The sequence below is a fragment of the Elgaria multicarinata genome, chromosome 3 (assembly GCF_023053635.1).
Source record: "Elgaria multicarinata webbii isolate HBS135686 ecotype San Diego chromosome 3, rElgMul1.1.pri, whole genome shotgun sequence".
Taxonomy (NCBI): Eukaryota; Metazoa; Chordata; class Lepidosauria; order Squamata; family Anguidae; genus Elgaria; species Elgaria multicarinata.
The window spans coordinates 119,603,175-119,747,353 of NC_086173.1; the positions used below are offsets into that span (position 1 = coordinate 119,603,175).

The 144,179-nt window shown below is 44.1% G+C and overlaps 1 non-coding gene across 1 annotated transcript; it reads right to left on the reverse strand.

Moving 5' to 3' along the window:
* Nucleotides 1-143,818: 143,818 nt before the first annotated feature.
* On the reverse strand, nt 143,819-143,895 carry TRNAG-UCC (transfer RNA glycine (anticodon UCC)). The gene has a single exon. It is a non-coding gene; the product is annotated as a tRNA-Gly (tRNA).
* Between the last annotated feature and the right edge of the window lie 284 nt (nt 143,896-144,179).

The following is a 144,179-nucleotide window of genomic DNA, read 5'->3' on the forward strand; positions in this document are numbered from 1 at the left end:
CACTAACAGTACCTCCGTCTTGTCTGGATTGAGTCTCAGTTCATTAGCCCTCATCCAGTCCATTACTGTGCCCAGGCACTGGTTCAGAACAGCCACTGCCTCACCTGGGTTTGATGAAAATGAAAGGTAGAGCTGGGTATCATCCACATATTGATGACACCTCTGTCCACATCTCCAGATAACCACCTGCTTCCTCTAGCACAGGCACTTCCTTAGTGTAATCATCATTGTCTTCTCAGAAGTAAGTTCCATTGAGTGTAATGGTCCTACTCCCCGGTAACTGCCTGGAACCTTGGAAGGGGGAGAGTGAAAGATGTTACTGAGAATTTCCTCTCCTCTCTAGCACAATAATTCTACAATTAACAACTTGTTTACTGTGTGTGTCTGTGTGTCATGTCCCTGCTAGAGGAATCCTCCTCAGAGGAAAGCCCCCAGAAACCAGGGAGACACATCAAGTACTGGCACCAGACGGGGAAGAGCCTGGGCCTTTAGGGGAGACAGCTGTAGAGCCTTCAGGGGAGATGGCTCCAGGTCCTTCCCTGACATGGGAAAGGGACTCTGACTCTGGAGCAGAGGCTGAGCAACCCCCTGACCCTCAGGAGTGTCATTGCCTCAAGCAACAAGCCAGTAGGCCTGTTGTAAGAAGGAGTGCTCGGTTGCAAAAATGGTCTCCTTAGGAGAAAGCATCTGATGGGCAGCAGCTGAGACTGGGTGGGACTCCGCAGCCTTTGTGAATAACAGCCAGCAGTGACAGCTTTCTGGTTGCTGGAAACAATGTCTCACCAGCTTCTCTTGTCTCCTGGCCCTGCCTTGTTCCTGAACCTCTGTGCTATGACCTTTGTTTTAAACAAATACAATAGTATTATTTTTGTTCTATAGTTGAGTTAAATATATTTGCTTTTGTTAAGGAATGTGTTAAATGTAATCTATGCACATCTATTTACAAAGTAATGGTGTTCCCTGTCAGTGACGCTGTCCTTCTCAGCATCAGGAAAGCCACATCTCTCTGAACCCTGATATGCAAAGGAAGCAAGAGCCTGACAGTAGAAAGCAGGGGGCTCTGCTTAATTAGATCCAGTCACCTCAAATTTAACTGTTACACCTGAAGCTCTGGAGATCTGCTTCCACTCAGAAGGGAATTCTTCAGCTGATACATTTCACTTCAGAATACAGTCCTGAGCTAGCTTAATGGGTGTTTAATACATAGATGTGTCTCCTCAAGACCCATTTTACTGCCAAGGGATTAGCACTGAAATGGGCAGTATAAAAATATAATACATAAATAGTATTGCTATGACAGACACCATTCTCAGCTGCATAAGCCAAGCCAAGGTGGACACAAGAGGCACAAGTCTAAGTCGTATGCACCCCACACGTATACATTCTGGTTCTGTCGTTCACCCTGACCTGATAGGTCCCACACATATCCAACCAACCCTGAGCTTCCTGTTAGTCCAAGCAAAGAAGAAGTGGGTTGGCAAGGGGGTGAATGGGGGAGATGAGGAGCCATTCTGGCCATGCATGAAGGCTGCTGACTTATTGTGCATTCAAAACTCAGACTCCAAAATATCAAGGGGGCTGGCAAGAGCTGCTTGAGGCAACCTCTGCATGGAGCTAAAAGGCAGCAGAGCATGAAGGAATAGCAGCAGCCGAGAACTCTGGGTCAGCCAGGCATAAAGCGCTGGCACACCCCTGACAGTACAGTCAGCACCGTTATTATCACATGAGGGGAAATGGGGGCTTTGTCAGATGTTCTGAAGGGGAACCAAAGAGCTGCGTCTGTGTTCAGTCTTTGCTGTCCTTTGGCAGGAGCAGAGCAGGACAGGGTGGGGGTGGGGGTGGAGTGGGGGTGGGGTGATTATATTTACTGATTGCAAAGGGGATTGATGACTGCTGCTGATCTGGGAATATTCCTTATTGATTGTTCTCTCTCTCCACACATAGCAGGAGGTATATAATGTGTAAGCAAAGGCTTAATTGTATATGTACATCCACATATTCATTTATTTTGCTTTCCTGGTGAACAGCTGATGAAAAATGTGTCTGGAGAGACAGATTGTTTTTATGTATATTGTGCCGTTTGCTTTGGGGGGGGAAATGGACATGTGGTATAATTGTAAATTATAGCAGCCAGCTTTCTCACGTTATTTAAGTCTACAGATGCATGTGCAAAATACCTTTTTGCCATTTCATGCTTACATGTTGCAGTTGCATGTCCTACACCTGGGTCACTGCATGTGCATAACTAACTGGTTGTACAGGGCGCCAGCCGGGGACAGCAGGCCTCTGTTATTCATACATGCTAATTAGGCATGCAGTAGTGCCTGCAGTAGAAAGCACATCTTCATGCATGTGATGGAATGTTCACATGCATTAAATGTGCCAACACAATTGTGTGGAAAGCTGGAACTTCTGTGTTATTTCTTTCCACGTCTTTGACATAGATCACTTGCATATGGGTAGAGGTCTCATTCTGGTCGTCTCTTCCTTATAATCATACACATCCTTAATCATTTTCCCCATCTGTGGAATCAAGCCATCTCTCCCAGATGAAATGAAAGAGATGACAGCAACACTTCTTTGTTTACCCACAACACAATTCAAAGACCTCAAAACAGGAAATGAAGAATGTTCAGCCCTATTTATCAGCATGCCATGTTTCGGAACCTTTTTAATCTGCTGTAGATTTGGGCAAATGATGCAGTGGGTTTAGAAGCAGTCAAAGGTACAATAGGAATTCTTCACCCACGACTCGTATTTGCAGCCAGTACCCACCAAACTCTGAAATATGTGTTCCTTTCAAACAGGTTTCAGTATACCATGTGCTGCATCTTTTATACATGTTGAGAAAGTCATTGCAATCAGAACGATCAGGTTTGCATGACTGGTATACCTCCTTTGGCTTATTTAAGCCATGACAAACCACAGCCGCATTCTGAAAATTCAAACTGCAACCACCTGAACCCAATGGGGATGGGTTGTTGTATGAGGGTTAACCCTTGTAGAACCCATGGCCTGTTTGAGGGTTATATACAGGTTGTTGAACCTTCACACAACCCACTCCTGCAGTCGCAGCTTGAATATTGAAAATGGCCACTGGCATGAATTACTTAAACCATTGTGGCTTGCTTGATCATTGAAAGAGCCTTAGTGTGTAGCTGCCTTGATGCCTCTGAAAAGGGGGTGTGGGGAATCAAGGAGAAATTATGGTGAGATTTCACATAGTGCACAGAATGATGGAATGTTTGACTATCCATATGATGGAGATGTGAGAATTCAAATTGTGTAGCTTTGTCGCTAGAACTTTATGGGGGACAATTCAAAGACCTCAAAACAGGAAATGAAGAATGTTCAGCCTTATTTATCAGCATGCCATGTTTCGGAACCTTTTTAAAATAACTTTCCCAAAGCTATTGTTCTCCAGTTGTTTTGGACTTCAACTCTAATCAGCACAAGCCAGCATGGCCAATGGTAACAAATGCTGGGAACTGTAGTTCAAAAATCTGGAGGGCACCAGGTTGGGTGAGTCTGACCAAGGATATGTCTAGGGATTTAGCAGCTGTATTCTCCTAAAGGCATTGTGGCACCCTACAGGGCCTAAAAGCTGAAGCTTAGGCATTGTTCTATGAATTTTAGCATTGTTTTTAAGAGAGACCATTTCCCTCTTAATGCGGCTTGCAGCATTATGGAATGTAGATAGTTGGCCATTGAGGTTGATGGATGGCTTCAATCAACAGATGGGCAATGGTGATTAATGGCCAGTCCAGCATCCAACTCAATAGCAACTGAGTGGCATAGTGGAGAGAAAGGAATAGATTCCATTTCAGTCCCCTTGGAAGGTGCTGGCCAAAGCATTTCATTAAGCCAGCCTCTTGGATGTGGGTTGTCAAAATATTTTAACATCCACTTCTGACCTCCAAGCACTTTCCTTTCCCCTTCACTGATTGCTCCAGCCCCAGACCTCCCTTGCAGTCACAAATGACAGCATTAGCCATTAGAATCATTCTTGGAATTAATTACCCAGAAATATGCTTTCAAATCTTCCACTCCATGTCACAGCAAATTTAAAGGGCAGCCTGGGTGGGGTTTTACATGTGCTGTTTTGACTGGCCTTTTCCAGTTAATGCGGCAGTTAACACCCTATCAGCACTGTCACTGGAGCTGCACTCATTCCCCATTATGCACACTGATGGAGTTTGTGTTGGGGAAATAATCTGTTTCAGGCTTCTCTGATGGGGTGGGGTGGGTCAGAAGAGCGTTGTTTTGCCACACACACACACACATACACACACACACACTCACACACACACTGTTGAGTTAAAGCAGCCTTCCCCAACCTGGCATGTTCCATACCTGGTGGACTACAACCCCCATCATTCCCCAGCAGAACAACCCAATGGTGTTCAGTTGGGAAAGTTTGAGTTAAAGAAAAGTAACAAACAGAGAATCCAGGGGCCCTTCCACACGTCATTCTTAAATCGCCTGCATGCGCCCCAACTACGGCCCCAAAACTATAGTGTGTACCATAGCTGAAGAGGCGGAGGCGGAGGCGGCTGGGGAATCCAGGCGCATCTTTGCCGCCACTGCTGCTGCCGCCAGCCTCCTGCTGCCTGAGTAAGAGCGACCCGGGTCGGAGAGCTCGGCTTCCGCCTCCGCTGAGCTCTCCGACCCGGGTCGCTCTTACCCCGGCAGCAGGAGGCCGGCGGCAGCAGCGGCGGCAAGGACGCGCCTGGATTCCCCAGCTGCCTCCGCCTCCCCGCCTCCCCCCTCCTCTCCTTCTACCATAGCTGAAGAGACGGAGGCGGCGGCGGCTGGGGAATCCAGGCGCGTCCTTGCCACCGCTGCTGCCGCCGGCCTCCTGCTGCCGGGGTAAGAGCGACCCGGGTCGGAGAGCTCAGCGGAGGCGGAAGCCGAGCTCTCCGACCCGGGTCGCTCTTACCCAGGCAGCAGGAGGCCGGCGGGAGCAGCGGCGGCGGCAGGCGCGCCCGGATTCCCCAGCCGCCGCCGCCTCCGTCTCTTCAGCTATGGTACACACTATCGTTTTGGGGCCGTAGTTGGGGCGCATGCAGGCGATTTCAGAACGACGTGTGGATCCGCCCCAGGTAGACAGAAAGTGTGAAGAGTCCTAGCACTGAGTACCAGGGGCAGTGAATACTCCTGCATCATACATATATATGCACGAGAGAGAGAGAGAGAGAGAGAGAGAGAGAGAGAGAGATATTTCTAGATGCTGTGGTTATCCTTAGAAGACCACACAGTGTGACTGCACCAGCCAAACAATATTTTCTCAAGTGTTTCCATTATGGGAACAATCACTGTGTTTACCAGCATGTAGAGTGCTATCCTGAGTTAGTGGTAGACAGCAGCCCTTGTCCTCACCAAATTAGACTGTAACCCCAGCCAATACAGACTGTTGCCCCATCTGAAACAGGCAGCTATTGGATGGTTTTTGTGACATCAGCAACTGGCATGTCCACAATCCCTTCCGCTTCCAACCTGTGCCATTCTGAATGCATAACCATTACTCCTTCCTTGCTCTCCCCCCGCCCACAACCTTTTTATGGCTTCTGCCTCACTAGTGTTCAAATACACAGTTCCTTAAGGGTGCCTTCTCCTAAAGCAAGGCTATTTTCCTGCAGAAGGAATTACCTCATCCCAGGTTCAGGTGGGCAGGGCTGGCATTAGGGGTTGGCATCATTGGGCAGTTGCTGAGGCCCACAATACAGCAAGGGCTCACTGATGACCACAGAACTTTCTGGGCTTCTTCCTTGCTGCTACTACTTATTCATCTGCCTCTTCTAAGTATGAAAGAAGGAGAAGGAGCAGCAGCAGGTTCTATTCACTTCATTCTCTCTCTCTCTCTCCCCCCCCCCACCTCTCTCTCTCTGGGCAGCAGTTCAGATTGATCCCAGAAGGAAGTTCAATGAGCAATGATAACAATAGCAAGGAGATGGGCCCATTTAGGAAGTGTACCTTGCCCAAGAGCACCCCCTTGGGCAAGGGAATCATACACTGGGGATAAGGCTATTGCTGTTGATAACTAGTATGAATACAGTGCTAAAGAAAGCCACCGTTACTCACCCATTTAATAGCCTGGAATGGGGGAGAACTTGTACACCTACCGATTCTATTTTTTTCCTGGTATTTGAGACGCTAGATGTATATTCAAGTCCAACTATTAGTGGACAGAGAGTGGAGTCCTAGAGGGAGTTGACTTTTAATATCTCTTCTCTCAGAGGTGTTGAACCTCTTTCAGCCCACAGGTGGGTGGGGCTGGAAGCAAAATGGGGTGGGTCCAAAAGCAGTAGGGACAGGTGCAAGATACCAAAAACACTAGAACATTTGAGCTTAAAGCTCTTACTGCCACCCTTAAAGCCTTAGGAGAGGCATTTCTACCTTTTAGAATGGGGGAAAACACATACAGAAGCTGGGAAGCCCCAAACGATTGGTGGGGAAAGTGAGACCATTGGGGGAACCGCAGAGGGCTGGATCAGGAACCAAGGCAGGCCAAATTTGAACCACTGGCCTAAGATTCAATGCCCTTTTATGTTTTATTCAACATTCTTACATGCTTTTTGTGTTTGGTGCCATACAAAACATAAAAGGGACAGAGATCCTGTCATAAGAACGTAAGAAGAAAAGCTGAGCTGGATCAGGCCAAGGAGCCATGTCATCCAGCATTCTGTTCACACAGTGGCCAATTGGCTGCCTGTGGGAAACAGACACGGGTGCAACAGCACCCTCATGTCCAACCTGTTTACAGTCTAAGTTAGATAGACAAGGTCTGGGTACAAATCTCTGCCCAGCCCTGACCTCAAGAGGAAACTATTATCTGTTTCTGGTCTGCACCACTTCAGAATGCAGGTGGGGGAATGATATGATTGAACACTCTTATATACATCCATACATATCTGTACTTTTTTTAAAAAAAAAACCCCTCACATCTCAGCAATAAGCCTAAGCTAGACCCCTCTTCCCTCACATCTAGTTTTATATGCTATGATTTTTGTTTTTTAAAAAATAAATCACATGAGTCCCCACCTGCATTTTGAAGTGAGTTCGTCCAATAATAATTTCACCACCTACCCCAAAATGACTGTCTCACAGGTTTGTTATGGAAAGAAATGAGATCAAGTTTGCAAAGCACTTTCCAATTTCAACAGTAAAAAAATGTTGCAGAAGTATTAATAAGTACTTGACGCTAACAATAGCAACACACAAAGTTACAAATCAATTTTTCTGGGTTAAACTCAGAGATGCACTGTTCCCTTGGCCTGTCATGGTGGATGAATCTGACGGATCAACATATCTGGGGTAGGGAGAAGGTTTTCCTCTCAGGCCGCATTGACAACAGCCCTGGTGATATTTTCCCTTTTAAACATAACTATGATAAAAAATAAAAGCAACACATGATAGAATATCATGTGTGCTGCCTAATTTAACTTTCACACCTCAGATTATTAATGTCTAGAGCACCCTAAATAGTCAATATGGTTATTACTAAAGGGTGTTAAAATATTTATTTAGGAAGCCAACCCTATTCACCCACTTTGAAGGGTGGGAGAAAAAAGAATGAATAATGAGAACCTGAAAAGTGGAAGTCAGCCAAAAGTAAGTTGTGAAAGTTAAACACGTATCTTTCAGGTGTCTGAATTACTGTTTATATGCTTGTTTCTTTTAGCATTCCCCTAAAAAAGGAAAGTTTTATACCTGAAACATATTGGGCATAGCACAATAAACTGTTTCTCTAGTAATTTAGTTATTTATTTACAATATCTGTATACCTCTCTATATCTAAAACAGATTCTGGAGCAGTGAACATGAGTTACTATAATAAAAAATAATAAAAGATTAAAACACCATATTAAAATTACTATTTTTAAAAAAGAATGCCAAAAAAAAACATGGCTGTTCATTTAAGGAATGCTTCCAGGAACAGAACTATGCTCAGGAGGCACTGGAAGCAACACAAGGTTGGCACCCATCTGACCTCCAGGGGCAGAGAGTTCCAAAGGAAGGGGGCCATCATACTACGTGGACTCCAATCTGGCCGTAGGTCCAAGTGGAACCACCAGGAGCATGTCCTCCAATGACCTCAGTGATCGGGTAGGATGGTAAGGGAGAAGGCACTCTCTTAGTTATCCTGGTCGCAAGTTGATTAGGGCTTTATACACTAGTACCCAAACCTTAAACCTGGCCTGGTAGAGAATAGGCAACCAGTGCAATTCCCTCAACAAAATAATTGCAAGTTGAAAAAGAACATACATAGAACACATTAAAGTGATCCAGTCTTGATGTTACTCGTGCCTGTACCACTGTGGTCAAGCTATCCCTGTCCAGGAGAGGCCATAGTTGGTGAACCAACTAAAGCTGGTAAAAGGCATTCCAAGGCCTTAGGTAGACCTACCGGTCTAGCGGGACGGAGGTGAAGATATCCCTTTCTGGTCACACACAGCACGTGACGACTTCAGAGAGAGAGAGGTGTCGCAACCGCCATTTGGAGTTTTTTTCTTAAAAGAGCAGACGCGCACGAGTGCTCATGTGCAAAAGGTAAGTTTTTTTAAAAAACAAAAAATTTTCCCCGCTCCCCCCAACCTCGATGGGCGCAGTGCTCCTGAGGAGCTCTGCACCCTGTGCACGATCCTGGATCCTCGTGAGGAACCGGGACAAACCATGACACCCACATACACATTCTGCGGTCTCGGGATCAGCCTGAGACCGTGGAAAAAGCGGGCCTAAAAGGTAGGGCAAGATCCCGGGGCAAAGGAGGGATCATCCCTCCCTGATCCTGGGATCCCCTGTGGGTCATGTGGATGCACAGGGATGATCCCGGGGATCGCCACAGGATTTTGCCCCGTCTAGCTAAGGCCCAAGCCTCCGCAGCCACTTGAGCCTCCAACAATAGTGATGGATCTAGGAGTACCCCCAAACTATGGACCTGGTCTTTTAGAGGGATTGCAACCCCATCCAGAGCAGACAAGGCGCCTATCTCCCGGACCTGTTAAAAGTCCTCCCCACTTTAATCCTTAACTGCCAAAGGACTTTAAGAGGGTTTTTTCCTGTTCTCTTTCCTGCAACAAACTAATATATGTCTGGAATTTGCATACCTCTTTTCTTAATTCATAATCCCGGATGACCAATCCCTTCCTTCCTTCCTTCTTTCCTTCTCCACACATATAGTTGCCCCTTAACCATTTTCAAGCTGCAACCATTTTATTTGTTCAAATTTTTAGTATTATTTTTAAATGACATGTCATAGTTTTAGTTGAATGCAAATATTAGCCGCCGAATTGATGTGCATATGTTTCTAGACCAGTGCAGTTTGCCTGTCTATAAACTGAAAAAAGCAAACTGTGCGTTACCTAAACCTGATTGACAGATTTCCCTGGGCAGCATTGTGTTCTAGAGACACCTCCGCCTTGTGGGACGTTCGGTGATCTTCTCTAGCGTCTCTCCCCCTGCTCCCCAACCCCCGCTCCCATGCGCACACAGATCCCCATACAATTTAGATGACAGCTTGTCTTCCCAAACAGGCTCCACAAACCAGGAGGGCTCTGTCACCAACTTCGCAGGGGGTCCGCTGACTTAGACGCCAACAAGAAGAAGTAACTGACAGCTGCCTACGGCTAAGCGAGCTCCTGAGGAGAATTCTGGAAGCTTCTAGGAAAAGAAGGCTTCAGCCTGAGAGTCACGGTGAACAAACAAAACAAATGAATGACAGCATCACTCCAAGTGTATACATTATACTGTGGGATTTCAGTGATGCCAAGTTTACTTGTTTGTTCAGAGTGTCTAAGGATTGGACAGCCTAGTGCTGAAATGAATTGTGGGAAAACCCATGGGACAGATGTGAAGGGAAAAGTACATATTCATTCTCCTTGGCTGCAGTCCCAAGAATATTATACTTAGAAGCAAGTCCTATTGAAATCTTTCAGGAAAGAGGTTGTTCGTTAATTAATTTAATTTTTATTTAAAATCCTTACATCCTACTTAAAGGGTATGCTCATTCATCTCTTATTATCTGTTTCATGTGCCAGCTCTATGTACATTCCTGCAACTAAGTGGCTACTTCATGCATATTGTATAGCAATTGACAATACATCGCTTCATGACTTACAACTGAACATATGAATATTTTCCACTGACAATTATTAGCTGTCTCCAATCATTCTATACATTCATTGGCAGAATGTATGGAGGCAGGAGAGGGGAATCACACCAGCAGGCCCTGCCCTTAACGTCCCAGAATGTAGCCAAAGGCATGAAAGAGGCCCTGTGTGCATGCATTTTATTGTTCACCACTCTGGAATCTGTTTAGATATGCAACAGTATATAAATGTTGTAAATCAAATAAATAAATATTTAAAATATTTAAACCCTGCCTTTTCCTATATAGCTCAAGGCAACCTGTAAAAATAATAAAGAATTAAAAAAGGTAAAATAATACAGCAATAAAATAATTTAAAATAGCAGTAATTAAACACATAATAACACACAATGAAAGTCAGAAAAATGGTAATTTTCAAAGGTTGTACAACCCCTTCTACACCTTTTGCACAGAGGTAGTCCTGTGGGGCCAGAAAGTGCAATCCAATGCCCCCCCACAATATGTACAGTCAACACAAATATTGAACACAGGAAGAGACCTCATCCAAGCAACCCATCCCTGCCACATAAGAACATAAGAAGTGCCCTGATGCTGGATCAGACCAGGGGTCCATCTAGTCCAGCACTCGGTTCACACAGTGGCCAACCAGCCATCGGCCAGGGATGAACAAGCAGCACATGGTGCAACAGCACCCTCCCGCCCATGTGCCCCAACAACTGGAGCATGCAGGCTTATTACCTCAAATACTAGAGATAGAACACAACCATCAGGGCTAGTAGCCATTGATAGCCTTTGCCTCCAGGAATTCATCCAACTTGCTTTTAAAGTCATCCAAATTATGGAAGACTGGGGCTGCTACATTTACATTATTGATGTAGCACTGGTATCAGTGACCTCTAGCGTAATGGCAGTAGCATAAGCTGGCGCAACAGCTTTCCCTGGAAAACCCAGCACACTGGTTTATGCCATTAGTGTTGTACTAGAGTCACTTATGCCCATGCAATCAGCCCTTGACCACAGGATTGGGACATATAAATGTTCTCCCCTCCCCCTCCCCTTGGATGCTGTTCATAGATAAGCTGCCCTATAGAATTCAGCACTTAAAGTGTTGAGTCAGTATTGAGCACTGTGGTGCCCACAGGCTTACTGCCTTGAATACTGGAGATAGCACACAAGAATCAGGACTAGTAGCCATTGATAGCCTTTGCCTCCAGGAATTTATCCAACCCCCTTTTAAAGCCATCCTAATTGGTGGCGATCACTACATCTTGTGGTAGTGAGTTCCATAATTTAACTAACTAACTATAACTTAACACATACACATACATCCGATTGCATGTGACTCTTCTAACATGGTCAACAGATCAACAAGTGGCCATATTGAAAATAACCTCAGAAAAAACACAGTTAAAAAATCAACACGCACTGATTTTTATGAGGGCTGGCAGTGGCCCATTTTTGCCTTCAAGTTAACATTTGGAAGTGAGGTGCAGGAGAGGAGACACAAACAGTTTGCAGGATTTATCTCTTTTTTTGCTTGCTCGCTACAGCTATATCCCATCCCATCAAGAAAACCTTGAGATGGTTGTGATTCATTACAAAACAAACAAACACAGCAACACTCCCAAACATTAGATTCTATTCATTCTAATGATTAGAGCAGGGGAGAAAAATGTCAAGGACAGACCAAATTCCATTTTGGAGAAGTGCTCGGCAGCTGTATTCCAGGGGTAGGCGGGGCTAAAAGAATAAAGGGCGGGCCCAAAATACCCACCTATTTTAGCTTCAAGTTCTTACTGGCCCCATTCAGAAGACACTTTAAACCATGGCTTTAACCACGGTGGTTAAGCCAGAAAGACAAGCTATGTTCAGAAGACATCTTAACCATTCCTTCTACCTGTAGGCAAGGTTTTAGTGTCTTGGGGAGGGACAGGGAGCAGAGTCTTGGTTCCTGGCCTGTGTGTGTGAAACTGCTGAGAGGGATGTAATCGTCTCTGCAAATCAAGATGAGCTAGCTGGCCAATGAAGCATGCCTGGCATTTTATTTCTCATATTGTTTGGAGATAGGGATTCAGCTGAGTGCATTCAGCAAATAAAGATCAAATAACCTGCTGTGAATAATGTTTTAAACCCGGGTTCCTATCAGGATCTAGTTATAAGCCCATATACTCTGTTGGATAAAAAATAAGTTACACATGGCTGGAGGCAGTATTACTTTCTATGGAAGATGAAATCTGTTTTGAAATAGAAAATGTTTAGCGGGCTGGTTTTTTTTTCTTGTTGGGGGCTTGAGGGAGATGTTTCAGCTGCCCCAACAGAGGAGGTCTAGGAGGCTGCAGCAGTACTTAACCAGGGGGCATCAGGTTCTGGAGATTAAGATTATGGTGAAAGGAAGGGGAATAGTATTAGCAAGAGGCAGATTAAAAGGGAAATCTATCTGATCAAAAGCAACAACAGCAACAAGAGTTGCTACTCCTAAGGTACAATGACCACAGACTACCAGAGGATGAAACTGCAAGCCATTTGGGCTGAGAAACTAGCACCATGTCCCAGAATCCCGCTGGTCCTCAGAAACAGGTGATTCCAGACAACCAATCTCATGCAACTGCCTGAATTAAATCTCTCAGATCAGCTGCACTCCTTCACTTGGGGGAACTGGAGACTGATGGAGGACTTCAGGCTATCTCTCTGTTCCTGCCCTCTTGGTCTAGGTGTTTGACAGCACTCTGCGAAGCACTTGATTAATTGATTTATTTAAAATGTTGTGGTGGGTGTTGTTGTTTTTTGTCCTACTCCTAGGCTAAAAAGACTTCTGGTTTACATATACTCAGTAAAAGAAGTCCCTCCCTCCCTGTGGTTTAAAATCTAAAACAGCACATCACACAAGGAAACAGGAAGGAGGAGGGAAGGGGGGGGGGGAAGTCTTCCATCAGGGCTGGTGAAATGGCCCATTTCACCCCCTCTCATCTCCCACTGTACAGCCTGCTGGAATGGCTGCCAGTGATACTTCCCTTTCTCCATAACATGGAGAAGGGGGAATAAAAGCTGGCACTATACTGAAATTGGAATTTCAGATCTGAAATTTGAATGATACAGTGTGGCATCCTTTGATATTCTCCCAGTCTTATTTATTTATTGCACAAATTTATAGACTGCTTTATAAATAAATAGCAGTGAAGAGCATAAAAATCACAGTATAAAATACAAATAAGTCATCACATGATCAGCAACAAGATAAAATGCTGGGTTACCCCTTAGGGAAACCGTGTGTGTGTGTGTGTGTGGAGGGCGGGGGAGATTCATTTGATGTAGTCACCTAAAACTCAATACTGACTCAACACTTAGCTGCTGAATTCTATAGCGCAGCTTATCCATGAACAGCATCCAAGGGGAGGGGAGAACATTTATATGTCCCAATCCTGTGGTCAAGGTCTGATTGCATGGGCATAAGTGACTCTAGTGCAACACTAATGGCATAAGCCAGTGTGGTGGGTTTTCCAGGGAAAGCTGTTGTGCCAGCTTATGCAACTGCCATTACGCTAGAGGTCACTGATACCAGTGCTACATCAATAATGTAAATGTAGCAGCCCCAGTCTTCCATAATTTGGATGGCTTTAAAAGGGGGTTGGATGAATTCCTGGAGGCAAAGGCTATCAATGGCTACTAGCCCTGATGGTTGTGTGCTACCTCTAGTATCAGAGGCAGTAAGCCTGTATGCACCAGCTGCTGGGGAATATGGGTGGGAGGGTGCTGTGCCCTGCTTGTTGATCCCTGGCCAACAGCTGGCTGGCCACTGTGTGAACAGAGTGCTGTTCACACAGATGGATCCAGCAGGGCTATTCTTATATTCCACAAAGGGATTTAATAAAGATCCTTGAGGATATATTAGGAAGCAGATATCACCACCCACAGGAATAGGAGCGACAAGTGGCAAAACATGGGGCTTTCCCAACTTCTCAGCTTGTGTTTATATGGACTGGAAACCATGTCAGTGGCTGTTAGGGATGTCTGAGAAATCTGCAACAGAACCAAGTGAGTTAAGATTTTTATTAATCTAACCTGCAGATTCTGCAGCAGATCAGTTTTCTCCCTGTTGAGCAGAGACCATGGACTTGTGGGCTGTTTTCCTAACCTTCAGCAATTTTGTGTAAATTTCATCATAGAAAAATATGCAAAAAACCCTACACCCTAGCCAAAAATGTACATTTCTACATAGGCTAAAGCATTGAAATGCTCATTTGGGGCGGGGGGGGGGGGTATTTTCACATGTGTGCGTGGGGGGGGAGATTTGCACCTTTTTGCATGTGTGAATTTGAGCAAATTCGGGGGGGATCCAATTCTGTCAATGGGTGTACGATGGAACAAAAGGCGCCTGACAATCTGTGAAACACAGATGGAATGTATTTTACACAACCTGTACATTCCTAGTGGCTGTGAGATGATATTGATAGCAAATTCATGACCCTGAAAAAAACAGTATGTTATATTATGTTCCATTACAGTGAGGCCTAGTTTAGATGATCTTTGTGAGACTGTGGCCTAAATTAATTACCTGCAATTCGCAACACTCACCATGCCATTGGTCCCAAGTCGGACTTTAAAATAATGGCCTATGTCTTTCTAACCTATTCCTCTAAGTTCCCAGCGACAGTGATTCATATTGTCCTCTTCCTTTCTCAAGTAACAGAGGAAAAGAAGCTATAGAAACCGCCCTCAGTCTTTGATTACAGTAGTTGCCTCTTTAAAGTCAAAGTGAATCAATGGCCTTGAAGACAATGTAGTCTGCAAAAAGCAAATTAGATGCAAGTTTAGATGCAAGTGTGGCCATTATCCTTCTCACCTACCACTGCCGAGGCATTGTTTGGTCTGTAATCCATTATTTCACTGTGTGGAAGTCACTCAAATAAACCTTGAAATCTACTGCACCCAATAAGAGTTTAGCATTTCATATTTTACAACTAATATTTGCTGCTTTTCATTAGAGATGTTCTTCCTGATATGAATCCAGAAGAGACGGTAATAAAGGGAAACCGAGAGCCTGTGCAGAATGGAACTGTCTTTTTGCTGACGGCAGGAATTTCAATTTCTCATTCTGTGATATGAGTGAATATAACACCCCTATGGGACTCATGGAGCAGGATGGAACATATTGATCCGTCTCACCGCTCTTGCACTGAAGTTCATGTTCCAGCTCACCAGTGATCCTGCTGCATCCTTTCCTGAACCTGCAACTGTTGTCCTTGTCCTCCTACTCTTATATCAGGATTCAAGGGTGATGGATCAACTGCTCAATATTGACATTTGCTCTCATTCAGAAAAGACTCAGGCCATAGCTAGACGAGGCGATGCCAGGGCTCATCCCTGTGCGCTCACATGACGCACAGGGGATCCCGGGATCAGGGAGGGATGATCCTTCCCTTGCCCCGGGATATGGCCCTACACTTTAAGTCCACTTTTTCTGCGGTCTTGGGATGATCCTTAGACCGTGAAAAGTGTGGCCCACCATCATGGTGTGTCCCAGCTCCTCGTGGTTAAGCGCGAGGAGCTGGGACCTGCGCATGGGGAACAGAGCTCCTCAGTAGCTCTGCACCAATCAGGGGTAGGGTGGGGGGAGCGGGAATTTTTAAAAAAAGTTAAAAAAAACACTTACCTTTTGCACACGACCGCTCGTGTGCTCCTTCTACTTTAAAACAAAAAACAAAATGGCGAGCGTGACGTCCTCTCCCTCTGAGATCACGTGTAAACAGAGGTGGCGATCTCGTGATAAAAATATCACGAGATCTTCACCCCTCCATCACACTAGACTGGTAGGTCTAGCTGAGGCCTGAGTCTGTGTTCTGGAAAAAAAAAATCTTGATCAGAAACAGTGACAGCTGAAAGCCATGAGTGCTGAATGAGGGCTTTCCCTCTGCGTTTCTAATCCTTTAGCATATTTGCATTCCTCCAACAATAAACTCTAAGAAAATGGATGTCATGGTAATCCAGCAGGTTTGATATTCTAAGTGGTTATTGTGGCTTCCTTAATGTGGATGAGCTTTCCCCACCTGATGCTCTCTAAATGTGTTGGATTACAACTCCCATAATCACTGACTTTCATCCCTGTAGGGTGGATCTGATGGGAGTTGTCGTCCAAACATCTGGAGGCCAAACACATCTGGAGGGCACCAGATTCGGGAAGTCTGGAGTTGACAGTTATTCCGAACCCATGTTCCATCCAACGCTGTATGTGTTATCTTCTGGTGGAGGCTGGATGTGCAAACTCTTGCGTAACCTGGGGGAAGGCAGAGGTAAGAAAGGGGGTGCATAGCAAATGTACGTCCAAATGCATAGTTAAATGCACATTACATTGAAAGCCAAGGTCAGCACCTGCATTTGGATGCACATCTGGTTTTATGCCCACAGTCTTCAAAAACACGCAAGGATAAAAAATTCCATGGACATTATGACTGTGAAAGTCCTTCATACAATACTTTATTTGCACTGTAATCTCTCATTTTGCCTACTATTTTTGAAATGTGTAATGTAAACATTATCTGTCTGCCTATAGCTGAGACAATGAGGCAGAAAAGGAGAAAACTGCAGAAATAAAGGGACAGGTTTCATAAAGCCCTAGCTAGAAACATACCTTTAAAAAATACAAGCAGAGATTAGCCACACCAATGATATATAATTCACAGTGGCATATAATCCACAGAACCCTTGTTAACAATTTTAAACTTCAGTGAGAATGTTTATCAGTAATAGTGGAAATGAGAAGGGAGAACTGGCATAACATATATTTTAAGAGTTAATTTGGCATAGATAGCTACACTAAGTTTTTTTTTTTTAATACCCCTTCCTTTTAGATTCAAGGTTGCTAGTTGCCATGGTGCATTATCGTCTTGATAATGTCACTTGATAATTGGAAATGGAAATAATCCAATAGAGACTATCTGACAAGGCATAGTAGACATAGAAATGTTTGTCCAGATGACTCAAACGTGGGGTGGGGAGAACCCTCCCCCCCCCCATGTTGGCTCTTCATCGCACAATGCATCTTCCCACAGACTACTTCCCACAGACTACTAAAAGGGTAAAGAGGGGCTAGCATAGATGATGTGTTTTCCTGCTAATTAAAGACTTATTTCTGCTAAATTCACATTCTCAAGATAATTTCTCCATGCAACATAAAAAATAATAATGCCATGCTAGTCAGACTCAGTGGAGGCTGGACGCTCTGATGTCAGTAGGGTGGTGAATGTCAGTGGGGCACCTTAGACAGCTCGTTTAGAGTTCTGACTGAAACCTGGAGTGTATTCACAACCTCACTAGCATCGAATCCACCAGCCTTCATTAGGACTCTGCCCCGCCTTGGGCAGATTCCCCGAATCTGAGTCATGGTGGGCTGATTCAGCCTGCCTCGACCTGAATATGAGGTGGTACTGGGCCAGCGCAAGGCACCCTGAGGCTGAAGCGGATCAGTACTGAAGCCCTCAATGTGCTGTGTCGATTTAAGGCAGTGGTGCATGGGAAAGCCAGTGTGAGGCCGTGCATGAGTCCATAGGATTCACTGGACTCACATCCTTCTCCCTCCCCCACACTCCTCTCCCTCCCCTGTTGCCTCCTGCTTCCACTGCCACAACTTACCTTGCCGTGTGTCCTCCTCCCTGAGAGCTGAGCTGTGATTTAAAGATCATGAGGGCTCTCTTTGTTTAATGGCTGCAAACTGTGGTGGCACTAAAGGGCAATTTCCATAGTTTGTGACCATAGATCTATTAAAAAGAGAGCCCCTGTGATCTTACCTTTAAATCATGACTTGGCTCTCAGGGAGGAGGACCCACAGGAAGGTAAGTCCCAGTGGTGGTGGCTCTGGGTTTGGGGAGTGGGGAGTCCAATGGACTCCCAGTCAGCCTTGCACCCAGCTTTCCTGAGTTCCGGCTACACAGCCACATGGTGGACACCCAGGAACTTGCAAGGCTGACCTTCTTTGGGGGGTGGGGATGGAAACTCGCTTCAGTCCCGAAGTGAGGTTGCCAAGCAGCGAAGTGCCCCGAGGAGAATTAGGGCCATGTCTGAGGTTCCAAAACAGCCTCCGAGGTGAGTCAGGAGGCTATGCACAGACCTAGCTTCCACTGGTCAGATTACCAGAGTATTTTACACATCATCCTGTCTCTGACAATATGGACCAAACTACATGTTACACAAACATGCCCATGGAACCCTGAGAGACAGGGGAACCACTTTCGGGGACAATCTGGAGTGTATAAAGCATGGAAGAGAAAAGTGTTCAGTGCATGTGTGAGCATTGCCACTTCTCTACTCTTGATTGCCCCCTGTCAAGGCAAGTTTCTTTTCTCGTGGAAAAAAGGCACTTGAGGATCCCTTTCACATATTTGCTTGCAATGTATAGTTAGGCTTCTGTATATAACATGCTGGTTAAAATGGATGGTGCATCATTACCAAGAAGCTCAGCCCTGCCATCGGAGGGTTTTGTTGACGTTGGTTTACATTTTAATACCGCCCAATAGCCAAAACTCTCTGGGCACTTCACAACAAGTTTTTAAGCTATTTTAACTAAGGTTTTAACGATTGTTGTAGCATCTTGACTCCAGCTATCCATTTCGTCCAGGGAGGCAAACACAGGGGAACCTTAGGGACAGCCAAGACAAGAATGTTGCAATTTGTTCTTTCTGATTTCTAACTACATTAATCAGTAGGCTGGATTCTCACCAGGCGTGCCTTTTTATTTACTTTTATTTATATAAAATAATTCTTGGCCGCCTTTCAGGCCAGAAACCCTCCCAAGGCAATGCACAGAAATAAAGCACATAAAATCAATGCACTATTGGTTTTATGCTAGGGCTGTGCTTGGACACCCACCCCCCGGAACCGCTTCGTGGCCCAATCTGAAACTTTTGGATCAGGCCAATCCGCTTCAGGTCAATCCGCCCCTCCCCTGCTCCGCGGAGCGGGATCCAAGGGGGCAGATCGAGATTTTGCCCCCCCTTCCCTACTTACTTGCCTCCACGGTGGATGGCAGAAGCAGGTAAGTGGCGAAGGGGGACAAAATAAGGGCCGAATAAGCCCCCCTACTGCCCCCTAACCTGGCTCCGTCGCCACCACCACATGGACTGTAGCGGCAGAGCCAGGTAAATCCCCCTCCCCCCTTACCTGCCTCCATCGCGGTCCGGCGCCGGCTTCAACTGAGGCCTGGGCCTTAGTTGAAGCCTGCGCCAGACCGTGACAGACACTGGTAAGCTCCCCTGCCCCCTTACCTGGCTCCGCTGCTGTCGCTGCAAGGACTGTGGCAGCAGTGGAGCCCCCTCCCCCCTTACCTGCGTTCGGAGCTCCGGATGGAGGTGAACCGCTTCGCCTTGATCCACAGCTCCCCTGACCCAATTCAGATCCGCCTTTGTCGGAGGCGGATTGGGTCGCTCTGCTCCGGATTCGCGATCCAAATTGGAGTGGAGCCCAGCCCTATTTTATGCAGTGTGAGACCTCTGGATTGAGCAGTTCAGGATGTGCCCTGGATGGCTTGAGACTTGGTGTTGGGAAATCATCCCCTGATCTGAAGCCATCCAAGGCACATCTTGACTCACCCCATCCAGAATTTAGCAAGCGAAAACTCCATGCCTAAAGCATTGCCATTGCTAGTAAACACATTAACACCCCTTAAAATTAGAAAACCCTACTCCAAAATGTGCACATGGAGCCCCATTGTGCACACCATGACCCATGGCAGGGAAATGACAATCCCACTAATACTAAGTATACACTGCTCTTCTATGATCTGGGGGGAAATATGTGATCCTAAAAGAGAAACCTACAATTAGGAAGTTAGACAAATTCCTGGAGGAGAAGGCTATCTCTGGCTACTAGTCCTGATGGTTATGTGCTACCTCCAGTATTGGAGGCAAAATGCTGGGGAACATGGGTGGGAGAGTACTGTTGTACTTGTGTCCTGTTTGTGGGTTCCTGGTCAACAGCTGGTTGATCACTGTGTGAACAGAATGCTGGACTAGATAGACCCTTGGTTTGATCCAGCAGGGCTCTTCTTATCTTCTTATTTTTTTAAAAAAATAAAATAAAATTATATGTCTACAAACCAAGCATGCTGATACCTTCTTGTTTCTCAGTGGGTCTGTCAGCTACACACTCATCAGCACTCACGGTCTTGAGTTCACTATTAGAGAGTGTGATATCAATCTACTGATATAATCACACTATAAAGAGGCCATACCACATTTTCCCTCTGGAAAAGTACTGGTGTAGCTGCAGAGCAATTGCTGAGTTAATTAGAAGTAACAGAAAACTAAGTATACTTACTGAGTCGCTTGATCAGAAAGGTCCTGATCTGCTGTTCTTTTTGTCCCAGTGAGTACCCCTGAGGAGATACTGTGGCCTTAGCTAGACCAGGCTTTATCACGGGGTGAACCCTGGAATTGTCCCTGTGTGTCCACATGATGCACACGGGATCCTGGGATCAGGGAGGGATGATCGCTCCCTTGCTCTGGGATAGAGCCCTCCACTTTGGGCCTGCTTTTTACGCGATCTCAGGCTGAGCCCGAGACCGTGGAACGTGTGGTCTGTTGCTGCGGTTTGATCTGGCTCTGTGCAATTCCTTGAGCAGAGCTGGGCACCGCACACAGGAGCGCTGTGCCCATCAGGGGTAGGGTGGGGGGAGCAGGGAAATGAAATTATTTTTAAAAAAACCACCTACCTTTAGCGCACGAACGTTCATGCACTCCTCTTCCTTTAAAAAATGGCGGGTGTGATGCCTCTCTTCCCAAGGTCGTCATGCCTCACATGTAACCGGAGGAGGGATCTCGCATCAATCGCAATGCGAGATCTTCCCTTCTCCGTCGCAGACTATCAGGTAGGCCTAGCTAAGGCCTATGTTTGGGACAGGGGTTGCTCTTGGTCACCTGATTCCAATGCCTGAAAGTTGCTAAGCTTTCAATGCTAAGCTGATATTTTAAGCTCTTGTTCCTCCCATGATCCTTTGCACTATGCAAGGGGTGAGAGACTATTGTTACGATGAGCCCTACATCAAGTGATGTAAATAGATCATTTCACAGCAGAGGCCTGGGTAGGTAGGTATTATATTCACAGACAGCGTCAGGTATCAAAACACTTCTCTTTCTTGGGGATTCATTCCTCCCACATGAAAATTGGCTAACAAGATTGTCACATACTGAAGAATCGTGCTGCCTCTGCTGTTCTCATCAATAATTACCAGGCATTTGGTTAACTCGTGTCTGAATAGATTTTCAGAGGACACTCCCTGAATTCCCAAGTGTTTTATTAAACATTATGTTAATTCGGTTTTGATAATTGCAGTAATATGAGAAAACATACAGAATGGTAGAAACAACATCATGCAGAAAAGCAGTAATCACAATATAACAGCAGAAAATAATAAATTTTAAGAATTAGAGAAGCAAGAAGCTGTACAGATACAACCCAAACAAGGAGTTAATCACACCACAGACTAGAAACAGAAGTATAAGCCATTACTGGGATGTGTAAACACTATGAAATCAATATAATGAAATGCAGCTATATATTACAATGGAAACCAAAATGAATCCAAGGAAGAGTCAATATATGAAAGATACAAAACCAATATGGTTAAGAAAAGATGCTGTTTCTCCTGGTATGGAACTGGTATGTCAATTTATGCCTAACTATCACATCCCAAATTATATTTACCCAATCATTAGATTGCCCCAGCTACTTTCACTTTAGCCAAAGAACCTTGGATTCTATTAAGAGGCCAAAAGCAAGTCTCTGTCCAGGTAAACTGGATGATCACAGGCAATATAATTCACAGATGTAAATGCAGTTTCTATAATAATAGTGCAAGGGGAAATTGCACTACATTTTTGTAAGATCATGTCCTAAAATTGTTGTGCAACTGGATGTTCCCACCATAAATGGAATCAGGTTCTGAATTCAATTAGAATCTCAAACTATAATCACTGAACCACATGCAACCTTGTGGGAATCATGTCCTGAAAAATAATTATTTTACGTTGTCTTTCTTTTATATTTGGACATATGCATATTTTTGAAGCTGATTTCCAATGTTTTGACTACTTATCTTTTACAATTTTCTCTTCTACTGTATGTCCATCTATCAGGTCCTGGTATACGAAGGAGGATCAGTAAGATTAACTAATGAAGCAAAACAAAACAAACGTTTGGAGGCTATGAATAGCACCTCTATAGACTTTAGTGTGTGCATTACGTGGGCCTAAATGTGGGGCTCCTTACAGAGGTGTGATATTTGGAGATAAAGTGGTAGAACCTCTGAGAGTAGGAAATCTGCAGTAGAAAATCAAACCGATCATTCCCTCTAGCAGTGAACGTAAGGTGTCCTAGTGGAGACACCTTCCTAATAGCAGGACTGGGCCACCTATGAGATAGGGTGATTCCCCTGCTGTGCTGATGGCTACCCTTAGGTACTCTGGCAGCCATTCATGAGGCACACTAATAGTCATACTATGGGCAGCGGTGGCTGTTTTGAAGAGTTTTGGCAATCTGCTCTCCTACTGCAGCCATAGGAATGTGGCCAGCATGGTCCCAGGAATGGGACTCTCTGGCCCTGTGGGCCATATTCTAGTGGCCACAGCAGGACAGCGGAGTACTGCAGCTCTCCAGGGCAGCCATTGCCCCCCCCCCAGTATGACTTATTCTGAGCATGTGCAAATGCCACAACAAGAGACAGCTCTGGCCAGCTCTCCGGAGAGGTGAGTCAATGCCTTGAGTGATCCATGAATCCAACTGGCTCTCCAGAGAGCCGCCCACCAGTAGGGATGTCCAGATTCTGTGAAACCCATCCCACGTGTGTTACATTGATTATGCAGGGTCGTTCATTCTGGTGTTTGTTCACCGAGAGATTCAGTTTCCCCCCGTTGTGAGGAAAAATATGCAAATAATTCTGTAAGGAAGTTTGCAACATTTTACATAACGTTTTGCATATCATTCCCACATTCCATTTGACTTTTCCCATATATATTTTCCAGTGTGGCATCTGTCTCAGCAGAAACAAGCATATTTTTCTGGCAAATGAATTTGCGTAAATTTGGGGAAGTAAAATAATAATAATGCAGAAATCCGCAGACTAATCACAGCCTGGGGAGGCTGGTTCACAGTGGATTCCGCAGGTCAGATTCTTAGAAATCCAAACATATTTTAATCATTCTTAAATTTCTCCAGCATCCCCACTACCCACATAATACACACAACTCCTCAGAGAATGTAGCATTGGGTGGGACATTGAGTACCATGGTCTGCCCTACCAGAGAGACCACCTGGCCAAAATGCCTCACTGTGAGGGCCCTTCTTCATAGTGAGGCAGAGTTGAGGTGGTGGCCTTGATGACCACTCAGGCCAACACAGCCCATTGCCAGTCTCCCTGCCAATGCCTCGCTATGAGGAGGACCCCTCACAGAGAGGCTCTGAGGGGGAATAAGAACATAAGAACATAAGAAGTGCCGTGCTGGATCAGACCAAGGGTCCATCTCATCCAGCACTCTGTTCACACAGTGGCCAACCAGCCATCAGCCAGGGACCAACAAGCAGGACATGGTGCAACAGCACCCTCCCACCCATGTTCCCCAGCAACTGGTGCACACAGGCTTACTGCCTCTGATACTAGAGGTAGCACACAACCATCAGGGCTAGTAGCCATTGATAGCCTTCACTTCCAGGAATTCATCCAACCCCTTTTAAAGCCATCCAAATTGGTGGTCATCACGACATCTTGTGGTAGTGAATTCCAGAATTTAAATATGCACTGTGTGAAGAAGTACTTCATGTTATTTGTCCTGGATCTCCCACTAATCAGCTTCATGGGATGATCCTGGGTTCTAGTATTTTGAGAGAGGGAGAAAAATGTCTCCCCGTCCACATTCTCCAGGCAGGGGGACTTGTGGCACTTCTCTCAATATCAGCCACAGCTGTTATTTTCAGAAACACAATCAACAGATGACGCAGAAGTGGATAGGTTTAGCACTATGAGAACCTGGTACCTCTCCCTTCAAGGTAGTTGCCTGCCACTTTTTGCGGACCTTGTAAACTAGTGGCTTGTAGTTAAGCCCTTATGCATATTTCTCTCCTGCTTCATGGAGTGTTTCTGTAACAGTCTGCATTCCCCACCCCCACCCCACCACTGCCGCTGCCCACCCCAAGACGCAAAGTTTCAGGCAACGAGAGTTTCTGAAAAGTGAAAAAATAATTATCTAGGAGAGAGAGACTTCGTAAAAGAGCTCTGATCTATCTCTGGGACCCATGAGGACCATGTTCTTAGCTTAGTGAGTATAAAATTTGTTATAATGCCTTAGGGCTTGTTCTTGGTTGTCAGCAGAAGCTAAAGTCCATGAGCTTGCTTGATGACCAGCATGTCATCCGGTATCTCTGGGAAATTTTCTATCATCTAGTCTTGCAAAAACCTGGCAAGGTCTGTGCCTTAAGTGCCTTTAGGAAGGTTCTTCTGAAATCTGTCTGCTTGTTTCTTGGATTAAAACAGGTCTGTACCATCTTTTATCCTACTTCAGATTTGAGAACAGTACCTAACCAATTGTATTACAGTACAAATATATTAATTAACCAACAACAATGACATTAAAACAGCTAAAATGTTGAACAAGTCCTATTCATATTTAGATTGGAAAAAGTCCTACAACTCTCCGCGTTTCTCAGCCAGCATGGTTAGCTGGGCAGTGCTTGGTAACGCTAGGATTCCCTAAGCATGCATAGGATGAACTGCTGAAAACATTCAAAGATGTGTGAAAGGAGTTTTGATCAGCACATTCATTTGAAATATGCCTATCTGGGCATTTCAGATAGAAATTCACAAAGACTGTATGCCTCAAACTTCTTATGTTGGAATTGTTGGGAAACAAACAACAAAAGATGGAAGAAACACTGTTCCTGAATGCTGTGTGACAGACAGGCAGGCAGGCAGGCAGTGGGATGGAGAGGACTACACAGTGAGACTGGGAATTGGGTGGAAAGAGACAAGCAGAAAGAACAGGGGGCCTTTGAGTAAAGGATGACGCACGCCTAAGAAGAAATGCAGTGCAATTGGAGATCCTCTCAACTATGCCCGTGTTTTATCTGTTTTGGACCAGTTAGCCACTCTCTTTTCACAAGGTTGCTTCAGCCAATAGCTGTTTTTCTGCTCTCCATTGCTCAAGCACAGCTATCCTTATCAGTTGTTTTCAGGAATGTCAGGTCGGGTAGCAGCTATAGTGTGTGTGTGTGTGTGTGTGTGTGTGTGTGTGTGTGTGTGTGTGTGTGTGTGGTGTGGGTGGGATGCTTAGCAGTTCCCCATCAGCACCACCAAAAATGTTTGCCTTTGCTTGAAGTGGGTACATGCCTTACATTTGGGAGGGATCTTTCTGAGCTGTTTCAGCTGTAGATGCAGAGTCCATGGGTTTAGGAAAGTGAGAGGAGCAAATGTGAATGAGGAAATCTCCATCTGCTCATTCTGGAGGATGGGATTTTCTTTATTCGCATGTTCAACCCTCTTGTTCTGCTCCTTAATGGGAAGAATGGAAAACGAGAGATCATGGCTAAACTTTATGGACCCTGCTCTACTCGCACACCATCCGTTAGCCTCCTGCAAGAAATATGAACGCACATTTCCATCAACATCCAAAGACCCATCTAGCAAATTCAGTGGGATACAAGTGAGCAGTGTGTAGGGATGGATTGATCTTTCAATTTGGGTTTCTCTTAGGTCTTAGCTAGAGCTAAGGATTATCCCAGGCAAATGGAGGGGTCATCCCTGCCTGCTCCAGGGATCCCCTGTGTGTCATTTGGATGTACAGGGATGATCCTGGGACAACCCCGGGATATAGGTCTGGTCTAGCCATGGCCTCAGTTTCTTATTTTTCCAGGCATAAGTTCAATTTACCCCCCCAGACTTAAAGACTTTTTTTTAAATGATTGATAGAAAAATTATAAACATTTTTGTGCATATTTCTCCCAAGACAGGCATTGTAAGGCATTTCTTTTTGCCTAGTAAATACATTGATATAATCCATTGCTTAAAGTCATTTCCCCCAATATGTGCATTTTTGTACACTTTTTTTTATTGGAAAACTCCATTGCAAAATTCAGAGAAGTGCAAACTACATAGGATAACTGAGTTTTAGTCTGCACAGGAAGTGCAAAATTGCATAGGTTCACATTAAAATGTGAACTGAACAATTTTCTGCCCCCATTTTTAGCACTGTGGTGTGGATGCAGGTGCATATCTGCATCCATAGTGGCTCTGTTTTTATATCTGTGTGCCCTGCTTCTCATGGAGCATCAAATGCACATACATTTCAGGAGGAGATACATTTATTTATTTATTTATTTATTTATTTATTGCATTTATATCCTGCCTTTTTTCCTCCAAGGAACCCAAGGCGGCATACATAATCCTCCTCCTCTCCATTTTATCCTCACAACAACAACCCTGTGAGGTAGGCTGGGCTGAGAGTCTGTGACTGACGCAAAGTCACCCAGTAAGCTTCCATGGCCAAGTGGAAACTAGAACCTGGATCGCCCGACTCCCAATCCAACACTTTAGCCACTACACCACACTGGCTCTCATGCCAAAAGAACACTATACTAGCTTTTATTTAGTTATTTAGTTATTTATTTTAGAATGTGTATACACTACTTCCCATTTTAAAAATCCCAAAAGGGATTTGGAGAGGGGATTTGTGCAAATGTGAATTTGTGCAAATTCTAGAAATTGGGGAGGGGGGAATCCGATTCCGCCAAAGAGTGGATGATGGAACAACAAGCCCCTAACAAGCCATGCAACGCAGGCAGAACGGATTTTATAAAACCCATACATTCTTATTTACTCCTGAGTATATGGCATTAGGGCATTGGAGCATTGGCAAGAAAGCACCATGTTTCCTCTCTCTTCTTGAACCATTTTGGGTTATTTCCTATGTGGCCCTGGTGTTGTGTTAGGCTATTCTCTAAATCTAATCCTTCTTGATGGTGACAGCCTCATTGAGCCAGGGAAGAAACCGCCAAGTATCTGATATACAGCAGTCGATGATTGGAAATGCGATCATTAATTCCTTACTCTTCGAGACAAGGCAGCAGAGCGGTGAGTGCCAGCAACCAATGAAATACTGTGCCAACGGAATTACTGCTGATCTTGGCTTTTTAGTCTTTGTACATCACTTGTCCCTCTCCTCCCCCCCTCCCCCAGCACACTCCCTGCTCTGAAAAGGCTTTGAAATATAATCAGTGAAAGGGACACAGGGGTGAAACATTTTTCAAAGCAGCCCCCCTACTCCCTCCCCCATCCCCAGCTGTCTATAATAACTAGGGAGAAACAGAGCTTCAAATATGGTGTATACATATCTGCATCTGAAGACTATTTCAGACCATCTCATATTCTTTCATGGTAATGGGAGATATATATATAACCAGCCATCCTACCTAAATCTACTGCATTTTCTTCTCCATTGCCTTTGGATGCTTACTTATAGACACTGCAGGAGGACAGCCAAAGGAAACCACTCACCCTACCACCACCTTACGTTCATAAATTATTTTTGATTTCCCCTTTGAAACCAGGGATGCATGAAAAAATCATTTCAGTTCATTTTTTATTAGGATTTTACCCAGTTTGCACCTTCTGGACCGAACACAGACTTGGACACAACCTGCAGTCAAAGACCATACATTTCTGAAATTGCAATGTGATTTGTGGAGCCAAAAAGTAATGTGTTTGATGGCATGTGTATAGTTGAATAACGCACACACAAAAATGCATCCTTTTGAAAAATGAACACAAATATGCTTTAATCAGTGGAAGAAGAATGGATACATTTCAGAGATGTACACAATTGATGCTTACATTTGGAAGAATATACACAAAAATATGCAAGGATTTTCATGCAAACAACAACAACAATGACAACAAAGCTCACAACCTGATATGGACTCAAGTCGGAACAAGGTTCAAGATGCATTTTGTAGAAATTTAGCAAGCTCGGGTTTCGCTGATTCGCACATCCCTAAGAGAGGGTGTCAAAACGAGCCAGATTTGTGCCTGTCGCTTGAGATCTGATAGTGAGCTATTCTCATTTGAAAGATATTTTGGGAAAATATTATTTGGAGAACTCTTTTAAGGTATACTAATATTTACAGAGGAGCAAGCAGACTTGTGTTCACCCCCAAAAGTATTTAAGATGCCCCTGAAGTGTTAAAGCTGAATGCCGTAATGGGGCTCTCGGAGTGATCAATTTAGTGCCAACCCTCTACCAGCTGCTATCCAGTCCCCTCCCACAAGGCCAAAATCTCTTCCCCTTGGAGAAGGAGTAGCAGGTGGCAGAGGCAATGGTGTAGTGGGAAGTGCTGAAGTGTAGGCACTCATGATGATAGTTCCCATAGCCATGTCCCAAGGGGAGATCAAAAATATAGGCAGCTGTGTTTACAAACCAGTTCTATCAGTCTCCACCAGGAGGTTTTTTTGGAAAGCTAATGGGACATAATTGTTCATCCAAAACCAAGCCACACCAAAACACTGTGCATTACAATAGGGATAGCTCTTAATAATATAGTTTTGCTGGGGGGGGGGACACATTCCCCTGCCCCCAGCTAGTGTGATGATTGCAGTGAGAACAGAGAAGTCTAAGGAGGGTGGCAGATGACGATGTAATTGTTTCTGCTAATCAAAATGTTCTAGTTCTCTGACCCTGCAAATCCTGACTTTGCTGGGGCAGAGGGATCCAGTGAAGATTGCCCAATCCATCCCATGACCCTCTTCCAACAGCACTTTGGTCCTCACTGACTTGGTCTGGATATAAATATTCCAGGTCAACTCTGTTGTGTTTTGCTTCTTGCATTGCCTATATCACTCTCTCTGCCTACCCATTTGTCTGTCTGTCTGCCATTCCACCTCTGTTTTTCTAAATTACTGTCCTAGTCTTCCTGGGGTAGTCTTCTTGATGCTGTGTGACCCTGAGCTGTGTTACATCAACTTTGCCAATGGATGAAAAAGAGTCCAGAGATTCAGGCAGGTGTGTTGGTCAATATCAATGGACCAGTTCTACCTCTTTTTCTTTTTCTTTTTTTCTTTTTTCTTTTTTGCCTTCACCAGGAGCAAGTCTTTTGTAAAGCTAAGCCAACCCAAAATGTTTTGCATTACAACAAGGAACAAAGTGTTGTTGCTGGAGAAATTCATTTGTGTCTGTTCCATCTGTGATTCATGGATGGTCAGGTGTCTTTCATTCCATCATTATCATCATCATCACCATCTTCATTTCTATACCACCCAATAGCTGAAACTTTCTGGGTAGTTTACAACAAAAAATTTGTTTACAGCATAAAATACAGCTTGAAAATTTAAATATCAGGATATCCAAAATTTAAAACAAATTAGACATCTAAAAACAGTTGCAATAAAATACTAGACCTGCTCAGATGACTGGCAATAATGCTCCATCACATGCAATTAAATGCTTGTGTGTAGAGGGCAGTCTTAACCTGGAGCCAAAGGATGACAATGTTGGTGCCATGTGGTCAGTGGGGAGCTCAAAGTTGGGAGGCCACCACTGTGAAGGCCCTCTCCCTTGTTGCCACCTTCCGAGCCTCTCTTGGAGGAGGCACTCGGGGAAGGGGGGAGATGTTGATATGTATGTGCTCATTGATAGAAATTGGCGGGGGGAGGTTTGGGGATGTACGAGAATTTCATTTGTTTCTATAAATGTGCATTGGCACAACCCCTCTCTCCCAAATAGAAAATCAGTCCCCAAAGCTGCAGAATCTACACCACTCAGAAAAAGCCGGTCTGCTAGGGAGTCCGCAGGTCAATTTGATAGAAATCCAAATTCGTTTGAATCCTTCCCAGATTTATCTGACATCCCTAATCCCTGCTGACCAAAAAGTGCTGGTGCTACACCCCGGCTCTGCCACGCCCCTCACCTGGAGTTGAAAAGCCACCGCAAGTTCAAAGGAGCTCCTCTTTTACAAGGAACTCGGTCTTCCACCAGAAGAAAGGCACTAAGCAGTGACCTGCCTTCAGAACTGGTGCAAAAACAACAACACCCCACCCGTTTTCCTTGGGACGTAACCAGGGTGGAGAAGCTGGCATGAAACTTGCCCTACATAACTCAATAAGAGGCTTGACAAATGGGTTTTGCAGCTCTTCCAGCATCCCTGCGGATGCATCCAGCTCCTTGGGAAAGGCCATTAACATTTGTTTAGTTATTTTCAGGCAGAAATTGGCAAACTTTAATCTGAGAAATTTCCTGTAATTTATTGACACTTACACATCTTTCTTTTTCTGCAGAATCACTGCTGTTTTTAATTAGCACAAATTAATCAATAGCGGAGGCCATGCTGCGTTCCATTCAAATGCAGGTGCCGATTGCCAATTGCATGCTAAACATAACAATAAGTGAAAACGAAAATTTGAGACGAAGCTTTTAGGAGACGTGCCTCTCAGCAAGGCAAGCATATTAAGCAAGGGGATGTGAAGAGTAGAAGGCACCGTTCAACACGCCACATAATATTCAGTTGGGCTTTTAATTACATTTTTAGCATTTTAATGACATTACGTTGCAAAACAAGGGGGACGCCTGGTGCAGAATGAATTGGTTTATTTTGCCAAACAGTTGTTGGGATTGTTACTTGGGATTAGGCATTCGGAACACAGGGGGACCAAAGGCAAGTTCAGGCAACCATTTGGCACATAGTTGGTCCTTGGTCCTCCAGCTCATGTTGCATTGTGGAACTGGACAACAAGTCACTCAAACTGCCTGTAGTATAGGACTGTGCACCGCCTCAGGCCAAAGACCTAGATCCGAGTCAAGGTGGGCTGATTCGGCCTGCCTCGGCTAAAATACAAGGTATTATCGGCTCGGGTCAAGGCACCCCAAGGCGAAGTGTATCAGTTCCAAAGGCCTTGGGCTGCCCACCTGTAAGAGCTACCGTGAGGCTGACCATGAGTCCATGGGACTCACTGGACTTAGCTCCCTCCCCTTCTTCCTCCTCAGTCACCCCCTGAACCTGCTGCCAATGCCGCCAAACTTACCTTTATCATGCACCCTCTTCTCTTAGAACTGCAATTTAAAGGTAAGATCGGAGCTCTCTCCTTTTCATAGAACTGTGTCCACAAACTACAGTGCCCACAAAGGGCTATTTCCCTAGTGTATGACCAATAATAATGCAAATTTCACTGTGATGGAATAGGGGCAAGCTATACTTTTGCAAGAGCTTCCTAATTTTATTTTATTTATTTTTAAAAAAAGCACTGAGGGTGATCTTGTTTATTTCAACTAGTTGTGGTGTTGGAGTCCTCAGAGTGTTTGGGATCCAGCCATCAATTCACTCTCCTGGGACCGAGAGCCACTGAACTCAGTGAGGCTTGCTTCTGAGTAAGCTTGCATGGGAGTGCACTGGAAGACTGATAAGGGCAACAGTCTTTTAACCTCCCCATTTCCAATCTTCACAGCATTTACTTGGATCGTCTCACCCTAACACCCAACACCACCATCTGAAGTTGACTTCTATGAGAAAAAAAGAGAGTAGAATGGATTATTCTGCCCATCCTCTCCCCGTTTCTCTTGGAGGAGTGGTGTGGTCAGTTTTCAACGTGTTTTTTTTTTTTAAAAAGAGTTTGCCAAAGTCCCCCTTCCTTTTAGAAAGCCTCTATGAGGAAGTGTATATATGCCAATACTGGAAGCTTGGTTGGGACTGCCTTAAAATGGCTTAAAACACACAAACTTCATCTATTTTTCGACAGCTCCTCATCAGATAAGGATTAAATCACTCTGCCACAGTGAATTTCTCTGATAAGCACAACCCACCCACCCCACTATGAAAGTTAAATGAAATTCTCCCCACCCCCATGAAAAAGGGAGAAAAGGAGCTGTCTCTTTCGCGGGAGGCAAAAAGTTTCAAGAAAATGGGGCGGGGCGGGTTCAGAACTATTTTTCCCCCTTCTTTTTTAATGATCAGTTTGGGATTGCTGGGGAGGAGGTTATAACACCTTGGTACTATGTGATGGAACAGATGTTGTTAATGCAAAATCAATGTCTGCTACTCCTGGGTGAGTGTGAGTAATGTGTGTGGTATGCATGTGTGAATGCATATGAATAGTGAATGTGTGTGAGTGGTGTGTGAGCATTGTGTGTGTGTGTGTGTGTGTGTGTGTGTGTGAGAGAGAGAGAGAGAGAGAGAGAGAGAGAGAGAGAGAGAGAGGTGTAAGCTCCATCTTACTGGGGGGAAACACTCCCTTCCATCGCTTCTCCACCCATGTTTTTGTTCCTCAGTTACTTCCTCTTTCAAGAGTACGTATGTAGTGAGCATGAGGCCCATTGAGTCCGCTGTTCTAATGGTGCTGCTTCTCCCGCACACAGCAGGATGGAGCAGCAATTCCATGTTTAAAAATACATCGGACTTAACGAGAGGGGTTGTGGTGAAAGGGAGACCAGAAGGGATGGGAGGCAGACGACATCATGTGAGGGACCTGAGCAAACTCTGTGAGTGCCCAGTAATGAGTGTGCAATAAAACACTCATCAGACACATGTGTGTGGCCCTTCCACTGACACGTGTGTGGCCCTTGCCACCACAGCAGATAGATCTGGCCCTCGGGCCAAAAAGGTTGTGCATCCCTGTTCCAGGAGGAGACTCAGCCATGATGCTCAATATGTGGAACAGACATGATTCAGCTTTATACCAGGTCTGACTGTTGGTTCACCTGTCCCAGTATTGACTGACAATAGCTCTCCAGAGTTCTCAAGTAGCAAAGGTACTTTCCACCCCTGATCCTTTTGAACTGGAACCTTCTGAATGCAAAGTAAGTGTTCTACCACTGTGGTAGGTTCCCTCCTCAATGTCAGTTTCACCAATAATAATAATAATAATAATAATAATAATAATAACCTGCCTCTCCCTCTGGATTGAAGCGGTGAACAACACTAAATACAATATAATACATAAAAAGGGCAACTGATGAAGACACTGTGCCACATTCCTTAGCTGCCTCCTAGATCCACTTTCTTTAATTGGGCCATGAAATTAAATGAGTCTCAATCTTTTCTCAATCCATTCTTAATGCAGAATGAATTCCCTCTTTCAGGTTAATTGACAGCACGATGAGCCAACGGAGCAAGATCCTACTTTTTCAGTCATTCTTTCATACTCTCCAAAGGGGTGTGTAGAGCAGTTCTTCTCTGCCCCAAATTTTGCGGTGGAGCTCTGCTGAGCATGTTCACCACTCCAATTTTAGGAGGGGGCCCATCTCTCCGCACTGCTGGATTACTCATCAGAAAACCATTCCATTTTCAGAGAACAGTGCTATTATCATCAATGGGAATTAACAAAAATGCATACACCTCCCTTGTTTTTAAAAATAAAGAGATGAACCTTTGCACCCTGGTAGCTCTTAAGTAGGGATTTAGCCATGCCAAGTTTAAAGCAGATCCCTTCATCCTTTGATTTTTAGGAATTTTTAAAATTCCCCCCTCAAACCATTCAGGAGGAGGGGCCGCCAGTGCCTCATGCACCCCATTCCTCCCCCCCTCCAGTTTTTCCCCTCCTTCTGCTGCGTTCCCAATATGCCCAGAGCCAGCAGCAGCAGCCATTGTATGTTTCATGACTGACTAATAAACCTGTATTAATCAAGAAAAAATGTGTGCTACTTTTGCACAAGTTTTTTTTTGGGGGGGGAAAGTGTGCTGCAACATACATTCAAACTAGACAGACTGTAGAAAACACAATGCAGGACTCACAATGGATTTTTTGACACATACACAATGTATACCTAACAGCAGGCACTGGGGGATGAAATCTAAGATAAAATATTGGAAGAGAAAGAGTAAGAGGTTTTTTGTATATAGTATTTTGAGGGGATTAGACTGGGTAACAGTAAAACACACAAACGGGGGGGGGTGCTTTGAAGCAACTTTGATTCAAACACATGGGCTGTAACAGACATACTGGTATTTAAAGAAAAGTTGGAAAGATAAACATTTTTTCTTAATTTGTTTTTAAATTTCTCAGTGGGGGTAATAGGGTAGAACAAGAACACACACACACACACACACACACACACACACACACAACACACACACCACACACTCAATAATGGGTGAGCAGAGAAAAGCAAACAGACACACAGGGAGAAAAGCAACCCAGGGGGGAAAAAGGAAGCAGGATCTCTCTCTCTCTCTCTCTCTCTCTCTCTCTCTCTCTCTCTCTCTCTCTCTCTCTCTGCAGCTAGAAATGAAGCAGAACGAGCAAGCAAGCACAGACTGAGAGCTCTCTCTCTTTCTCTCTGAATCTGTCCTCCTCCTCCCTTCACACAACGCTCCACGAGGAATGAGTTCCAGGGTGAGGTGAAATGGGTTTTATCATTTGCAATTCCCTCCCCCTAAGCAACGTGATTGGAGAGGGGACAGGGAGGAGACTGTGGCTATTGATTAGCTACAGATGTCAATCTTGAAACTACCGTCACCCCTCGGCATCTACCTAATATGGACGTGTTCAGTTAGCCATCAGGGGATTAGTCCTTCCCTGTGATGAAAAGGCAGCTGCATTGCTGCTGCGCTCAACCTGTTGAAGTTCCAAGTTAATTTTTGAAGTGTTGAAGATTCTTATTTAGGTTTATCTTTAAATATTCCCCACAATTCATGGCATGTTGGGATTTCCTTTGAAATGGCCATGAATAAGGATCTATTTAGAAGCCCATTTAGCTGCCTGCAGCTTACAAAATCCCTGAGATATTTGCATTTATGTAAATGGAGTGGAGAAATATTTTTTACAATTCCCCAAAAATCATCAGGGCATGCTCAGATTTGCTTCAAACTTGGCATGAATATGAATCTAGGTGGAAGCTGTGATGGCGCCCATTTTCAAGTTTCTATCTTGAAAAGTGACAGAGATATTTACATTTCTGTAAATGGGGTGGGGGATTTTTACATATTCGCCAAAAATCACTGGATGCTCGGATTTCCTTCAAACTGGCCATGAATGTGGATACATGGATAAGCTCTCATGTTGCCAATTTTGAGGTTTCTAACATTAAAAGTGACAGAGATATAGAAAGGTTTGTTAATTGGGGTTAGGGTTAAAAAGTTTTAAAAATCGCTAAAAATCAGGGCATGCTCAGATTTGCTTCAAACTTGGCATAAATGTGTATTGAGGTGGAAGCTGTGATGGTACCCATTTTCAAGTTTCTATCTTGAAAAATGATGGATATATTTGCATTTCTGAAAATGGGGTGGGAGATTTTCAAATATACGCCAAAAAACAGTGAATGCTTGGATTTGCTTCAAACTGGGCATGAATGTGGATACATGTATAAGCTCTCATGGTGCCAATTTTGAGAATTCTAACATTAAAAGTAAAAAAAGTTATAGGCGTTTGATTTTCAATGCAAGTCTATGGGGAGGAAACACGGAGCTCCGATCCAGATCAGGAGCCCTGCAGCAAAGCGGAGTGGACCATAGGTGGATCAATGTGGGGTGGAGCGGACCCAATCCAGAAGTTGCAGATCGGAATCCAGAGTGGATCGGGGGGTCCGTGCACAGCCCTATTAGAAATATGGCATAGCTTAGATGGAAAATGACATGTTGCATTTGTGGGGGTGAATAATTGCCACATGCTTTACCTCTTTTCTTAGCACTCTGCCCTGGCCTGTGTGGAGACACAAGAGGTAGTTCATTTTGGGGTTGAATTCATTTGTGATCTAATTGTGGTTGAATTCATTTGTGGTCCAATTCTTTTGTGGTCTATAGTTGCAGTTTATGCTTAGTGATGCTCACATTGATGCCTTGCGCACTGCTTGTGCCTTGCATCCAATCTGACTGTGCCTTGCGCCCATGCATTTTTGATTATGATGATGATGAAGATGATGATGATGATGATGATGATGATGCACTTGCAGTGACATGTGTGTGTATTAAAAACAGTTCCCTGGGTTAAATAAAAAGACTGCCATTATATTTACGGCCTGCTTGCAAGTAAGGCCCATTGAGCACAGTTGGAAATCTCCCCAGCATCAATATGCATAGAAATGTAATACATACTCTGCAGCCTAAACACATACAGAGCATTAGAAAGAGAACTGGAATGCCTAATCCATATTATGCTCTCTGAAATCAAGTGAAGTGGGATGGTGTGACACATCGTGTCCTACATGGGGATGTATGAGAAAGTCATTTCAAATTCTGGGTCCTTGCTTGCAGAGACTCCACAGGCAGAGAAGTCTGTTCTTTTCAAACTGTTGAGGGTGGCAAATGTGACAGAGGAGAGGGGCAGGGCTAGAATTCTGCTTCTCCTCACACATTTTTTCCTGTTCAGGTTCAGAATGCCTGAATAGGGCTATAACCTTTAGATTTTTTTTCAGGTTTCTTAGCTAGGTCACCCCTATAATGTATGCCACTGTCATGTGACAACACAAGAAGCATGTTCTTCTTTGGACCTTCCTTCAAACTTTAAAGACTGCTCTTGCATACAATTCCTCATGCCCATCCATCTGAAATTGGGCAGGCTTCATCCCCTAAAAAGGGACAAAGATGCTTTCAAATGTCTTACAATTCTGTCAAAAATTAAAAATATTGACAAATGACTTCTTCAAAAATTGAAATGTTAAGGTGCTTAACACGGAGAGAGAGAGAGAGAGAGAGAGACTGCACTCTCTCTGTGTGTGAAATTTGACAGGCTTCATCCCCTTATAAGGATCTAGTATTCCTGCAAATTTCATTTCATCCTATTGTGTCCAACAGCCAAGAAGTTGTAGTCATTTGTGGATTTCCCATGCTAGACAACAGGAGGCATAGGCTTCAGATGTCTGAATATGGCTTGGCCTTCAGGCCCTGAGCCAAAGCAGGCAGCCTCCAAAGCAATCCGAGCTGAAGCAGGCGGTTTTCCAAAGCACCAAAGCAAAGTCCACCCAATCATGGTGTCAGTGCACATCCCCAGTTGTGAAATTGATTAGAAATCTAGCAGCACAGCTGTGGCGACTTTGTAAAATCCAAGCTGGAGAAGTACTTGTGTTTGCCTCATACTGAAGGCAAGCATTATGAATTGCTGACATCCGTATTCCAAACTATGGCCTTTGCTAGACCTATCTGAAAATCCAGGGGAGAGGAGGGGAGACCTCGCATTGTGAATAGCACGAGATCTTGCCCTCGTTTACACGCAAGGCGCGATGAGCTCAAGAAGAGAGCTGTCGCGCCCGCCATTATTTTTTTACTTTTAAAGGGCTGGCTGCACAGGAGCGCACGAGCACCTCTGTGCCCCATGCGCGGGCTCCCGGCTCCGTGCGAATAATCGCACGGAGCTGGGGAAAGCTGTGGAAACGGGCCACACGCTCGTGGTTTCGGGCTCAACCCGAGACCGTGGGAAAAAGCAGGGCCAAAGGGTAGGCCTATATCCTGGGGCCAGAGAGGGTTGATCCCTGCCTGAGCTTGGGATCCCCTGTGTGTCATCTGGATGCCTCTGGTCCAACTAAGGCCTAAAAAAGTGCAAACTTTGGTAGCATCACTATACTTACATGGTTCACCCACTTTCTCCCTGACCTTTGAGCAGTGCCTTGTTCCCCAAAGTTTCCTGCCACCATTCCTTGATTTCAAAATTTGGTTCCCCAATCCAACCTCATGCTTTTGCGTTCATCTAATCTCAGACCATGGTGGCTTTTTCCTAGCCACTGCTTTTGCTTTCTTCTCCTTAGAGAGTACTGAAGCCTTATAGTCCATTTCCTCTCCTCAGTCTGTATTGGAAAGGGGGGGGGGAACACCACTACTTGATTTTTATTTGAACTCATCCTGCTTGCTGCATCTTGAAGCAGAAGCAATAATCATCATTCAGGGTCAAAATCTTTGCTTTCCATTATCTGGCTTGGGCTGATGATGATGTATGAAGCAGAGAGAAAAGAGACAGCTTGATTTTCATAGGTTAGGTGTTGACCCTGCTGGGCTTAGTGTAGCATGAAACTAGTTTTGACTAGTAAACTGAATAAATATGCCAGGAAAGTCATAGAGGGGCAATATATATGCAACGCCAAGGTGCCATTTTTACAAAATGATTCACCAGAGGGCTAAGCAGGAGCCAAGCACATTAAACTTGCTGTGAGTTTATGCTAAAGGAAAGCTTTTCGTTGTATAATCCCCCATTGCAATATGCAGCCTCGCCTTTCCTATGGCAATACAGGAGCATCCGTCAAAAAGATCAAGCTGCTGCAGAGATTCAAGACGTCCTGCCCACCCACCCCCAGCCCAGCCAGGGTAACAGAGATGATGGTGAATAAGCTTATTAGCATTCCCAAGGGTATGGGAATCTGGATTGTTACTGATGGTATGTTCTGCTCAGCTCAGGCAGCCAGCAAAAGTAAATTGTCAGAGCAGGCTAGATGGCTTTTCTGATTTGTCCTGCATAATGGAGATTATTAGACTTGTTTTATTTCTCTTATTGAATAGCACTGATGTACTCAGAAAAGCTGGTAAAACTTTGCTTTCATGGTTTACATAGGGAAATGCTTCTGAAATGTTTAATTTAGTCCTCCTTTTTCTTTAGACGTTCCCTTTAGTTGCTTATTTTCTTATTTCAGACAGGCAGAAAGGGAGAGAAGGCCCACTGGCCTTTTCAGGCCTTCCCTCCATGCACCCAGTAAATAAATGGTGGGGGAAGAGTTAGAACAGGTCCACTAGCCCTGCCCCCAACATTATCATCATGCCCTACTGGCCCTTCCCCTGGTCCTCCATGAGTTATCAGTGGTGCTTGGTGCTTACATGCATAGTCGTAGGCATTCCTTGTTAGGACCAGCCCTACCATTAGGCAGAGTGAAGAAACAGCCTGAGGTACAGAGCTAGGGCCAGCTATCTTGCCACCTGAAGCAACAGACAACTTGCTCCACTGCTACCTCGCCAGCCTCTCGCTCGCTCGCTGCTGCACATCCCTGTCCCCCACCAACTTACTTTTGCTGCTGCACCTGAAGGAAGCAGCTTCCCAGGTCTCATAAGTCCCGACCATGCTCCTGCAGGATCTCACAAGCTCCCATGGGATCTCAACAGATCATTTCTTATGGTGGTGCAGCTTTCAGTGAGAACGACAGCCAGACAACAGGTGGTCAGGGAAGCCCCACCAACTGCTCTCTTGCTGCGGCAAATGCTGCATGGAGAGAGTGTGCCACAACACAGGCTCTTTACAACAGGCCTGTCCGCGGACACTCCCTCCTCAAGTTAAGCACCACCACTTTATGAGCCTGAGGTGAGGGACAAACACCACCTTTCTACAAACTATGTGGAGAAAGGGGTTAAACAGGAATAATTTCAGGAATAAAATAATGCACTGTGAATTATATGTGCTGATGGTGAATTCATGTCGGAATGGGTGTTATATGTATATAACTGCAGATAATAAATGCCAAGGAGGCACATGGATTTTTTGTGGTAGTAAAACAAACTGAATAAAAAATTATTTCAATGTTCACAAACTTTGTTTCATAATAGACCCTTGTTAAAACCTCTCATCCAATCCTTTCTCTCTTCTCATACACGCTTTCCTTTCTCTCACACCTTTACTCTTGAACTTTCTTTATTATCAGGATTGTTTAATATACACCAACTGACTATCTGCACACTACACTCAAAAGACAACCCTCTTTACCTTGATCCTCTAATTCTCCCTCAAACCCAAGTACTTCCAAAAACAACCCCCTTATCCCCTCAGTCATTCCCTTATATATCCTCCTTCCCCTCCTAAGATATTCAATCTCCACCCACTCAGGTCAACATTCTAAACACAATAGACTTGCAAATCCTAGACATACATTAGGGAACTGACTTGTGGGGTGTAACGCCACAGAAATCAGCTGGCAGGGCTCTCTATGGCACCCAATGGAAGAGGAGGAGGAGGAGGAGGCAGCGGGTCCTCCTGGCTAGGGGCAGGGGAGGGGTGCAGTTTGCCACTTCTCTGGTTCCACCACCTGAAGTGGGTGTATAAGCCTGTGTAATGATAGGACCAGCCCTGCTCAGGCAGCAGATGCCATGGGGTTGGGCAGTGACTGCAAAGCACTGGAGGTCAGAGCTGTGTACCACACAGTCTGGCCTGCGCCTCTGAAGCTACTCTAGTCTATTGTCCTTGGGTGCAGTGGAGGACATTTTGTTGTAGTAAGAGTCAACTGGCAGTCTGGCTGGCTTCTGCACATGGAACCTGGAAAGGCGGGGCACCATCTTGTCCTTTGCCTCTGGCATCCAAACATATTGGGTCTGCCCTGTTCCATGTGATCTGGAAACCCATTCAGGCATTGTGTCTGTAATGCTGAAATGGTGGACTATTTTATAATTGTCTTCATTATCAAATATAATAAATGTTAAATTTTAATGTGTACAAACAACTAATAATTTGAGCCAATGTTTTGCTAGTTTGAATTTTGTGTCCCCTGTGTTTTTGCCAAGTCTTTCTAGAACAGCTCAGAACATTTTAATTTGTACATTTGTCCCAAGTTGAATAAAACACACTTGGTTATCTTAGAGCAGAGTGTTCCTGTGTCCAAAATATCATGGGGTGGTGGAGCAGAGCATAAACCATCACCCTGTTAAGACAAAGTAACACAGTTTTGTAAACATTTCTAGCTGAATATTTCAGACTGTCTTGTAAAATTCCAAATGTAGGCAAAATATAAAATAAGGTACCTTATATAGAGTTCTGCCACATCTGTTTCAATACCATCTACTCTGATTCAATGATGTGGGTTTTCTAGAAAAAAATCCAATGCAAATTAGGTTAATTAGATTTATTTGCATAAGATTATTTGCATTGGGAAAATTTCAGTTTGTATTGGAAAATTTCCCAATGCATATTAGGGTCTTTTGGATAAGAAAATATTCAGTTTGCATCAGAAAATGTTCTGACACCATAGATCAGGGGTGGGCAAGCTGTGGCCCTCTAGATGTTTTGGTGACGACACCTCCCCTCACCCCTTATCATTGGCTATGCTGGCTACAGCCAAAGGGAGCCATAGGCCAAAACATCTGGTGGGCCACAAATTTCCCACCCTTGATCTAGAGAGATCTAATTTAGCATGTGAATTTTACTTGCATTTAGTAAAGAAAGCTTTTTTTAAAAAAAGTATCCTACATACATTTTTTTTGTACCAATACACCCCAAATATTTGACCTGAAATATCTGAGCAGGATGTGGGGGGGGGGATTTAAGCACACTTAATGTGATTTAAATCTTATATTAAATGTTTTGTTTTGTTTTCTTACTGGAATACTTATAAACAAATTAAAGTTCATGTACTTCACTTACAGTGTTTAAATTTTAAAAAACAAGGGTACTGAAAACCATGGCTACACTAATTAATTTAGCGACCTCCCAAAAATGTGCAGGATATGCTGACAACCACTCATCTGTTTCAACAGAACAACCCTCTTCCACTAAAGTGCAGGGATTCAGTTTCACAGTTACTATTTATTAATTCTATTTCACATTGAGACATATATGCATTTCAATGACATCTATGAATTCTTTCATATACTTACTAGGGATCACCTGAAATCATTAATTACAACTTTGAAACTGCCAGGATTCCCTAATATTGTATTTGCAATTGGCATACATTCATTTTTATTAATGAACTTATGAAGGGAAAACACTGGGGAAAATGCGTGTTTTGGAAAAAATTGTCTGCCCACGTCGCTGCTCTGATTCCAAAATCCCAATCGAAGGTATCTTCTAGTCTTGTTACCAAAGATTGCTCAGTGAGAGCTGGTTCTTGCGGCTCATTCTTTTGAAAACCCACTGCATTGGTGGAAGTGGACTTCCCTGCCCTCTTCTTCCCACGGCAGCTGCTCCAGGCCCCAGAAAATCCTACACAGGGAGATTCTGCTGAATGGGATAAACTGTGGTGTGGGAGGAAGAGCACCTCCAAAAATCAGACAAAGGAACCTGCTCTCATTAAATTTAGGACCCATTAAATTTAGGGGCTCACCAAATATTCCCTAATTTGATTTTCACTGGGCATATTTTTGTTCATCTACTGCTACTTCTCCTACATGCCATTTTCCTTCTTTTTCTTGGCCTTCATTGGTGTCAATCTTGGATGTCCACACTACTATTTAATTTAATTGGCTGCAGTAGCCCAGATTATTCTATTTATGAGAATCTGTGAAGTCATCATGTCAATCCAGGTATTGCGGCAAAGGCCCTTTCTACACCTAAGGATTATCCCAGGAAAATGGAGAGATCATCCCTGCCTGCTCCCGGGATCCCCTTGTGGCATTTGGATGCACAGGGATGATCCCGGGATGATCCCTGGATAAATGGCTGCTGTAGACATGCCCATAGACAAAATAAGATGTGTCCCCACAACAAATAGGATTAAAGAGCAGTAAGGGAAAATGAGGCCTAGAATTGGCATTGGAAGCATTTGAATGTGTTTACAACACGTCCTGAAAATGGCTGAATTGGAGAGGTACTTTTCAACACTCACAAAAGCAAATGTGAAACCTGGTAAGACAGTCTGAATATTAAAAAAAGAAACAAAAAGCATTTTAACCTGGAAATTTCTAGTAGTTTATATTTATCAAATCTTATGCCTTTTCCAATTTCAACACTTGCAGAAAGGAACTAATCCTGTGGGATATGAGGTTGCATAGCAAGAATCTCTTGGGACAGGCAAAGGGATCTGTTGCTATATCTTGTCACCTCTTGTGAGGAGACTTTCCAGGAATGGAGAGACACAGAGAAACAGCCTCCATGATCTCTGAATGTTCTGTGGAAAACATCCCCGGGATTTTTACTGAGGAGAAAAGAGGCACTTTTCATGGAGCCATTGACTGATTAATTGATTATAGCAGCACAATTAATTTCACTGACAGCTTTAGTACTGACAGCTAAGGCGCTTTTTTAATTTCAGTTTAAGAGTTGGCTTGAAGTTATTTTGGAAGTCCTTTGAAGTTATTTTGGAATTCTCCAGCTCTGCTGTAATAAGCCAAGGTAGATGAGAAGATCCTGGATCAATTGCCTGATGCCTAGGGTCACCACACTATGTTTCTAAGAGGCTTCATTTGCTTTCAACAGTTGCCTGGTCTGCAGACGTTTAGAAGGCAATACTTGCCCTAGTCAGGAGCAAACAGCAAAGGATTGTGTTATAGCCTAGGGCAGGCCTGAAGGTCAAATCTGGCCCTCCCAATAGGGCCCTTCTTGGTTCTCCTATGGCCCCACCCCTTTCCCCCAACCACTGATTGTTCAGTGGTTTCCTGGCTTTTGTACGGTCCCCTGCCATCCTAAATGGCTGAAATGCCTCTTGTAATAAGGGTTTATTTTGTAAAATCTATTCTGTCTGCATTTCGTAGCTAGTCAGGTGCCTTTCGTTCCATCATCCCACTTGTTGGCAGAATCAGATTTTTTCCAAGCACCCAAATTTGCCCAAATTCACATTTGCACACATTTGCACTTGTAAAAATGGGCACCCCCCACCAAAATGGGCAAATCTGACCCACCCCCAAAGAGTATTTTCATGCTTTAGCCTATAGGAGAAATGTGCATTTTCAGCTGGTGATTTTTATTTTATTTTATGTATTTTCCTATGACTACATTTGTCTAAATTCCAGAAAAGAAAAAAACAACAACCTGGTCTGCAAGGCCATGTAATGTGTGTGACTTGGGAAAGGCCCATCTCCTGCAGAATCATAGAATCATAGAGTTGGAAGGGGCCTATAAGGCCATTGAGTCCAATCCCCTGTTCAACACAGGAATCCACCTTAAAGCATACCTGATAGGTGGCTGTCCAGCTGCTTCTTGAATGCCTCTAGTGTGGGAGAGCCCACAACCTCCCTTGGTAACTGGTTCCATGGTTCGGATTCATAGATATCTGAACCCATTGGATTCCATTGCAAATGGCAATAAGGACTTGAAGTTATAATATGCGGGGGGGGGGGTGTTAATTATTGTTTTTGTATCCCACCCACCACTGGAATTCAGTCCTGAGATCTTGTATGAAATTGACTTTGGAAACTGACTTAGGCTGAAAGAAGTTCCCTGTGCCTAGGCTAGGGCCTTGCAGAAGGTAGATTGGGACCTACCTGGAGACATCTGGGTGATTTTCAGTCAGTCATCAAGGGCTCCTCCTCACTCCCAAATGCTTAATAATAATAATAATAATAATAATAATAATAATAATAATAATCCTAAATTAGGATGCTGAAATGAAGAAAGCTTATGGGGGAAACCCAGTGGAGGCCGGTGGCTCTGATTCCCGTGGAGATGTAAATCCATTCTGGTTCACAGTCCGAACCAGCCAGAAGTCTAAATAAGCTGTCCAAGGCCCTGAACCCTATCCTCAAAATAAGCTTAGCACTTTGTGTAGCTCCTTTAGAGCTCTCACTGGTTCTGACTGAAACCCAGAATGGATTCACTGCTCCATCAAAACCAGACCCACCACCCTCTACTGGGGAAACCAGAACTGGATTTTTTGTGTGAAAGAACCATGAATGCAATTTTGGTACTGAAAACAAATTCCTGGCTTTAAATCTAACTGTACATCACTGCTGCTCCCTCCATGTACCCAGCACTATTTTGCACCTGGATCTCATTGGTAGATCTCAAGGTTCAAGTAAAAAACGAAGTGAATCCTTCAAGCCTGAAGTCTTCTCACCCCTATTATAGATTCCTGCAATGAAAAATAAAGTAGCTATTTCAACCGGTAACAATGGTGAATCATTTCGCTAGAATCAAATTGAGTTATGGCAGACAAGGAGTCAGAGGAGAATCCATTGGCCTGCTTCATAATTCACCTTGAAAGATATTTTTTATTATTTTATTTTGTTGTTTTTGGGGGGCGTGTTTTAAAAAAACCTCTCTCTTTTTGACCATGTTGCATTCCATCTGGCAAAGAAAAGCCTAAGAAGAAAAAAAACACAACCATATGACAAACACATTTTCTATTTAGGAGGGGGAGTGAGGAAAACAGGAAAACGATGGATCCTGTAAGAGGTTTACTTACTATACTAAGCAACATTAATATTTTGGATAAGCTGCAAGGCATAAATTGAATGTTTAATGCAGTCCATAATACTGCAGAAATGCAACCTTGGCGTTAGCATAAAAAATCAATTTTAGATTTTATTTAGCTGCTGCATAGCAGTTTAAAACATAAACTGCCATACAGCTGCGGTTAACATCCAAGCATCATAACACTCTTTTGCTTCAAATGAATCAATAAAAAGGACTTCCTGTATTTAAAACACACCAACTTCTGTAGCCCTTAATGTTATTCCCTTTTATTGATCATTATTTTCCATAATGTCTAAGAAATAGATTTTATCTTCTTAACTCACCATCTCAGCTTAAGAGATGTGCCCAAGCAGTGTATCTTAGGGTTCAAAGGATGACTTTTAAGGCTAAGGTTCTCACTTCCTAGCCTGTCCTGCATTAATACAGTCCATGCCTGATTACCCAATATTTCTAGCAGATTTGTCGATACTACTCAAAGACAGTTGTTTGTGCCACACAGAATGGAGGAACATACTGGTAAAAATAAGAGTAGAAGTACATTTAGCAGAACTGGGGGGGGGGCGACCAAGGATGGCCATATCTACTCCTTGTGTCAAATCATTACGATCCTCCCATGGTAACACTGTATCTCCCTTGCACATTTATTCCTCGTCGGACACACAGTGACATCTGTTGTGGTATTTTCAATCATGTGGAATAGAAAGCAGGAAATAACACTATGAAAGTGGTATATGGCATGTGTAATATGCCCCAACAATTTTTAGTGCACTTCAATACCATTATAAAGCAGTAGTGTAGATCTAGCCAAAGTTGTGCTATATGCTAGAGAGAAAAGCAAAATATTCTCTAGGGTTATCAGCATAGGTGTGCGCAGCACATTTCATTAGATGGTTCGGCCAGAGATTATTATTTTTAAGGTAAACATTGATTGAATATACAGTAATAAAGGACTTCCTTTATTCATCAAACAAAATAAACGAAAACTGAAGTAAACTGTGTTTTTTTAATTAACAAGTAATCTGTACTGCACTGTTGTAATTATTTGATTGGGACTGAAGTAGAGGGGCACTAATTTTACTGTACTTATTGTCTTTAAATATGGTTAAATATCCCACAGTTACCTTGCTATTCTATTTCTACAATTCTTTTTCTCCTGTCTTTTTTTCATCCTCTCTTCGTTTTCAGGCTGCATCCTATGCACATTTACCTCAGAGTAAGTTTGATTGATCTCAGTGGGGCTTACTTCTGAGTAGACATATATAGGATTGTGCTGCAGCTCTGTTTTAAAGTGACACAAGATACACACATACCATGTTTACCAAAAGAACGGCTTGAAAAAAGGGGGTTGGACACCCTAAAATAAGCAAGGGTAGATAGGAATTGTTTTAGCAAGCATTCTGAAAAAGATGCTGCTGAATGAACCCTCCTTAGCCAGGAGGTCCTGGGGGGCATTGCAGTTCTCCCCCCTTCCCCCTTTCTTTTCTCTTGCTGGAGTCCAGGCTGGGGTGGGCGGTGGGGCAACGAGGAGGAGAGAAGGCACGTAAACATACAGCTTCTCTCTCTCTTTCTCCCAAACATTACAGTACCTGCAGGGCTGATGAGGAGAGGAGGGCAGCAGCAGCTCCAAAGGGGGGAGGGCCCCAATCCGCAGCTCCAGGCAATCTTACTACTTACAGAAACAATCCCTTCCTCGGCACCACGTCAATGTGGCTGCTGCTCCCACCTTGAGCAGGGAGCGGCTGAGTGAGTGATTGAGTGAGTGAGTGAGTGAAAGAGCGAGCGAGTGAGCTGGGGAAGCAGCGGCTGCACCAGTGAAAAAAGCCTTCTGGAGGAGGAGCGGGGTGGGAAGCAGCTGAATTTGTTGCTCTTTCCTATAGTTAGCACCGGCCCTGCTACCGCAACATGGCGGTGGCGGATTAGGGTGTTCAGCTGAACCCTTTGAACCTGTTGTCCGCACGCCAATGGTTATCAGCTATGGATTCCATCAAGGAGCTGCAGGATCTTTCTCCCAATCTGCCCCTTCCATTAACCTCGATATTAGGGGTGTGCATGGACCCCCCTGATCCACCCTGCGGGCCGATCCAAAAATTTTGGATCAGGCCCGCTCCACCCCGCGCCACTCCACCCATAGTCCGCTCCTCTTCGCCGCGGAGCTCCGGCTCCGAATCGGAGCTCCGCAGTGGAGGGGAGTGGCGCCAGGTAAGCCCCCCTCCCTCCTCTCCCTTACCTGCATCCGTCCGCGGTCGGGCGTCTGTTTCAATTGAGCCCGAGGGCTCAACCAGGAAGGGCTCAACCAGGACTCAACCAGGTTGAGTCCAAGGGCTCAGTTAAAGCAGACGCCCAACCGCGGACGGACGCAGGTAAGGGAGAGCGATTTACTTGGCCTTCCCACCGCTGCCGCCCATGCAGCGATGGCGGGAGAGCCAGGTAAGGGACCAAGGGGGAGGGGGCCTTACCTGCGTCCGTCCGCAGTCCCTCGGCTTCTTCAATTGAGCCCATGGCTCAACCAGGAAGTCTGGGCCGCAGTTGAAGAAGCTGAGGGACTGCGGACAGACGCAGGTAAGGGAGAGGAGGGAGTGGGGTTTACCGGGCCCTGCCGCTGTCGCCGCATTAGTGACAGCAACAGCGGCAGGGCCCGGTAAACCCCACTTACCTTTCTTGTGGAGCTCCGGATCAAGGCGAAGGATCCGCCTTCACCTCGATCCTCTTCGCAACGCTCCGCCGGCCCCCCAATCCTCTTCGTCTCCACTTTAAGGGGAGGCGAAGCACCCCGCTCCGCTTCTAATTCGCCGGTCCGATTAGAAGCGGAGCACATCCCTACTCGATATTTACCCATAATCCCTCCATTTCCCCCCCTTCATTCACATTCCAAACGTATCATCCACTCACTCAAATCCCTGATATTTGCTCAAATAAACACACCCTCAATGTTGCACATGCTTGGTTCTTTCAGCCTTCATGATCCCAAACCTGTGAGGCAACACGAGTGTATTTTAAAATGTTTTGGGTGGGACTTTGGAAGTTGTTTTTATTGTTATTGCTAAGTTATTGCCTTTATGGCTTAGTATTGTGACGTTGCTTTGAATAGGTGGAATCAAATAGCTTGTCCCACTGATGAAATGGCTTCCACTTTGCAGCTCCTCACAGGCTCTCAAAATATTCTCCAAGCGGTTTGGAGACACTGCAGAGCAGATTTTGGGAGGGGCTGGGGGGACGGGGGGGGGGAGGACGAATTCTTGTCATGTGTGCCAAAGTCCACTAGCATGTTGTTGGATTCTACCCATTATCACATTTATTTATATTTGCATTGCAAACCGTTTTTAGAAGTGTGTATGTGTGGAGAGAGAGAGAGAGTATAGATATATATTCTCTTCCTGCAATTCCACAGAAATTGGCTTTGGTGGTGTCCTCCCCCCAACCCAACCCCTCCAGCTGTCACTTACAAATTCATCAGAAGCGAAGAGAGAACAAATCTTAAGCATCTTCTGTCACAAAACATTCTATTCTTCTAATTAACATTCCCACTGACCCAGAGACAATTTTGTGTGTGTGTGCTACTGATGCAAGCAACACAGAAATAGTGTGCTCCAATATCTGCCTTTTTGCAATGACGGTTTTGCTGGCAGATTTTTCCTTCATTTTGTGCTCCTAAAATAAGGCATCCACACTCCTAAAAGCTGTTTTAAATTCAGAGGAGGGCCAGGATCTCTTCTTGATCATCCCAGAGTACAGGACACGGAATAATGGGCTCAAGTTACAGGAAGCCAGATTCCGGCTGGATATCAGGAAAAACTTCCTGACTGTTAGAGCAGATCGACAATGGAACCAGTTACCTAGGGAGGTTGTGGGCTCTCCCACACTAGAGGCATTCAAGAGGCAGCTGGACAACCATCTGTCAGGGATGCTTTAAAGATTCCTGCATTGAGCAGGGGGGTGGACTCGATGGCCTTAAAGGGCCCATGCACTTCTGCTCACAGAATCACTAGATTCTATGAGCAGAAGTGCATGTCCTGGAAGAGCAAGAGTTTATTGCAAGGCTGGGCACCCCTGTGGTCCTCCAGATGTTGTTGGACTCCAATTTCCATAAGCCTAGCCAGAATGGCCAATAGTCAGGGATGCTGGGAGCTGTAGCCCAACATCTGGAAGGGTTGTGTGTGCAGCCCATGATTCACCAATGTTTTGCATATTCATCATGAGATATTAACTGAATATTTTCGTCTCTGAAAAACATTCTGCTGTTTTGCTGAAAGCCAATTTTGCGCAGTCATGCAGACCTAGAACCTCTTCAGTTGTCAAGCCATTCCAATTTCAGGTATGAGGAAGTCATTAGCAAAGTGCCCTCTTACATGAATGCCCCCTCCCACTGCAAGCCACCATTTTAATTTCCAACAATCCCCTGGAGTGACATTATATCAGCAAATGTCAGTGGTAACTCCCAGAGCCGGCTGCCAGGAAAAAAAATGTTCTGGGAAAAAAACGTTTGAAGGGGAGCACCGAAAAAATGTGCCAGAAAAAAAGGTTTAAGGGGCAGCCCCTCCAAAAGCACTGTGCCAGGAAAAAAAAAGTCTTGAAGGGGAGCCCAGAAAAAAATGTTCCAGAAAATGTTTAAAGGGGAGCCCACCACAGCCATCAGAGGTGGGCCCTACAGGGTGCTGGACCCTTGGCGGTTGCCCAAGCAAGTCCCACGCTGACACCGAGCCTGTAGCAACAGGAAAGCCATCCAGGTCCTCCACATTACATGACTTAATATTTTGCATTTGTTTTTATTTATTTTCCTTTTGCCCCTCAGTTCCCACCCACCCTCCCGCCCAGCTCCACTGTGGCACAGGTTTTCATGTTGACAATACAAACGCATTTGCGTAGGCATTTGTGTAGGAGAAGCAGGCTTAGTTGGCACGTCAGCTAGAAACAGTTGAGGCTTTTGCCACCTGTGTGGTGTGGGCTGAAGTTTTGGAATCTAGGATAAACACACACACATGGAATTCTGCCGCTGAAACAGTCAACTGTAAAATAAATAAGCCTTTCAAAACCTGGAGGTTTTGGGCTATGAGACAGCTAGCAGGGAAGGCAAGTCTTGCCAGGTGAGTTCACAAGAGGGATATGGGTCGGATTTGGACAAAGCTTAAAGCCCTAGCAGACTCACGTGCCTTTGGGCCAGTTCTGGTGCTTCCCAAGGTGAAGCAGCCTCACAAAACCACCAGAACTGAAGCTGGACTTGAACAAGCCTTCATTACCAGCTCGTGCCTCAGAGACGCACAGGCGGGCTCCTGCAACTAACATCTTTTGTTTCTCTAAAACACAGGTTATTAGCGGGGAGAGAGATGTGGTTATTGATTTTATTTATTCATTACATGTATATCTTGCCTTTCTTCCTCTTGCAAGGAACCCACGGCAGCTTACATGATCCTCGTCCTTTCCATTTTATGCTTGCAACAACCCTGTGAGGTAGGTTGGACTGAGAGTCAGTGACTGGCCCAAAGTCACCCAGTGAGCTTCATAGCAGAATGGGATTAGAACCCAGATCTCCCGAGTCCTAGGGCTCATCTACACCAAGCAGGATATTTCACTATGAAAGCGGTATATAAAAGGCAGGAGCCACACGACTGCTTTATAGCGGTATTGAAGTGCACAGCAAGATCTACACTATTGCTTTATAAAGGTACTGAAGTGTACTGGCAACTGTTGGGGCCCATGACACATCTACAGCAAGCAGGATATAACACTATGAAAGTGGTATGAAAGCGGTAGATGGTATGTGTCATGGGCCCCAACAGTTGTCAGTGCACTTCAATACCGCTATAAAGCAGTAGTGTGGCTCCTGCCATTCATATACCGCTTTCATAGTGGGATATCCTGCTTGGTGTAGATGAGCCCCTAGTCCACTACACCACACTGGCTGTCAGCAACTTGATGAGTGACTGACTGGTCCACCTTCTAATCCTTGGGCACATTTATCACTGTGCTTTGCAGGAGGGATTTGAGTAGGCAAGGAGAGGACCGTGACGCTTCCCTACAAAAAAGCCTTAAACAGGTTTTCAAGCATCATAACACTCTCGTACCTGCACCTACTGTATCTTTCTGAAACATTGCAGGTTTCTTGCCTGAGGACAACATACAAATTGCCTGGAAAACTACAAGGGGGGACACTCCTTTCTGGAAGGAGGCAGGTCAGCGGAGCTGCTTTATGCAAGCTCCACCAATCTGCCTCCTTCCAGAAACGAGCGTTTCCACTGAATTTGGGCTGTTCCAGAAGTGCTAAATCACCATTTTGCGAGCAGTGGGGCTGCTTGTGCAACAGAATTGGCAGGGCCTCAGAGAATCATTGGGGGAAGTAAGCTAGGGTGACCATATGGAAAGGAAGAATTTCAGCGAGTGTCATTTGTATGCATGCTACACCTGGTGAAATTCCCTCTTCATCACCACAGTGAAAGCTGCAGGATCCCTGCCCTCTTGACTGGATACAAAAGTGGACAGGGCTCCTGCAGCTTGAACTGTTGTGATGGAGAGGGAATTTCACCAGGTGCTGTATGCATACAAATTGCACCTGCTGAAATTCCCTTTTCTATGCAACTGTTGAAGATACAGGAGCCCTGTCCTCCTTTTCATATGGGCACCCTAAGTAAGCCCCATGTTTGCATATGATGACAGGGGTCTTTGAGCTAGAGCTGCATTTGTGTGAGATTCCCTGTGCAATTACAGGGATACACACAAACACACACACACACACACACACACACACACACCTCAAATGCCTTGCAAGCTGCAGAAGCTTGTCTATTTTTTCATCACTCGCTGGTGTCCCTGTTATTTTGTTGGTGCAAAAACAGTCTATCACCTGATAAAGATTTATGATGACTGTTCAGCAGTGACCAGGACACAGTATAAAATGGGTCTTGCCTTCCAGCAAATTCTACAGGAAATCTCATCCAATCAAGTAAGACATCAATATATGTAGACTTTTCCCTCTGGATATATATATATATATATATATATATATAATATTAATCCACTAGTGAAATGTGTTTGTTGGTTTTTCCTTCATTCGGTCCATCGTAATCTCGCAGAGATGCTGTGCACATGTCAAGATGGAGGCTCCCTGACAGAATTTCTCCAAGAAACAAGATTGGCAGAGCAGGAGGTGTTGCCTGTCACATTTTGAGATGCATTGATGGAGTTGGATGGGGAAATTTTTCGCAGCGCTCCTGTCTGGACTCTCCCTGGTGCCGTAGATCAGTCTTTGACAGTTATGAGCACCAAATTCTTCAAGGGAAGGAACAGAGATAGAGATAGAGATAGATTTATATACATGCACAATGCACTTAAGTGATTGTTCAAGGCACTGACAAGAATTGTTTGCTTAATGGACAAAAGGCTACTAAAACAAGGGGGGAAACATTTATTGAGCCAGCGATATTTTGATTTCAAACTCTGTTGGTGGTACTTGTGTCACCAAGGGCCTGTTTGCACAGCAACAGTGCTGAGGTTATTATGTCAGGATTGTCATCCAAGGATAAAACCCTGGATACATCAGCAAGGAATTCAGTGTGCTTCTGTGTGTCTGTCTCTGATTGGCTGAACACAACACACTAACCCACACTCAGCAGCTGAGTGTGGCTTGTTTCAGGACATTTTTTGTACTTGTTAACCAGTGTAGCTTATTTTTCCTCAAACATACCACCTTGAAAAACCATGTTTTGTTGTTGGGTTGTTCAAGGTGGTTAACAAGCCACCCGACATGGTTAACAAGTTACCCTGTAGAAAATGTTCTGGGTTCAGACAAAACACTAACCCATGGCTCAACTGTATCTTTAACAGTTGCATAGAAAAGGGAATTTCAGCAGGTGCCATTGGTATGCATGCAGCACCTGGTGAAATTCCCTCTTCATCACAACAGTTAAAGCTGCAAGAGCCCTGCCCCTTTTGTAACTGGTTAAATATGTGTTTGTGGGGGGTATGGGTGGCAGCTCTTATTTGTACATATTTTGTCTGTCCCAGTCAGCTCAAGGTTGAAATGGCAACAGATTCATGAAATATATACCATTAGCCGTTCTCTCGTATTTCTTTATTTCTGAACCAGGAAAGCACTCTTGGGAAAATCTATCCCACCAAAATGCTTTTATAGAGCATTTTCCTCTGCCCTGCACATCAGGTTTAAGCTGATTGATGTCAACAAAGGGTAAAGAAGAGATGTAGCTCAGTGGTAAAGTATATGCTTTGTTCACAAAGGGTCCCAGGTTCAATCCCTCACATTTCCAGGTAAATCTGGGAAAGACGCCTGATTGAAATCTGTTGCCGGTCATAGAATCATAGAATAGTAGAGTTGGGGAAGGAGGCTATAGAGTCATCAAGTCCAACCCCCTGCTCAGTGCTGGAATCCATCTTAAAGCATCCCTGACAGATGGCTGTCCAGCTGCATCCTGGATGCCTCAAGTGTGGGAGAGCCCACCTCTTCCCTGAGTAATTGGTTCTATTGTCATACTGGTCTTACAGTCAGGAAGTTTTTCCTGATGTTCATTTGGTCTGGCTTGGTAAAAAGCCACTTCCAATATTCCTGAGAGACAGAGAGCTTTTCTACAGGAGGCTGTCAATTGGCTGTTAATCTGCTGTATCTGCTTTTGATTTCTTTGTAGAATTCATATCTGAGAATGACAGCAGGGGCATTTCTTTTGATGTTTTTCTGTTACATAGCCTCTAGGTGGCACTGTGGTATAGTGGAATAGTGCAAATACACAAGAGGAAATGGGACTTTATTTCACTTTCAAAATTAAATGCTGCTCTTAAAAAACTCACTGATAGTAAGCTGGAGGGACACAAAGTCATCTACAGAACCCATAAAGAACCGTGAGTTGGGAATGATGAGTGTATGATAAATGTCTCATGTACAAAAGTCCAGAGAGAGATTCCCTGTGGGGATGGGAAAAGGAACTCACAGAAAATCTTGAGCTGGAGGTCTTCTGCCATTGAGGAACATGTTGTTGCCCTCCCATCCCTTTTCTCATGAAATATCAGATCTTTTCAGCCGCAGTCCAACATGCCAACCATTACACTGTATTTTCACAGCTCACTATCCAATGACTCATCCTAATAAATTGGGTATTTTGCTATGTACTTCTGTTCTTGTGTACATACATACATATATAACATACACAACACACACACACACACACACACACACAGAGAGAGAGAGAGAGAGAGAGAGATCAATAATACAGCTGCCTACATTTTGGGTCTGGAGGGTGGCTATGGAGACTGTCATGGTGACACCTACATGTCAAAATGCACTATACTGCATGTATACACACATGCATACAACTTTAAATAAGTGTCCTGCTAGCTTACACTTTTTGGAAGTCACACAACATCAATTAAACCATCAATCCAAGGCAAATCAAACAAACAAGCAGACAAGCAAACAACCCCTCCTCCCAAGAAAACAGTAGTTCATAAAAGCTACAATATTCTTTCTTTCTTTTTTAAACTATCCTGAGTTACAGCCTCCAAAGTAAATAGAATTGGTAAATAGAATTGTCTTGATTTGGAATATAAAAGATGTAGATGCTAGGGGCTAGGGCCAGCAATCTCTTGGGGCTGTGAGCACATGGGCAATTTGAGAAACTGTCCCAAGCACTACCACAAAATGGCTGCCATGGGTTGCATAGAAAAGGTGTACAAAACTATGCATGCTGTGGAGAATGTGGACATAATACTAGAACCCAGGTCATCCCAGGAAGCTGGTTGGTGGGAGATTAAGAACAGATAAAAGGAAGTACTTCCTCACACAGTGCATACTTAAACTGTGGAATTCACAACCACAAGATGTGGTGATGGCTATCAATGGCTACTAAGTCTGATGGCTATGTGCTACCTCCAGTATCAGCCTATATACACCAGTTACTGGGGAACAAGGGTGCTGTTGCACCATGTCCTGTTTGTAGTCCCCTGTTCAATAGCTGGCCGGCCACTGTATCAACAGAGTGCTGGACTAGATTTATTTGTTTATTTATTAAATTTATATACCACCCCATAGCCGAAGCTCTCTGGGCGGTTTACAAAAGTTAAAAACAGATGGACCCTTGGTCTGATCCAGCATGGCTCTTCTTATGTTCTTAGAGGACAAATAAGCTGCCCAAAAGCCTTTGCTTCTACAAAGCACAGGTGGAGTCATAGCTCCAACACACTAAACAAGTCCTCTAAACCCACAGTTTTCAGCACCAGTCCTAGCAGCCAATAAGAAAAAATGTTAATGTGTTTGTTAGTTTTTGAAAAAGTGAGGGGGTAAGTCACCTTGCTGGGTGCTGAGAAAGGTACTTGGGGGCACATTTGGTGCCGGGGGGGGGAACCACATTCCTTCCACCTGTGCTATGTAAACATCCCTGGGGTGGCCATTCCACAAGTAGAGAGGATTGTAGAGCATTCCACAACAGAGAAACCCTTGTCTCTGGAAGACATCTGTCTCAACTCTGAAAGGAGGAGTACATGGAGCTGAGCTTCTGAACATAAAAGTTGCATAAACCAGGTGTGGTGTCACCATAGCTCCCATGACAAGAACTCTGACAGAAACCTACAATGTGCATTGTTGTGCTGTACAGGTTGTCTTACATGGTCTCCACCAATACAGCCTAGCAGATTTTTCCAACTGTACTATCTGCACTCTGCATTCCGCACGACCACTGTACTTAAAATATCTGTCATCTATTGTAGTCCCTGTCATTACAAGATGTTGATTAAATAATCTCTTTTCTTTAATTTAACAAGCACTGTGGATAATGTTTCTTGTAATGCGTAATTAATCAGAACAAGTAACAATGAAAATATGATTACAATTGTATAGAAACTGTACGCAATTTCTATTAGCTGAGTTTCAGTTCTTGCAATCCTGAAATTAGGTACAGAAATCTTCAGTTCCATTGACTTCAGTGGGGCCAATGATCTTTTATGTCGTCTTGGGATTGAAGCCAGTGTCCTTTTATAATGGTTTTTGAGCCAATATAGGAAGCAATTTGCTATATGCACTATATATAGTACTCTGCAGAGGGGAATCTGACATATTGATCTAAAAGTTTGCAGAAAATGGAAAGCTTTTAAGTGATTTCTGATAAACGGCTGCTAGTCACAATATAATTTTTTTCATTCATATGCCAAGTCTGATGGGTGGGAGGTGTGTAGTCCAGACTCACTGGAAGTGCCTTCAAGTAATTCGGGTATGATTATCTCTAAGGCAGCTTTCCTCAAGCTGGTGCCCTCCATATGTGTTGGACTACAACTGCCATCCCCAACCAGTATGGCCATGGGTCATGCTGGCCCAGGATGATGGATGTTGTAGTCCTAAAAACCTGGAGGGCAGCAGGTTGCAGAAGGCTGCTTTAAGGGATTCCCACATAAAGAGACTAAGGGCTGGGTGTGTTGGGAAAAGGAAGACCTAAACCCTGGCTTCCTTTAGCATGTCAGACTGGGAGTTGGAAGAGTTGGGATCTTGTCCCCACTTCACCATGAAGCTCACTGGGTGATTGACTCTCAAACTAATGTACTTCACAGGATTGTTGTGAGGATAAAATAGAGAGAGGAGGAGAATGAGAATCATGTACACTGTTTTTGGTACCTTGGAGGGGAAATACATAAATAATTGGGCCCCAAGTAGGGATGTATGCAATTTTTGTTCCTGTTTGCAAATCATGTGAACATGTCCCATTTGCAATCTTGACCACAAATGCAAGCGGGAGTGTAACCCTCAGGATTTTTTCATGATTTCCCAAACTTGCATTTGCATTCAAAAAATGCATACTTGCACAAGTGCACCCTTCTGAAAATGCAATCCACATTTTCACTTTTTAATCTATGGGAGGGAAGTGTGCATGTTGAGTGCACATTTTTTAAAAAAGCGAATATTCCCTAATTGAAAATGTGAAAAAGAAGATGGTTCTGTTCAGGAATGTAAACGAGGTGAAACGAGCTTTGAGGAAGAATTCAGAGAACCTCTGTGAGCTCAGGCATCGCAGGGTTGCCTATCTCTAGGCCCAACATATCTCTGAAGGGATCTGCTTTTATTTGCAGGATGGGAGAGACGGCGGGATGTTCTTTTGTGGGTAGCACAGGCATACAGCTTCAGGATCTATCAAACCGTGAACTGGAAAGATGCTTTTGAAATGCCAGCGTACATCAGCATCAGGTGCTTGGCGGTATGTCACTCCTGTGCACATTTCTCTTCATATCATTTACAAATTCATTCTCACATTTGTCAGGATGGTTTTGTTTGTTCTTATGCCTTGATTCCACTGATGTACCGTTCTCTTTGATCTGAGAGTCTTCTCTTCAGCTTTGTTCTTGGCATCTCCTTGCCTTGTCAGAATCATCCCCTTTGGCCAGCACAAGAAGTAACACCTTTCCCACCCACCTGCCTGGCCTCCACTGTAGGTGTGTCAGTTTCTTTCGGAAGAGTCACCACTGCATCTTTGTATCAAATGCTGGAGGATGACCTGCAAGCACCTGAGCATGGTTATGTGACACTTTGATTTGCAGTATTACTGAAAGCTAAACCACACATTATGTTAAGTATGCAGTGTGCCGCCTACCCTCTCTCTTTTTCAGTTAAAATAAGCACATGTGGCCCTGATTCAAACCGAGGCCACCATATGCAGGTAGGGGAGATTTTAAACTACCAGCTGCTTCTTTTTCTAAATCCCCACCCCACAACCCACAGGGGGGCTAAAGAAAGAAAAATGCCTACATTGCACCTGAACTCCATGCATGGTGTTCCCAAACTTGATCAAAGCCCTGCATGCTCATTTGTACATAAACAAGAAAGCGAGGGAACGCTGCATGGTACATATTTAATAGATCATGTATTTCAGCCTGGAATTGAGTGACTGTCTAGAAAGAGTCTGATTATTGTAGAATCTATCCGATTTATGAGCTTCAAGTAATGATGGCTTTAATGGTAATGTATGAATGAATTTCTTCCTAGACCTGTACTCATGCACATGGGACTAGGAGAACCAGGGATGCACAAGCTTCCTGAGATTCTCCCAGCTCCACTTAGAAGCTCAGTCCATCTCACTCCAGTTTTGATTGGCACCCTGTTTTTGTTTGAATGGGAAAAGTGGAATTTGGGTACACATTTTTCAAAAGTGTGCACTGAGATAAGAACTTTCCCTCCATTGAGTAAGGTGTAGAAATGTGTCAGGTTGTTTAATATGCATTTTAAAGTGTGCATTTCCCCCCCCCCCAATACACATTTTTAACACTAATGCAAGCTCAGGCATGTGTGAGCTTTTTCCAAAAAGAAGCACTCACATTTGTGATTGTGTGAACAGGGCAAATTCTGATCATAAATGAAATACAACAAAATTCTCGTACATCCCTGCTTTCTTATAACCAGACCTTCTATCTCTGCTCCTGGGGGTTAGACCTGGGTATTAACAAAGCAATGTGTCAGCACAGCATACAGCCAACAGTCAAAGTTCAACCTGGTCCTAGCAACTTGTTAAATCAGAGTACCTGAATGAAATCTGATCTCATTTCTTGAGGCCATTAGAAGAGTACACTGGCTGAAATCCAACACTCTAGGCTGGTGGAGACTTTGGACTGCTTGCTTCAGCATGAGACATGTTGCGTTTCCATCATAGTGCAATCCAGCACAACTTAATTGCAACCAGAGATGTGCAAATCAGCAAAACCTGAGCTCACGAAAGTGCTCCGAATTCCATCTCAAAGCTGTTTTTGACTCGATTCTGTATCAGATTGAGAGCTTTGCTTTTTTTCTTTTTGTATGAAAGTCCATGCATATTTTTCCACATGTACACATACGCATTTGTCTCCCAACGATTAAACTGTATTCGCACACATTTTCCAAACGTATGCATTTTTTTCATGGACATTTCTCAAATGTACGCATCCTGTCAAACACATGGGCCTTTTTTTTTTCTGTGACTCACATTGCAAGTTCAGAAATGTACAGAGCCTTGCTGAACCTTCCCAGATGCTAAAACAGGCTGTGGCTAACTTGATAAACTACCAAGATAATGCAGAATTTGCAACTCATGCTATTCCAGAACTGGTAGCAAATTGCGTCCAAGTCTGTGTTTGGTCTGGAAGGTGTGAACTGGGTAAATCCTGATCAAAATTGAACTGAAACGACTTTCCCATGCAACCCTAATTGAAACTAGGTCCTATTGAGTGAATGTGGCAAACATTTCACTGTGCACATTAGTTCCTTTGGTGTTAATGGGATGTTGGGCCAATTCACAGTGGAATCAGAAATATCATATTAAGGGGATAAGCTCTATTATGCCAGGGCTCCCTCATGCCTGCAGATCATTTGGAAATATTTTGGCATTTATAGATCCTACACGTGTGGCTTCCTTTGTGGTCACTTTGAAATAGGGTTTCAATCAAGGAAATCAAGTCCATTCATGTAGACCTTCAAGCTGGTGCCCTCCAAATGTTTTGGACTACAATCCCCATCATTCAGACAATTGATCATGCTGGCTAGGAATGATGGGAGCTGGAGTCCAGCACATTTGGAGGGCATCAGCTTGAGGAAGGCTAGGCTAGTTGGACCAATGCTCTGCCTCTCACTATCAGGCAAGTCCATGTTCACGTGTCCCAGCAGAGCAGCTCTTTTAACTGAAGTTCATGTAGCCTAAGTGTTTTTCTGAAATGAGGCCGATTGAACTGGGGCTGCTCCGTGCCATTTTTCACCTCTAGAAGGAATCTGTCCATGCAGTGCCAAAACCATGGGAAAGGCAATTAAGGAAATCCACACTGGGATGTATCCACTAGAATGGAAGAGGTACAGTACCCATCTGTCAATTACCTGAGGTCATGTGCAATGGTGTGCAAAAATGATGACTCAAGAAATGCTTCGAATGTATCTCCTCCTTGCTACTGACCTTTGCAGCGCAGGGTTAGGAATGAAAGCAGTGTGCCATATGCCAAGATATTAAGGGCCTGAACCGTTCACTTGAAGAACATTACATTCCCAGGGTCGGCTTGGCTTTCAGCCAGGCTGAGTTCATGGCAACCCATAAATTACCTTGATCTTACATGCGATGTAATAAATAAATAAAATAAAAACTAGTGGAAAGGCTATTGCATTGGTGTTGGAGAGGCACAAGTTGCCATTGTCTCCGCCGCACTGGAATTAATGCAATTTAAGATACGAGGAAATGTCTTAATAGGTGCTTCTGCTCCATTTGTGAGGCCTTGAAGGAAACCATGTTCCCAAAAGCTGTAACATTAAAGGAAACAGAGCTTTGGCCTGTGTGACTGATAGGTGCAGTTTTCCCTAATATGCCCGTGAGTCGTGTGACACAAAAGAGGACGGATGGCAGCCTAAAACAGATGGCACCGATCTGAGCTCTGATTGTAATATAGAGTTTCCTTTCCTTCTGATGTATTTATGATCTCTAATATCTCTCTGGATGCATCCATATCCAAACTCTATTTCAGTCCCCTGTCCAAGCAGGGCTCCTTTTATCTGGCTCTCTCATCTCTAGCTGTAATGATGACTGAGCATGTACTTCTAAGAGCTGCAGGAAGCTCTCTTGACTTGAGCACTGAACTCTACTGAACGTTAACCCTTCCAGGCACCCTTAAGCATCATATCTAGGCTGCTGCAGAAAATGAAAATAAAAGATCTGCGCTTAGTTTTAAACCCCCAAGAGAAATTATGGGGGGAAGAGGGGAAAGAGACCCTTTTCAGTTCAGTATGTTACTTTATTGTCATGTCAGACACTGAAAGCTCCATCACACCTGAACGTTTGCCCTTGTATTATTCCCCTCCGTTTGCTTAGTGTTTGAAAGCCTTACATTTCACTCATCTTCACACCTCTCCTTGGAATCACTGTTTTCCCCCACCCCGCAGGTCTCATTTGTACCTCCCCTTACAATCTATTGGTTGTTCGCAGGGGCACCTCACCCTGGCATGCCCCCTCCCTTTCATCAGCAATGCCGCCCACCCTCAGAACATTGGATTGAGTACGATGGGATAAAAATACACATAAAGGGTCGAGCGCATTGCTAAAAAAAAAAACATTCCTTCCCTGCACTTGGAAACCTCACAAAGAGGGAGGGAAGAGACGAGATCAGGGCAGGACATGGATGAAATCATTTGAGTCCTTTGTATGCAACACACCATGACAGCAGTCTATAATGCTGGTATGATGGAGCTCTGTGTGCTTCCGCCATGCAGGTTCAAGAATGGCTGCATTCTAGGGATGTTCAACAATTTTGCTCAGTCCACATTTTTTAACTGACGTAACCACAGGTATACCAAACACCACAGATATATAAAAAACTGCACAGACTTCAGGGACATTATTTTTATTTTAGTTGTTTCAGATGCCTACTCACATCAAAATGTATTTATCTGCCATACTCCTCCCGAATCTCTTTGCTGATACAAGCAAGGGTACCATAAGACACTGGAGAATGAAGCCCTTGAGTTTGGGGAACCTGTGAACTTTCACCAGAAAAAGATACCCCAAAATGCTCCATCCAACAAAGGACATGTCCTTAATTAAGAGTAAATGCTAGCTTTGACATTACCAGCCAGTAGTCCCATCAGCTTCCTCTGCACTGTGACCTAATTGCATGGTTGCACAGTTGTGTGACTCTGGCAGCCAATACAGGAGTCCCCCTCTTCTGCACTCTCTAATGCAGCCTTCCTCAAATTAGTGCCCCCAGATGAACTGGACTGAAACTACCATCACCTGGTTGACTAGGGATAATGGCCATTGTAGTCCAATGCATCTGGAGGGCACCAGGCTGGGGAAGCCAGCATTATTGTAACTGACAAAGAAATGTCCAAGAAACAGAGCCCAGAGTGGAACTGTGCAGATAGGAGCTTGCCATTCTCACTAGTGCAGCCAGAGAGATGGAGTACACCTGAATATGATGGAAGGGAAGGAAGGAAGCAGGCCCAGGTCTGAGGTAAAGCTGTAGGTGACGCAGCAGACTGATGTCAGGGCCAGAGAGGTGAAGCAGGAGCCAAGGAAAAGAAAGCTGGAGTAAAACAGCTGAGGGGGGGGTGACCCATCCCCCTCAGCTACAGCCATTTCACGCATTTCTATGATCATGTGGGCATCACGCTAGCAATGCTAAAATGGCAATGATGGTAATTGTTATTTCCATATTGTGTTTTCCTCAGTTTCCCAAAATGGCAGTGGGCCTGTTCAGACAACACACTAGCCATTGCTTTTCTTGTTCTGAAGAACAAAAAGAAGAAAAAAGCCATAATACACAGTGGGACAGCAGTGTAATTTTAGAGCCTAGACTTAAAGGTTTTAAGGGAAGGCGTGGGAGACACTTTGAAAAGCCACTTTAAAAGCACACAACTAACATCTCCCCACCCCCACAACACGATTCCGTACTTTGCAACTGCTTCTACATTCCCATTATACTGGGAGAAGGGGAGACACCCTGTTCACTAACCCTGAGATTAAAAATAAATAAATGGTCTCAGCACGTGCAGTTTTTATTTTAAATTTATTTAAATAATAGCACCACCATGACTACAGAAATAACATGGAGTTTTCTTCTGCTGCCCTGATGCTTACTTGGGGATAAGCATCATTTTACTGTAGAAAAGGATAACATACATTTCAGAGTACAAATATTAAAGTACAATTGACCAGATCAGCATCTGCAATTGGCTGCTCTCTGACTATAAAACAATGTTAAAAATCAAGAAGAAAGAAAGAATGAGTAGAGTCAGAAAAATGATAAAAAGATTAAAACAGCAAAATTAAATTGTTCAGTTTCAAGCAGAATACAAATACAAATGATGGCTGGTTACTTGAGGAATGTTTCCTGGGAAAGAGTTGTTTTCAGCAGGCATGGTAACACAGGCCTTAGCTAGACCTAAGGTTTATCCTGGGATCGTCCTGGGGTTGTCCCTGCCTGCTCCCAGGATATCCTGTGTGTCATTTATATGAACAGGGATGACCCCGGGATGATCTCAGGATAAACCTTAGGTCTAACTAAGGCCACAGTCTTGTGCAGCCAGCTATGCATTCCCCACTGGTATATATCCGGCACAACATTTCTTGACAGTATTGGTTCGAACAGGATGTTTCTCTCCTGATTTTGTTTCTCATGCATTCCCTAAGAATTTGCGAGAAGAAAGGGAGAGGGAGAGAGTGGCTTCTAGGCTGTATGTAAAACGATTCTGAAAAAAGAAAAGAAAAACCTATGCAATGTATAGGAGTGAGAGTTATTTGAGCTGTCTATAGACACGTTAACAGGCTTCTTCACCTAATTAGATGTTGAAAAGTCACCAGATGGACACAGATTTTAATGATGGCTTCATTTGGTGCCTGGACGAGTGGGCTGGATGTAAGAGATAATTACCTTGACTTTTAGATGTAAAAGCCTTCTATCTTATTCCACTCCCCCCCCCCACATACACCCTTTAGTTCATTTTTAATGAAAGAAAGAAACAGCGAAATTCAGAACATCAAATAAAAAAGGGGGGAGGTTGACACTCCATCATTTAATCTCTGCTCAGCGACAGCCTGGAGTGGCATTTCTGAGAATTGGTTTGATGGGAAGCTTGTTTGTTCATAAATTGTCACAAAATGGCATTCAGGATTTAGCTATCACCTCTTCCCCTAGAATATGTGGAAGAGAAATGTAAAGGATCAGATTAAATGCTATGGGAAGAAAAGGGTATTTTCATAGCACAGATAGTAATAAGGTGAGTGAATTCTCTCTCCCAACCCCCATCATCTACACAGTGCAGACATACTGCACCTGATAAGAACACTGGCGATCGTATACAGAGAACATTTTCATCTGTGGATTATAAGTGGAGTTAGTTTACCATGCATTATCTATGACATGCATGTAATGTCTCATGTGGATGGCTCAAAAAGTGCAACATAGGATCCAGCTAAGAGGATTCCAGAGCTTCGTTAAGGAGACAGTGGGTGGCCAGAAGGAATGTCAAAGGAATCTGGTTCAGGGTGGGGCTTGACAAGATATCATTGGCTTGACTCCTTGAACTTTGGTTCATCTTTCACTAGCTGGCCCAACTCAGTCTACAGTGACTTTCAGTGTTTTTGAATTTGTGGAAATTACAGATGCAATTTGTGCAACTCGCCGCCACAATTTGCATAAATCTCTCTTTGGGCAAATGATAGCTGAGATAAAATGCCCCCTGAATTTGCAAAAAAACCTGTATGTAAGCCAAGTTGGGTGTGCCAGGGAAGTCCGGAGAGTCCAAAAAGTTCAGGATTTCCTAGCGATGGACATCCCTAGTGGCAAGTCCCAGTATTCGGCGTGTATATCTGTATATATTTACAACTTCTGTATGCTTCATTGTCTAGCTCAAGGTGGCTTACTAGGGTTGGCCACTCTGGCATCACCAAAAAGGAGGAAATGCATCATCAAGCAAGAGGACAAAAGAGGATTCAGATATGAATATTATTTATTATTATTTACTAGCTGTACCCTGCCACGCGTTGCTGTGGCTCAGTCTGGTTAAATTGAAAAGAAAGAAAAGACGAAGTGGATGTTTCTAATATGTTTAATTTCACAATGCTTGTGGATATACAATATTTTTAGTTGTTCCATTGTCTGTGTAGATATAGAGATTGTCTGGTTTGCCAACTCTAGAACACGCAACATATAATTGTCCATGTGAGAAGCAATCTGTGTCTAGATCTAAACCGCACAATTCTAAAGATTGGCCCTGAGCTTTGTTGATGGTGATTGCAAATGCCAATCGAATTGGGAATTGCAATCTCTTAAATTGAAATGGCATATCTGTTGGAATCATAGGAATGCAAGGAATGAGGACATCTTCACCTTTGAAAGGTCCTGTCAAGATTGTTCCTTCTATGACGTTGCTCAGTAATTTTTTTACTGCAAGCTGCGTGCCATTGCAAAGTTTTGTGAGAGAACATGCAAATAGGAGAGGAGGCAGAGGCAGTGGATTGGCCTACTGTTTGGTTTTTTAAAAAGGATATTTTTACGGTGAGGAGGTTAGTGGAAACTCCTGGCAGTTACCTTTCTTCAGAACGTGTAACTGTCACAGGTGTGACATCTATATTCACTCAGCCAATTGTGAGAGAACATGCAAATAGGAGAGGAGGCAGAGGCAGTGGATTGGCCTGCTGTTTGGTTTTTTAAAAAGGATGTTTTTACGGTGAGGAGGTTAGTGGAAACTCCTGGCAGTTACCTTTCTTCAGAATGTGTAACTGTCACAGGTGTGACATCTATATTCACTCAGCTAATTGTGAGAGAACATGCAAATAAGAGAGGAGGCAGAGGCAGTGGATTGGCCTACTGTTTGGTTTTTAAAAAAGGATGTTTTTACGGTGATGAGGTTAGTGGAAACTCCTGGCAGTTACCTTTCTTCAGAACGTGTAACTGTCACAGGTGTGACATCTATATTCACTCAGCCAATTGTGAGAGAACATGCAAATAGGAGAGGAGGCAGAGGCAGTGGATTGGCCTACTGGTTGGCGATGTCACAATGACCCATAAGAGCAAATAGGAGAGAACATGCAAATAGGAGAGGAGGCAGAGGCAGTGGATTGGCCTACTGGTTGGTGATGTCACAATGATCAGCAGGACTGGTTTTGAGGAGGCCTATTTCTTCGATTTTAAGACAAACCTTTGACCCCATAGAGAACATAGTTACATAACAACGCTCGCGTATTCGAACGCAACGCTGTGTCAAAATTTCAAAGCAATCGGTGAAGAACTTTCGGAGATATAAAAGCATGTTTTTACGGTGAGGAGGTTACTGGAAACTCATGGCAGTTACCTTTCTTCAGAACGTTTAACTGTCACAGGTGTGACATCTATATTCACTCAGCCAATTGCGAGAGTACATGCAAATAGGAGAGGAGGCAGAGGCAGCGGATTGGCCTACTGGTTGGTGATGTCACAATGATCATCAGGACTGGTTTTGAGGAGGCCTATTTCTTCGATTTTAAGACAAACCTTTGACCCCATAGAGAACATAGTTACATAACAACGTTCGCGTATTCGAACGCAACGCTGTGTCAAAATTTCAAAGCAATCGGTGAAGAACTTTCGGAGATATAACGACAGTAACGAACGGTCTTTTTCATTTTTATTTATATAGATTAATTAATTACATTACTATACCGCCCAATAGCCGGAGCTCTCTGGGCGGTTCTAGCCGGAGCTCTCTGCATCTAGCAGTGTATGTGTACAGATGCAAATTTGGAAATAGTTACTATAATTTGGTTGGTCCACAGCTGTGCTACTGTCTGCTGTGCCTGGTGGATTTGATCTCAGGTTGCGGTGCAGTGGTGAAGTGGGGGGGATTGGTGTGTGTGGAGCAAACAGGACAAAAAGGACCATGATTCTCCCAGAAGCTCAGGTAAGTGTGAGGCTTGGCACTGCTTCTGGGGCAGCCTGAACCTACACAGGTTATGCTTCCATTGAAGTGATGTGTGTGGGGGAGTTAGCCCTCCCTCCCCAGCAACCTCCCCCCCCTGAATATGCCCCGATGCTACTATTAAGCTTTTTTTATTTTTAAGCCTGTAGGGAATGCCCCCCGAGACAGCTAACAACAAGTCTTTAAGGGTGCAATGCAGGGAAAGGGACAATTTTTGATCAATTTTTGGGGTCATACTGTTGGGGAAAGGATTCTGAGCCCTTCCCTACCTAGGAGTCCACTTCCTACCTCCCCCACCGCAAAGTTCCATGCTAGCTTTTTTAATGCCTCCATTGGCAAGTAAGGGGAGACATGATGGAGGTGTACAAAATTATGTACGGTGTGAAGAAAGTGGATAGGAAGACATTTTTATCCCTCTCTCATAATAATAGAACCCAGGCCATCCCATGAAGATGTTTGGTGGGAGATTCAGGACAAATAAAAGGAAGCGCTTCTTCACACAGCACATAGTCAATCTACGAAATTTACTATCACAAGATGTAGTGATGGCCACCAATTTGGATGGCTTTAAAAGGAGATTAGATAAATTCCTGGAGAAGAAGGCTTTCAATGGCTACTATTCCTGATGACGACATTCTACCAGCAGTATCAGAGGCATTATGCCTAGGTACACCAGTTGCTGGGGAACATGGGCAGGAGGGTACTCATGTCTTGGTTGTGGGATTGCTATAGGCAGCTGCTTGGCCATTGTGTGAGGAGAATGCTGAGCTAGATGGACCCTTGGATGGATACAGCATTGCATGTTCTTATCTTGAAATCCACAGAAGCAAGCTAGGCATTCCCAACACCACAGTGGAATGCTAATCCATGTTTCTGTTCATGGAAGAATTTGGGGTAACACTCCATGAGATATGATTTAGATAGTAAGATGGGGATACAGTTGACATGGCGATTGCGATGCTATTAGGCCAAATACCCCGGTGATGACCCAATGTCTCATTGCTTCCATCTGTTGCTTAATCTGTACTGCCTCTTTGCTATTGCTTTGCTTATTTACTCATCTAGAGCAAAGTTGTCAGAGTGATAAACTGAGCTAACGAGAGAGTTCATCATTCTCCCTACCATAGTAATTTTAATCCATCAGATTGCTGCCCTCTCTGTGTGTATGTGTGGGCTTGTCTAATACCCATCTGACACATCACCTTTCAGGGGCTATCATTTTTCATTTGAGATTATGGACAGGTATTTGGAAAGTGGCCTCAGCCAGTGAAGCGAGGAGAAGTCAGATTGTTTTTATGAACAGAGGGGGCAGAGCAATCCATAAAATATGTGTCAAATTAGAGCCGATGGTTCACTGTAAGTAAGACACCAATTAATGGGCTCCGCGGGTTTGGATTTAATAGAGCAGAAGATTTACCAGCCCTTAAAAGCTTAACACCAGTACCCTGTGTTGGGTGAGATCATTTGTCAAGGGCTAAGAGCAATGGGCTTCCTGAGTCCCCTAACCTTCTTACAAATGGTAGATGCCAAAGATGCAGAGAGTGACCTTATACTCATGGCAGCTGAGGAAGATTATGCTAACCTAGGGATGGGTGTATCAGCAAAACTTGCACTCGCGAAAGTTGGCCAAATTCCATCTCAAAGCTCATTCTGACTTGTGTCTCTGAACTGGATTGAGATTGTAGTTTTCTATTTTTGTACATATTTTTTCAAATGTATCCAAATTTCTTCTCCCATTGATTAAAGCATATTTGTTGCACATTTTTAAAAGTGCACATTTTTTCATGGGCATTTTTCAAATGTATGCATGCCATCAAATGCAATTTTCAGGGGTCTGCCAATCACATTACAAATTTGGAAATGTACAGACTTTGAGTCTGAGTCTGCTTTCAGTTCGAAAGGTGCAAACTGGGTAAATCCTGATCAAAGCTGAAGTGAAATTAATTTCTCATCCATCCTACTGTGGTTGCTGTTGGGTTGTTGTCTTCAAGTTCTGGGAGCTGAAAAAGCAGAGGGAGGGAGGGAGGGAAGGCGGGAGACAGGAGGAGGAGGAGGAGGAGGCGGAGGAGGAGGAGGAGGAGGAGGAGGAGGAGGAGGAGGAGGAGGAGGATATAATAGAGATTGTACCTTCCCTGAATTCAGTTCAGTGTTAGACTAGATATTAGCTCACGTCTGTCCTTCCCACTGCTGCCTTTCCAGCACAGTGGCTAAAAGGTGTCCCTCCAGATGTTATCAACTACAACTTTCATCAGCCACAGCCAGCCTGTCCAATGGTGAGGGGTGATAGGAGTTGGAGTTTAGCAACTGTCCTGCTCACCAGTATAGTAGAAAAACATGGGAGATTTTAATGTTTAGATGCACTGAAAAAAGCAACCATGAGGCATAGAAGGACATGATGTTGCCACCTTTCTGTTACCTGTGCAGGCCCCAGCTGTACAATTATGCCGATATCAAGTATAGATAGACAGCACAATTGTACCCATCATATGTTTAAGGATGGATGAGAATTTCATTTCAGTTTGGTTTTGATTTTTTTAAAAAAAGCCAAAATTAATGAAATTTCCCATATTTAAGACAAAAGGATTTTGAGATGTTAAAAAAAATGTAGGGGGGAAGCAAAGCTCACAGATTTCCTCAGCCATGCCCCAGCAATTTAAGTGCTTATTCTTAAGAGTCTGGTGTACTCCACCATGTTTGTGGTGCTGAGTTAAGGTCTTCCTCTCTCTCTCTCTCTCTCTCTCATTTGAGAGGCATCTCATCTTTAACAGCTATATGACATCTCCTGAGAATAGCTGCACCTACTGAATTTAACTGGTGCAGATAAATAATACAGAAATAAGACATAAAGCACTCCTGGCTTTTTCTTCTTCTTTCTGGACTGCAGCCAGATTGGTCATAACTGCTAACTGGAAATTGGAAATCAGCAAATGAACTTTCTCTTCTTGTATGGAATGAGAAAATTTGGGAACTGGCACTAGTGAAGAAACCCACTAAAGATCTTCACGTACAAAGATGCCAAACAGAAATGGACACCTTTTTTATGGAATATGGTATCCATTTACTGAATTCACTAATACATGACAACCTAATGTAATAAAATGTAATAAAAATGTAAAAATGTTAAATGTAATAAAATATCAAAATATATATATAAAAAAAACCTCCTAAGACACAAGGAACTCTGTGGCATGATCTATTAGGACGATGAGTGATAACTTTATCAGATAAACTTGCTTGTGCCAAACATCTTGGGTGATAAAAAAAAATCTGTAAAGAAATTGACTCATGTGAGGTCAGTGTACTTACATTTATTACCGTTCACTGTTACTTTGGAAAATTCAATCAAAAAGAGAAAGAAAGAAAGAAAGAAAGAAAGAAAGAAAGAAAGAAAGAAAGAAAGAAGATAAGTGAGAATTTCATTTCTGTTTATTTCTGGTAAGAACTTACCAACACTTCTAAAGTTTATATTTGGGACAGAAAGAACTTGAGCTTAAGAAGAAGAAGAAGAAGAAGAAGAAGAAGAAGAAGAAGAAGAAGAAGAAGAAGAAGAAGAAGAGGAGGAGGAGGAGGAGGAGGAGGAGGAGGAGGAGGAGGAGGAGGAGGAGGAGGAGGAAATGAAACTAGTGGATTGGACCATCCGTACTTGTGGTGCCTATCAAGTGCAGGGTAGCACTAGCATCCAGACTACTGATGGAAGAAGGTGCTTCCACAAGGACTTGCTGATGCTTTGTGAGCTGCCAGAGCAGCATGGCTCCAGGTGCTTTCTCTTTCTGCAATTGGGAATCAATCTAGATGTTACACCGGCCCCAGGGATAAGCTGAAATTCCCTTTTCAATGCAACTGTTAAATATGCAGGATGCCTGTCCTACTTTTCATATGGTCACCCTAATTGTATGTTCCTTGGTTCCAATCAGTCAAAAAGCAATTTATAAATGTACCGCAACTTATAGATGTGTGATGGTTGAGGAGTATCAGCATGAAACTCCCATATGCAGTCCATGCTGTTACCATCAAATGCTGGGAGTTGTGGGAATTTTTTTCTGTCTAAACATGCATTGCACCCTTAAAGACTTGTTGTTAGCTGTCTCGGGGGGCATTTATGAGAGAAGGGCATCATACAAATATTTTAATACTTAATAAATACATAAATAGATACATAAAATGCCACATAGATTTTATAATATGTCCTTGTCCTAATGCCAAGGCTAGAGATGTCACGGATGCCCAACTGGGTCTGGGAGTGTAATGGACACTCCTGCACTGGCCCCCTCGGACCCAGCTCGCTGGACCATGGTGCATTCATAGGCCTGCTCTTCGAGTGCCTCACATCCTGACAAGAGCCCGACAGCCATCCACCCTGGTCTGGAATCTCCATTGCTGTGTCCAATGGAGGCTCTGGAAATTGTGTATCTTCTACCTTGCATAAAGGCCCCCTTTATGCAAGATTAAAGGTGTGAATGGAGGCTCCAGACCAGGATGAATGGGCTCGCAGCCTTATCACGACACGTGCTTGCCGAGCCATGCGGAAACTCATGCAGTGCTGTGAGCAGAGGCAGTTTGGTGAGCATCAAATGGAGCCAAAGTCTGTCCATCCCTAGCCAGCACTGGAATGAAGTTTCCCTTCCATCCATATATCAACTTTCCCCAATGTGATGCCCTTCAGACTTCCAACTGCCCTGCGCATTGACTAGTCCAAAACATTTGGAGGAGAACAGGTTGGGGAAGATCACCATGCTGATTGGTGGTGATAGTGGTGGTGGTGGTGGTGGTAGTGTTAAAACATGATTTCAAGCCCAACCAGTTGAAGTAGGATTAAACACATGTAGGTGCCACCACAGTTGTTGTAACGTACAGTGGAGCATACCAGCAACAAGGCTCCCCATGGGCAGCAGTTACTTATGCTATACTAACAGTTCTGCTGCAATGTCTCTTCTCCCAAAGCAGAAGTGTCAGTCAAGCCTCCCAGTGTTTTCCAGCTCCTTGTCATGTAGAATAGTGGTTGGCAGCCCAGCATATGAACAGAACTGCTGAGCAAGTTGACAGTCGGCCTTCAGGAAGAGCACGCTGGGTGGACAGATGCCACCATGCGCCTCCGCTGAAAGCCTTACAGAGGGATTACAGCAGAGCAAAAGCCCCACCACCAAAGAAGAAGCCAAGGGAACAAAATGGTGCAGCCATATTGGGTTGTTGCGACAGGCCTGCTGGAGGCGAAGATCATTAATAAGAGCGGCCGCATGTGAGAGTCAGCCCTGGTCTTTCAGCTGGAGTGGATCGGGCATGCAAATCAGTCTGGCAAAGCAAGCTAAGGTCTGGCAGTTGCCAAAGGCTTGAAGAACAGCTGAAGCAACAGATGTGCTTCACCGAAGAAAGCCAGGAGTGGAGGGACAAGTGGTCAGAACTGCTGCCTCCCCTCCCTGCCATGGAACATTTTTACATTGGGTGAACATCTATATGGGGAATGAGCAAGCCATCAATTGTAAGGCTGGATGACACTGCTGCATAGGCAGGCTCTGGCCGTACATCTGACAGTTCTTACTCGTCAGGAGGACCTTTTAGAACTACCACCACAAAATCTTGAAATAAGAATTCTTCTTGGCAGTAATTCACTCAAAGCCAATATTATATATGACCCTCTGATGTGTAACTGGGATAAAAACAGCATCTCAAAGTTGATTCTGACATAACTTATTTATACACTTTTATATAATTTAACAGAAAGAACGAACAGAAGAAAAATGTCTAGGGGGGATTTAATACACAACGGCAGGATGTCTTTCTCACTATTCTTTCTCTTCTTCTTCTTCTTCTTCTTCTTCTTCTTCTTCTTCTTCTTCTTCTTCTTCTTCTTCTTCCTCTCCTCCTCCTCCTCTTCCTCCTCCTCCTCCTGTTTGGATGTCTTTTGTTCCCTTTTGATTGGAGCAATGAGCTGTAAAGATGAGCAGCAGGCAGGCTTCAAAAGGGTCAGAGATTTGGCTCAGTTCAAATATGGCTTCTATGAACTGTGTTGGCCTGGAAACAGTGACACATCATAAGCCAATTTGGCTGGGTTTCACAGATCCCTAAGAGCTCAGCTCTGACTGATCATGAACCAAGGATTTGAACTTGTACTGGCATGGACTGGGACAGTATTTGAATGAGCCTGACCTTAGTATTTTTCCAGGTTCTAACAAAACCTCCTCAGATAGTTCCAGGCATGGTCTCTGAGAATAATTGGTGCACACTGACTTTCCCTTTAGCTCTTAGATGTGAGCAGAGTCCTGTTCTGTAGTCAGGCATGATGCCAAACCATGGTTTGCTGTTACTAACATAAGCTTCCTCAAAATTCAGGCTGGTGTGCTCTCTCCTGTGCATCTTCTTCCCTTCTCTGCATGTGAGGGGAGGAGATTAGAAACTTGTCACTGGTTTGCAACAAGCCATAGGGCCAGTTCAGACAACACGCCAAGCCATGGTTAGGCCGCTACGCCTTTTGCAGCAAATGGTTAGTGAGCGTCTTTAAGCCATAGTTATGTAGCCACCATGGTTAGGAACAGCACGCTAAGCCATAAGATTTAACTCAAAATGTTTAACCATCATGGCTTAGCATGTCATCTGAACAGAGTCATTGCTTACTATTTCATCCAAACCCAGCAAACCATAGTTTATGGCAGAAGTGCAGAATCTCAGGTCCTGGGACCATGTCCAGCCCTCTGGGGATAGCCAGGAAGGCTGAGCCCCTTCCCATTGAGCATTTGGTGGTTTCCTGGCTTTTGTGCAGCCCCCCCCCCTTCAGAAAGTGGCAAGGAGTCAATCCCAGTGCATAGAATGAATAAGAAGAAGCTCATGATTTTCATGCCATTTCATTTATTTCATGAAACTTGGTTCATAGTTTAATTTGTTTTTAACTGTGTATATTTATTGCTTCATACTGTATGCTTTTATCTGTACACCGCCCTGAGATCTTAATGATATAGGACGGGATACAAATGTTTTCAATAAATAAATAAATAAATTTCTATACCGCCCAACAGCCAATGCTCTCTGAGCAGTTCAAAAAAACTACAACCCCAAAATACAACATCACAAAAACACAGCACGAAAACTTTAGCCTACAAATGTAAAAACAATTAAAAACTGCTAAAAGAAAAACCACCCAGTTAGAATTAGATTTATTTATTTTTTATTACGTTTATATACCACCCCATAGCCGAAGCTCTCTGGGTGGTTTACAAAAGTTAAAAACAGTGAACATTAAAAAGTATACAAAATTTAAAACCATCAAAAACATAAAAACAACAGTATAAAAACAACGGTATCCATTTAAAAACAACAGTTCTGGGGTCCGTTAAAAAACAACAATTTATCGTTGTTAAATGCTGTTAAATGCCTGGGAGAAGTGAAAAGTCTTGACCTGGTGCTGAAAAGATAACAGTGTTGGTGCCAGATGAGCCTCATCAGGGAGATCATTCCATAATTGGGGGGCCACCACCGAAAAGGCCCTGTCCCTTGTTGCCATCCTCCGAGCTTCCTTCAGAGTAGGCAACCCTTAGATGTTGAGCGCAGTGTACGGGTGGGTCCATGTCGGGAGAGGCGTTCCATCAGGTATTGTGGTCCCAAGCCGTGTAGGTACCAGGACCTGATAAAAACAACAACCTGGCATTAAAAACAACAACACCATCATATGATCACAGCAAGAGGGAATGAAGACAGTTTCATCAGAGGCATTGTGAAATAATAATGCCAGGACATATTTAGTTTATGAGGTTTGCAAAGCAGAAGCGCTTTCTACTGCAGGGAGCGAGGAGCCTCTTTCAGCTTGAGGGCCAGATTCAATTTCAGAAAAGCTCTCAGGGGCCGCATTCCAGTAGTGGGGGGGAGGGGAAGCAAAAGGGATGGGGTCAAAAAACCCAAAAAGAAAAACGAAAAACACCCCAGCATACTGTAGCTGGGAGATCTTTCTGTTTGTTATGTGCCCACTGGAGGAAGAGCTGGAGCTCCAAGAAACCGAGAGCATCCCAGATCAGTCACCACCCCCAGACCAGGAGGAGCCTTGACCCTCAGGGGAGATGGTTGCAGGCCCTTCCCTGTCACGGGGAGGAACTCTGCCACTGAGGCTGAGGAACCCCCTGGGCCCCTAGAGCATCGTGGCCTCAAGGGAGAGACCAGTAGGGCTCCTATGAGTAGGAGTGCTCACTTGCAAAGAAGGACTTCTCAGGAGAAAGTGACTCAGGAGTAGAGCTCTGACCAGAGAGTTCTAATGTAGTGCAGTTGAGCCCTGTTTAGAGCCCAGTGGGGTGCAGTGATAAAAGCCTTCAGTGTCTGCCTAGCCAGTGTTGGAACGACATTGTTCTATCAGCCCCACTGCTTTGAATCGTATTTTGTCTGATCTTGCTTTGTAATTCATCCTCTGTGCTACTGACCCTTGGACTCCTTCTTGACTCCACTTCTCAACTTTGTAATGTATTTGACTGCCTGTGTTTTGTCCATCGCCTGCTATCTTGATCACTCCTGCCTTGGCCTGCACCTATTGTGCTAGAACCTTGGCCAGTGGAAAAAGGCATGGCTATCTGAGGAGCCCCAGGAGAGCTGGATTTAGACCCTGGGCCCACTGTCCCTGGTCCTGGTCCATTGTCTATCTGGACACTTTGATTTTAATTGAGAAAATGATCTGTGATGATGAAATGGCTGATGATACATGACTTCCTAAAGCTACCAGACTTCATGGTCTCCCAGATACTGATCAAGAGCTTATTCCGACATGTTCTGGCCTTCTGCATCATTCAAATGCACTCCATCAACATCATGATGCCAGAGAGCCCTGTTTCGCCTGTCACCCCCTGCGGTTCCTGAAGGCCCCTTCTACTTAGGCACCAGCCGCCATTCTAATCTATAGATTCCCCGGAGGAAAAGAAATGCAGATGTGGTTTCATCCATTCACAGCTGGGGTCTGCTTTACTTGCCCATAGCAATGAATCTATGGCAAATGCTGGAAAAAGAGGCCATAATTCATCCTACCTTGGAGAGCACTAATTTGAACAGCTGGCCATTCTGTGATGGAAAAGAAAACGGCGCTCTCAAGCATCCTGGGAAGGGGGAGAAGACCCCGCTTGTCCCTCCCCAATCTGGTGGTTGTGCCAAAAGCAACCTCAGCGCATTTGATTGTTATCACATCTGCATCTTTCACACTTGGGTTTCTTTCCCCCTGCAAAGTTGCTGAGCAAGGGGAGGGGGAGGGGGCGATTGGATATTCCCTTTGAAATCTTGCCTGCGAGGCACAGACTTATCAACGCTATAAAATATTCTTTCTGTATATGTGTGACCGTGTGTGCAGACATATGTCTAAATTCCAGTTCAAAGGAAGGCACCGGAAGATGTTTACACAGCAAGCCTAAGCTTAGTTATTCAGAAATAAGTCCCATTGAACCCCCTGGAATGACTCACAGGTAAGTGTGCCGAGACAGCAACCTTAAAGTGTCACTCTGCATTCTCCTATTTTCTCCTATTCTCTCTCTCTTTCTCTCTCTCTCTCTCTCTCTCTCTCCATACACACACAAACTCCTTGTTAACAGTTTTATCCAGAAATTGAAGCTGAGAATCCCAGATTAATTTCATGAATGTCAGAAAATAGGGAGCTCAGCAGCAGGGTACACACTTGGCATACAGAGGGTCACAGGTTCTATCTCCCATTTTAAATGATCAGGTAGATGTGAAAGATCTCTGCATGAGGTCCTAGAAAGCCATTGAGAGTCAGTATGGGAATAGGAGTGCACTTTGACCAAATTCCAAATCCCAAACCACATCAGGCTGATTCAGACAGATTATAGGAGATGTCTGAATTCAAGCGGGGCTCCTCTCAAGTGGACTGAATCCTAGGGGTGTGCTCCGCTCCGTTTCGGATCCCCGAATCCAAAGAGGAATGGGCCGATCCGGAACTCCTAAACCCAGTTCTGGAGCGGGTCGGGGGATGTCCGGAATGACCTGAAGTGGTACGGAATGATCCGAATTGATTTGGACCATTCCGAAGCTTTGGATGCAGGGAAGGGGGGAGGGGGCTTACCTGCGTCTGCCATGTGCCGCCGCCACCACTGCGGTGCTTGTGTCCGGCAGCTTCAACTGCCACTGGACGCCTAAGGCCGGAAGTAGGCCGCGGCCTACTTCCAGCCTTAGACATTGGCGGCAGTTGAAGCTGCCACATGGACCGCAGCAGCAACGCAGCCAGGCAAGTGGGGGAGGGGGGGCTTATTCGTATGCCATTTTGTCCCCCCTTCCCCACTTACCTGCCTCCGCCATCTGCCACAGAGGCAGGTAAGTGGAGAAGGGGGCAAAATGGGGTCCGAATATTGATGCGGACCTCCAGATCTTGCTCCAGATCCGGTTCTGGAGCAGGTCGGGGGGGGGTCCGGATTGATCCAAAGCAGTTCAGGCCCGATCCAGAAGGTCCGGATTGGGATATGAAGCAGTTTGGGGGGCGTGCACAGCCTACTAAATCCAAACCTGAACATTGCTGAAGATTCAGGATTCGGAGTGACGCAGAGACACAGACAGTGTGGCCTAATCTACGCCAAGTAGGATATTGCACTATGAAAGTGGTATATAAAAGGCAGGAGCCACACTACTGCTTTATAAGGGTATTGAAGTGAACTGGCAACTGCTGGGGTCCATTGACACTTACCATATACCACTGATAGGCTTGATTGGTAGGCTTGATTCCCTCAGAAAGGGCGAGTATTCCTGCAAATTTTATCCAATTAAAAAGTTATTCATAGTTCAATAATAATAATAACAATAATAATAAACCAGAATTTAAAGGCATGTAGCACAAAAATCCATGCACCTGTTAGTCTGACATTTGGGATTCACCCCAATAAGAGGCAACTATTTATTTATTTATTTATTTATTTATTTATTTATTTATTTATTTATTTATTTATTACATTTCTATACTGCCCAATAGCCGGAGCTCTCTGCCTGCAATTGCTATGCCTGCAAACTATGCCTGCAATTGCATCTAATCCTGATAACCCCACTCCCCCCAAAATCCATTTGTTGATTTTTAATAATAGTCAATGTAAGGCATGGAGATTTGAATTTTCAAATCAAGACTTAGTTTCAGACTCGAGTCAAAGTGGGTGGCCTCCAAATCAGTCCAAGCTGAATCAGGCTGTTTTTCAAATTATTGAATTGGGTATCTGAACCAAATCTTGTGGTCAGTTTATATACCCCTAATGGACAATGCTGAACTATTAGGAACTATTGTCTGACCTGGTATAACTTCCTATGTAAACGAAATACATATTTTTTCTTATTTTTCTGACATAACACCAGTGACTGTCAAAGTGTCCTCATGTATCCCTGTGGTTTTAAGCATTAACAAAATCTTTGCACGTCAGAATCCTCCAAACTCCCTGGTGCCAAGAGTGAAAATCATTGTTCTCCATTCAAAAGACCCCTCTGCCCATGCAAGCTCATATAAGTAAAAATGTGACACTTATTTCTTGCAGCTAATCATATCCTAAGAAGATGCCAGCATGTCTTATCCAGCATGCCTTAATCCACATGCACAAGCACTCCGTAGCCAGATAAAATACAGTATATATCTGGAAAATCTTATGAGTGGTACCTATTTGCAGACATACAAGCTGGATAGTGTAACCTTAAAAGTCATTGAAATCATCATGATGTTCTTCAGCACTGCTACTCTGGCTCATAACCTTTTTTTAAAAAGAAAACAATCACATCCTGGTGACTGTTTGCAGTCAGACACAAACAAAGTCTGCTTATGAATCCCACAATTGAGTTTTAAGTCAGCCAGTGATTAGACTTTTGTGGTGTCCTCATGTCCTATGTGCTAACTCGAGGCCAAATCTTCATCTTTGTTTTTCTTCCCTTTAAAAAAGCCATCTGAAGCTCTCTCTCTCTATTATTATTATTATTATTATTATTATTATTATTATTCAGTTGCTTTTAGGGAATCTATTGATATTTCTGTTTACCACCATCACATTCCCATTCCCCCTTTAAACATGGCCTTTTATTGGATTTAATGCACCAATGCTTTACATTCGAATATCCCTGGCTCCAAATGGATGCACAAGACTTTAGTGACTGAGCCTTAACAGTATCTAACATAGCTATTTTATAGATAGTTGAACTAAATTATGCAGATTTTAATTTCATTTAATACATTTCTATCCTGTCCCACTAGCTAAATCTATCTGGGTGGTTTACAAAGATTAAAATCCTTTAAAATACAATATTGTACTTAATATGAAAACATTTACATACAAACATATAAACAGACAACACATGCGCACGCATGCACGCAAACACACACATGCGCACACACAAAACAATGTTAATTCAGTATTATACATACAAAAACAAGCAACAAGTAGAACCCCAGAACCCTGAAGAAGTGTTTCCGAGGGCATTTGTGCCTCATTTTTCCAAGGTGGGTCTATCTAAACATCAATGGAGCATTGTAATTGTTCATTGTGTTAAACTAGGGCTGTGATCATTCATTTCCAAATCTAGAGCTGGTGTGACTAGGGATGGGGGAGAAATACATTTGGTTTGCTTTTTAATGTGAACTTACCTAATTTCACACTTTCAAAGCGACACGCAAACCAAAACTCAGTTATTCTTCAAAATTTGCACTTCTCCAAATGTTCCAGTGCACTACTCCAGTAAAAAGATGCATTTAAAAATGTGTTTATTAGTCAAAATAGTGTTCAGAATGCATTATATTAGGGAAATGGTTGGCAAAATATGTGTATATTGGGCAAAATTGGGTACAAAAATATATTTTGTCTCAGACTATGTATTTGAATGTGTACTTTATCAAAATGTGCATTTAAATGTGTATATTTTCACTAAAAGTATTAAGTAAATGCATAGTTGATGCATCTTATGCATATTTTGATGCAGTCAAACTGCTGAGAACTACTTTGCAACATTTGGAAAACTGTAAAATCTGATGGATTGCTAAATTCCAATTTGCAGCTTATTCCAAGAAGTGCAGGTCAAGACATAGCAATTCACAAATATCAAATTCTTCAAGGATCCTTGCTGACACTGGGGTAATTAGTAGCATCTCTCCATAGGTATCTATCAAGTAATCCTCCACCTGCACTTATCAGGAAGCAATGAAAAGGGTTGAACCTGCAAACAGGAAGTATTTAATTAAAGGCACAGGGACTCCTTAGTGTTTGGCCCTGTCCATACTAGAAAAGGCTGGTGCTGCAATTGTGTTTACTTATTCCCACACCACAAATCATGTCTAAAATTACAGACAGCACTGGAATGCAACATTTTGGCAACATCATCATCTGGATCCTTCATTTAAAAAAAGAGTATAGCAATGCTGGAGAAAGGGGTTTGGGTTAGAGGAGGAAATATGTTCAGATCTGGCCTGTGGAACATAATCTGCTTGAGACATTTTGCTATGATAGGAATGGTAATATGGATATGTGGCAGTGTAGGGGTGGGGGGAGAATGGTTTGGGTTGGTGTTTGCTTCTTGCCTACTGTCCTTTGTTTGAAGCCTCCCTCTTTTCTACATGAGCATCTTTGCCAGTTTCCTCTTGACCTCTTATCTTCCCAATGACACATTTATCTGAAAATGTTCTTCTTCCTTTCGTTTCTCATTTTTCTTCTTAAGCCTCGCTATCCATCCTAAACCGATAGAACACCTCTCTCTAGACCTCCGTTTCCTAACTAAGATTGTGTATTGATGACCCCTTTTCCTTTTCTTCTCTTCCTCTCGTCTTCTTTTTTTTCCTACAGTGGGCCATCAATTATCTGGAGGGGGTATTGATCGGTAATTGTGTCAGGTTTCCCAAAGCTTTCTGGGAAGCGCTGCTTCTTCAAGTGATTGCAGAGGCTCCCTCGTTCTGATTTACAGAGTAGAGCCAGAGAGCACCTTCACTTAGATGAGACTTAAATTAGCTACATGCTCGCAATTTGCCCTTAGGAAAAGAGTATTCTCTGCTGTTTCTACAAGATAGACACTGGACATTTAAAACGAGAGAGGGGAAAGAATCCAGAAGATGCCCGATAATTAATATCCACTAAGGCAAACAGAAATGTTAACCTAGGATCCATGGCAATTTGTCAAAAGCTTTCCTATAATGCAGGCTACCTGGCTTTGAAAGATCTCCATTTCTTCCAAGCCAAGGATACTGTTAAGGAAGGAACCCGATTTGTACATTGGCTTCATTTTCGCCATTCTCCATAAAAGACTCAATAAATTAAACTCATACCATTGGCGTTCTCTGCTATAAAAGTGCTAGCGTAATGCCAAATCGGTCCCTTATGTGCTTGCAAAGCTCTTTAAGATCTAAATAAGGAATTTATTTCTTTAAAGGGATCTGCTTTTGATTAATAAAGTCCCTCCCCCAACCCTTTTATAACGTGTGTGTAAGGGTAGCTGTTTTTTCCTGGATGACAGATACATTTTGTACTATAGTTTATTTGTTGTTTCAAATATCCTGGGCATATCAGCTACAAATGCATCAACAAAAATACATAAATACGTTTACTATAGTGAGTCATAATCCCTAATATTGTATTTGTATCTGTCTGTAAAGAAGAACAAAGCTCTGAATGTGCTGGTGTACCCCCCATTCCTAAGTTTATTGATTTCAGTTAAGAAGTAAATGAAGATCGTTGTGGTTTTTTCTCCCTTGGCATTTAGGAAGATTTACATGCCATTACAATCCACATTGCTAGCTGGGGTAATAAAAGTATCCATTTCATTGATAAATGCTTGTTGGTGCTTCTGCACTGGCCTTTTTCCCCAGTATTGACACCATTCACTCATTTGGGTACTCCTGAAAATCCACACAACTAGAAGGAAAAGCTTTGTTTTCCATGTTATTTACCCATGTGTTTTTAAGTGCTGATTTGTTTGAGCTTCCATCAAGGATGGCCAAGCACCCAGCCACATAAAGCAGTCTTCCCCAACCTGGTGGCCTCCAACCATTTTGGACCACAACTCCCAGCATTCCTGATCATTGACCATGCTGGCTAGGAATCATGGGAGTTGTAAGCACCAGCTGGGGAAAGCTGAACTAGATAAATTGGCCCAAGGAATCACAACCCACTGTAGGAGCAAGAAGGATCACTGGGCCTCACATTGAGGAGCAGCAGTGCAGCTCTGTTCTCCCCCTAAACCACTCCAGCAACTGGTGAGTTTCTTTCTTTAAATTGCTAATGCTAGTATAGCATTAGTAAAAGTGCTAGTATAGGATTGGATTAAGAATTGAGGATTTGGGGTTGAAATTTGTAAGTACCCGATGTATGTGTTTTTAAAACCCAACTAAATTGGGTGGGAACTGAGAGTGTGACATCGTCTTATTAGCCAGAGCTGAGTATTCTGCAGTGTGAAAAGAACTTGTTTTATTTGAATATGCTGACTCATCTGGTTTATGGTATCAGCCTCTCCCTCCTGTTTATACCAGCAGGCATATTCTCACACCAGGCAGGTCTTTAAGTGATCTTGTCGTCCAGTCTCACCCTCCACAGAGAAGCGCTCAAATGAGAAAATATTCAAGATAAAGATTAATGCTTGCAGAGGATTCCTGCTGCTGTAAAGGCTGCTGATAGTACTGTTTCTGAATACGGTACCAAAGGAGGGAAAAGCTAAGAGGAAGGATCATTTATCATACATATGATGGGCTAAAAAAAAAACCCCAAAACCCTGACTATCATCTTGCTGTGAGCTTCTCTAGCCACTGGCTGAGCTGCTGTGATGTCATGGAATGTTCATAAACAATAAAATTGCTTGGGTTCAGAAGCCAAAGAAGCAACTTCTGTGAAACGACATGAATGTCAGTCTGGATTGAAGAAAAGCCTTTCACCTTTAGCAAGAACTGGATGCTTCTGTTGGCAATGGACAGATGTCATAAGACTGCTACATGTAGCCCCAAACCCACACAGAGGGTTGTAACTCTCAACTGACCTTGGAAACCTGTGGCCCTCCAGATGCTGAGGAACTGCTACTCCCATTGTTCCTCACCATTGGCCAGGCTGTTGGGGGCTGATGGGGATTTCAATCACAGCCGCTCAAGTCTTCCCTCTCACTTGTTTCGATCTAGTAAGGCCACAGCTAGACCTAAGGTTTATCCTGGGATCATCCAGGGTTTGCCCCTGCCTGAGCACTGGATCCCCTGTGTGTCACCTAGATGAACAGGTTTGACCCCTGGGCGATCCTGGGATAAACCTTAGGTCTAGCTATGGCCTAAGTTTCCAACTAGCAGCAAAAATGCATATTTGTTAGCCCCAATTCATGACCTTACACATGTTGCTGCTGAATTTCATTCAATTTCTGCTCCTCCAGTTCAGAAGATCATCCCATCTCTCTCTGCATAATTTCCTTATCCTCTTTACATTCACTGACTCCTACTTTGTTTGTCACCTTCAGAATTCATCAACATATTCCTACCTTCCCTCGTCCAAGTCACAAAAACAGAAATCCTGAATAAAACAGGCCCACCAGTGGAAGCCGTAGAGTGTGGGTACTGGGCGCTCAATGTCATGTATCGCTTTGAACTAATCGGCTGCCAGATCTTTGGCTATACATCACTCTTTTGTACTGAAATGCACAAGGCTCTTCTCATAGTGCAGCGACTATCTTTGTCTGTCGTTTAATAGGCATATGGCAGGGGGAAATTTGGCAAGGGTGGTTTCTCTTGAGAAGCTTGCAGGGTCTGCTCAACCTTGACTTGCTAAGGCAGAAGGTTAGTTATCATAATAATTACACATCATTGCTATATTATCCACTCAGATAAGAGCGTCCAAGAATGACTGTAGTACACTTGTATCCATATGGATTATGCATGCCCCAAATCTTCTTCAAAGCTCCCTTGTTGTGCCTGGCGCTAGTTCAATTCAGTTCAACTGGAAAATGATGGCTTTCTCCCACTTCATCACATGCAAAACTTCATCAAGCTGGTGTTGGTCTGACACACACAAACACACACACATTAGTTGGGTTCACATTTTTATGTGAGAATACCGAATTCCCACCTCCCAAAACTGAACAGGAATGGAACACGTCTCACTAATCCAATGCGCGCATTCCTTAGGCTTGTGATGAGTTTCAAGGGGAAACGTGTACAAAGATTGCATACATCTGAAATGCGCACGCAAAGAATATGCATATTGGAAAATGTGCACAAAACCACTTTTCCCAATGGGGGAAGATGCATATAAGTAAGAAACACATACAAATAATGTAGAAAAGCGTTCATGGAAATTTGTACACATTTCCATGTGAGGGGGGAAAAGACTAGTAATCTAACATGGATCCAAATCGGAACAAGTTTGGCAGTGGGAAAACAGGAACTATGACAAGATTGGGCTGAGAGATTCACCCAGTCCTAACACACACAGAGATAAATAAATTATTAGTCAGGCACCTCAGAAAAAGCTGCCACTTTTAGACAACTGACATCACAGTACACAACACAAGCCACTGAGGGCACAGAAGTGATAATTATACTAGCTGTAGAAACCCCACTGACACTCAGTATTTTAATAACCTCTCTTTACTTCCCAGTTTGGTATGAAGAGCATTTACTGCAATCTCATAAGGAGCAGACTTCTCTTAAGCTTTCGACAGGCTTGCCTCAGGCCTTAGCTAGACCTAAGGTTTATCCCAGGATCATCCTGGGGTCGTCCCTGCCTGCTCCCGGGATCCCCTGTGTGTCATTTACATGAACAGGGATGACCCCGGGACGATCCCGGGATAAACCTTAGGTCTAGCTAAGGCCTCAGTTTCTCTGGGACAGAAAGTGAAGCTCTCTAAGAGCCATCAGAAGAAGGTAGGATTTCATGCTCTCTCTGGACTAGCAATTCAACTGAGTTCAATGTGTCCACAGTCCAGTTTACATGATCTGACATGAATTAAGCACTTAATTCTCAATATGTCTGCACAGGCATTCAAAGGCAATTGATCATTCCATAGGTGGGGCAGGTATTAATAGGGACTATAAATGCTGTCGTGTGTGGTGATATGGTTCGGTTATCTAGAAACTAGAGGTGAAGTGAAGTTTGTACCACAATCAAAATTCTGCATGAAATCCTAGTAACTGGTTCTTCTTTGTACAGCACAGTGGAGGCTGGTGTCTGCGATATCAGCAGGGCAGTGAATCCACTCCAGGTTTCAGTCAGAACTCTAAAGGAGCTATTCAAGGTGCAGAACTCTACAGGATAGTGGCTTTGAGTTCTGACTGAAACCCAGAGCGAATTCACTACCTCACTGACATTGGAGCCACAAGCCTCCAGTGGTACAGCACATGTCATGCTCCACACCTCAACGCCCTATCCCTTTGCCCTAATGCAGATGTCCCTAACCTGGCATCTTCCCGATGTGTTGTGACCATAGCTCCTATACACTCCAGCCAGCATGGCCAACAGCCAATTAAGGGCAAAACTCCACAAGATTCTATTTGCGTTACTTAAAGTTGATGAAATGAGCGGGGGGGGGGGGGTATCTGTAAATAGCAGGCATGGGAGCCCATCAGGACTGGGACCACAGCAATCCTGGCCTTAGCTAGACCAGCGGTTCACCTGGGCTGATACCCAGGATCACCCCTGTGTGTCCAGATGACGCACAGGGGATTCCAGGATCAGGGAGGGATCATCCCTCCCTGGCCCCAGGATTCAGACCTACACTTTGGGCCCAGTTTTTCCCACGGTCTCGGGCTGAGCCCGAGACTGCGAGCATGTGGCCTGTTTCCATAGCTTTTCCCGGCTCCGCACAAGAAGCTGTGCATGGGGCGCAGCACTCCTCAGGAGCACTGCACCCATCGGGGCTAGGGCGGAGGGAGCAGGGAATTCATTTTTAAAAAAACAAACCCTACCTTTAGTCGCTGCAGCGCTCGTGTGCAGCTGGCCCTTTAAAAAATAAAAATGGCAGGTGCAACGCCTCTCTTCTTGAGGCCATTGCGCCTTACATGTAAACAAGGTCGAGATCTCATGTTATTCACAAAGTGAGGTCTCTCCTCCTCTCCCCTGGATTTTCAGTTAGGTCTAGCAAAGGCCCCTGTCTTCCTGTGCCATAATCCTGACAAAAATTACCCCCTTCCCCATGCAATGCTGTTATTAACTCTGGGATTAATATTCCCCAAATCCTATTTCCTTGAGTGAACAACACCCCACTCAAAAAACCTGTTCAACCAAATTAAAATATGCAAATAAATGTATGCATCCCTGTTTAATTTGCATGTTTTGTGGCAGTCACAGAATTTGGGCAAAAAAGCAATTCATAAATATAAGACAGTAACACATTATGCTTCCATGGATGTTCAGACAAAGGACTGGTAGCAAAAGCATCTCTTCCATGACCAGCAAATGTAATATGAGGCACAGTTCTCAGATACAGCATACAAAATGCAATGAATAAGGAACATCTCTCTCTCTCTCCCCCTCCCTCCCTCTCTTTAAATAATAATAATCAGGATCTAATAAGAAATTCTGGTTCTCACAAATTAATTTAGCAAAGCAATTTTATTTTGTCTTTGTATTCTCATATCTGAGTCACATTCTCTCCTCATAACGCTGAGGAAGAAGAAAGCAGCTGTGAATGGGAAAACATTGTAATGAAATCTTCCAAAACGATCAAGCTGGGAGTTTAATTTATCAAGAGATCTAGTGATTCTCCTTAAAATGTATCCTTTCCTGTTGAATTAGTGAAGCTGGATAGATATAAAAAAATGGATGACAAACTTTTATTTTCCTGCAGCCTTATGCTCTTCGGTGCATTTCCAAGACTTTGCTAAATGAAGCTCTGAACCTGTCACTTGGTTCAGTTGAAACATTTACTTACCCCCTTAAAAGCAAGGGGCGGGGAGTTAAGGGTGTTGAAAATTTATATCCATATTTGTCATCTGTTCATCTTGTCCTCATTTTCAATCTTCCTGCCAAGATATCAAAACATTATGTAGTATATATTTACTGAGCAGTGGGAAGTGAGGTGCAACTCTAAGATGACAATGAGCACAACCTGTTCTGGGTGCCCACAATAGCACAGATACAAACACACACACACACACACACACACACACTAATTCACTCCTGTGCATTTATGGAGGGAGCTTTTATGCTTTATTTTGCTGTTGCAGAGCTCTACTGCTGCTGGAGGAAGTTCTACTCCAGCCTTCTCCAACCCGGTGCCGTCCAGATCTATTGGATGGAGCCCCCATCCCCTGCACTGGAAGCCTAGCCAGCCAACAGGAGCAATAGTGTAACTGAAATAAAGAGCCTGCCTGTGCCTGACTCAGGTGTAGAAGCTTTCTCACTCACGATGCCAACCAACCCTGCAGTACTTTCACACTGTGGAAATGTGGATGATTGACTTCTATGAGCCTGAGCAGAAACGCACTCCCTCTTTCCACCACCACCCCAGCCAGAATTAGCAGCCAGTTCGTGTTTCCCACTCCCCCGAACATTGCGATTGGAGAAGAACATGGTTGCACTGTGGCAATTCCTAATTGATTAGCCGCAAATGTCAATATTGTCTTCCAAATATGGAGATATTCAACTGAGGCAGACACACACACACACACACACACACACACACACACACAGAGAGCGCATTAATGCCTGAAAAACAGTCAGATAATTTTAGAGACATTAGAAGCTCCAATTGGGCACGTCTCCACTCTGATATTAATTGATGGGTTTGGAAGCTGCCAATCTCAACTCCGTGAGATCAAATGCTCCACAGACGTTCACGGTTACCAAATAATTCCGGGGTGGAGAGCATACCCCTAGCTATCATGGTTAGGAATGGTTCACACAACACTTGAAGTCATGGTTTACACAACACGCTAAGCCATAACGTTTAGCTCAAAATGCTTAACCACCGTGGCTTAGTGCGTCGTCTGAACAGATACCTGGGTCAAGGTGATGCAATACATGGCCTAGAGGCACAATGCAGCCCTTCCTAGATGCCATCCCATTTGTGCAGGCCAGTACCTGCACAGGACATTTTGTTGCCTGATGCAGAACAACAAATGCCACCACCCCCGTTATCAAAGTCAAGGTTCATAGTACCCCAAACCAACAAAGTTGTTTCAGTGCATGGAGAAAAAATCCCACAAGCAGATCTCCCCATCTCTGGCACTGAAAATACAGCAATAACAAATTAAATAATGAACCATTTGCTGCCATTTCATGACACCCCAGATCTACTGCGTGAAGTGGCTGCCTCACTCTGCCCAATGAGGCAGTTGCTTCACTCTGTTTAGTGGTATAGCCAGGCCCGGTCCGGACTTCCCCTATTATGGGTTAGTGCTGCCCAATGCTCATCAGTTAGAATGAGGGGAGTCATGTATGCAACCTCAGCATATGCCCCAGAATCCACTGCAATATCAGACAGGATGCTCATTGGTGTGGCACACCTGTGCCCACACCTGCAATAAAGAGATGAGATCATTGACGTTGCATGAAATTTGGCCACAACCTAGAGGATCGTCAGAAGGGGTGGGTGGGGTAATCATATATCTTTAACACAGGCTCTCTTCCTGGTTCTCTTCCACGTTTGAAAGGAGCATGGAGAAGAGACCAGCAACCACATGGCCTGTAGACTTCAATGGGGACAGTGCCCTCTAGTGGGCATTTATAGTGCAACCTCAAAGGAGTTGGATTAAAAGAGGTTTATTTTGTGATGCTAAAACTGAGAAAACGAGCAGGAGATGAGCAGGAGGTGGACATTGTTGTCGAAAGGACCCACTAACGTCAGTAATGAGTGTGCTATAAAACATTCATCTGATGTCACTCCTAGTTAACTTTACAACCAAAGATCTGCAATGGTAGCTCAAACTGTGCAGACATCTTTGGAAAGTGGGAGGTTAATACCACCTCACTCTTCTGACTAGTTGAAGGCAGTGCACTGTCTGTTTCTGTCCCTCAGCCACGCTTTTTCAGAGTTCATGGAAGCTATCCTGAGTCACAACACCCCAGGCCCCAAAACTCTGAGTGTATGACCCAGTCAAGTCCTAAGGAGGAGCCTTTCCCCACCACCGAGTCCCATAGCTCTGAGTGGTAAGTCTTGGGGATTCCTTTTCACCTTCTTGGTGCATCTAGGAGATCACCGACTACTTTGCCCTATATCTTCTGCCCTGACATTATGACCAAATGCCCTCTCTTATTTATCAGCACCACAACCCAGACCATTTTATGTCCATTTTATGTTCAAGTAAAGAGGCACCGGGGGGCGGGGGGGGGGGCAGAGGACAACAGTCACCCTGTGTCAACATAGAGGATAGGCCAAAGATTTCTATTCACCACATTACCTGAACAATGTATGAAGTACATAGCCAGGCTGGGAGGCCGGGCACTGGGAAAAGTCTATTCATGTGTTTATGCACCAGTTGCCCCCCTCCTCTGCAGCCAGATGCCCTTGTAGCTGCTGCAGGGATTGAGGGAAAGGAGAAGGCTTCTCAGCTCGTGTGCTTCCCCCGAATATCACTCAGGACTCCCAGAGCTGTTGCACTGCTTCCAGCATTGCCAGCAACACATACCACACCACAGCCACATTCCAGCCTCTTCTGCAGTATTCATCTGGCATCAGGGCTGGCCCTACCATGAGGCAGACTGAGGTAGCCACCTCAGGCGGCAGATCTTTAGGGCAGCAGGGGCAGCCCTCTGACCATCCTTGTTGGGGACAGTGGCCATTCTTCTCTCTTGGGAGAGAGAGCTTTGTGTGCCACACAACTTGCACTGTACCTCCTACTATAAACTATCCTGCCACCCCAGGTGTAGTGGAGGTTAGCTCTTTACCAGCAAAAGGTCTCGGACTGGCCCTGCCTGGAATGCAGCTGAGAGGTGAAGATTCTCTCCCATTTGAAGAAGCAAGCAGTGGAAACAAGAGAGGCTAAAGCTGAATCTCAGAACATGTGACAAAAAAGCGCCTCCAATATTGTGCATGTGCCAACTGACTTTCCCACATGACACATGCCCCCAGACACATAACATCAAGAAACAGAGATTTCAAAGCAGGTGGGAGGACCAGGAAACCCTGAAAGAGTCTCTAACAGTCATTGTGTAGATAAAAACTGAGTTAGATGGACCAGCGGTTGTTTTGGTATAAGGCAGGGGTGCAGAATCTCTCTCAATCCAAGCACTGAATCTTATTTCAGAGGAATAATCAAGGTGCATTCCAGAGGTAGGCAAGACCAAAGGTCAAGAAATGCAATGGGGCCAAATCCACTAAAACTATAGCATATTTTAGCTTAAAGTTGCACGTATTGAAGCATTATTGGGAGCAATTCAACCTTTTAGAATGGGGAGAAACCTTGGACAGATCAACACCAAGTGGGATATAACATTATGAAAGCCGTTTGAAAGCGGTCTATGGTATGTGTCAATGGGCCCCAACAGTTGTCAGGGCACTTCAATGCTGTCATAAAGCAATAGTGTAGATCCTGCCCTGCACAACAGCTGGAAACCACTAAATGATTTGTGGTGGGGAAAGGGGAAGGGTGTGTGGTCATCTGGGGTGTGTGGTCACCCCAGAGGACAAGGTTGTGTGGTCACCCCAGAGGACCAGGTTGGGGCTCCTGCAGGGCTGGATTTGGCCCTGGTTCCGAGGTTTGGCACCCCTGGTCTAAGGCAACTGAACTGTTCATATATTGAATCTGTTGTTTTCCCATATTTGCCAGTTCCCCCATCTCACCCCACTTCAGCACTTTCATCTGGATAGTCAAGAGAGGAAAATGGTTCCCAAAAGAATAAGATCGCAATATATTAAGCAAAGTGGAATTTACTTCTGAGTCAACATGCACAGGATTGCAGCGTAAGGCTGCAAATCCTCTGCATGCTTACCCAGGAACACTAAGCCCCATTCAACATCATTTGACTACTTTGAGTAAACATGCAGCAGCTTGGGCTTCACCAATGCAATCCTACAGATGTTCACTTGGGAGTATCATACTCCATTGCACACTGTGGGATTTAGTTTTGAGTCAACATGCATAGGGGATACTTCCCCCACCCCCCAGAGATACATTAAAAAAAAAACAACTTGTTATTCCTTACCTTTTGGTTCCTTCATTTGATTCTGGTTTCTGAGCTAAGCATACATTCAAATGCTCCAGCTCTTAGCCTCGCCCATGCAGGCCCAATTTTTTTAGGGGGTGGGGTGGGGTTCAAGGGTGCCTCTCCCAGTAATTGACTGCTTCTTCTCCTGAGCCCCTCTCTTTGGGATTCATTGCTCCTCTCGCACACAAATGCTCCAAATTCATTGCCTCTTCCCTCCCACAAAAAAATCTTCTTCTCCCACTGCCCTTCAGATAAACTCCTCTCTTTCCCAGGCCCTCTCAGGAATCCTCACCTTCTGCCTCCTCCCCTCCCCTCTTTCTCTGGTGCCACTCCGCCACCTCTCTCCTTCTCTCTTCCATTCTCTGTAACTGCCTCTCTCTCTTCTAATCTATCTTCCCCACTACTTCTTCCAGCTTGACACATACACTGTTCATGGGAGGCTTTGCAGCCACAGCGCAATACCATACAACAATATGGGGGATAATCCATTTTGGGGAAAGACAGAACCAGTGGAAGCTGGGGTTTCAACCAGAACCAGTGAGAACTCTACAGCGCTTTGCACCTTGGACAGCTCCTTTAGAGTTCTGACTGAAATCTGGAGTGGATTCACCGCTCCACTGATATCAGAGCCACCAGCCTCCACTGGATGGAAGTGCATATCTGCAAAGCATTTATAAGCCTACCCAGTTGAATTTTAAGATGCCTTTTAATAATGTATTAGCTTTAAATGTTTTAATTATATGTGTTTTATGGCATTTGCATTTATGTTGTACCTCGCCTCGATCTGGAGGGAGAGGTAGGTAACAAATAAATAAATATTATTATTATTAGCAGATTTTTATAGAATGTACCCAAGAAGGGCTACCTGAGTGACCTGTGTGCCAGTTCAGCCTAACAGTTAGCGTCTGGACAACTGTGTGCACCAGTTGCTGGGAACATGGGTGGGAGGGTGCTGTTGCACCATGTCCTGCTTGTTCATCCCTGGCCGATGGCTGGTTGGCCACTGTGTGAACAGAGTACCGGACTAGATGGACCCTTGGTCTGATCCAGGATGGCACTTATGTTCTTATGTTCTTAACTTCAGGGCCCTGGCTCTCCCTTCTTATTAGTATTTATCTTTAAATTGGGCAGCCCTTTAAATAGAGGACTGTCCTCTGTCAAGTAGGCCACCCAGCCACCCTACTTTCTTCCATGAGTTTATCTAATCCCTTTCGAAACCTAGAAGCTGTCACCATATCCTGTGGCAGTGGATTCCAGAATTATGTGGGAATACTGCTGAAACCTGTTTTGAATTTTTCCTCCTTCATTTGTTGTTGAAAAGAAGCAGTTTGTAGCTCTTTGTAGAGGCTATAAAAATAGCCAAGAGTCTTGTGGCACCTTGTATGGGCTGTGCGTGTTCAGAATTAGAACCCACAGTTCTTTTGACACTAATCCCCCACTGAACTGGCTTCCAATTATGAATTTTGAGTAATTCCTAGTCTAGAGTAGAGAGAACAAATGTGCACTGCTGGGGAAGAAAGGAAGAGAAAGAAAGCAGATTTCATCTATGAGGAAAGATGAACAACAAGCATGACATGTCAGCAGAAGAATGGAGAGACACAAGTTGGTTGCACAGACTCAGTACTGAGGAAATGGAGGTGGCCATTTTAGGAAGAGTACACAAACCAATGTGACAGTGGCCATTTCTACACCAGCCAGAAAATCCAGGCTGGTCACGGCTGAGTCCCTGTGCGTCCAAATGATGCACAGGAACTCCCGGGCGGAAGAAGGGATGAGAATGGGTTTTCCCAGGGATAAATAATCCCTGGGAAAACCCTATTCTTCACGTAGTCTCAGGATTGTCATGAGACCGCGGAATGTGTGGCCGCCCGTCCCGGCTTCTTCCCTCCTCCCTGAGAGTAGCAGGGAACAGTAGAGGGAAGGAACTGGGCCAGGAGGAATCTGGGGTGGTTTTTTTTTGTTTTTGTTTTTTTTAAAAAAAACAACTTTCATTTTAGTTGGAGCACCTGTGTGCTCATCTCCTTTAAAAAGAAATGGCAGGCATGACACCCTTCTTCCTCCCAGGATGTCGTGCCCACATGTGGACTAAGGGGAGGATCTCGCAATCAGAATATTGTGGGATCCTCCCCCCTCCCTCCTTCCCTCCCTCTACACCAGTATGGCCCAGTGTCAGAACCTGAATAGCACAAATATCTTAGGGTAGGCATTAAGTAGGGTGACCATATGAAAAGGAGGACACGGCTCCTGTATCTTTAACAGTTGCATAGAAAAGGGAATTTCAGTAGGTGTCATTTGTATATATGGAGAACCTGGTGAAATGCCCTCTTCATCACAACAGTTAAAGGTGCAGGAGCTATATTAGAGTGACCAGATTTAAAAAAGGGCAGGGCACCTGCAGCTTTAACTATTGTGGTGAAGAGGAAATTTCACCAGGTTCCCCATACATACAAATGACACCTGCTGAAATTCCCTTTTCTATGCAACTGTTAATGATACAAGAGCCCTGTCCTCCTTTTCATATGGTCACCCTACATTAAGCACATTTGCTTTAACGCATTGGCATGTAATCCCTGGCTCTGAACCAGTCTCTTTGCTTTGTAGACACTCCATTCGTGCATTAAGGATGCATAAATAGATTTGTTTTTTAATGAATCATAGGAAACGAGTGGTGATAATCTCTTTGTTTTTCTCTCTCTGCAGTTGCATCTCAGCTTGATAAAGTGGACCGCAAGGTTGCTACTTACCAGATCCAGAGGCAAAGAGTCTGCATGGGGTTTCCAATTTCTCATTGCAAGGCCTGCAGGACTCTACAGATTGAAGATGCTTTGAATGTTTCCCCCATTCCTGGTTTGGGGTTGATAAGAAGCAGTTTGTAGCTCCTTGTCTGGGCTGTGTGTGAGTGTGCATTCAGAATAAACAGGACATATCTACAATTCTTTGGGCTGGCCCTTGGAAGCGGCTGGAAACAATGGAGAGCCTTTAAGATGCCCCTGGGAGTCCGTCTTACAATGAAGTTTTATCCTGCTGACTGCAAACTGCATCGCGCTGGAGCAGTTGCCTGAACACAGCATGCAGAGCTCGCAGGAGAAGGGTTTAATTATTTCCATTCTTAATTTTCATTTCAGCTTTGTTGGAAAATCATGTCATTGCTGCTGTTACCACGTTGAGGAAGGTGAAAGATCTTTGTTTAGTGGCGCTTTTTTTTTTTTTTTACTGTATTTATTTTCTTTCTTTAGAAGTTAGTGTTGTGCTTGCAAAAAGCCCAAGGACAGGGGTGGGGAGTTAAACCTCTTTCAGTCCGAGAGCTGAATTCAGTTTCGGAGAAACTCTCGGGAGCCACATTCCAGCGGTGGGTGGGGCCAAAATCAAAAGGGGCTGGACCAAAATATCAACAATATCAGCAGATGTTAACTTAAAACTCTTATCGCCAGCAACTAAGGGGCTGCCTTCACGGCACCAAGTTGGAACCGCTCTGCCACCAAACCCCACAGTATCACTGCTGCAGGATGGCGGCAAGTTATTTACACAAAGGGAGGCAGCGGAGGATTTCCAGTGGCCTTTAGGCTCCCCAGGCCCACCCCTCTTCCTTTCATGTCTTCTGGCAACAAATGAGAGGTCACCTTCTGCCCGGGAGCACAGCACCCGAGCAAGGACAAACAGGGAAGAGCTACGCTGACCTCTCTCAGCTAGGAAAATTTGGGGTAAGTCCCTGACTTTTCTGCTGCAGTTCTTCCGGCTCTTTACCCCGGGGTGGCTCTGAATCGGTGGCTGCATCATCTAGCTAATGCAGCGCTGATTCGGAGCCACCCTGAGGCAAAGACGACATTAAGACAGCCCCTAGGGAACGATCAAATGATCGGCAGGCGGTGGAAGGGTATGGAGCCAGTGGAAAAGGGAACCCCGGGAGGTCAGATTGAGACTGTAGGAGGGCCAGATTTGGCCATCCTGCCTCAGGTTCTGCACCCCTGTGCTAGACTGAAAACTGCATCCTTTGAGGATGACATGGTAGCAGGCAGAGCACCATTGGCAATGCAAAGATAAAGCACAGTACCTCCAGAAGAGGAAACTGCAGTTGCAATGTCATGGTCCACAGAATGACCCAAGTGACCCACACATGTTTGTCAATTCCAGAACTACCCATGGACAGCCCACGGAGACATTGGCCAATCGGTTTTAGCTCTAGTAGCTATCACCTCTAGTAGCTATCAGCACTTCTTTACACCAAGGCCCAGAAGCATTCCCTGAGTTCCAATCCATCCCTGGTCTATAATGTGGTTCAGACATCGGTGCAGGGCACTGCCAACGGCTCTCTTCCAGGGCCTTGCAGGGCTTGGATCTTCTGTGTTGAATGAGTGCTTCCAGTGCTCAAAGAAAGCCCCACGGTGATGAAGCCTCCAACAAGCTTATGCTTGCCTCTGGCCTCCACAGATGTCAATGGAGCTAATTTTTCATGGAGAGAAGAATCCTGGGTTCTCTGTCCCTGAGGGATAAAGGGTGAATGCAGTCCTACTTGTGAGATGAAGCCGCATTTAATATTTCAAACCCAGGGCTTTCAGCATTGAGCAATTCCCTCTAGGAGAGGTTGCAGACAAAAATCTGATTGTATATATTTTTTAAAGTATCTGATACAGTATTTTCCTGCTGCTGATAGAGTCCCACATACATTCATCATTCAGGAAACATGGGCAGATTTAGTGCTTTGTTGCAATTTGCTGATGCGCCGCTTTTTTTCAGTGCATTTGAACCTGCGCTTCTCTTCGCGTTTAATATCTTTCTGAGCAGAGTTGGCTCTGGAATTTTTCATGCCTTAAAAGCCGAGCGTGGAGGTCATTGCAAACACACAGCAGACTGGTGAGGAAGACAGAACGCCGCTTCCTTCCAGCAGCACTGAATGGAGTCCATGAACTGCTCACGGTTGTGTACCCCAGACAGCTGCTCTGCTTCCTGACTGGGGAAATCTGGCTCAGCTCTGCAGGAATTTAACAAAATCTGCCACTCGGAAGTACAAACTAATTAGATTTGTTACAGCACAAATAATGTAAAATAAATAAATAAAACTAATGATGCTATAATTGGTTGTACCCTTGATTTGCCACTTTTTCTCACTTGGATGTGCCGGCAGTATTTCAAGCTGAACACATTTTAATTTGTGAAGGTAAAGGGATCCAAAATGCTTTTTTTAAAAAAATAAATAAATCTCATAACACCTCAAAGCTGAAAGGACACAGTGTCAATCACCTATTTTAGCCCTTTGCCATACGGCAGACATCTTGATGGAGCTACATTTATAACACACGTTATCCCCCCACCCCGGTGAAACTCAATGTGTCACAAGTAGAGACCTGGGGGGGGGAAAGTGAATGTCCAGCTCAAGGCATAGAATCATAGAGTTGTAAGAGACCACTAAGGAAAATGGAAGGATCACTGTGGCCACTGCCACAAAACTAGCAATAGCAGCAAAAACAACAACAACAAGAACAACAACCACTAAAAAAACCCCTTTGCTGTTTTGCCCTCACTCCATTCATACCTCCCCATGTCCCCTACACCGCCCTGAGATCTTATTGATATAGGGTGGGATATAAAGGTTTTAAATACATAAATAAATACATAAATAAATACATAAATATTTAAAAATAGTAATAGACCAAAGGGTTTCCCTTTAGAACTTCTGTCTCACCTTTACTTGAAATTCAATTGGCTGAAAATGCAATGGATGATATGGAAATCAACCTCCTTTAGGGAGTAATCCTATGACTGGCTTCCGCCCAGCAAGACATTGGATCCATGGAAGCCTCCAAGTTCAGAGCTTCCAACTTGTGAGGGTGCAACCCTATGCATATTTAGACAGAAGAAAGGTCCTACAAGGGCCAGGTTATTTGAAGGAACGCCTCCTCCCATATGTACCTACCCGGACCTTAAGATCATCTACAGGGGCCCTTCTCCGTGAGCCCCTGCCAAAGGAAGTGAGGCAGGTGGCTACTAGGAGGAGGGCTTTCTCCGCTGTGGCACCCCGGTTGTGGAATGAGCTCCCCAGAGAGGTCCGCCTGGCGCCTACATTGTACTCCTTTCGTCGCCAGCTGAAGACCTTTTTATTCACTCAGTATTTTAACACTTAATTTTAACTTAAATTTAAATTATACTGTTTTAACTCTGTATTTTAACCTTATATCAATTTTGCTGCGTGGTTTTATCCTGGTTGCGCTTTTTATACTGTATTTTGTATTTGTGTTTTTAACCTGTTGGTTGTTTTATGATGGTTTTAATTTTTGTGAACCGCCCAGAGAGCTTCGGCTATTGGGCAGTATAAAAATGTAATAAATAAATAAATAAATAAATAAAATAAACTCCCAATATTCCCCAGCCAGCCAGGACTTCTTTGCAGGACTCCCCCCCTCCCATATAAACATGCGTAGGATTGCGCCCTTACAAAAACTTTTAATTGAGTATCCACATTCAGCTGCCACCCTTCAAGTGTAGAATAAGAAACCACCAGATGATCTGGCCCCTCAACCCTCCCACTTCTGCCACCCTGCATTCTAAAGTCCTTGGAAAAACATTTATCAAGGCGACTGCCACAGAAGAACAAAAGACTTGAGGCAATACTTAGAGCAGATCCCAAAAACCTTGGGGAGCCCCTCGGCCTTGCAAGGGAATGTTCTGCCTGAGAATCTTGGGGTTCATTGTTTCCATGGTGTGCAGGCGGCAGCAGGCTATGCTGTCATCCTTGGCAGAGGAGAAAGGGGCAGTGGAGGGCTAAGTTATAATGTAAATGGAGTTTATTACGATTTGGCAGAATAGCGTTGGCAGTCTTCAGCGATGAGTCTGTGCCACAAACACTTTTTGTGCTTGGAACCAGGTCAAAACTGTTAATCCGAGGATCTGCTGGGACATACACTGTACCATAGCAGCTCCTGCAGTCACAGGGCGTACACACCTCTGCGTTCACACTAAGTTTGAGGTCATATTACTGGGCAAAGTGTCCATACTGGAGTCGATGACAGAGAACAAAATGCAAAATGCAAAATTCAGTTCCCAAGTTTGAACAGCTATTGTTGAATTGACAGAACTATACATGGAATCCTACACACTGTTGCCCAGGCAAACCATAAGGGCTGTACCTTCGATCCCTCTGTGCACTGTTTGCGACCAAACACAAACCACTGTAGGCCTCCCTTGCCTCCCCAATCTGACCTTTCTCCTCTCCCAAGCCCACTTCCTCCTCTTCCTCTTCACCCAGAACCCTGATTTGCTTAGGCCCGACTTCTTCAGCTTCTCCAGGGCCATAGCCCAGCCCCTTTGGATGCACCACACATGCCGATGACCGAGTCTTTTGTGCGCCACACCCCTCAATTTAGCTGCTGAACAAGACTTTGTGCTCATTTCCCCACCACCTGAATACAGTGCATGGGTGTGTCTACATTATTCATTTTGTCTTTTGTTTAGTATGAGTTGCAAGTGCTGTTGTGTACTATATAAATGGACTACCTATATCCTATAATGCATATAGTGCCTTTTACAAACTAATTCTCAAAGTAACTATTGTGTATATTTTTTTATTCTGGTGTGTACCATTAAAATTCCCCTGTTTGGGAAAGAGGTGTGTGGGTGGGTGTGGGTGTGGGTGTGTGCATGTGTGCGTGCGCACCATTGGGACAAATCTGCCAAGATGTGCTATGACCAATGTTAGAAAGTCCCTTATACACAAGTATCTCTGAGTGTATGCATGCACGTGTACACACACACACACACACACACCAGGCACGCACACAGGGTTCAGAAAGGACGTTTGTCAACATCATGAAGGTATCTGGAATTTTAGGTCTGATTTGGAGACCTTGACAGTCTTCATGTGGCAGAGCATTGAGCACCTATATAATACATAATGTTATCTGCATGGATGAGGGGAGATGCTGCACATACTCCACTGCATGAAGACTGCCCAGGTCTCTGAATCAGACCTAAAACTCCACATTCCAGGCATCCATAGTTAATCTTTCATGTAGCACCATGATAATGTAGCCAGCCATAATCCAGCCAAAATAAACCACTTTAGAAGTTCCCGTTCATCTCATTGGGTGAAATATGAAGTGTACATGCAATACCCATACTTCTGGATTTTAAAAAAATCTAAATATTTAACATGAGATTGCATAAGCTAATGTGTCTCTCTATAATAACATTAACTGAATCAGAGAGCTATTTGTTTACTCCACCTTTACAGCTCAAGGGGAGTGGGGGTGGGTGGGAAGGTACCATCATGGTCTTCTATATCGCAATTAGTTGCTTAAGTGCTGATATATTTGCTCATATGCACAAGGCCAAATGTCCATCAGACCTGGAATTAGGAATGATTTATCAAAAAGACTCAATGACCTTTTCTTTTAATCTCCATTTTTCCCAGCAAACCATACACACAGATGGACAGGTGAACTGTATGCTCAGTAGGCATGTGCTCCGCTCCGATTAGAAGCGCAGAAGCAGGAGCGAATTGGCCTGCTCCACCTTGCCCAGAGGCGGAGTAGAAGCGGACTGCAGACTCCTAGAAGCAAGGTGAAGAGAAGCGCCCATTTTCGGAGCACTCCGGTTTCCGCGGTCCGGTCCGATCGCCATCTTGAAACATTTCGCCCATAAGATTGCATTGCGAAAAAGAAAGGGGGATAACTGTGTTGTTTTTGAAGCTATCTTTCTGAAAATTCTTGTGCTCAGAGAGTCGTGGATGGGGGTCATTTTGAGACTACTCTCAGCTCTCTGCGTGGTGTGGGTCGCGCGCTAGAATTTTTTTAAAAACCGGCGGGAAATACCTTTTTCGAAGGGCTGAGGGGCAGAGTCAACTCCCGGTCATAATCACATGATCCCAAAGTTGGAGGAGGGGATAGGCAAAATGGGTAACTTGGGATTCTGGGAAACTTCTCTTTCTTAGTCTGAACGGACTTTTCCCAGTGTTTTTTAAAACAGTAGCCCCACCAAATGCACAAACACAACCTGAAATCATATACTAAGCCAATAATAAGAGAGCACTGCTACCCTTCCTAACTTTGGGGAACAACTGAAAAGATGTGGTGCAAGGGGATGAGCTCCCCTAGGGCATCTCATCATGGACGTGCCCCCACTCTCTCCTGTACTTGGGGGGCTATCACAGCCCTCCAAAGAGAGTAACCCGGTGGAGCAATGCCTATCATGAGTTGAAGTGAGCGTTTACTTCTTAGTGGTGGAGCAATGTCTTTCATGAGTTGAACTGACAACGTTGCTTCTTAAAAGACTGGTTACTAGGACCAGTCAAATTGGCAGCTGCTTCCCCCTCCCCCGGGCACGTCCCCCTATTACTGGTAAAAGACAGATATAGCCTTTTTAAAAAAGTTCTTCTTGTTGTTTATTCAGCAACACTGCTGCTTTTAATTCCACCCCTCCTTTGTTTGTTTATTTATTTATTTATTTATTTATTTATTTATTTATTTATTCCATTTTATATGCATTACTGGCTTATCCTTGGCTCACTTCCTTATGCCCCCAGAAATGTCTGCTGCCTGCCTGCCTTCCCTCTCTCCTCCCCTGCCCGCCTCGCAGGGATGTTGTGTGTGTCTGGCTTTGACTCAGGGGAGAAGTCCTTCCTGCGCTCAATTAGACTTTTGGAAGTTCCAAATCCATTTCATGGCATGTTGGGATTTCCTTTGAAATGGCCCCATTGAGATGTCTGCAGGTTTAAGCCCTGCCAAAAATCAGGGGATGATGGGACTGCCTTGAGTCTTGGTGTGCGTATGTATCCCTGGACAAGCTATCATGGTGGCGAGTTTGAGATTTTTAACGTGCATATTGACGGAGCTATGGAAAGGGGTGTGAATGGGGTGTTGGATTTTCATAAATTCCCCAAAAAATCAGGGGATGATGGGACTGCCTTGAGTCTTGGCGTGCGTATGTATCCCTGGATAAGCTGTCATGGTGGTGAGTTTGAGATTTTTAACGTGCAAATTGACGGAGATATAGAAAGGGGTGTGAATGGGGTGTTGGATTTTCATAAATTCCCCCAAAATCAGGGGATGATGGGACTGCCTTGAGTCTCAGCGTGCATGTGCACCCCTGGATAAGCTTTCACGGTGGCGAGTTTGAGATTTTTAACGTGCAAATTGACGGAGCTATGGAAAGGGGTGTGAATGGGGTGTTGGATTTTCATAAATTCCCCAAAAATCAGGGGATGATGGGTTTGCCTTGAGTCTCAGCATGCGTGTGCACCCCTGGATAAGCTTTCATGGTGGCAAGTTTGAGATTTTTAACATGCAAATTGACAGAGCTATGGAAAGGGGTGTGAATGGGGTGTTGGATTTTCATAAATTCCCCCAAAATCAGGGGATGATGGGACTGCCTTGAGTCTCGGCCTGCATGTGCACCCCTGGATAAGCTTTCATGGTGGTGAGTTTGAGATTTTTAACGTGCAAATTGACGGAGCTATGGAAAGGGGTGTGAATGGGGTGTTGGATTTTCATAAATTCCCCAAAAATCAGGGGATGACGGGACTGCCTTGAGTCTTGGCGTGCGTATGTATACCCCCATGAGGTGTCATGGTGCCAAACTTGAGGTTTCTAACTTTCACAGAAAAAAAGTTTTATACTTTTTTAGCTTAATGCAAGCCTATGGGGGGGAAAATGGAGCTCCGATCCGGATCCAGAGCTCCGTAGCAGAGCGGACATAGGCGGAGCGGGGGCGGGGCGGAACGGGCCGATCCGCAAATCGCGGATCTGGAAGAGAAGCGGAGCGGGGGGTCCGTGCACACCCCTAATGCTCAGTTCTAAGGCTTTGCTAACATAAAGACTGCCATGTTTCTCTTTATATTTGCTCTCTGCCTACCCAGACATTTCACTCAAGGCTGGAGACAGTTCTGTGTAGCAGCTGAGCTTTATGTTTTCAGAAAGGGGAATCAGCCATTTCCCCAGAATCCTAGGTGTAATAGGATATCATTATTATTATTATTATTATTATTATTATTTATTTATATAGCACCATGCTGTACAGAGTAAAACAGTAAATAGCAAGACCCTGCCGCATAGGCTTACATTCTAATAAAATCATAATAAAACAATAAGGAGGGGAAGAGAATGCAAACAGGCACAGGGTAGGGTAAACAGGCACTGGGTAGGGTAAAACTAACAGTATAAAGTCAGAACAAAATCAAGTTTTAAAAGCTTTAGGAAAAAGAAAAGTTTTTAGCTGAGCTTTAAAAGCTGCGGTTGAACTTGTAGTTCTCAAATGTTCTGGAAGAGCATTCCAGGCATAAGGGGCAGCAGAAGAAAATGGACGAAGCCGAGCAAGGGAAGTAGAGACCCTTGGGCAGGCGAGAAACATGGCATCAGAGGAGCGAAGAGCACGAGCGGGGCAATAGTGTGAGATGAGAGTGGAGAGATAGGAAGGAGCTAGACAGTGAAAAGCTTTGAAGGTCAACAGGAGAAGTTTATATTGGATTCTGAAGTGAATTGGAAACCAATGAAGAGATTTCAGAAGTGGAGTTACATGGTCAGAGCGGCGAGCCAAGAAGATAATCTTAGCAGCAGAGTGGTGAACAGAAACCAACGGACTGATGTGAGAAGAAGGAAGGCCAGTGAGAAGAAGGTTGCAGTAGTCCAACCGAGAAATAACCAATGCATGAACAAGAGTCTTGGCAGAAGAGACAGACATAAATGATCGAATCCTGGCAATATTATACAGGAAAAAATGACAGGATTTAGCTACTGCCTCAATATGAGGAATAAAGGAGAGTGAGGAATCAAATATAAAGCCAAGACTACGAGCTTCCTTGACTGGAGTAAGTGTAACATCATTGACAGTAAGAGAGAATGAGAGATGAGGAGAAGGTTTAGGAGGAAAAACAAGCAATTCAGTCTTTGCCATATTAAGTTTCAAACGACGATGAAGCAACCAAGCTGAGATATCTGAAAGACATGCCGAGATACGATCGTGAACATCAGGAGAAAGATCCGGAGATGAAAGATATAATTGTGTATCATCGGCATACAGATGATATTGGAGGCCATGAGATTGAATAAGATTACCCAAGGGCAACATGTATAAAGAAAACAACAACGGACCAAGCACCGAGCCTTGCGGAACCCCTACTGAACGGGGAAAAGAAGAAGACGAGCTGCCATTAGCCAACACGCTGAAAGAGCGACCCGCTGAAAGAGCGACCCGATATCAGTGAGGAATTCATTCAGTCTGCAAACTTCTTAAAACTGGTTCTAAGTCAGGGGTGAGCACCATATGCCCCCTGCCCTGTTTTGCAGACCTGGCCATTACCACCACCACCCCCAAATTACCAGTGTGGCTGCCACTGCCAAATTGCCACCAAATTTCTGTGGTGCAGCAGCAAAAAAATTCCCCCTTTCAACCAAGATGTGCTGGGAGCACATACCTTGTTTTCATGGCAAACCGTGCTCATCTGGGTCAGCTGGGAGCACAATTTGCCATGAAAACAAGGCACAAACTCACCATGCCCATGTTTTAAAAGGGAAGTAAGGGTCTGTGTTTTTAATGCCGCTGCTCCACACTGCCAAAATTTGGCAGCAATTTGGCAGCATGGTGGCAATTTTGATGGTGGGGCAAGGGCGTGGCCCCCAGTGGGACCCAGTGGGGGGGGGGAAATTCCCAGATCCTCTGAAGTCACTCATTCCTGGTCTTAATTAATACATGGCTACAACATCTATTTCTTTGTTCATTCATTCACATTTCTATACCACCCAATATCTGAAGCTCTCTCGGTGGTTCGCAAAAAAATTTAAAAAATGAGTTGAGATGGCATGGGGCAGGCCAAATGGCCCACAACTCTCTTCTCCAACACCTTGTTGCCACTTCCTAGAATCTACTGGGATTTTTTGGATCAAGTGGGGGAGTGGCAAACTAGATGGCCTACAAGAGACATCAGCAGAAGATAGGTCTCCCAGAAACCACTGCCAGCATGGCCAATGATCAGGAATGCTGGGAGATGAAGTCCAACACATTTGCAGATCTATTTTCTGTACAACCCTGGCCTATAAGACCCCTTCTGACTATGTGATTCTATGACAATACACACATTTATTGTTAGTATGTTCGCTTGGAGGACTGAAAGCAGAAAAGCCGGGGTGGGGTGAGGGTGGAGAGGGGGTTGGTTAACCATAATTTAAAAGCAATGTTGCAAAGTGGGCATTTTCAGAGATGTGTGTGATAGTATAAAATGGCTAGCTGAACAGTAGCTGCAAACCTGCAGGGATTTGGCTTTAAACATGAAACCCAAAAGTACCATCTCTATACAGTCACTTTTCTTCCTAAATAACACTGGAACAGTGTGTCTTTGTAATTTTCTTTCTTATATAAAGAAATACATTTTTTAAAAAATATGCATTTATCTATCCTCAGAGGGCTCAGAATGGGTTGCAATACTGTGCAGTATGAACCGACTTACCTCTCCTGGAAGCTCACTGTCTAAGTTAAACAAAGATTTAATTCCACAAAGAATGTCATAGAATTGGAGATGGTGCAGAGGAGTGCAACTGAAATGATAGAGGGGTCCGGAGCATCTTCTGTAAGAGGAAAGGATAAAGAGTTTGGCTTTTTAGTTTAGAAAAAGGACAACTAATGGAGAATATGATAAAGGCTTAGGAAATTAGGAATGGTGTGAAGAGACTAAATTATGCTTCTTCTCTCAGTTCTTGAAGTCAAAGTCTTCAAACGAAATGTATCGGCAGTCAGTTGTAGATGGGCAAAAGACAGAATGTCTTCATACAACACAGAATCCAGTTATGGAATCTACAACTATAAAATGTGATGATTGCTACTAATTTAGATAGGCAGGATCTACACTACTGCTTTAAAATGGTTTATAACCATTTTATCAGTTGTAGTGACAACTGATGGGGCCCAGGACACATTCTATATACAGTTTTCAAAACACTATCCTGCTTAGTGTAGATCTAGCCATATCCTGCTTAGTGTAGATCTGGCCATAGTCTTAAAAAGGGACCAACTGTGTTGGCAGCCTGGCCCGCATTTTGCATCCTCCATAATGCCCCATATACCTAGCATCACTCAGGGCATTGAGGGGAGGGAATGCAGCCACCATTAAAAAAAATGGTGAAGAAAATGTGGTAGAAATTCTGAAAAGTGACCTTTAATTTCTCAGAGGTAGGAAAAGAAAAATCTCAGAAATTTCCTGAAAGTTTTCTTTCCCCCATGAAAGGGGCTTCCATTTTTCTGCCTCATTCTCAGGGCATTTTATACTTTGTTTTGGAGTGTTTTTGACTTTACCCAATCACTATAAAGAGGCTGAGGGTACTGTCTATATTTTTCTTTCTATTACACATCTCACCATTGCTCTACAGTCTCTCAGGCTGCCTGAACTTCCTGATCTGAAAAGGCCCTGTGGGAGAAATAAATTTATGATGTCCTCCCTTGGGTGGAAGTGCAGGAAGCCAAGGAAGCTACAGGCTGTCAGAGAGATGACTGTATAATGAAAGACAGGGCATTCACACACTCCTCAGCCGCCTCATAAGTGAAGCAAGATCAAGAACCCAGAACCCAACCCATGAGAATTTCTCCGAAATTTCTTCTCCTTTGAATTTCCTTTTGAAGGCAATTTATTTTCTATCAAATTCAATAAGAATGGTCAAAATTCTCATGGAAGAAATTTTCAGCACAGCACTAGATTTAACCTAGGATCTTTTGCCTGCAAAGCAGGTCTTGCTCCACTGAGAAACAACCTTTTTATCGAGGACTGATAAGGACACTCCTGACCAGCATAGCCGTCTGGTGTTGTTTTCAACAGTAGTTGCAGCTTCAGGAGCCGTCCCAAAGCTGTACACTTGCACCAACAGTGTGACAAGCACACCACTGCTAAGAGGTAAATCTCTTACTGCCAGGACATCCAACTTCCCAACTGGAATTGCGTTGATCTTGTCTGAATTTAGCTTCAATTTCGGGAGCTCAGCTTGTGAGCCTATAACAAGAGCCTATAGCTGTGTTATAGCTATAACATAGCTCTTGCCTATGAGGGCAACCTCAGAAATATAGTCCAGACAAAGGGATAAGTATTGTTTTGCAATAAAAGTATTGTTTTAAGATGCAGTGATGCATTGCTTGTATGTACAGACGTAATCAATTTCCTTTTCAGCAGGAACTAAATATCTTTAATAATCAGATGTGTCATATTAACTGTCTGGTGCTTTTTTATTTTTAATTACAATGGGATTTTTTAAAAAAAGTCTAGGAAATTGCTTTAATATTGAAACTTCCTCTTTCAATAACAGTAACAAGGCAGTGATCGTTGACTACAAAGACAATGTGCATATGTTCAGTTTGGATTATTGCCATTAATTGTGAAAACCAGCATTGTGTACAGGCGTTTGATCAATTGAATTTAACATCAGCACATATATGAAGCACAAAACTAATCTTCAAGCTACAAAAGTATTGGTGACAGAGTAGTAATCTCTCATACAAAACCCTGGTGGGGTTGAATGTACGCTACTGAATTAGCACCCAGATCAGAATAGACTCCAGAAGTGGTCCCAAAGAGTTTGCTTCCTGAGATGAGGGTGGCAGGTGGGAATGGTTGCCTCCCTTTCCGTGTACAGAAGCAAACCACACTGGCAGTTGTATGTTGTATCTTGCTTCAACACTGGCAATGGGACAGCATCCTCCACCGCATACTTACTTGAGTTTGCCAGACAAGCTGTGTGGCACAGGCACCTCTGTCCTTTTAACATAGGGATGGACAAAAGGTGGATCTCCAGGTGTTTTGGACTTCAGCATTCCTGACCATTGACCATTCTGGCAGGGGGTTATGGGAGCTGAAGTCCAGAACATAATGAAATTTACCTTCTGCTCAGCCCTGCTTTAACAGGAGAGAATGGATAGGGGACCTCTGGAGAAGCAGCTGGATGGCTGCCACCACTGCCCCCTAATATTCCCCAGCAGCTGCTGCTAAGTCAGTTGCCTAGTTCTTACTGGTGTTGTGCTCCGGTCCCGCTTGTGGGCTTACCATAGTCATCTGGATGGCCAATGTGGAGATGGAATGCTGGACTAGACAAGCTTTTGAGCTGTTCTACTCCATCTGGAATTCTGTCATCTTCTCTGGGCAACAATGGCTCAGGCAAGGAGGCACGACATGGGAAACAGGCGACTGGAACGGGAGCTGTTTCAGCACCATGGCCAGCATCACACATACTGGCCCAGGTTGTGGAGTGAGTTCAGGATCCTGGAGAGCTGTTCTACAGCTGGACTACTAACAGCTTAGTCCAGCGCTGTCTTAGAGCAACAGGCAGAGTTGAATAGCCAGGTTTAGGAAATCCCTCTGGGAGTTCCGCCTTCTCAAGTGTCCTTCCCCACAATCGCTGGCTTCTTTTGGTGGTAAGGGTTTAGGGATCGAGGAGCTGTTTGGTGGATGCTCTCCAGAGCCTCCCTGCTCACTGGAAGAGTCTGTGGCCCAGTCTTCAGAGTCAGAGGGAAGTGGCACCTCAAGAGGATTGAGAGGGCAAGGTGCAAGATCAAAAGTGGAAAGCCCCACTTGTGAAAGTCCAGGGACTAGTTCAGACTCCTCCTTAGAGTTGCAGCTACTAGAAACCTCAGTCTCAGAGGCTCTTGGCCTGGGCTATGACACCCCTCCCATAAAACCAGTGGCTGAACCACCTCTTCTTCCACCTAAGTCCAACACTCTAGCTAGCTTCTACAGTGCCCTGCTAAGATTTTCTAAGCTGTCCTAAGTAAAAAAATATGGGTGATGTATTATGTATTATGCAACTCTAGTGCCACAGAGAGAATCTTTGTGCTCAACTGCTGCCATCACTTCATTTGAAGGAGATGCAATAAGACCATGATGTGTGTTTCTGGTGCTGGCAACGTTTCACTGGACCGTGTGTCATCTCAGTAGGGGCATGCTTGGCTGCCTACAAGAAGGTTTTCTTGGCCTGTGGAGCTCTCGTATAAAACTCATTCTTTCCATGGCAAAAATAATAGGGAGCATTACAGAAGATAGACACAAACTGTCAGCGAGAGGCGGCAGAAGATACTGCCGGAGACAAGAACAAAGGTTTCATTTAGCTGTTCCCCTAACCTAGGGGCTGAGGGGTTTGAGAAGTAGCTGGGTTCTTCTCTCTGAATGACTTACTTATCTCATTTCACTCAGGCAAACAAAGAACATGGATGGATGTGAGAAGGTAAGGCTGAGCGTTTGCGTCCTGCCTGAAATCCAGAGTGCCGATTGTTTTTGAAAGTTGCCATGACCACAGCACTACCCAGGAGACACAATTCCCCCATTCTTCACCTGAGGACTTGAAAAGCTGATCACTGGATGTGTTGCTTCATAGTGCATTTGCAATCAAGCCCTGACACTGACAGCGTTACTAGATTGTTTAATGACACTGCCGGTGTAAGGAATTTAATCAAAAAAGGAAGGCACACTTTTCTGACTGCCTCTAACCTCCCTTTCGAAGGCTGCTTTCTCTTCTCCCTTGGCATCCTGAGTGCACTTTGCTCTTTGCTCCACTTAATAGGGATACTGACATTTAACAAAGGTATGGAGCAATGAAGTGACTTGATCAGGGTCAAACAGCATGTCAGTAGCTGAGCTGGGAATTAAATCAAGTGCTCATTGGGCACTATTACTATTCAAGTATACTACATCATTTGCCAGAATCAATAGAGGAAAGGGTGAGTTTTCTACCCCATTTTTAAAAATGGAGTTTAGAGCACCCTGACACCCTCCAGATGTTTCAAACTACAATCCACATCAGCCATCACCAGCATGACCAGTGGTCAGGGACTATGGGAGTTGTAGTCCAAAACATCTGGAGGGTACCAACTTGCCTATCAAGTTTATACACTGAGGGACACTCATTTGCATGCACTTGTAACCCCCATCATCAGATTGCTTTAGCCAGTAGTGTATTGTTACATTTTGAAGTGCAGGCACTCATCATGATGGTCCCTGTAGCTGCACCCCCAAGAAGAGTCCAAAAATGGAGGGAAACATGTTGATCCATATCAACAAAATAGTTCTACCAGCTTTCACCTCCATAGGAGCTGGTCTTCTGTCAAGCTACTGTGGCCATGGCTAGACTAGGCCTATATCCCGAGATTGTCCCAGGATCATCCCTGTGCATCTAAATGACACACAGGGGATCCTGGGAGCAGGCAGGGATGACCCCTCCATTTGCCTGGGATAATCCTTAGGTCTAGCTAAGGCCTAAGTCTTAGTTGCCCATTCATGACCAAGACACCTCAAAATACTCAACAGGGGACAATATATTGTTGCAGGGAAAATTACTGCAGCCAAGCAATATTCATTAGACACTCCCTCTCCTCTCTGTCTCTCTTATTTAAAAAGTACCAGCACTCCATCCTGTGAGTTCTGGCTCCACTAACCAACAGGCTTTATTCCAATTAATCCCCGAAGAACCCAGATAGGCAGAGGTTATACACTCACAAGCAAACATATATTCAAGCACGCACGCACGCACGCACGCACGCGCACACACAGACACACACAGAGTAATTGTGATAGAAGGATTCTGGATTTCTGAAGACATAATATAAATAGGTAGTTCTGACCACCTGTTTCTATGAAAGAGTTGATTAGTTGAAGGGAAATAAGCATTGCTGATGCCATAGCATCAGCTCATGTGAACCAGCTGGTCAACCAAATACTTTCCCTCATATCTGCACCTAAAACATTCCACATAATTCCCTGTAAGGTAACATATGAAACATCTCTACTTCCTGCTTTTCTGACAGGGAACATGGTGGGAAAAGCACTTCAGAAACAAAAAGGGTTATGTGGGCCTTGTCAATGTCCACCGTGAGATCTGTCAACTTCAGATGTTATTTGTGTATCCCTCCTTTCGATGCAAAATCAATGGGTTGTACCCAATATCAATGTAACTTGACTACCATTAATTTCAATGAGTCTACTTTAAGTAAAACTGACATGGGATACAACCCACACAATAGAGAATAAGAAGCTCAAGTTTCACTTAGCCCAGCAGTTCTATCCCTAATCTCCTGTTCCTCAGCTCTAGGTGGACGTGTCCCTAACTTCTTTATGTGACCTTTGAAATGTTGTGAACCTTCTGCCCACTACAGAAGCTCTGCCAATAGCTGGAGGAAAGTGGGTGGGATATCAGAGGTAGACAATAGTTAATATTTTGTACAGGGTAATTGTAACATCATGTCTCACAATGAGTTCTTCAGTGGAAGATTCCAGGGCTGAACCAACAACAGAGCCGCACAATGCCTGTTCTTCAAAATACAAAGTAGACCACCACTTTCTTGAAAATGTATCTGCTCCTCTTCCTTCTCTCCTTCCCCTGCACCCCACAAATATTGTGTCTTATTTTGTCGCTGAGTTGTAGATGAAATTGCCATGACTACAAATCAAGTCTGCTGCATGTGCAATGACCCTAATTAGGATTCAAAAGTGAACCAATTTGCATATGCAGCTGTAAGCACAAATTAGCCCTTAATAACATAGCTAGCAGTCTCTCTAAGTATCGGCTTTGGTTTGCTACATACCGGGCTACTTTATTGTATAATGCCATTCAGTTCTAAATAAATCCTTCCTTAAGGAAAAATACAAACAAGGGATTCCCAACCCATAACTATTAGCAACCATTTTTTAAATCTAAACTGCTTAATTACAGTCAGTATTGGTGCGAAAACCTAAGCAACAAGGGCATTTTTCCGGAGGCCAGGGTTATTGGGTGTAAAATGAACCCTCTTCCCTTCTTTCACAATGGCCCTTTCCTCTCCTTCTTACCTGTTGAAGCTGGAAGCAGGGGAAGCAATTGTTGGTTGCCAGGTAACCACTCAGCCTTCTTCCCAACTGCTTTCAGAAGAGGTGGAGATAAGTGTCAAGATGGCGGCTAGATAATACCAAGAACATACTCATCAGATATCAGGTTACCATGATGCCCCCATATTAAAATATATATATACACAGGGGCCCTTCTCATGGTCTCCAAATACATGGCTGGTGTGGGGCTTGGCCAGAGGGCATATCAGCATCAGGGGAAAGAGCTAACCCTTCACAATATTTATTTATTTATTTATTACATTTTTATACCGCCCAATAGCCAAAGCTCTCTGGGCGGTTCACAAAAACAATAGCTTTTCATATGTAAGGTGGTTCATCTGAATTCACCTATGGTCACATGGTGACCCAAGGACTTGGCAAACATGACCTTCAGTATTGAGTGAACACACATGGGTGCAGGGGTAGGATCTCACCTGCTGGCTCCCCTCCCTTCATGAAACATGTTCAGCATGTGTACTGAAAGAGCACACACACACACACACACACACACACACACACACACACACACCCTGCATGCAAAAGGTATGTGTGCAGGCTCTGTGCCTGCAATCAGAGCTCCTTGTGCACACAAATTGTGTGCTTGTAGACTCTTTCTGAAAAGTGGTTACCTCCCCAATTGTCATGTACACACAGTCAGTCAGTACAGGATGTGACATCAGCCCAGCTCCTTCCATCTCAGCTCCTACCATACCCGTGGATCCCTGCAATGGAAGACATATTCAGATGGAAGGGAGAGAGCCAAACTGCTTGCCAGGAACTGTTATGTTTAACTCTCCCCACTCCTTCACCCCATCCCCCTAAATCCATACTCTCCCATCACTTCTTCACGCAGCAAATAGTTAAATTATGGAACTCACTACCACAGGATGTAGTGATGGCCAGCAATTTGGATGGCTTTAAAAGGGGGTTGGATAAGTTCCTGGAGGCAAAGGCTATCAATGGCTACTAGCCCTGATGGTTGTATGCTATCTCCAGTATTTGAGGCAGTAAGCCTGTGTGCACCAGTTGCTAGGAAACATGGGTGGGAGGATGCTGTTGCACCATGTCCTGCTTTGTTGGTCCCTGGCCAATGGCTGGTTGGCCACTGTGTGAACAGAGTGCTGGACTGGATGGACCCTTGGTCTGATCCGGCATCAGGGCACTTCTTTTGTTCTTATCACCCTAAATCAGTCTTCCCCAATCCAGTACTGTCCAGATGTTTTGGGCTACAATTCCCAAAACAGAAAAAGCAAGGTTACAAGATGGGCATGCAGTTACACTCTTCCTTTAGTCTGTAGGGCAGCAATGTTTTTAATGTATACTTCCAGGAGATCTCTCTTCTTCTCAGTTGGTGGTGCAGCCTGGTCCCCTGTCCTTAGATCCTTTCAATTATCCAGAACTTTAGATCCTCTTCAACATGCCCCATGTCGCTGAAGTGTTTCACCATGGACTACAATTCCCAACATTCCTGACCATTGGGAAAGCTGGCAGGATCTGATGGGGATCAGGGGCTGTGGCAGAGTGGTAGAACACCTGCTTTGCACGCAGAAGGTTCCAGGTTCAATCCCCAGTATCTCTCGGCAGCGCTGGAAAAATTCCTGCCTGAAACCCCAGAGAGCCACTGCATCCAGGGCAAGAAGGACTGATGGTCTGACTCAGTTTAGGGCAGATTCTGATGTCCCTAAATCCAAAACAATGGGAAGGCACCAGGTTGGGAAAAGATGCCCTAAATGAATCGGAGGGGAGATATCTGTGGCATGGAGCGTGCTCTATTCATATTGAGAAGCCTGGAAGATTGGATCTTTAAACTGTGCTGGGAGCTTATATGGGTGGTGCAGTCACTTCATGGCAGACTTGGATCCCTCAATTCATGGAGGGTGGTGGGGATGAGGACAAAGGTGGGGTCAGAGGGGCAAAGCAGGCATGTTCAGCCCTGCTGTCCCTCACACAATCATGTAGAAAGCCCAAATGGGGCTCACGTCTTTCCTAGAAGCAGGCGCACATCAAAAGGCAAGGAACCCACCTCTGTTCCTTGTGCAGGAGCCACCAGGTAGGGTGCTGCAGGACTATTCTTCCAGTGACTGGCATCAAGGGTGACACACATATCAATTTGATGCTGCATTTAGAACGCACTATCATCCATGAGAATGAGAAACAAATAGGAATAATCAGATTTGTGGTTCTAAACGTAAGGATTTGTTCCATTAGAATGTCTCTGCATGCAGTTTAATAACCTGGGACAAAACCAAATGTTAAACAACAACAACAACAACAACAACAACAACAACAACAACAACAACATAGAGAGAGAGAGAGAGTCAGAACTATGATTAATCTAGTCCACAGTCTGGGCTAACACAGGAGCTCCTTACAAGGCTGGTTATATGACTTACTACTAAAAAAGAGTCTGAGGCCTTAGTTAGACCTACCTTTTAATCCACAATGAAGGAGGGAAGATCCCGTGATATGATTATCACAAGATCCCTCCTCCATTTACACATGAGGCGCGACGACCTCAAGAGGAGAGGCATCGCACCCGCCATTTTTTTTAAAGTGACAGGAGCGCATGAGTGCCGAAAAGTAAGTTTTTTAAAAAACAAATACTTTAATTTCCCCGCTCCCCCTACCCTACCACCGATGGGCGCAGCACTCCAGAGGAGCGCTGCGCCCCATGCTCAGCTCACGGCTTCACGCGAGGAATCACGCGGAGCTTGGTCAACCCGCGACAACAGGCCACACGTTCCACAGTCTCAGGCTCAGCCCGAGACTGTGGAAAAACTGAGCCCAAAGTAGAGGGCTCTATCCTGGGGCAAGGGAGGGATGATCCCTCCCTGATCACAGGATCCCTTGTGCACAGGGACAATCCCAGGGTTCACCCCGGTATAAAGCCCCGTCTAGCGAAGGCCTGACTCCATTTTGCTTTTGTTGTAGCAGCAGCAACAAGAAACTGACCTCTCCTTCTCCTTGTGTTCTTTTCTATTTTCCAAGTTCTCCTTCCCCTTGCATTCTTTCCTACTGCTGCAGAAAAACATGTAGATGGGAGATCATAGGAGACCAGAGCCTGGGAGAGAGGCCCTGGTCTCCCATGCCTTCCTCAAAGCCCAGACTCAGAAACAAAACAAAACAAAACAAACATACGAAAAGGTGGTCACATGTCATTCCAAAACCCACTATTAGGCAATACCTTCATCAACACCAATCAAATTCCCACAAAAATATGGATTCTCCAGAAGTCCTCAACAGGCTAGGTGGTAGAAAAAGCAAGGGATGGGAGATGAAACAGAAAGTTCAAAAACGTGGCCAGGTGTTGAGGCCATGAATTCTGCAGTTTAGATAGCCTCAGTCTGAAAATGGAGATTTTCAGTCTGAGTGAATTTGTCAGTGGTAGGTGTTGGTATCAGATTACACTTAGCAATGCATTTTGGGAAAAAGAAGCAATGGCTGACCTCCATCTCTGAAAACACAAAGGCAGGTTATAACTCTGATCTCCCTCTTGCCTTGGGTGAAACATATCTACATTCACTAATTTCAGTTGAGTTACAGGTTCATCACTATGCTTTGACATTCACTGTTTCAGTTAGTTATGAGTTAAGCAAGACTACCTCTTGCACTGACAACTGGCCAAGTCCAAGTCGCAGATTTTGCAAAGTGACAAAATGGTTTTGTTGTGATGTCAAAATACTATTTCTAATAAATGCTTTCAGTCTATCTGTATTGCAAATCAGATTTCACATCTCCGCTTAACATGAGTGGCTGAAGCAAGCTGGGGGGGAAAAAACCTCATTTCAGGAATTAGAGCTCTTAACATCTCACACCACAGCCTCACTGACTAAAAATGGTACTTTGCAGGCAATAAATATTGGATTATTTATTATGCAAGATACCTTTCATTCCCCTTTCTCGCTTCTGATGGCAGGGAAATGAGGTCAGGATGAGCGAAGTATATTATAGATGAATATTAATCTTTTCTCTTCAGTAAATACATGCATTTATTTATATGGATGATTTGCTGGTTCTGTTTGGATACACACACATTTAGCTGTAGCGCTTATCCTGAAAAATGCCATCAAATTAGCTCTTTTCAAAGATGCCAATATTATTGGCAAGAAACACATTTTCTTTCTTTTTGTAAATGTGTTCTGCGCTTCCGTGCTTATTCCTTGGGAAAGAAAAAAGGGAAAAAATCACCAAGTACTTCTTCCAAAGGCAAGAGAAGGCGGGGAAAGAGTGGCTGTCACTCACACGTTTTTTTTAAAAGCACAAGCGTAGCCTTGATCTTTCTGTGGCAGATTAAGGAAAGAGATAAAAAAAATGAAACAAAAGCCCCCAAATGTCTGTTCCACTAGGTTCAAGGCAGCCTCTCTTTGTTTTAGTTCCGCACTCTGCCTCTTTAATTCCCGCTGGCTCAAATGCCAATTTTCTGCTATGCTGGCATGGCTACCGAAGTATTGCTTCTGTTAATAAACTGCACAAAATAGCTGAGCAATTAGGCAATTAAACTGTTTTAAATTTAATTTAAAACCCTGGCATTTTGCTGGGAGCTTCTTTTCTCCTTCTTCTTTTCCTTTGAAAAAACAAACCTTTCTTTGTTGTTGTTTCTGTTGTTATTGCTAGGGGGTGGGGTGGGGTGGGGGGACACTGGGGTAGCAGAAAGCCTTCTCGTACAATGGTGGAGAGGTGGGGGGGCATTGGCTTTTCCAATCCAACCCAGCTGAAGGGTTGCTTGCTATGGTAAGCACATTTTCCTGCTCTCACCTTATTAGAGCAAGTCATTTTTCCCCGAACATTTAACATGCAAACAAGCTTAATCTGATTTCTGCCAGGGTCCCATATGGGTAGCAGAACCAATCAGCAAATCACGGGGTGGGGGGAGGATGGCGTTGCTCATTGCCTTGCCACTAGTCATTCAAATTAGGGTGGAGGGAAATAATTCAGATCAGGGGAAATGACAGAAATTGTGTGTGTGCGGAGGGCTGTCATTCTAATGCTGAGCTGAAGCGGGCAAAGGGTGTTCTGTTTTGTTAACATGTTCCCACAGTGGTTTCGATCCCAAGGTGCCCTCTGGTCCAGGAGAGGAGACCTTTAATGAACTGAAGAGTTTTAATCCCGCAGCGGCTGCCACTAATGGGGGAGGGGAGGCAATTTTCACCAAATAGTCTTCCTCTTTGAAAAGCCCCCAAACTACTTCAGAGGGTCCCCCAATCCCACAGAGCAGGTTTCCAAGTGGGGCAGGGGAAGAAGGTTAGGATGTCCACAGGTCTCCTTTTGCATAGGACAATCCTCTGTTTGAAGGGCTGCAATAATCCTTCCTCTTTTTGAAGGTGTTCTTTATTTTTAAACTGGACTTGGACTGCTATCCAGTCCAAGTCCAGTTTAAAAATAAAACACCATCAAAAGAGAGAGCTAAAGGGCCTTAGAGTTTCCCCTCAACAGCACCTGGACAGCAGACGGAGCAAGACAGGCACACAGGGCACTCTGGTCACAGTCTTCCCCACTATGAAACTGTATTTCGATTTACATTATAACAATCATTTCTGAACTGGCATTTATACATGTTAATTGGCATGTGCAAATTTTATACATATCTGTGTTCCCTTTTGCCCTCTTTTTTTGGTGATGCACCAGTGGCCACCACAGGGAGAACTGGCCCAAACAAAAAAGCACCTTTCACCTCTTCCCTTGGTACCAGGAGCACCCTTTCCATGAGGGGAACTCTACTCATAGCATTTTAGAGCATTGCCTACATCCCTTTAAAAAAGACTGCAAAACTGTTTGCATGGCGGCTGGTTTCAGTGGTAAGAGGGAACTTGTCACCCTTGCTGAAGCAACTTGGCCAATGCTTTCTCAGCCCAGTCTAGAACTATGTGATGCCAGCAGGTGATGGGGAACATCAGTCCAGTTGCCTGAGCAATGCTGATGCTAGTCTCCACCTTTATTTGTGATATCTCCAAATCGGATTAGCTACACGGTGATGGATCTAGACTTAGCCATACTTAACAGACACATTGAAATTAACGACATTTAAGCTAGTTATGCCTAACTTGAATTCCATTGGTTTCAATAGGTCTACTCTCAGTATAACGAAGTTTGGAACCAACCTTTGATGCCCTGACATTGTCATGTCCATTATATGATCCCAGATTTACAAGGATCATGCAGTAAAGAAGTCCTTTGCATATACATATATAAACTACATATATAAAACATATATATATATATATATATATATATATATATATTGCTTTTAAATTATATATTGTTTTAACTTGGTTTATGGTTTGTTTTTAGCTGTGTATATTTACTGTTTTATACTATATGCTTTTATCTGTATGCCGCCCTGAGATCTTATTGATATAGGGTGGGATATGAATGCTTTAAATAAATAAATATATAAATATATGGTAACATTCCAAAATTCTGCAGCAATCACTTCTTGTTGTTGGGGTTGTTGTTTTTTTGCTTTATTTGTTGCCTCCTCAAAAAAAAAACCTAAACAAAGAACCCCCTGCTAAGCTGACATGCAGATTTCAACATTTAGAATTATCAAATCATGATTACAAATCAGTTGCCTATTATCTTTTCAACTTAATACACCATAGGGAACAATCCTATTGCTAGCTGGGGGATACACAAAATGATCTAATCATTATTATTTGTATGAGTCCATGATTAATCCAATTTTTTCTGTTCTGCTTGAGGAAATCAGTCATTACCTTGAGAAAGGTGCTTGGGTTGAACAATGACGTTCAGAACCAAATCTATCAGTCTGTTCCAGAAAGCATCTGTCCAGATGACCTCTTTCAGAGAAGGAGCCAGAACTTGTAGGGAGACCATTAGGAAGGCTAAAGCTGAGAATGAGCATAGGTTTGCAATAGGTATGAAAAATAACAAAAGGGGTTTCTTTGGCTACATTCAGAGCAAGAGGAAGAACAAGGCAAAGGTCAGGGCCCTGGCTGGAGAAGAAAGAGAAATGTTATGATTAGGGTTAGGGTAACAGTTCCAACTTTGCCTCATTCTTCTACAAGGGAATCTATTCTTGACTAGGAACAAGAATAGATCAAATGATAAAGGGAAGGTGTTGCAGCCCAAGTTAGAGGAAGCGGTGGTACCAGAAGACCTAGCTATTCTAAGTGAATTCATGTCTTCAGGGTAAGAGACAGCACCCATGTCTCCAATGGGACTCAAGAAACTTCTTGAAGTTTCCTATGAACAAACTTGGAATAAGATAGGAATAATGAGAAACTGAAGCCCCATTCAGGTGTTAGGAACACAATGACTGTAAACACACAAGCAGGGGGAGCAGGTTAGCCCCACTTTCACCATCATAATTTTCAGTGCCCTCTACATGTTGAGAGGATCATATACGTATCTGTGGGAGCTCACCATGTGATCCAGAACACTAATATTCCAACGTTCCAGATCATGTGGAGGACCTCTGTGGATATATGAGGCTCACCTCTTCACAAAGTCGCCCTCCATGTGTATAGGGCGATGGAAGCAATTATAGAGGAAGTGGAGCTAGTGTTTATTATTGTCATCTTCCTAACGCCTGAATAGGGCTCAAGAGAAACCATCACTGACAAACACATCCATCCCTAAGCTTCCATACCCAGCTTTATGAGACATAGGCTTCCAGGATCATGTAAACTAATATGCTTACACAGAGTCATAAGATCAAGTCCTGGATCCATATTCAGTGCGGCTCCAGTAACTAATCACCCTCTCCTCCCCTTCCCCTCCCTTTCCATCAACAGTTCCCAGAATCCAAATTGACAGCTCCTAGAAGTATTTGTATGGAAACTCAATCAGTGCCATGAGTCTAGCATGATCCATTGTCACTATTGGGGAAACAGCAACCCCAATAATATTGTATGCCCTGCAGTGCTGCTGAGCTGATCCCTAGCACTGAAAGTCAACGTAAGGGGGGTGGGGGACATGGTTGAGCATTGACCCCTTATGAGCATTGTCTGGGCAGGTGGGCAATGGGGATATAAATTAGCAGTCTGCTTCTGGTCTAATGGAGAAATACACTGGGCAGAAGGAGAGAATATTGCACATAACAATTGGTGTGACATCCTTCCCTAGCTAGGCCTGCCCTTGCATTTTGGGCAGCACTGTTTTATCATACATTAAGTGTGTGTGTGTGTCCTAATAACAAGGGCATGAACACATTAAATTGGCCCACAGTGAGACAGCAATGGCAAGCTGGATATCTATTACCATACCACATGTCAATCAGCATTTTAACAATTAATGGCTATCTAATTATCTTGCTATAACGAGCTTGTTATACACCATTTAAACTGCAAGGCATTTGAATGCATTAATAAGAACGTAATTACACAGTTATTGGTGACATAATTTTCAGTTCATTAACTAGCAACTTATATACGTATTAAACTCAATAAGGACTCCTTTAACATCCCATTGATCATGAATCAGGATACAATGGTTGGCTTGTTAATTTCAAATGAGAAGATTATAATTATTGGAAACACTTGGGGGTTTTGTGTGTGTGTTTTAAAGTTTCTGGTCTCAGGGTGGGGGTGTTGGGGAAAGCGATCAATCAAACATCCAAAGAAAGCAAGTGGCAATGAGAGGTTTGAAAATGGTTAGGCTGGTAGAAGTGGGAATAGATACAACTTCTTCTCTTTTAAAAACTGAATCTATCACTGGCGTGGACTGCCGGATTTATCACTTTAGAGATGTCACTGTGTTATTTAGCAAGAGCACACTGAGCATAAGCAAAACACGCTTCCTTCACCTTGAGATGTCAGACCCTGTTTATTCTAAAGGATTGTCGCTTTTTTAAGATGTTCACCTCCCCATAGGATATAATAGACGTCCTTTTGTTCAGACTGTAACAACTTCACTGGACTCAACAGGACGGAGGGCTCCTAGCGCTACCAGTTGGAAAGCATTGTGTATTCTGTGTTTTCTTCCTTATCAGATTTGCCACAGTAAGAAAAACAAGATGGAAGACACAGTAGAAAAACATGGGAGGAAGTGGATGGCGATGATGTTTGGACCCTGCTGTAAAATTCTGTTTGCACATTAAAAGCCTCATCTGGAAGCACCCTACGTGTGATCAAGTTCAGTGGGATTTACTTCTATGCGAGCATGCACAGGATTGCATCCTCAGCCAACTTCATAAATAAATAAAATAAATATAAATAAAATTCATTGTCTTACAATGAATTGTGGATCAGTTTGAAAATGAACTATGTTCTGGGTCTAGGCTGTTGCTTGTCCTATGTACACACAGATCCTTCTCATGGTGGTGAGTACAGCAACTAAGTGAGAATCATGGACTGATCTGAAAAGGCATCAAGTGCTAATGTTGTTTAGGGCTGAGTAACACAATCAGCAATGAATATGTCACCATCATTGGACTTGGGAACATTTCACACTATAATTTTGATCTGCTGAAGTCAGTATGTTACCTTTTCCAGTAATCTGGTATGTTGAATTCTATGAGAATGTTCTATGTATTTGAAATGTTTGAAATGAGGGTTGCAAGTGGCCATAGCGAATCAAGCAGTGTGGCCAGGAGGCAGAGCATCCATAAGGTTGATTGAGTGCGCTCAAAACCACACTGAAATATTAACCCATATTAACTTCAGCCAATATTGACTATCTGAGCTGTGGGTCTATACTCATCTGGTAAGAAGGTTCAGAAGGTGCATCAGCAGTTTCTGATGCTAGTTCAAGAAGTCCACCTGTTCTTTGTTAGATCATCTATAGAATAATGACAATATGTTCTTTTCCCCATGAGGCAAAAGTCGTCTAGCAAGTGTGAGCAACTCTCTTCTTTCAGTCATGACAAGAGTGCCATAAAAAGAAAAACTAGATTATTAAAAGAGGTGATATTAAAGATGTCAATGTCTTCCCTGTGAGTCTTCTGCCTTATTTCACTATTCTGGGATGGCATAATGAAATCTGCCCTTTCATGTACACACTCAATCCTTTATTTATGAATAGCAAATAAACCACCAAAGCTTCCATCGGTGGAAGAAGCTATTTTATGAAACCGGGATGTATGAGCCATGGTATGAATGAATGAATATATATATATGGTTCTATGTAAATCTCTGCCTTCCCCACTTTCCTCCTCCACATGTTTTAGTAAAATTATTCAGTTCATACCATACCTACAGAATTTAAACAGAGCAAAATGACTGATTACTAGGTACTGAATTAGGCACTCTGTTGAGTTATAATATTCAACTGACTCAGCCATCCTACTCAATGACTTAATGAGCATTTGGTGGCTAGAACACCTATTCATTATCCTTGATAAATGCCTCCCCGAAATGAACACGGTACAGTACGTCCCACAAAAAGGTTCCCTGGTGATTATGCTTGTGTTCTGTCTATGGGTGTCACAGGCACACCTGTACCAAGCAGCCTTTATGTAATATTCTTTGGCAAGTTTCCATTAGATACCAAAGTGCTAATGATATACTAAGCTCCTCAGTTAAAAAAAGAAAAGAAGAAGAGGAGCTTTTCTTTGTCTGGCCCACACTGCCGTCTACCATTATTTAGCAAAGCACATAACGTCAAACTAACTTTCATCAGCTTAAACACACACACACACACGTGTGCACATACACCCACAAGACTGAGTGCACCCAATGGGTTCTCAAAGAGCAGTCTTGGGTGACTGTACCTCTGCTCTTTTAATAGCAACTGCCTCATGATGTCCTGCATGGGTTGTTCTTATCTCCATTATTATTTCATGTCTATATGAAACCACTCAATGAGCCCATGTGAAAGTCTGGAGCATGGTGTCATGAACATTCTGAAGATATCCAGTGTCTTTGGGCCACAGTCATGGATGAGGAGTAACAAACTGAAAATGGATTCATCAAACAAGAGAAAGAAGCAATTATAGTTTGGGATCCCTGTGATCTTCCACAGATAGAAAGGGTCTCCTCCACCTCAGAGGTTGGGTTTATAGTCAAAGGATGTTTCTGGAACTAGCATTACCCCTGTGTCTGGGTCTTTCCATTTGCTTTTTAAAGAGTATATGTAATATAGTTTGGGGCAGAGCAGGGATCTGGCGACTTTCATCTACACCTTTGTAACCTCGAGGACTGAATGCTTCAATTAACCCAACTGCCTTCTGTTGGGTAGGGAACGTATTATACCAGCTTCATTTCACAACTGTACCGAGACTGCCAATTAACTTCCAAGCATAATGGAAAGTGTTAGTTATTACCTTTAAAGCCTGACACAGCTCATGCTGTCACCATCACAGTCTTTTGCAGAAAACCCCTGTCCTAGACATGGGGGTAGGGATAGATAGAGCCATCGATTTCCAGTCTGCATGAGTTTCACATATGTTTATCCATAAATCTGTTCCATCCAATTTCTACTTTCATCTCTGAAAAGTATTTAAATACACACATTTATTTAATGTACTTTAGTCACCTTTCTCACAAAATATACATTTCTAAATGCATTTTAGCCTAAAATACACATATCATTATACATTTTGGGTATGATTTTTGAGTGAGAACTGCATCACAAACTTTGGAAAAGTCTGAAATCCAAAGGAGAACTGTGTTCTGATCTGCACATTCATCTGGGAGGTTGGATCCAGTTGGTTTACTTCAAAATGCAGACCGGACAAAATCCTCAGCTGCCCTTAAGTGTGCGGGATGATTGTATTTACTTTCTTGGGAGGGAAATGAACTCTCCACGTTACTGTTTCAATACCTGCTCTTGACACTTTCCAAATTAGGCCAGGGGTTAAATTAAGCCTTGCTTCCTAGTCGTGAGCAGCACGGAAGCTACTGGCCATTTCTGACACCTAATACCCCTCAGATCAGTCCCAGCCACCCTCTGCTATACCCTGCTACCTTCAAAATTGGGAGGGAAAGGCCTATGGAGCGCCAAATTTAGCTTGGAAACAGGTGAAACGTAACCCTTAGAGTGCTCTGTAGTGCTACAGAGTGATTTGCTGCCCAATTTCAATGGCAAACCCACAATTTGGTGGGGGGTACCCCACAGACTACTTGGTGCCCCATGAAGTGAGGCCAATGGAGGTTCTTATGCGGACAGGCACATTAAGTTTATGTGTCTCACTTTCTCCTTTTATGGTATTGACTGTTGGCTCCTGTGGATTCAAAATACAGCTTTTCTTCGACCCCATGAAGATTTACCCCCCCCATATACACACACACACACACTGCTTTGCAGGCTTATGTTACAGTTAGTCCCTTTGTTTATAAGGAAAGCGGAGTGTCCTGTTCTTCAAATATTTCACCCCTAGACAAAGTCCATGCTTGTCACATCTTGTAACTTGAGGGTTAACAAGCCCATGGTCTTGTAGCGGCTAATGTTTAAGAGCAATTGCTGTGGAATCCTCAAGTTTGTTTTGGTTTCCTGAGCAATGGAGAAAGCCAGCATTCTGCACCAGGCAACCTGAACTGTGAGAGACTGAAGCGAAACCTGATGCTGCATCACACGCTCCCATGGAAAGAGGAATCCACAAAGACTTGAAAGAGAGAGAAAGACTCCCTAGGACTGAATAATGTAGTGTCAGTTCCTCTAATGAATGCTGATCCTGGGTGCATGATGGGTAATTAGTGACTTTGATACCTGCAGGGAGCAGGTCATGATTTTGCTGTCAGGAACTTCATTGCAACAGACGCATCATTATCCTAGTCACTGCTGTTTATTAAACACACCTTCGCCGGGAAATTTCATATCCTCCCCCCAGCCCCGGAGTGCAAGCGAGCTCTTGCCTGGATGATGCCAGCTTTCGGAAAACCCAAATGGAAGGCAGCTCACTGAGAACTGTTCTCTCCCTTAAAGAAAAGGAAATGGAGCAAAGGAGAACCTAAGCAGTTGCCATCAGAAAGCGGCGCTTGAAACCATCAAACCAGGAGACCTGCCACATGACTTGACCTGCGCAAAGCAAGACGACATAACATCCAGTCTGCTTCTTGGCATTTCTTTATATTGAGAGTGATTTTTAAGCTGCCTTTAAGGGTAGAAGCCTCTCAAGCCTGTGTACAAAATAATTTTAAAATGCAAAACAAATACAATAAAAATACAATAAATAAATATTCAAAACAAATTGTATAAATGCCAGTGGGCAGCTGGGGCCTACTGGGACTAGTGGGGCAGAGGTCAAAAGAAGGTAAGAAGAGCCATGCTGGATCAGACCATGGCCTAATCTACACCTGCCAATTATCCCGGGGTCAGCTCGAGGTTGCCTGGATACTGCCTCACTTGTGTGGTACATCCATAGAAGCTAGGAAATGGCCCCCCACAGTTTTCAGCTTCTCTGGAAGTACCTTCAACTTGCAGCCTCTGTGGGAAGCAAGGCAAAGTAGGACGGCAGTGTGGTTGCCCCCATTGATGGCATGGAGGCTACAGTAAGGGCAAAGGCTTCCAGCTCTTGGCATGCAGTGATGATGGCATCAGAATGCACCAAGGGATGGATCCAGATTTAAGCTGTATTGGCTGAGGAGGACTTCCACATTGCCTCCTTCTCATCACAACCCCTCCAGCCTCCTGAAAGTGCTCAACAGAGAGTCATCCCTGTGGTGCGAGGGGGAGCAGGGACCCCACAAAATCAGGTGGAGGGATCTTGGGTGAGTGGAGCCCTTCCTCATGCAGTAGATCCCTTCCTCTTATGGTAGGCAGATCCTTGATCCAAGACCTGGAAGCAATCCTAGCTGTCCCTATCTATGAGCAGGTGACTTTGCAGTGTACAGATTGACATCAGCAGAATATTTTCCAGACAGGATGAGAACTATAACTCTCTTACTACTTTTTTTTTTAATCCACTAGGTAAAACTGGCTCAAGTAACTCATGTATCCCTTAGAAAATTATTTGGTTTTGCTCCAGTTTGCCACTGTGGATTCTCTGCACAGATTTGCTGTGTATGTGGAAGCTGAAGGTCAAGAAAGGTAAGTAGGTTTCGGATTATAAATGAACTGAACAATTTATCCACTTACAAACTTATGAATGCACAATGTGAGCACATGTGAGCGGCATTCAGATGCTCCTGCTTGCCTCTCTCCCGATTTTCCATCGATGTTGTTCGTGACATTATCTCTGGGATTTCATTTTCTCTGATTTTTGCATTCCAGGAATATTCTTTCTATTGAAAGCTGCTCTCAAGCAGGAATGCACCAGGTGAATATCTCAATCTATGTACTAGGAGATGCCCACAAAACCTCTACAGTCACCAGAATGTAAAGACTTGGAAACCTGAAAAGCTATATCATTAAACTGTAGAATCTCTCTCTCTCTCTGTCTCTCTCTGTCTCTCTCTGTCTCTCTCTCTCTCTCTCTCTCTCTCTCTCTCTCTCTCTCTCCCTCCCTCCCTCCCTCCCTCATATGCATGACTTTTGGAAACAATTTAATTTTTCCTATGCTTGAAACTGCAGGAATAAAATTTTCCTCCCACATTTGATATTCGGTCAGTCGAGGGGCTGAATCCAGATTTAGGCAGATTTAGGGTGCAATCCTATTGCAATTCCCATCAGCCTCCAAACTGGGAGACTGATGGGAATCCTATGCCAAGCAGGAGCAGTGAGGAGATACTTGCCTCCGCGCTCCATACCACCCTGCATTTCTGTGCCCATCTAGCAGTGGTGCCTCAGAGAGGGAAGGAATGAGGCTTGGGTGTCCATAGGAAACAGCAGCCACCGTGATCTCCTCCTCTCCCCACCCCAGGAACACCCCCTTGCTGAGCACAGATAGATAGCCAGCATGGTTCTCTCCACACCGGCTACATGTGGGGAGGAGCAGGGAGCAGAGTTTCCTGGCTTGGAGCTCGGATTCCTGTTCATGAGCTCAGAGTCAGGAAACTGCATAATCCTTTCTTCCCCCCCACCCTTCCCAATGCCATCCTGGGGACATGAAATGAATCAGCTTGCTCCAAAGTGATTCGGACTGATTCATTTTAAGTGCAGCAGATGCTTTTTTCCCATGGACTTGCATTGGGAGAAATAAACGGCTATAACATTTTTATTTTTAAAGATAGAAACATGAAACTTGGTGACTTTACAGATGGACTACAGCTACTCATGTGTGCCAAATTTCATACACATCTGTGCATTGGTTTTCTCACAAGGAATTTTTAAAAATGTGATTTTTCAAGCTATCCAGTCAATGCAAAGTGCTATAACTGTCTCATTTTTCAAGGTACACACATGGAAGTTGGGCAACATACAGATGGCCTGGAGGTACTCATGTGTGGCAAATTTCATACACAAAGGTGCAATGCTTCTCCTGCAATCAACAGTTAAAATATGATTTTCAAGGGAACAGTTAAAGCAGACACTCAAAGCAAAGAGCAATTGAGAAGAAGGTGTGTATTCAGAAGATCACACTAACCATTCAAGTGCAAATCTCCCCTACAGTTTTATTTTGTGTGTTCTAAAGCTGGCCTAACACAGCCTTAGGGTCTTCCAATTCAGACAGAAAGAAACAGTCAGGGACTGTAAATTTAGGCAGCCCAGTCAATACACAGATGTGTATGAAATTTGTCACACTTATTATGAGTATTGCCAGGCCATCTGTAGGGTCACAAATTTCATGCTTCTATCTTGAAAAATAAAAAAGTTATAGGTGTTTATTTCTCCTAATGCAAGTCTATGGGGAAAATGAGTCATCTGAATCTCAATTCAGAGGTCCAAATCTTGCTTCAGATTTGGCTCCGAAGTGAATTGGGGGAGGTCCAAATCAATCCAAAGTGAATCGGGCCCGATTTGGAAGGGCCGAATAGGGATCCGAAGTGAATCAGGGGGTCCGTGCACTGCCCTACTGATAATGAGTAAGAAATGTGAAATCCCAATGACATCATGTGCACACCATAAATTTCTGATACTCCTCTAGGGCTCAAAGGTTCCACAGAAGCCTATGTCCTCACGAAGAAATGATCTTTATACTTTTTTGCCCTAGAATGAGAGTGTAAGGCTTCTGTGCCTCCTGTCCTCTCCATCTGAGTCAAAAGTCAGTTCATTTCTCTCCCAAGTGCCTGATGGTAGTTGCTCTTTCTTTATGTGTCACTGAATCCTTTTTTTCCCTTCCTAAAATAATAATGAGATGTTTCTAGCTTTGGGCAGAAGACACAAAAGCAGAGGCATCTTTTTAAGTGGTTGTTTTGAAACCAGAATAAAAGACATCTTCAATTCCCAGCATGTTTTTCAACAAGGTTGAACACATTTCCTATTTAGCCAAAAAAAAAAAAAGGAGGGGAGAAATAGTGCCAAAGGTTAGAGAGATGGTCATGTCGAAAGAAATGTCCACCCATGGGTCACAGTTCTCCCTTTTCCATAATCATTTTTCAATGCGACTTCATTTATGATCTTCTGATTAAGAAGAAGGAAAGTTTCAAAGAGGGTGTGTGCACTTCTGTTTTCAGCTTTTCCATGTTGACCTCTCACCCTTGTTCCAAAAAGGAACTTGCACAACATCATTGTAAGTGGTACCTTCCAACAAAAATGTATAAGCATGCTGGATTTCAAACTCTATTAAGAAAAAGTCTGACGTTCTTGGTTTGCTTGCTATATTTTCTATTTGTGTGTTTTTCGGAAAATGTATATCCACTTTTCACTGCAATGGGAAGCTCAAAGCAGCTCACAAGAATTTGTGCTGTCCAATTCCATACACATCTACTCAGAAGTAGGTCCATTGAGTTCAATGGGATAAACTACAATATAAATAAGTACAGAACTGCACGCGTAGGCTGCAAATCTGTATCTACTTATCTGGGAGTAGTTCAATGGGGCTTATTCCTGAATAGCCACATAAAGGATTGTGCTGTTAATGATTTATTTATTTAATTATTGCATTTCTATTCCAACTTTTTACCTCCTTAAGGAACCCAAGGTGGCATACATAATCCTCCTCTCTATTTTATCCTCACAACAGCAACCCTGTGAGGTAGGTTGGGCTGAGAGTCAGTGACTGGCCCAAAGTCAGCCAGTGAGCTTCCATGGCCGAGTGAGGACTAGAACCTGGATCTCCAGACTCCCCAGTTCAACACTCTGACCACTACACCACAGGTAAATCAGGTTATTTAATTAGTGCTGGGGAGGAATAATGTTTAATAATGTTTAAACGGTTTTTAATGCTTTATGTGTGTATGTTCTGTGTTTTAGAATTTTAAATTTTGTATACTCATTTTTATCTTAATTTTAGAATTTCTGTAAACCACTCAGGGAGCCCTGGCTATGGGAGTGGTATATAAGTGCAATAAAATAAATAAATAAATAAATAAATAAATAATTTAATGGCAAGAACAAAGTTTAACTGTTTTGATTGCAATTTCCCTTCCTTCCATTCTTTCTTACTTTCTCCTTCTCCTCTTCGTGTGTGTGTTTGGATGGCAGGGGCAGGTCATGATACTTTGGTTCTAGAGTATTCCTGGAACATTGAATGAGGGGGTGGGGAAAACCAAAAGATGACTTTTCTTTCTAACAATAAATGATAAATTAGGGTGACTATATACAAAAGAGGGCAGATCTCCTGCAGCTTTCACTGTTGTGATGAAGGGGGACTTTCACCAGGTGCTGCATGCATACAAATGACACCTGCTGAAATCCTCTTTTCTATACAGGTGTTAAAGATACAGGAACCCTGTCCTCCTTTCCATATGGTCACCCTACTTAAATTGTAATTTTCTGAAATACCTCAGAGAAGCACTTCTATAAAAACTAGGCATATTTTATGTAAATATAATTCATTAATCAGTTAATTAATTGGTTAATGGGAACTTGATTAGCTAATGAGAGACCAGCTCCCAATTGGCTTGTCGTCCCTGGACTGTCGTGCTCCTGGCAAGCAGAAACCCACGGAGCAGAGCAGCAAGATAACAAGTTGCTACAACAAAGGCTGAGGCCAAACTGAAGCCTTTTATGCTGTGGTCCTCGACTCCACCCTTTCTTTCAGGCTGGAAGTCTTAAAGGGACACACCTCTGGCCTGTAGCCTAGCACTCCTCCGTCTCTCCAAGAGCTCATGCCTGGCATGTTGTTCTTGTTGACGTGACAGCTCCCTGGAATGCGGGACCCTTGTAGCTGAAGGTGGTGGTCCAGGCTCAGAGGAGTCTGTAGTGACCTCTACAGGTTTGGGCTCAGGAGTCTTCACAGGTTCGGGCTCAGGAAGCTCTGCAGGCTCAAGAGTCTCAGCAGGCTCAGGCTCAGTGATCTCTACCAGCTTGGGTTCAGGAATCCTTGCAGGCTCGGGCTTTGGAACCTCTGCAGGCTCTGCGGTGGTGCTTGGATCTGGAGTTTCCCCTGTGGATGCGACTGGATCCTCAGCATCAGAGTCCATGTCACTGCTGGACTCCTGGGTCATGACATGGACTGTCTTCATTCAAGCTGGTTCTTTACCCTTCCCTCCCACTGGTTTTCCCCCCTTTCGTTTTCTCTTGTATCACTGTGTCTGTTAGACTGTACACCTCTAGGCAGGGGCTGTCTCCCCCCCCTTTTTTTTTTTTAGTCCTTGTACCATACAATAATAATAACAACAGATGGTGATGATGATAATCCTTTAAGGAGTCAACAGCCCCCATAACAACGCTTAAAAACAAATCAAGCCAATACAGTAAGATAAACCCTAAAATATAGACCATAAGACAAAAACTAATGTCTAAATCTGGATTAACACCTACATCCAAAAAGCTACCTATAAGCAAGAAACTTTTACTGTATTTCCAAAAGTGCTCAGCATTTGACAATCATTGGCACCCCAACAGGGGATAGTGGGGCTTTTAAGATCCAGATGGGTGACCCTGCCCCTACTATAGAAAATGAAAATAAGACATGGCGGTTAGATATGCATTTAAAATCATTTCTGTTTTGGCCCACGGTTACAAGGGATGTGTGGTGGGAAGAAAACCACCCAATACAAATCCAATACAAAACCAATAGCAATAAAGAAATTAAGCCCCAAACCCAAAGAATGAAAGAGAACCACATTTGAAGGAACTGTGATATTGAGGTGGGCAGCTCACTTCTAGGCAGCCGGGACAGTTGCAGATGCTTAGGCAAGGGCTAATGAATCTTCTCCTACAGCCATTCAGTAGAAAAGGGGGCAGAAACTTCTGACTTTGGCCTCTGCCAGGAAAATCCTTTGGGTGATTTTGGGCCAGTCACTGAGTCACAGCCTAGCCTACCTCACAGGGTTGTTGTGGGATAAAATGGAGAGGAGGAGGGCCCTATAAGCCACCTTGGCTTCCAAGGTGGGATATAAATGTAATAAATAAATAATAAGGGGGAGAACTTGTGTATTTCTCCCCAGGGATTTTTAGCCCTTGTGCCTGCACTTCGAGCTCACACACTAAATTGCACAAGTTCACTTCCCCTATCCCACTTTGGTAATATGTAAAACAGCCCCCAATATCATCTAGACAGAAACTGGTGCACTCAGCCAGTCTAATGACCTCTGCTATATATGTGGAAATTTTTATACAGATAGTTGTAAAGACATGGCAATCAAGGCTCTTTCAAGTACTCCAGCGCTGTGATAATGGGGGAGAGAGAGAGAGAGAGAAACAAAAAATGAAATAAAGAAGAATATTTTCTTTGTTAAATTACTGTTTGTTTTCAGTCTTCTGCTGTCAGTGCGGGCAGGCAGACAAGATGATTATCTGAAAGGATACAAAAACGAATGTGGGAGAAATGAACCTTCTATTAACGTTAAGCTGCTTTAAAAAGTGGCTCATATAAAGATATTAAAGTGGTGCCCAGGGTAACCTTTCTTTAATTCACATGCTGTGGAGAGTCAATTTCACCTTAAACAATCACATCAGTGCTGGCTTTATTACCTTGGTAGGAGACCAACATGGGCCACCAAGACAAAAGAAATATATAAATTGGGAGGGGAGGGTCCTTCAGATTCAGCTGAATCACAAACCAAATCCTGCTGATTCAGACATATTTGGAAGACATCCAAATTGAAACAGCCAAAGCCAAATTTGAACATTCTTGAAGGTTCACAATTCGGAGAAGCACAGAAATGGATACGTTTCTCACCAAGCTTTCCATATCAGGGGTGGAGAGAGCAGGGGTTTAGATTTGTGACTGGCACCTCTGGCATCAAATCACAGTGAATGGCTTTACCCGGACTTTCCAATCCCAGTGCTTTGCGGGGAGGATGCTGAAGGTATGTACTGCAGGACTGATCTAGTGTCCAGTGCTCTTTGCTAGTTCTGTATCCCAGGAGCAGAGACATCCAAAAGTAAAAAAAAAAATGAGGTAAGTTTGCCTTCCGATGTAAACTGGATACGTTTCTCCTCCATTCCTACTGATGGGAAGGTGTGTTCTGACAGTGTAGCTGCAGTGGGGGGGGGGGGGAGAAGGCCAGGGCATTCAGCTGGCCAAAGTGCCTCTGCTAGAAGTAGAAAGGGCAACAGTCCAACACTTCTGATTTCATGGCCAAGGGAGAATTAGAGAGAAGCAGCTGGAAGCCCCATGCACTTTCCCCTCAATAACAGGCACTCGTAAGAGCTAAACTGAGGAGACCTTTACCACACAATTTAATCAATATTTTCTGTATCCCACTTTTCTTCCAAGTCTGGGGCACAGCGCACCTAACCTCACAACATAATGAAACAACCATAAATGAAGATCAAATATTCATATTTGAAAACAATAGCAACAACATAAAACAGTGGTGACAAGTTTCTCTAGGGCTGCACCTAAACACACGATACATCAAGATCCAAATCCCTGAACAAATAAAAATATCTTCAAGCCATTGTTTAAACAGTTGCACTGTGGAGGCTGACCCAATATTACCTGGGAGGGATTTCCATAGACGGGACACCACCACAGAAAAGTCTACATCTCGTGTCACCACTTTCCTCACCTCTGTTATTGGTGGGACAATGAGCAAAGGCATCTCCTGCCAATCATAAGGCACGGTTTGACTGATAACAGGGAAGGCACTTCCTCAACCCGTTTTCCTGTGAGTGGCTCTTGTGCTGACCGTGGTAACATTTAGCACAATGTGCTAAATGTTACCACAGGCCGACTTTTTAACTGTAGTAATATGTAACTGGTGAGGGCTGGTCATGTATGTCACAATGATGGAATTGGCACTCCACTGGAAGGTGGTACCAATACAGATAGTTCCCATGTATCTAGGGTAATGTTTAACTCATCTGTGGGATTCCTTAATTTCCTCAATAAAAACACACACCAAAAGCTCAGGCTCCCTACAGATATGTATTTAGTCATTCATTTTATTTGTGCTGACTTTATGAGTTGCATCCAATGTTAATCTGATTTCAGTGGGTCTACTCTAAGTAAGACTAGCATTGGATACATAAATCCTTCACTAGAAGACTAAGGACAATAGGGTGACCATATGAAAAGGAGGACAGGGCTCCTGTATCTTTAACAGTTGCATAGAAAAGGGAATTTCAGCAGGTGTCATTTGTATATATGGAGAACCTGGTGAAATTGCCGCTTCATCACAACAGTTAAAGCTGCAGGAGCTATACTTGAGTGACCAGATTTAAAAGAGGGCAGGGCACCTGCAGCTTTAATTATTGTGATGAAGAGGAAATTTCACCAGGTTCGCCATATATACAAATTACACATGCAGAAATTCCCTTTTCAATACAACTGTTAAAGATACAGGAGCCCTGTCTTCCTTTTCATAGGGTCACCCTAAAGGACAACAATAACAATACAGTTTACACCAATTATGTGCATTGACAGTATACAATGGAGCCATGATATCCAAACCAAAAACTTGTTTAACAAACTATGAAGAAGAGTCCATAAAAACAGAAAAGCTTGGTATAATTAGAGGGGTTACTTACACATCACCAAAGGAGCGAATGCATCACCAAAAAGAGGACAAACAGGGACACAGATTTGCATGAAATGTGCAGATTTGTACATATAAGCACAAATTTAGATGTAATTACCCTGTTCAGATGACATACTAAGCCACAGCGGTTAAGCATTTTGCGCTAAACATTATGGTTTAGCGTGTCATGTGAACCATTCCTAACCATGGTGGATACACTACCAGAGTTGAAAAATGCTTACTAACCATTTGCTGCAGAAGGGTTAGCAGCATAACCATGGCTTAGCGTGTTGTCTGAACAGGCCCATTGACTATAATTCAAATAGAGCTACAGTACCGCTCACCACATTGTGGAAACCTGTGACCAGGTGAGCTTTGTGCCTGCCTGTTCAGTCTGCTGTCCAGGTGCTAACTGTGGACGGGCAACTTCAAGGCCCTGCTATACCTTCTAATGGTTCATGATCTTTAAATCAGACTTGGACTAGACAGCCCTTCAAACAGAGGATGCCTTCAAAACAGGACTGTCCTCTGTAAAGTAGGACACATGACCACCCTAGCTGCTTTAAAGCTGGAAGCAGGCGTAGCACTGTGCACCCCTCACTGAAGAGGGAAATATGGCTGTCACCCTGCTTTTTTATTTCACTTTTTAAGGCCAATGCATTAACATGCTTTCTGCCTCATAGTTAGCTATACACAATTCAACAGGGGTGGAGGGGGAGAGATTAACAAAAGGAAAGATTGAAAGGGTTCACCCAACAGATGCCAAAGGAATAAAATGCCATCACTGCTGTATTTCCTGCAATTACGCAGCCTAGCGCAATAGTAGTAACAGGTTAAGGTTACGGTTTCTGGCCTGGCCTTGAAACGAGGCCTTGAACACAGTTCCTTTTGTCCTCTGGCCCCTGCATACAACTGCTACAGCTATTCCCCCTCAACGAAACTGCTTCCCAGGGAGCAGAGTGCAGTGTGGGGTTGGTTTAAATTAAGGTTGTCACAAAACACCACCATTTTCTAATTTGGACTCGATCACACAGCAAAGCAAAGCAGCGTGGAATTTTTGAAATACTGATGTACTCTTCTTAAAATAGCTGGAGTGAAATGTATATCAGTATTTATTCTTAACAATACCAGTAGGCCCCATCAATCTCAACAGAAAACCATGTGGTTTTCCCCTCACCCAGAAAACTGGCTCTGGATCTGGGGGAAAAAAAGTGCTCTGCGGGACTGAGGTTTATTTAACATCCACTGTGCTGAGCAGCTCCCTTTTAGCTCAGGTAGCATAATGGGGGGTGGGGGGGGAGAGAGAAATGAACCACATCCTATTTGCTTATTGCTTGTGAGTGACATGGTGTCCTTATTAAGGATTTGGTACCAGGGACAGTTAAATGCAGTGGAGGATGTTTTCCTTTCCTCACTTGAGCTGGTGGGCCTCAGAGGTAATTGGAAGGGAAGACAGAGAGAACTGTAAGGAACCATAGAATAGAATCACAGAATTGAAAGGGACCTCAACGGCCATCTAGTCCAACCCCCTGCAGATGCAAGACATCTTCTTCCCTGGATCGGCAACCAGCCATGCTCTGTTTGAAAATAGACTTTGCTTGAAAAACAGAAAGGAGTGGATGAGAGGAAGTGGGTAGACATGTTGCTCCTGGCATGGAGAGAGAAGAGGTGGGGGAGGACAGTGAGCAATGAGAGAAGGGGTGTTTAGATCAGTTTGGAGAACAAGATAAAAAATGTGACATTCTACATAAACCATACAGGGCAGCAGGAGAAGGAACAAGGGCACTTTCTTCAATGATTTCACAGGCTAGGGAAGTTGCGACCTGCCTGCTAAGTTGAAAGACCACGCAGGGAAAGGAAGGAAAAAGGAAAGCTGTGTGCCTCCATCTGTTTTGAGTTTACATCACTCTGAACCCACCTATAGCCATGCTTTGCATATCACAATTCTGGAGCTGGGTGCTAAATACTCTTGAAGAAAGGGTGGAGTCTATATGAGCTTTCCCCTCATTCCCCCCTTTTTAAAACAAAACAAAACACCCCTTTGCTTTTGTACTGAGATCTCGTTCATTTAGCCCTAATTATCATCACCATCGACACCTAAGATCACTAAGCAGCACTGCAAGGGACAAATTAATTTCTCATCATCATCATCATCATCTGAAAGGACTGCCTTCACTCTTATCAGCTTGCCTGCACTTTAAGATCAGCAAGGCCCTTCTCATTTGCCCACCTGTGAGGGCAGTTAGGTGGGCAAGTACATGAGAGAGGGCCTTTTTCACAGATTTTAACTTTAAGATGTTTTGTAGAACAGATTTTTCTTAATTCTGTGCGGTAAAATCAGATATGTGACCAAGACCTTAGCTAGACCTAAGTTTTATCCTGGGATCGTCCCAGGGTTGTCCCTGCCTGATCCCTGGATCCCATGTGTCATTTACATGAACAGGGATGACCCCGGGACGATCCCGGGATAAACCTTAGGTCTAGCTAAGGCCCAAGACTACGTTTGGCTGCCTCCCTTGGTGCTGGACATGCCCCTTGGGGGCCAACTATGTTGTCCTCCTTTTTGGTTTCCAAAATATGGTCACCCAACTCTGGTCTTCCCCTGATTATGTATTATCAGACTGGGTTATGGCTGCAATTGCATTATGGACTCTGTTTTTTGATGATGTTTGTTGCTTTGTAGAACTTTTGCTGCTTTTATTACTGCATTGTTGTTGTTTTATTATAAATTTGTTAGATGCATTTTATTGTTGTATGCCACCTTGGGAGGGCTCCTGCCCTGAATGGCAGCCTATCATTATTTTAATATATGGAGAGAGAGGGGAGGAGAGGGAGGGAAAGAAGGCATCGACATTTGTCTGTATCACAGCACTTTCATTGGAAAACACACACACACACACACACCAATCTCCCTATGGGAAATTGTTTGGAGAGTTTATTACCTTCAGATTGAGGAGGGAGGTGAACCAGCTTACTCAGCCCCGGTGAAGATGACTGAAAAACACGCTCTACCCAGTGGGAACTCTTTGGCATCACTACCATGATTAACACTTCCTTTGACACGCAACACCTCTATTTTCCATCTGACGGAGCTACTGCTTGCAATGGGGGGTGGGGTGGTTAAACACACATTTATGTAATTAAGATTATATAAATGGGGGACACACATATGCACTCGAAAAAAATATTATTCTATTTGAGCCCTAAGCAGCCAGTCTTCACATGAAACATTCCACCGATTTCCCCTCCTGAAAGTGTCTTTTTTTCCAGGGTTCAAAATGTCACACTATATTGATGGTTCCTGCTTGAGTCAAACATCTGAGGAATTCTATGGGAAACAAAGGAGGGTTTTGAAAGGATGAGTCAAATGCCTCCACGAGGTTCCATTCATCCCTAAATTGCTTTAAAATTTCAAGCAAAGCAACACTTCAAGGCAGGAGATGGGAGGTTTCAGCTGGAACACCCAAGCACTGCCAAGGAAAAACACAAAAAGAGTTCTACTGAGCAATCCTATGATGGTGGGGTGGGGGGACATTCTATAGTGGAGCAACCACCACATCCCAAGCCCTGCCAGCTTGCTGTGGGCCAGGTGGGCTGCAGGCGTTGTCCATTTGTTTTCTTCCATTCCTCCCCCCCCCCCCCACCGCCCACCAACAACCACAATGAGAGGGAATTAACGACACCAGCTCCAGGGTTGGCATTCTTCCAAGGCGTGTTCCAGGATGCCAGCAGAACAAAGGGTCCTGCAAACCCACAGCCTCACCTGACATGCCCCTGACGCACCTGTGGGAAACCCTGTTTTTGACCCCTCTCCTGTCAGAACAGGGCCAGTAGGGTGGCAACAGCACCAGAGGTTTCGAATGCTTAGGGTCGTAGTTCCAGGTTTAGTGGTTGTCCCTCTACAACAGGGAACTGGAGAATATCAAGCACACTTATTAATTAGAATGATTGTTTAGTTAATTTTATATTATTATTCTTTTTTCCCCCTCTCCTTTTCCCCCTTTCTCTTCTTTATTTTTTCTCTTTCTTTGTATTGGTTTCCCCCCTAAAATGCTATTAATTAATATTCTCTTATTCTTATGTAACAGCTGTTTAGACGTCAATTGTTAGGGGTCTGATCACTTTTTGGTTACAATAAAATTAAAAAAACAAAACCCAAAAAAACCAAAACAAAAAGTCTTTGCAGCTTTAGATGTTCTAAGGCTTTTTGGCAGGAAACATAGACAGGATCTACACTACTGCATTATAACGGTATTGACAACTGTTGGGGCCCATGAAACTTTCCGTATACCGTTTTCAACCCGTTATATCCTGCTTGTTGTAGATCTGGCCCTGGGTGGGATCATGAGGCTGCGTGTTCCCCAGGAGTCCTACCTGAATCAATAGCAAAATAAACACAGGTGCAGGGAAGGAGACTGAAGGAAGAGGGTAGGAAGGGGAGAAAAGCTCATTATAGGTAGAAGCCTGAGTGGCAAGATCCCAGCGTCAACTCTGAGAGCCAGTGTGGTGTAGAATCATAGAATCATAGAATAGCAGAGTTGGAAGGGGCCTCCAAGGCCATCGAGTCCAACCCCCTGCTCAATGCAGGAATCCACCCTAAAGCATCCCTGACAGATGCTTGTCCAGCTGCCTCTTGAAGGCCTCTAGTGTGGGAGAGCCCACAACCTCCCTAGGTAACTGATTCCACCGTCACACTGCTCTAACAGTCAGGAAGTTTTTCCTGATGTCCAGCCGGAATCTGGCTTCCTTTAACTTGAGCCCATTATTCCATGTCCTGCACTCTGGGAGGATCGAGAAGAGATCCTGGCCCTCCTCTGTGTGACAACCTTTTAAGTATTTGAAGAGTGCTATCATGTAGTTAGGGCCGGCCCTACAATGAAGCAGGAGGAAGTGGTCGCAACAAACAGCGTGGGCTGGGTAGAGCTGTGAATTGTCCTGCCCTCCCCACCCAAGGGGCCTGTCGCTGCTGGCCATTCTCTCCCTCCTGTCGCCACCTCCCTCCCTAGCTGCCTGCTTGCTTGGCCAGGCAGCCAACAGCTTGCGACCACCCAATTGAGGCAGCAGCCCCTTCTCCCTTCCTACTTTCTGCCCCAGCCATGGGATTTCTGGCCGGGAGACTCACCTCAAATATCATTTGTTCGGTGGAGTCTCCCAGCCGCCTGAGGAAGGAAAGGGGAGCCATCGCCCCGCAAGAGCAGGCAGCTGCGAGTCTGTGCCACTGTGTGAGAAGGGGAAGGGAAGAGCCAGGAGCTGGGGGAGCAGGAGCTGGGAGCCGCCACTGGGAGCTCCATCCCACCAGGGGTTAACACACTCCCTACCGTCACTTCTCCGCCTGTGTTTTCATTCCTCAGTTACTTCCTCTTTTCAAAAGAGGAAGTACAGAACAAGCATGAGGCCCATTGAGTCTGCTGTTCTAATGGTGCTGCTTCTCCTGCACACGGCAGGAGAGAGCAGCAATTCTGAGTTTTAAAAATACATCAGACTTAATGAGGGGTTTTTTGTTGTTGTTGTGCAAGGAAGGCCAGAAGGTGCGGAAGGCACGCGGGAGGCAGATGATGTCATGTGAGGGACCTGAGCAAACTCTGTGAGTGCCCAGTAACGAGCGTGCAATAAAATGCTGGTCGGAAGGAGCTTTATGTGAGAACAGGGAGGCACAGGAAGAAGAAGTGGGAGGGCAGCAGCTTGTTTGAGGCAGCAACATTGGTTGGGCCAGGCCTGTGTGTAATGGTTAGAGTGTTGGACTGGGACTCAGTAAATCCAGATTCTAGTCCCAACTCGGCCATGAAGCTCACTGGGTGAATTTGGGTCAGCCACTGTCTCTCAGCCTAACCTTCCTGACAGGGTTGTTGTTGTGAGGAGGAGGAAAGGCAGGATATGAATGCGACAAATAAATAAATAAAACTCAGACTCAGCTCAGTTCAGTTCACGGAGAGGAAACCTTTTTAAAAACTTAGTTGAAGTGTGTTGGGGGTGGGGAGCTATTCCCAAAGCAAATGGGGTCAAAAGGGATCTAGGGCAGGGGCAGGCTCTACTGGTAGATTTGCATGGGAATACGGTGGCTCAGTCCCAGGACATTGAACCACGTTGAGCAGAAATTTCCAGACTGGTGTGGAAGCAAGTGCCGAGGCAGCCTCCACCATACTGTGATAGAGAAGTGTAAATGGGGCATTGCTGAGCGAGCCCATCCAACAGGGAGTGGGTTGGATAGCTAGAGCCCCGTCGGTCTGATACCTAATGGGGACTTCGTCTCTCTGGATCATCCCCTGCCCCCCTTCTCTCTGGAGGATGGAAGAAAGTCTTCAGGTTGTGAAACCAGGGCAGTAAAATAAGCTTTCTTCTTCCCTCCTCTCCCTCTCGCTCATTTTCTCTCTCTGCATCTGTACAAATTAAGAGGAAGCGAGAAAGTTTAATTGTGATCCCCCTCTGTCTTTCTGCTGGAGCCATGGTAGGGGTAAATTGTGAGTGTTTTAATTCTGCCTCTTGCAAGCCTATCAGAAACCTAGTGGCTCATTACGCCCTCTGTTTTTCTCCAGAGATGCTATAGAAACACAACAGTGTAACTAACACTTTTCATCATTTAGAACCACAGGTGGCTTGAATGTGTGTGATTTGATTGTCTTTACTAGGTAATTACAGGTTGGTGCCTATTCCTGTTGTCTCAGTGGGATGCTTGCATGGTACATGGGGGTCGGAGTCATTTGCAGGGTGGTAGTACTGTAGAATAACATGGAATATTACATTGTCTATAAAAAAAAGTCACACAAAGATACATACACATATGATTGCAGAGTCGCTATAGGCCGAACTATGGTGATGATCATTGCTGTATGGCGGTGGCTTTCATTGGCCTAAAAGCCTCCGAGTTACATTTTTGCAAGTCTTCATATCAGGTGGTTGCATGAATGCAGGCTCCTCATCTTCCCTTTTTCCACCAGACCAGGCATTAGCAGGAAGGGCCCATTTTGAAGGGGAGTCCAATTTCATGACTTTACATATGATTGGCTAGGGCTGGAAAATTCCACTTGCTTCACATGAATTTCCTTGTATGGGCTCTACTCTTTGGATCAGAGCAGGGCTGGCCGAACCATTAGACAGAGGGAAGCAGTTGTCTCAGGCGGCAGATGCTGGGAGGCAGCAATGAGTTGTTAGAAGAACTGTATGCCAAGTGGCCTGCCCAGTTTGCCTTCAGGGGTAATGGAGGATGCTGTTCCATTGCCAGTATTAAAGAAACAGCCCAGTTGGCTTCTGTAATAAATGGGAGAGGGCGCCATCTTGTTCTTTGCCTCAGGAGCAGAATGTCTTGGTCCAGCCTTGGCTGAGAGAAGAGAGGAGTTTGGGGAGAGAGACTAGATCCCAATAGACTGGCGCAGACTGGCACATATGAAGAAACTACCAGATGACTGAGCAGTGAGCAGGATGGTAGAGAACTGTCATGTCTAGGGCTTCATTGGAGCTGAGGTGTTTGTTTGCAGGTACACAAACATACATACATACACAAGCCTTGCTAGGAACCATATACAAATAAAATGAACACAGACACACACACTATTCAGGTGTTCAGAAAGGAGTTAACATCAAATTGTGAGGAGAAGGGGCACTCCAGCAGTGGCCCTCTCCCTCATTGCATTTGTTCTTCTCAACTTATGGAGGAGACCAGTCTAAAGAGGGGAGCCAGCCTACTATACCTGTGGGGCCACCCCATGTGATCCAGAACACTGGAAACTCTGCACAGAAAACAGAAAAGTAGGTGGGCCCTGGCTGGATGACATCACGGGAGAGGTGGGGTTCAAGGTAAGGCCTTGCCCTCTTGATGTCATCCAGCCTGCTAGGGTGGTCTGGTAGGGCAGTCTGGCCCCTGGACCAAAGGAAGCTGCCTGCCCCTGCTTTAAGCACCAACCTGGGAATAAGTTGTATTCAGCTCCATGAGGCTTACTTCGGAGCAGAGATGTCGAGGATTGCACTGCATGAGCATTTCTGTTATGCAGCTGTTTGGCTCTAGGGAAAGAAGCTAAGCATGTGAATACAACCAACTTGTGGACAAGGTCGTTCACATGGGTCTTCCCCACTCAACTCTCATCAGTCTGGGAAGGAGAGTGATGATCCCATGTGAACAGCCCTGCCCAAGAGGTCACTTCTTTTGTACGTAGACTGGTGTGATAGGGGTAACACACCACAGGGAAATGCCTTCCGTTCCAACTGTGTGCCACCAAAGAAGGCCTTAGACAGGGCCAGTGGCATCTTCCAATCACCCAGTCATGTAGAAACAAAGAAATGTGGTGGTGGTGGCGGCTGCCTCTCTGGTGATTGGTGGGTAGTGATGCTGGTTAGTCATAATCAGGGAGAATATAACAGATTTTTGGAATATTGCGCATGTTTCTAACTCAGGGGTAGGCAATCTGTGCCCCCCCCCCCCCATACACACACACACATGTTTTGGCTTTCAACTCCCACCATCTCCCAGCATTGCTATGCTGGCTAGGGCTGATGGGAGTTGTAGGCCAAAGAATCTGGAGGACCACAAGGCAGGATCTACACTACTGCTTTAAAATGGTTTATAACAGTAGTGACAACTGTTGGGGCCCAGGACACACTCCCTATACAGTCTTCAAAATGTTTTCAAACTGTTATATCCTGCTTAGTGTAGATCTGGCCCAAGTTACTCTCCCCATTCTAAATAATTGGATCTTCTATTATTTCTTTTTCTGCATATATTTTTTTCAAATTCAGGATAATTTTTTTGTTCATAATAATAATAATTATTATTATTATTATTATTATTATTATTATTATTCAGGACAGAATGTTCATTTTCAGACCGTCCTGACCAAATTAGGACAGCTGACAATCCTAGACCATTGTGTTTTTATCTCTGTAAAGCAGTTGGGTTGTTTGTTTGTTCTGAAGCATACGGGTTTTCTCTCCTATAATTACAGAGAATGTGCCGATAACCCCAAGCATGTGATTGGCTAGAAAGCCCCTTGTCTGTCCATTATCAAGGGACACTGATCATTTGCCCTCTAATTTCATTAGCTTCCTTGCATACTAGATTTGGGTTTTGCTGACATAAAAACGACTGTGGGTGCTATATGGTGACAAATGACAGTGCTAAGGTGACTAGATTGATGCCCCCTCCAATCTAATGCACATTTCAAGTCCATTTAAAAATGTAAATATGTATATCCTTTGATTTCAGCCTCTGAGCCTGCCAGACCTTTGCAGCTGATAAGCCGGTCTCTATTCCAATCCTGCCACCTTTCATCAGAGTGTATTATATTTATCAGGTGGAAATCAATGTGCAGCAGCAATGGATAGTGCAAGAACATCCAGTCTCTGATAACGATACCTTAACTCTGTGTTCCTGTAGTATATTCCTGTTAAAACTTGGGAAACAAATTAGCTGGAAGAAGCTTTTCTGACACAAATCAGATCTTTGTGGAATTTCTCTTCCCATTTCCCCTCCTTCTGTGAGTTAGAACATTTGTTTTCCAAATCAAAGACCCAACTTTTGCTTCAGTGTAGTGGCAGCCAGTGTGGTGTAGTGGTTATAGAACTGGACTGGGGCTTAAGAGATCTGGGCTCTAGTCCCCACTCAGCCATGAAATTCATTGGATGACTTTGGACCAGTCATTGACTTTATGCCTAACCTACCTCACAGGATTGTTGTTGTGAGGGTAAAATGCAGAGGAGGAGAATCATTTATACTGCCTTGAGCTCCTTGCAAGAGGAAAAATGGCGGGCTATATAAAAGTAATAATAAATTAAATTTTAAAGCTCCAGTTCTGGGAAAAGCCTGAAAAACTGTCCTTTATTTTAAATACACACATTCTAATCTTAGAGAGGTACAAGGCAACCTTCATTTTGACCCTGATAAACCAATCACAGCATGAACCACACCGTTTACATTTATAGACCCTCCCCATATGTGAGGTCTGGAAAAAAACATTTACCCATGGTCAACTGATGATTCTGAGGGGCCCGACCTCCAAAATTAAATATGATTCTCACTCTCCCCTTCCTGGATATGAATTTTTAATTTACATAATATATTATTAGAATGAAGCACATAAGGAGACACGACTGTAAATGTCACTCTATTACCTGAGAAACATTCATTAATGATGAGCATAATGAATGAGGATGGATGAAAAGGAGTAAAGAAAACAGCCCCATAAAATTGATCCTAAGCCATAGCAAATACTCCAATAGGAATACTTTCACTCCAATGTCCAAGAGATGTCATAAAACCCCTGAAGCACACAGAATGAGTAAATCGGGGATTATGGAAAGTAGCACAGGAAAAGAAGATAACAGTAAATATGCTACATACTTTCAAGAATGCTAGTCATAAAGATAGTGTTTTGTGATAGATGTCCGCCATGTTTGGTTTGGATTCTTTTATATTTGTTTTGTTATTTTCTGCCAGACACCCCCATTTCTCTTTAGTCACTGAAGCCTAAGGGATGGCTTGAGGGGTCTTCTTTCCCCTCAGGCTGTTTCAGACCACAATGTACTGAAATGTACTGAATGGGGATTTGAGATTTGGGTACTCTGGTCTCAGCCATCTGCTACAAGGAAAAGATTCCCCCACCCACTACTTTGCATGCACACACTGCTGCTGCTTTTACATTCTAAAGATAAAATAAACTTTTTAGAAAGTAACACTACGTCTTCAAGGCCTTAGCATGTGTTGCTGAAAGTACTGGATATCCCCTACAACAGGGGTGGGCAACTTGTGGCCCTCCAGAGCTTTTGGCCTACAGCTCCCAGCATCCCTCACCACTGGCTATACTGATCATAGTTGTAGGCTAAAATTACCAGCGAGCCACAAGTTGCCCACCCCTGCCCTACACCCACCCTCTTCAATTCCATGAAAGCTATTCCAGGGTGACCAAATGGGTCCAGCCAATAATCATAGGGATAGGTCAAGGCTGGTGGCCTGGAGTGAGGAAGTGACTGAGTGAAGAGGCAGTACCAAAGGAGGTCAACTTGTGCCTGGGCAAAAAGTAATCCAGACTAAGAAGCCAAGGCAGAATTAGCAGCTTTATGGGACCATGTGGAACCCTATTGGCCCCTTGTCTCAATTATTCTCACAAATGGATGCATTTTGTAATATACAGATGTCCTGATGTTGCTGCTTTAAATTGATGGAAGCTCTCCATTGCAAAATCCAAAGAAGTATGCATTTCAAAGGATAACTGGGTTTCAGTTCATGTGTTGGTTTGAAAGTGTGAAGCTAGGTAATTTTGCATTAAATATTAACTGAACAAATTTCTCCTCCCCCTCCCTAAACACAATCCTGGCCATCTGCAGTGAGGGTGCTTCAGCTCAGCAGAAAGTGATGCAGCATCTCCCTTCTGCTGGCAAGCTGCACCTGCAGTGCAGAACGTAGGCCACCCGGCTACTGCTGCTAGAATGCCTGGTTCACAACCCCTGGCACCAGAGTGGATGAAAGAAAGTCAAGTAGATGCACAGTTACAGTGCCTAGAAGCATAAAATAGTAGAGTTGGAAGGTGCCATTACAGGGCCATTGAGTCCAACCCCCTGCTCAATGCAGGAATCAAAAGTCTAGGCACCACTTTTCTACTCAACACAGGCAGATTTCTCATCTTCCCACTACCCTGTCTTCAATATGCATGTAGAAAGCTGTGTTACACCAAGCCAGATCAATGATCTACCTAGCTCAGTATTGTCTACAGTGATTGGCAGCAGCTTTCTGAGGTTTTCCTAGTCCTATTTGGAGAAGCCGGGGATTGAACCTGGGACCTTCTGCATGGAAAGCAGGTGCTCTGCCACTGAGCTATGGCACTTCCCCTTGGGCTGAGGTTTTCTAGTTGCCTCCTTCCTCACTCAAATTTTATTTATTGATTAAATTTTTTAAAATATTTGTATCCTGCCCTATGCTTGTGAATATAGAAATATAGATTCTATTGTGAATATAGAATATAGATTCTATTGTGAATATAGAATACAGAATTATATCCTGCCCTATATTTGTGAATATATTTGTGAATATAGTTTTTGTGAACCGCCCAGAGAGCTCTGGCTATTGGGCGGTATAGAAATGTAATAAATAAATAAATATCACTAGGATCTCAG